At 40.8% G+C, this 144179-nt stretch overlaps 2 protein-coding genes across 3 annotated transcripts in view; one reads left to right on the top strand and one right to left on the bottom strand.

Moving 5' to 3' along the window:
• Positions 1–45485: 45485 nt before the first annotated feature.
• CCDC149 (coiled-coil domain containing 149) lies at positions 45486–138534 on the top strand. Of its 2 annotated transcripts, XM_067468996.1 has the most exons (13): positions 45486–45709; positions 69907–70068; positions 70386–70424; positions 82223–82330; positions 103281–103397; positions 105235–105407; positions 106855–106927; positions 107427–107511; positions 109121–109265; positions 112963–113039; positions 119865–119897; positions 125581–125685; positions 132850–138534. In XM_067468996.1, the coding sequence occupies exons 1-13, from the start codon at positions 45662–45664 to the stop codon at positions 133428–133430; spliced, it is 1746 nt and encodes a 581-aa protein (XP_067325097.1). In that variant the 5' UTR covers positions 45486–45661; the 3' UTR covers positions 133431–138534. The 2 variants fall into 2 exon arrangements, with proteins under 2 accessions (XP_067325097.1, XP_067325098.1); XM_067468997.1 differs by lacking the exon at positions 119865–119897.
• A 3140-nt stretch (positions 138535–141674) lies between these two features.
• Positions 141675–144179, bottom strand: part of SOD3 (superoxide dismutase 3) — a 3862-nt gene continuing 1357 nt past the window's right edge. Inside the window, exon 2 of the mRNA XM_060777873.2 lies at positions 141675–143303. Within this exon, the coding sequence (XP_060633856.2) occupies positions 142541–143275 (735 nt within the window). The 5' untranslated portion in view covers positions 143276–143303 and the 3' untranslated portion in view covers positions 141675–142540. The remainder of the gene's footprint in view (positions 143304–144179) is intronic.

Genomic DNA, 144179 nt, shown 5'->3' with positions numbered 1-144179 from the left:
TCTTCCTTTTTCCTTCCATTTTCCCAAGCATCATTGTCTTCTCTAAGCATTATGTGGCCAAAGTACTTCATCTTTGCCTCTCATATCCTTCCTTCCAATGAGCAGTCGGGCTTTATTTCCTGAAATATGGACTGGTTGGATCTTCTGGCGGTCCAAGGCACTCTCAGAACTTTCCTCCAATGTTGTTGTTGTTCATTCGTTCAGTCGTCTCCGACTCTTCGTGACCTCATGGACCAGCCCACGCCAGAGCTCCCTGTCGGCCGTTACCACCCCCAGCTCCCTCAAGGTCAGTCCAGTCACTTCAAGGATGCCATCCATCCATCTTGCCCTTGGTCGGCCCCTCTTCCTTTTGCCTTCCACTTTCCCCAGCATAATTGTCTTCTCTAGGCTTTCCTGTCTCCTCATGATGTGGCCAAAGTACTTCAACTTTGTCTCTAGTATCTTTCCCTCCAGTGAGCAGTTGGGCTTTATTTCCTGGAGGATGGACTGGTTGGATCTTCTCGCAGTCCACGGCACTCTCAGCACTTTCCTTCAACACCACAGCTCAAAAGCATCGATCTTCCTTCGCTCAGCCTTCCCTAAGGTCCAGCTCTCACATCCGTAGGTTACTACAGGGAATACCATGGCTTTGACTAGGCGGATCTTTGTTGCCAGTCTGATGTCTCTACTCTTCACTATTTTATCGAGACTGGACATTGCTCTCCTCCCAAGAAGTAAGCGTCTTCTGATTTCCTGGCCACAGTCTGCATCTGCAGTAATCTTTGCACCTAGAAATACAAAGTCTGTCACGGCCTCCACGGTTTCTCCCTCTATTTTCCAGTTGTCAATCATTCTTGTTGCCATAATCTTGGTTTTTTTGATGTTTAGCTGCAACCCGGCTTTTGCGCTTTCTTCTTTCACCTTGATTAGAAGGCTCCTCAGCTCCTCCTCGCTTTCGGCCATCAGAGTGGTGTCATCTGCATATCTGAGGTTGTTAATGTTTCTTCCAGCAATTTTCACCCCAGCTTTGCATTCATCCAGCCCCGCACATCGCATGATATGTTCTGCATACAAGTTAAAAAGGTTGGGTGAGAGTATGCAGCCTTGCCGTACGCCTTTCCCAATCTTGAACCAGTCTGTTGTTCCGTGGTCAGTTCTGACTGTTGCTACTTGGTCCTTGTACAGATTCCTCAGGAGAGAGACAAGGTGGCTTGGGATGCCCATCCCACCAAGAACTTGCCACAATTTATTATGATCCACACAGTCAAAGGCTTTAGAATAGTCAATGAAGCAGAAGTAGATGTTTTTCTGAAACTCCCTGCCTTTCTCCATTATCCAGCGGATATTGGCAATCTGGTCTCTCGTTCCTCTGCCTTTTCTAAACCCAGCTTGAACATCTGGCAACTCTCGCTCCATGTATTGCTGGAGTCTTCCTTGCAGGATCTTGAGCATTACCTTACTGGCATGAGAAATAAGGGCCACTGTACGGAAGTTGGAGCAGTCTTTCGCATTTCCCTTTTTTGGTATGGGGATATAAGTTGATTTTTTCCAGTCTGATGGCCATTCTTGTGTTTTCCATATTTGCTGGCAAATGGCATGCATCACCTTGACAGCATCATCTTTTAAGATTTTAAACAGTTCAGCTGGGATCCCGTCGTCTCCTGCTGCCTTGTTGTTAGCAATGCTTCTTAAGGCCCATTCAACCTCGCTCCTCAGGATGTCTGGTTCTAATTCATTCACCACACCGTCAAAGCTATCCTCGATATTGTTATCCTTCCTATACAGATCTTCTGTATAGTCTCGCCACCTTCTCTTGATCTCTTCAGCTTCTGTTAGGTCCCTGCCATCTTTGTTTCTTATCATACCAATTTTTGCCTGAAATTTACCTCCAATGTTTCTAATTTTCTGGAAGAGGTCTCTTGTCCTTCCTATTCTGTTGTCTTCTTCCACTTCCATGCATTGCTTATTTAAAAATAGTTCCTTATCTCTTCTGGCTAACCTCTGGAATTGCGCATTTAACTGGGCATATCTCCCCTTACTATCACTGTTTCCTTTTGCTTTCCTCCTTTCTTGGGCTACTTCCAGTGTCTCAGCAGACAACCATTTTGCCTTCTTGGTTTTCTTTTTCTTTGGAATGTACTTTGTTGCCGCCTCCTGAACAATGTCGCGGACTTCTGTCCATAGTTCTTCTGGGACTCTGTTTACTAAATCTAGTCCTTCAAATCTGTTCTTCACTTCCACTGTATATTCGCTAGGAATGTTAGTGAGATCATATCTAACTGGTCTGTGTATTTTCCCTGATCTCTTTAGTTTTATTCTAAATTGGGCAATAAGAAGTTCGTGATCTGAGCTACAGTCAGCCCCAGGTCTTGTTTCCTCCAATACTACAGTACAAAAGCATCTGTCTTCCTTCACTCAGTCTTCCTTATGGTCCAGCTCTCACATCCGTAGGTTACTATGGGGAATACCATTGCTTTAACTATGCAGATCTTCGTTGCCAGTGTGATGTCTCTACTCTTCACTATTTTATTTGGATTGGTCATTGCTCTCATCCCAAGAAATAAATGTCTTCTGATTTCCTGGCTGCAGTCTGTGTCTGCAGTAATCTTTGCACCTAGAAATACAATTGTTGGGAGAGAGTGAAAGCAGATGAAAGGCCTAGAAATGGTGGCCAAGAAATAGGACAGTAAGTGGAAATACGAACATAGTAAGCAGTGAGTTGCAAAGCAAATTACTAAAGAAATACTGGATGGCAGATAAATGGGGTTGGAATAAGAAACAGCTATAAAGTGAAATGTTGCAAAACTGTTGCCAAAGTCCTAGTTATAGGACCTCATCAGATGAGCTGGGGAAAGCTGGGGGGTGGAGTTGTCTTCTTAGCACAGAGTACCATAGTGCTCCATTTCAAAACAGATGGTTTTGCTTTAGAAATGCCATCAAACACAAATGTTTCCCAAACTTTTCCTTGTTGTATCCGGTGTCTGGAACTATCACACAGGGGAGTACAGTCCCCACCCACTCCGTATTCTTTCTTTTTTTAATCGGGAAACCCTTCGAAATCATGGAATTCAGAAACCTTGTGGTACTTTAAAGGAGAAATTTCTGAATCTTTCAACTGCACACTTTCTCCTTTTTAAAATTTTTGTTTTAAAAAGATCCAGGCTCATATGGAAAGAGTTGGGATAACAATTGGGGCATCAATGCTTGCCAGGAAACCACCCATAGGAATGGCCATTGCTCCAGATTACTGAACTGAAACAACATAGGCAAATCTGACAGATCCCATCCCACGTATTTTAAGTGCTTTCTCTCATTTCCAAACCATCAGGAGCTCAGAAGATGATCTCTCCCAGTCTTGTGTTCCCCCATTTCTCTACACTTCTCCTACTTATCATGGATGAAACTCAATGGATGAAATCCGGAAGTCGCTTTGCATCATGTAATGGGCTCCATGGCACTTCATCTGCCAAATGTCTTAGTAGTATGTAGAAATGGGGGAAGACTTGCGTCTGATGAGGTCCATAGTTCAGATGTTACTTTTTAATGTAATTCATTTTGATTTTTATTAAAGTATTTTAGAAGTAGCCTGTTGCTATTACATGTTGTACAAGCTTGTTCTCTTTATTTTTCTGCAACAGGGTAACATGGTTTGTTGTTGTGTGCCTTCAATTTGTTGTCTAAGTTATGGTGACTCTACGGTAACCCTATGAGAAGATTTCCTTGGCAAAAATTGCTCAGGGAGGATTTGTTTTGCCTTCCTCTGAGAAAAAGAGGTTGTCATCTAGACAATGTCACTCCCTGGGTTTCCAAGGCCAAGGTAGCATCTGAATCTTGGTCTCCCCAAGTTCTACTCCAACCCTGAAGCCACTACACCAGGGGTCCTCAAACTAAGGCCTGGGGGCCAAATACGGCCCTCCAAGGTAATTTACCCAGCCCTCACCGAGGGTCAACCTAAGTCTGAAATGACTTGAAAGCACACAGCAACAACAACAGCAGCAACAACTATCATATCTCATCAGCCAAAAGAAGCTCCACACTTCCCATTGAAATACTAATAAGTTTATATTTGTTAAAATTATTCTTGATTTTAATTATTGTATTGTTTTTAAGTGTTTATTGCGCTACAAATAAGGTATGTGCAGTGTGCATAGGAATTCATTCATGTTTTTTTTTCAAATGAAAATCCAGCCCTTCAACAGTTTCAGGGACTGTGACCTGGTCCTCTGTATAAAAAGTTTGAGGACCCCTGCACTACACCATGTGAGGTCTCATATGGCTAGGCCTTTGGAAACATTATGCACCTTGTTTGTACATCTTTGAAAAGCTTAATAAAATCCTAATTAGATATTGATGTAAATATAATATAAATTCGTTTTATAGTGTAAAATCCTTTTCCAGACCACTGATAAAAGCTATTTTGCAAAGCCACAATCAATTGTCTATTTGCCTGAACTCCCTGAATGCAGTACTTCCCTTTCAGTAAGAGATATGACTTTTCAAAACATATGGAGAATCTGCAGTGTTCCTGTGACTAAGCGAGGGTGACTGCTGCCTAATGAACATCCTGCATTGCCCTATAATTAAGGGAGCAAAATAACTTGCACAGCTGCATAGGACACAGCTGTGACATACCCGACAAGATGGCTCCCTTGCGAACTCTCCCACACTGCTATAATTTCTTGTCTCAATACAGTCTTCTCTTCTGTAGCTGCTTCCTTTGGCCAATTGTTTATTAAAGGACTTGTTAAAAAAAAAAAGAAATGCCAAATTGCCACTAAAATGCATTGCACTGTTTCTTTCCAATGGCGATAAATGTTTTTAGGGACCCTCTTGAAATTTAAATAACTGCAGTTAGAAATGGTTGGTCATGTCCAAATGATAATAGTTGTTAATGTTTGGGTCTTAAAATGCAGGGTGTTTAGGAAATTACTCTTATGCAGTGGTTTTCAGGGACATTTCCAATTCAGAATAGTAGTAATTGGAAATTATTGGGGGAGGGGGTTAGGAATCATCTTTAGATTTGAATAGCTGCTGATATGGTGCTATTTAGGGAATTATTACCAATGTTTCTTTACGTGATGGTTTTCAGAGAACACTTCCAAATGGTTAAATCTGTTGCACGACTTTATTCAGTAGACTTCTGACACTATTTTCAAAAAGAGTTATATGACTTCCTTAAATTTCTGGGGAACATTTACATGCTCTCATACTACACCTGGCCTCAGACATCCCCACATGATTGGCTTTTGTTTCAAAATGTCACAAGAACTTAATCCAAAACCCACACTCAGGTAATGCTTTTCTTTATTTTTATTATGTGCCTTCAAGTTGTTTCAAATCTATGGCAATCCTAAGGCATAATATCAAAGGGTTATCTTGGCAAAATTTGTACAGTAGAGGTTTACCATTGTCTTCCTCTGACTTTCTTTGGATTGAAAAAAATATGCACAAAGAAATAAGCTATGTTCTTGTAGGTTTTTTCGGGCTATAGGGCCATGTTCTAGAGGCATTTCTCCTGACGTTTTGCCTGCATCTATGGCAATCATCCTCAGAGGTAGTGAGGTCTGTTGGAAATAGGAAAATGGGTTTATATATCTGTGGAATGACTGGGGTGGGGCAAAGAGCTCTCTGCTGAAGCTAGGTGTGAATGTTTCAGCTGACCACCTTCATTAGCATTTGAAGGCTTGGCTGAGCCTGGGAAAATGTTCTGTTGAGAGGTGTTAAGATGTGCCTGGTTGTTTCCTCTCTGCTGTTTTGCTGTAGTAATTTTAGAGTTTTTTAATACTGGTAGCCAGATTTTGTTCATTTTCATGGTCTCCTCCTTTCTGTTGAAATTGTCCACATGCTTGTGGATTTCAATGGCTTCTCTGTGTAGTCTGACGTGGTGGTTGTTGGAGTGGTCCAGCATTTCTGTGTTCTCAAATAATATGTTGTGTCCAGGCTGGTTCATCAGGTGCTCTGCTATGGCTGACTTCTCTGGTTGAAGTAGTCTGCAGTGCCTTTCATGTTCCTTGATTTGTGTTTGGGCACTGCTTTTGGTGGTCCCTATGCAGACTTGTCCACAGCTGCATGGTATACGGTAGACTCCTGCAGAGGTGAGAGGATCCCTCTTGTCCTTTGCTGAACATAGCATTTGTTGGATTTTCTTGGTAGGTTTGTAGATTGTTTGTATGTTATGTTTCCTCATCAGCTTCCCTATGCGGTCAGTGGTTCCCTTGATGTATGGCAGGAATAAGCTATGTGTTGGGATCTCCAGCAATCTAAGGACTTCATCAGACAGTTTTTCTTCTCTGTTTCACACACTTCAAAGAAGGTTCAAAGGTCCCACAGAGTCCGTCAAATGACTGCTTCCAGTGGTTGCTCATCTCCCAGCATGGGACTCTGTCTCTACAGCATGTAGAAAAAGGAGGATTCCAAAGTCAGGCACAAATCAACTCCACTCCATTTCATGCCCACAGAAACACCTAAAAATGGATATCTGTCGATGGGATGGGACGTGCTAGATTTCTCCATTACACTCCATTTTATGAAATGCCCCTCCATGATCCTTCTGTGCATTGGTGACGTAAAGACAATGTGTGTCCCATTGAACAAAGTGTTTTAAAAAGGGTGCTTCTCTCCTCTAGAGTAAGGAACTTGAGAGGTAAAGGACTCTACAGAAATGGTCTTAGGAATGATGGTAGTGTCCCCTCTGGAGTAAGGGGCTTGAGAGGCAAGGGACCCCATAGAAGTGGTGTCCCCTTGTAGCACAGAGTCCATCTGGAAATCCCTGTGTGTTGTGTAATGGGCTCTGTGTTGAAAGTGGAAAGCAAGCAGCATATGATGGGAAAATCAGCCTGCCTGATGAGGTCTTAAGACAGGACTATTCTCTGACAGCCCTTTGAACACAGAACTCTAAAAGGAAGACATGAATGTAGTCTAGGTTGCCTGGTCTAGACCCTGATGGAGAAATTCCACCTCTTTTTGATGCACACTGGGAATTTGCATTGTATCCAAATGCAAATTCCTTCCCTATCTGAGCAAAAGTCTCAGACAATCAGAAGGTGTGAACCATGGCTGTGTGTTTGCTACTGTGGGAAATTATTCCTTTTATTGGAAGTCTCAGGGAGCTTGTGAAAACCCTAAACTATGCAGGACAAATGCATTTCAGACTAGATAAGATTACTGCATATCCTGAAAGGTAATTTGTTTGAAGCTTCATTTATAATTTGTGCTTGCATACTTTGGATTATATCTTCACCCAAGGTTAGGAGCAAATTAAAATTGACCGAAACAGAATAAAATAAATAGTTAGATTAACAATCACTACAAGAATGGTGCTTGAAAGGTAAGTTACAGAAGGCAATGTGAAGAAGTCTTTTAGCTGCAAAGGCAAAATGCCTCCATGTAATTGTCAACAGAAATGTACAAACGGAGACCGAACTAAAGACAGTATCACCTGAGAGGTGTCAAAAGTATTGTTTTTCTGGTATTGTGGACAGTAATTCCCATCAACAATAGGTACCATAGTTGGAGTGCAGGGGGAGCAATGGAAACTGAAGCCCAATGATGTTCTGAAGGGCCACAGTGTCCATCCCTCATCTGTCCCATAATTCCTGTAAAATAATTGTTTTACTTTCTACTGCAAATTTCATCTCAACATCTTGGTAGTAAGACACTGTCTGGATCTAGTTTCACAATGTGGATTAACTGCATTGATCTGGACTTGTAGGAACACCTCAGCAAGTGAGAGTCCAAAAGTGGCAGGCTAATATGAAGAACCTCAGTCCATTTCTGATACCAAATGAGAAATTCCCTCCTGGGCACACAGAAGACTGGGTGACTTGAAAGGCACTGAACAGACTGAGCTCTGGCACCATGAGATGCAGAGTCAACTTTAAAAAATGGGGCCATAAAGTGGAGTCCATGACATGCGAGTGTGAAGAGCAGACCACAGACCACTTACAACAATGCAGCCTGAGCCCTGCCACATGTACAATGGAGGACCTTCTCACAGCGATGCTAGAGGCACTTCATGTGGCCAGCTTCTGGTCAAAGGAAATTTAGTACAGTGCCAAGCTTTTAACTTTGTGGTTTTGGTATGCATTATACCTGTATTCTCAGTTCACTTCTGACACGATCAATAAAAATAATCTTCGCCTTATCTGAACATCTCCATAGGAATAGCCTCTCCTTCTGGGTAGCCATCCTATTGAATTAATACAAGGAGACCTCAGCACACAATTTAAAAGAAAAGTAAAAGACATCCTCCTTGTTTTCGTCATGTCTCTGAATTACAGGGCAATGTAGACTGATATAATGTAATGCAGTTAATCCATATTCTGTAACTGGATTATAGGTTAGAGTAGATCCAGCCTTTCTTAATAATTCTCAATAAAAACACCTAGGAACAGTTTGAAAATGCCTGATAAATTATTAAAAGATCTGGGTTTATATTTAACCTCTATTGGACTGGGTTATTGCAAGTATATAACTCAACAGCGTCCCATTACGGAGGTATGTAGAAAACACTTTTGCTTTGCCAATGTATTTTTCACTTTGGCAATAGTTGTTTGTCTGTTTCTTAGTATAGCATCTTTAATACTTTTATACTTACATCTTTTTATACCATAGGAGCTCCCTCTGGTGGATTTAATAACAACTGAAAACGCTCATGCTGTTAATAGTTTCTATCAATTTAGATCATACTACGAGGAAAAGAACACAACCCATCCTAAATGCATTTATTTAATCAGCCAGTCCTTTTGTCCTCTTATGCTGCACAACAACATATCATCATTTGACCCTCTGTCCTCCCACCAGCAAAGCAGGAAGAAATTTAATACCTCTAGAAATAAGAGATGCCATATCGATATGAAGAAACACTCTTACAGCCCTTCCATTGACACACACCGAGCACAATCCTATCCCTCTGTAATGCTCCCATATTAGGCATGCCTCACTAGCAGCAGATATTAGGATAGCTTTAAAGCAGTGGTTCTCAATCTTCCTATTGCCACGACCCCTTAATACAGTTCCTCATGTTGTGGTGACCCCAACCATAACCCTAACATTATGAATTGCCATGTAAATAATGATCTGCAGGATGTATTTTCATTCACTGGAGCAAATTTCGCACAAATACCCGGTATGCCCAAATCTGTATACTGCTGGGGTTGGGGGGGGGGGGGGGGTTGAGTTTGTCATTTGGGAGTTGTAGTTGCTGGGATTTATAGTTAACATGTAAACAAAGAGCATTCTGAACCCCATCAACAATGGAATTGAACCAAAGTTGGCACAGAGAACTCCCATGATCAACAGAAAATACTGGAAGGGTTTGGTGGGCATTGACCTTGAGTTTGGGAGTTGTAGTTTGCCTACATCCAGAGAGCACTGTGGGCTCAAACAATGATGGATCTGGACCAAACTTGGCAAGGACACTCAATATGCCCAAATGTGAACACTGATGGGGTTTGGGGAAAATAGTCTTTGACATTTGGGAGTTGTACTTGGGCCAAACTTTCCATACAGAACCCCCACGACCAACAGAAAGTACTGTGTTTTCTGATGGTCTTTGGCGACCCCTCTGACACCACTTTGCTACACCCCCCAGGGGTCCTGACCCCCAGGTTGAAAAACACTACTTTAAAGAGTTATCCAAAGTGCTCGTCTTATTTTGGTGGCAGGGTTTAGCAGCGTTAAAGCCTGCATCAAAATATGGATTCACTGCCCCGCTGACAGGGGAACCACAAGTCACTATCAGCATATAAAGAAGATGCCAGTCGATGCATAATAACCCAAGAAAAAAAAAGATTGCTCAGTTACTTACATTGATTGAAATGGAATATCTTTCAAGACAACTCAGCATTAAATTGCAGGTCCGAAATGACATTTTGCATCAGAAGTGGCAGTGTTAAAAGTTGTATTGCTCCTTGTTTGGGGGCTGATGCTGCTTTAGGATATCATTATCTGTCTATTTGCCTTTCTGCTTAATCTATATAACACCAAGTTAACCAGTTCTGGAAAATGGGTCTCTGAAATCCCTCTGAAGTGGATAACCTGCTTTAGCACAGCAGGTTAACCGCCAGCTGCAGTAAATCTTGCCAACTGAAAGGTTGACAGTTCGAAGCCTGGGTCAGGATGAGCTGACTTTTAGCCCAGCTTCTGCCTACCTAATATTTTTGAAAACTGCAGGTGAGTAGATAAATAGGTACTGCTTAAATGGGAAGATATTTAAGGCACCCATAAGGAAATTCCAGAAAAATGCTGGCAATTTAGTCATGGAGGAAGTTTCTGAACAAAGCTCTTCGGCAGGGAAAGTGGAGTGGCAGCACCCCCTGTGGCCAGAACCGAGCACTGCCTCCAAGATGCAAAAGATGGGAAATACCTCTCTCTATGTACAGTTGTCTGTCTTGTTAGTGTATAATGGCATTTAATATTTGCCATATATGTGTTCTATGATCTGCTCTGAGTCCCCTTCAGGGTGAGAATGGCAGAATATAAATATTGTAAATAAATAAAATAAAAATAAATAGTATTTGATCTCTTATCGGGTTGTTTCTCTAGCACTCTTCTTCCTGTGAGGAAAAAAGAAAAGAATTAAAAAAAACACTTTTTTTATTTCTTGGGGAAAAATGACTTTATATGCAACTCTTCCCCTTAGTTAATTACCCAGCCACTGACATTTTTAGAAAGCCAAGCTCTTCTCAGTGAGCTCTGGTAGCCTGAATCAGTTTTCATGGTTTTATTCAAAAGCAGTTGCTCAAACACATTCTAAAAAGTAGGTAGGGTTGAGTCAAGATCTCCCTCCCTCTATCATTACCTCTTCAATCTTCTAAAGGCCTGTGCCATTCAGTGACATTCAAAGATGCATCTTGGCTCTGTGGAGTGTTGGAAACTTCCGTCTTTTCTATATTCTGGGGAATTGCTTTTAAATTACAACTACAATCACGTTTAATATCTGACTCCTGGTCAACAAAATCCATATTCCAGGCTATCGGGCATGCAATTTCCAGAGATTTTCTAGGTTGAATATTAAAAAATGAAATAGACATAGAAAAAACCATAGGACCATTACATCTTGGCAAAGGTATGGGAAGTGGTGTTGCCATTTTCATTTGACAAAGATATGGCCCATTGACTACAATGGAAAACTTTAAATGCTAAATCCTCAGCCATTTTAAGGCCTATCTGCATGAAACCTACCCCAGTTTTAGATCCCATTTACAACTGCAGATGTTCTGTTGTGCACTGGGCCTGTAAAGAATTTCCTCTGGAACAGGACGTGCAACCTTTGCCCAGCGGGAAGCCAGGGGGCCCAAAGAGAAGTTCTCAGAGGTTTTCCACTACAAATGATCTTTAGATGGCTTGTGAAGTATAACAAAGTCTTTTATTAATGAACAATCAAACAGAAACTTCTCTTGTCTTCAATAAAGCTAAATAAATACTTCCAGGCTTTATGCAACTGGTGACTTCCTAATCTTGCCCACGAAGGACAGGCAACTGTCTTCAATAACTTCTTCTTTACTTTAAAGGAAAATCCCTTTTTTAACTTCTCCCAGGCTGACTGTAATCTAACCCTTAGTGATGTGGGCTCCGCTACCGGGTCGAACTGCATCTCGAAGCACCGAGTGGACCTACCAGTAAAGGTTTAGATATTCTCCAGCTGGAGTTCTTTGGTCTTTAGGGCTGTTTTCCTGGAAATCTTTGGAGACTCTCAAGACTGTTCTCCCCCGGAAAGTCTTGATGCTCTTAAGATTGTTTTCCCCGGAAAGTCTTAAGGGTTGAAGCTTTTATACAGGGGAAGCTTGCACATGTCCTGGACATTAGTTTTCCTTGCTGAGACTAACTAAAAATGACTCCCTTCCCTTCCCAATTGCCCTGAGCAAGGGGCAGGACCAAAACTTAACGATGATGGACAGGAGACTTGCCCTATGACTGCAACCAAAGGAAGCCACCTATCTGCAGAGTCCCTGAAACATAGGACTGCAAGCAAACATTTAATACAAAGCAAACAAAATTGGAGCTCCTGGTACAGCCGTACCAGCACAGCAGGCCTGCCAAATTTCAAAACAATTCACCAATTTACTATTTTTAAAAGAATTCTTTTAAGTTTTAATCATAACATTTTTTTTAAAATAAGACAAACTGCAAGAGAGAGTTCCTGGAATTGCAGTCACCGGCTATGCCATTCTCAGCCAATCAGAGCATGGACACCACCACACTTTTTATTGGCTGAGAAACGGAGAGAAAGAAAAAATTCAACTCCCATCGTGCTCTGAGAGGAGCTCAGAGACTATTCAATGCCTGCCCCATGAAAGTGCTGCTGGGAAAGTGATTTTCCAGGGCTCTCTTTGGAGGAGGAGGGAACTTTCAAAGAAGAAATGGAAGATGCTGCTTCTGCCGGGAAACGTGGCAGAGATCAGTGCCTCAGGTGCAGGCCCGTAGCCGGGGGGAGGCTTGAGGGGCTTCAGCCCCCCCCCCCAAATTCCCAGGGTGGTCCACGAGGCCTTACTGCTACATTATTTAAGCTGTTATGTTTATTCATATCATGATCTGTGTTGCAACTCAGGGTAGTTTTCACCTTGCTCCAGACACCACCACACCAAAGCTGTAGGTTTTGTAGTTTTATTGAAAAAAAGGCAAAATCAAAACAAAGCATATGAAATGCATAAAATCCATACGCAGGTCAAAGGCTTAAATGCAAAGACACAGTTCCCAAAATCCAAAGGCAAAAAACATGAAGCATAATCCTTTAGCAATGGTCAAACAAGAGTCCATAGAACACAGTTGAAAACAAGGCCCAAATCCCAGACTCAGGAAGCCAGAAGCATGCTGCTAAAAGCCAAAGTTAATCCACAGAAGTTTGTATGAGAAGAGCTACATTGGATTGACAGTTTCCTGCTTGTCAGCTACAAGGCTAAATACCCTTTGCAGACATGAACGCATTGCATTGACCTTTGGCCTCCTTGGCTCCTCGCTTGCTAGCCAAGCGAGTGCTTCTCCGGAGCCTTAATTGCAGACGATCTTGTCTGCTCATTAATTCATTATCTTCAAGGCTATGTAACCCCTTATCTTGTCCAGCTGGACCGGACCACTGTGGGAAGGCAAAGACGTCTCCACCTGGCCGTGTGGGAATTCACTCTCGTTATCAGTCTCACTAACATTCTTTTCCCCTGGGAACTGACTGACTGTTTCCCCTTCAGCAGCCCCACCGTCAGGCCTGTCTGAAGCATCTACAGAAATCTATAACCCATCATCCTCATCCTGTAGGAATTCTGGCTCACAGAGCTCAGCTTCAGACTCAGAGTCAAGCTGAGTCACAACAGTCTGATCACCATGCTCAGTATATCCCATATGCATGGGGGTATTGGGATAATGATACAAAAGGTTTGCTAAGATAGATCCTGAGTCCCCCGTTCCCCGTCCCCCAAATCAAAATCCTGGCTATAGGCCTGCTCAGGTGTATTGCAGACTTAACTCCCTCCTCTCTAGAACCAATAAAATCTGCCTCTCTCAATTTGTTTTGCTGGGCTTTTTGTCTCCTTCCTCCCAATTCCGTTTTCGGATATTATACAAAACAGCTCACCAAGAACTGCAAATCATTTTAGTTCAAAGTGATTCAAGTCTAATTGGCACCCATTTCATCAATGATCACAATGAGGCTAGTTTAAGATATCAAACAGAAAGGGTGGATAGAAGCTCCCATTCCTAAGTATTTTTGCAATATGCGTAAATAGTTAATAGAATAGTTCTATCCATGCTTTTCTCAAAAGGATACTCTATTGAGTGCAGTTAGGCTCTTTCCGAGTTAATGTTTAGACATTTGCAGCCCAAGCCTTCCATTTCTTATGAGAAAAATATATTGCCATGGGTATTTATTCTCCCAAATAAAACTGACTGCAAAAACAAAGTTCTATCCTCAAGCTCATAAATGTAACTAAAATTATTCCTGGGGAAAAAGAAGAACAAGAACGAGGAGTCTTTTTCCTCTCGTTCAACTATCTATTCAAGGCCAATTATATCCAGAAGGGAAAGAGACAGCATATATTCTCTTGAAGCCTAGGCATTAAGATTAATTCCACTGTGTCATGAATAGAGTGGAGTTGCTTACTGCTCTATGAGGCACACATATTTATCTTCCCTAAAAATGTAACATTCTGAATCTGAAATATGCTGAAAGAGAGGGCTGATGAAAAAGTCGCAAACGTGTTTGTTATTTTTTTTTTATAGCGTGATAGTGTTGAAAACCTGTCACTCAACTTCATGAAATACTTGACTCTGGAGAAATAGCAAGCAGTTGGAACGGACAAAGGGTTTAGAGTGATGTGAAGGTTTAAAAGCTGGCGTAGAACTATTAAAGGTCCCACTTGGTTGCCCCACTGGGTGGTCTTAGGCAAGCCATATTCTCTCTCGCAGAGGAGGACAGTGGCAAACTACTTTGAAACAACCTTTGTCAAGAAAACCCTATGATAGAGTTGTCATAGGTCTGGGTTGACTTGAAGGCATGCAACAATAAGTGATGAGGCAGCTAACAATGACACAACTCTTCTTCTAAGAGAAATAATTTAGGATTGAAATTAAATTTAGGTATGCATCTATTTGTAGTAGTATACTTTTGGTAATAATATACATGTTTTGTGTTTTTCCCAATCTTTCCCTACTGGATTTCACATACACTAACCTAAAACTGAGAAGGCAGAATAAAATATTTCAAAACAAGTTTTGACATATCCGTATAGAAAAAGAAATAGGTCATCTCTACTGGCATCCCTGTGAGGCTGGATCAGTACAGATAACATCATCAATTCAGTCCATGAGCATGCCAGGCAGCTCTCTGAAATTTGTGCTTTCATGAAATGCAACGTTTTGGAAGGCACCGTTGGGTTTGAGATCATGGCTTATTTGTTGCCTTCTTCCCTACTTCTCTCCCGCTTTGACTCTAGCCATGAGCAGATCTGCTCTGTATTTTGAAAAATTGCAGAGGTAAGCGAAAAGGAGCATAAAAGAACCTAGGACTCTAATTTAAGAAAATGGACACATACTTTGTTCAGTGGTGAGACTACTGTTATCACCAGGGCTCCTGGATGAGTATAATGTCGATGATGTGAGTGGCTGACAGTGAATCAGAGGTAATGCTTTGCCATAATGATAAACTATACAATATGATAAATGCTGTGGTATTTCACTTAACTCCCATCCCTACTTTTCCTCCTCCCATTTCTACTCATACTACCATTTTGATCTTCCTTCCAGCTGGAATAGCAATTGTGGAGATGTATAAAAGTGAAAGACTAGGACTTCTGAGTAGTATGACATTTGCATCTTCCAAGAGAAGGCCATTTCATACTAGAGTCAGTGATGAAGCTGGCAATGACTATTTTATTGTAATTTATTGAAGACCAGTTCTGATCACATGGTCTTCAGCCCCTACCACAACAAAGAGGTTAAAGAAAACTGCAAACCAATACACACATATACAATACAGTAAGCAATTATATACATAACAAATAACTAGTGGAGGCTTGAGAAGGTTGCCATTTCTAACAGGCACAAAGTGCTCACAAGCTAAAAAAGTGCAAGAAGGCCTACCCTAGAAGACAGAAGCAGGATTTAATATGACTATGTATCATGTTCTGCAGTTGATGGTGGTTGGTGGTGGTAGGCCTAGCAGTTGGTGATGGAAGGGTTAATGTAAGTCTTAGTTCTAAAGGGTTGAGTAGTCTGTAAGTAAGAGTTCATGGGTGAAAGCAATTCAGGGTGGAGGCATGCCAGAGATGGGTTGCAACTGGGTGTTTCTTGGGACTGATCTTTGGGAGAAAAGTATTTGTTTTATTTTGGTGATAGATGCTGCTGGTTTCCCCCCAGGTTTGTGGATTTTCGATATCGTGACCTGTCTCCTATACTCTTGGAACCCTGGAACCTTGAATCTCCAGACTGACTTTTGATTACGGTATAGACTCTTGATCCCTGGACTTTGCTCATTGAACTCTCAGCATTTGACCACTGGACTGGACCTTTTGACTACGGTGTTATCTTGAAACTGCAACAGTGTTTGCCGTCGGGCTTTGTTTTATATTCTGTGCCTGAGTGCTATCTTTATGTTTTATATTTTGGACTATTAAAACAGCCAGAAAGTAAGTGCTGTTTTAATTAAATTGTGTAACACAAACTGGGAGTTTGGTTCATCTCTGTCTAAATATTGGCAGAGCCCTGGCAACATGACACTATAGCAATTAGAGCAGTTGACCAAAACTAACAAAATGACTTCAAAGAAAAATAAAACTAAGGGGCTTTGGTTGCCACCTCCTCCTTGCAATCCAGACTGTGAATGAGGCTTCCTTCCTTGCTTCAAGAGCAGGTAAGGAATGAAAGATACAACCCGCTCCCTTTGTCCAATGTTGGATCCTTCCTTCCTTTCTCTTGAGGGGGCTTTTGCTGTTAGAGCCCCGTTTGCAGTCTCTTCCTGCAACCCAGCCCTCTGTCACCTGGACCTGCAAGGAAGGAAGGATCCAACATCGGGCAAAGGGAGAGGGCAAGAATGGCAGTGTTGGATCCTTCCTTCTTTGTCTAGGCTTGAAGTTGCTGCTGCCAGAGCCCTATTTTCAGGCCCAAGAAACAGAGAGGTGGTTACAAGGAGGAGATTGCAAACTTGGCTCTGGGGCGCTTGATGGGAAGAAGGGTTGATTGATCTTGATGGTCCGCAATGTATCCAATTTTTGCTTCAGTGGTCCACGGTCTCTTAAAGGTTGGGAACCACTGCTATAAAGTAAAAATTGACAGGCTCATCTTAAATTATCGAGATCCCTGGACCTTTTAATGGCATCAGGGCTATAACACAAGTACTTGGGCTGCTTTCCAGCTGCATATTAATACTGGAATAGCACATTGTCCTTTTTCTAATTCTTCAACCTCATTACCATGTGATAATTATGGCTATTACTTGAATGTGCAAAGCAGCTATTAGGAAATGGCTATTGCGAATCATCCCCTCTTTTCACCCAAGTTAATTATCTAATGTGAGAGGCAAGCTGGGAATTGATAAATCCCTCAGTCAGTCCAGGAAGGAATTCAGGGTAGGTTAAACCCAAATCAATACATTAGATGTTTTTGGAAGCAAGGACGTCCTTATACTCCCAGTTTATTGTAGTCCAATACTAAACTGGTTGTGTCTTGTCTGGAAGTAGCTAGGTACTTAAGATCAAACTCAGCATGAATCTCTGTTGATGATGTTTAGACTGTAATATAATGATATTTAACATTTAGGCAGTGCATTCCTCATGTTCAAATTATCTTAGTCGGCCTTACACAACAGTATTGTAAAGGAGGCCAATATCTATATATTAGGGCTGAGCGGTTTCGTTTCGTTAATTCGTAATTCGTTAATAATTTGTTAATTTTTTCAATTACAAAACGATAACAAACCATTCTGGAGCAATTTTTTTAAAAAACGAATTTTTAAATAGTTTTGTAAATGCTTCGTATTTCGTTATTGTATTCGTTTCGTTATTGTTTTGAGGTCGTTTCGTTATTATTTCCGCATGTCTGGGGCAAGTTTTATGGTTGTTTTTTGTTTAATTAGTGAAAAAAATTATAATATCACACCAACAGTCAACAACAGAGGGAGAGGGAAGCTTCAGAAGTTTTTGGAGGTTTTTTAGCATATTTCACGGTCGCGTCCACCATTAACGAATCGATTCGTTATTGTTTCGGAAATCGGTTCGTTAATGTTTTGTAATTTTTCACATTTACGAAATTTCGTAAATATCGAACTTTTTTAAAGGAAAATTTTGTAATTATTTTAAATAACGAAACGCAAAAAACCCCAAAAAACGAATCGATTTTAGAAACAAATTTTTCCGTTGTTACCCAGGCCTACTATATATAAAAGGAGCCTCCAGTGGCACAGTGGGTTAAACCCCTGTGCCGGCAGGACTGAAGACCAACAGGTCGCAGGTTAAAATCCAGGGAGAGCACTGATGAGCTCCCTCTGTCAGCTCCAACTCTTCATGCAGGGACATCAGAGGAGCCTCCCACAAGGATGGCAAAACATCTGGGCGTCCCCTGGGCAATGTCCTTGCAGACAGCCAATTCTCTCACACCAGAAGTGACTTGCAGTTTCTCAAGTTGCTCCATACACACAAAAAATTATTTTTTTAAAAAAAAAACTCTATATAAAAATGCTCTGTTCATTTCAATGACATCATAACTCAAAATCCACTGGATGAATTGCCGCCAAATTTGGCATTCTGAACTCCACCAACATTTGGCATTCTGAACTCCACCAACAATGGAATTGAACCAAACTTGACACACAGGACTCCCATGACCAACAGAAAACACTGGAAGGGTTTGGTGGGTATTGACCTTGGGTTTTGGAGTTGTAGTTCACCTACATCCAGAGTGCACTGTGGACTCAAACAATTAAGGATCTAGACCAAACTTCGCATGAATACTCCATATACCCAAATATGAACACAGAAAGGGTTTGAGGGAAACAGACCTTGACATTTGGGAGTTGTAGTTAATGGGATTCATAGTTCACCTACAATCAAAGAGCATTCTGAACCCTGCCAACAATAGAATTGGGCCAAACTTCCCACACAGAACCCCTAAAACCAACAGAAAATACTGTGTTTTCTGGTGGTCTTTGGTGACCCTTCTGACACCCCCTCTGCTTGTCTCCCAACAGGCTAGAGGGCTGAAAATACACTGAATCATTTCCAACTCACTCCCTGAATCAGAACAAAAATGGCGAAAAAAGCTTCAGAAGGGCAAAGGGACTTCCGGTTTTTAAAAATAGCTCGAAATTGTTTCAAAAAGGTAATTAAAACAAATTTAGAACGAGTTACGAGTTATCTGACGCGTACCTATCCATGCCTAATAGATAGATAGATAGATAGATAGATAATAAAATGTGTGTATGCAATATATTCAAAACCATGAAATGTAAACACTTGAAGCCCTTTAACACTTACACATTACACTCTGATTCCACTTTAACTCCCATGGATGCCTCCTGTGGAATCCACCAATTTGTAGTTTGGTGAGTCACTAGACCTCTCTGACTGAGAATCCTAAATATTCCTCCCTAAACTGCAAATCTCAGAATGGAATCACAGCAGTTAAAGTGGAATCATAGTGCTATAATGATGTAGTGAAATCACACTGACAATGGCATAAATATTAAAAGGCCAGTAAGATTATACATCTCAAGATAATTTTGTTTTAAAAATGATTAAATCATGTAAAAAGGTACTCTGCAGTATTACGTTGAGCGTGCCACCAGGTGGCAGGCACTAGGTTCTTCAGAAATAAGACAGCTCCTCATGTTTACTGCATAAAGATTTCCTCAGGAATAGTAAGCCGGGAGAGTTTGGTCTAAATATTTGTGTCTGGTTTTGTGTGGTGCTTGCTTAGAAAGAGGATACTAAAGCTTGGCCTTTGAACACTTTGGTTCTCAACCTTTAGTGTCTCCACTACTGCAACAACGTATGTCCTAGAAAACCTTGACTTGAAGTTTGTGCCATAGTTGAAAATATTACATTGGGACTACTTTTTGGATTCCAACTAGCCAGAGGACCATCTTTTCTCTGTTTAAGGTCTTATGTTCTCCCTGAGCCTTTCCACTAAAGAGACTTTTGATGAATGATCCCAGATTATCTGCTTTGAACTGAATTATATGAGTCTGTACTGCCAGATATTCTAGGATAAGCAGATAATCTAGGATCAGATCCTGGGATGTAGGAGCAGTATAGATACAGCATAAAGGGGCAGGGCTTTGCCTGACTCAGGCTGGATCTATGCTGCCTTATAATTCTCATTATCAAAGCAGATAATCCACATTGTCTGCTTTGAACTGGATCATATGAGTTCACATTGTTATATAATCCAGCTCAAAGCAAATAATCTGGATTTTATATGGCAGTGACCTGCTGGCAGGTAGATCAAGAATCCATTAGCATGTATATTGCTCTTGTCTTGATGTTTAGAACCCAGCTTGAACTGTGATGGTTGGGTCAACTTTATTTGATATCTAATAAGCAGGGAGCATTGGTGCAACATTAACTTGTGATAGAAACTGAATAAATGACTCTGGATGCTGTTGTAGGGTAAAGAAAATGGGAAACCTAAGCTTAATGTCCCAGAAGAGATATCTTAGGATAGTAAAGGAAACAGACAAAAGACATTGAGCTAAACTTGGTTAGAAGAAGTCCATAAAGCTGGCTGTCATGTTGGGTATAGTATCTATTAGGCCTGGGTAACAACGCAAAAATGTGTTTCTAAAATCGATTTGTAATTGGGGTGTTTTTTTGTTTCGATATTTAAAATAATTACAAAATTTTCCAAAAAAAAAGTTCGGTATTTACGAAATTTCGTAAATATTTACAAAACATTTTGTAAAGATGGCGCCCTTTTTTTTCAATATTTTTTAAATATTTTTTAAATTTAATTATTAATTTAGTAGAATAGGGAGGAGAAATTATTATTGAGGGAAGGCAGGCACTCACTCTGGCGGGCCCTCTCGCTCGCCGCTTGCTCGCCGCTCGCCCTCTCGCTCGCCGCTCGCCCTCTCGCTCGCCCTCTCGCCCTCTCACTAGGATGGGTTCCTTCCAGGGGGGGCTCTTTTTCCCAGGCTGCCAAACTACAACTCCCAGGATGCTACAGCATTGAGCCAATGAAAGAAAGAGAAGGAGACCTCCCTCTCGCCCTCTCGCTCGCCCTCTCGCTCGCCCTCTCACTCGCCCCCTCGCTCGCCGCTCGCCCTCGCCCTCTCGCTCGCCCTCTCGCTCGCCGCTCGCCCTCTCGCTCGCCCTCTCGCTCGCCGCTCGCCCTCGCCCTCTCGCTCGCCCTCTCGCTCGCCGCTCGCCCTCGCCCTCTCGCTCGCTGCTCGCCCTCTCACTCGCCCTCTTGCTCGCCGCTCGCCCTCTCGCTCGCCCTCTCGCTTGCTCAGCCGGCGCCGAGAGAGGAGAGCTCCCAGCAAGCCAGGCGGCCATCTTACGTATTTCCGAAATGGACGGAAATACAAAATTTTTTGGCGCCTGCCGTTTCGATATTTAAAAACACTTCCAGGTTTAAAAATAAGTTTTGTAATCGTTTTGTAATTCAAAAATTAACGAATTTTTTAACGAATTACGAATTAACGAAACGAATTGCCCAGCCCTAGTATCTATTGTTGTAGTTAGAATCTCATGGGTGCTTCTTCTCAGACGAAGGAAAATGAGGAGTCTATTAACTGGGTTGCTGTGAGTTTTCTGGGCTGTATGGCCTTATTCCAGAAGCATTCTCTCCTGATGTTTCATCCACATCAGAGGTTGTGAGGTCTACTAACTTCTTGTGAGAAGGGGGAAGTGATATCTGCAGGTAAGAAGAAAACAAAAGAAGGGGGAAACAAAAGGACAGGAATTATCTATATGCCCTTTGACTCATCCTTTACAAGTTGATGCCTCTTTGTTGCACTAAGTATATTTCAGTCAAGACACAATAACATTGCGCCCAGGCAAGAGGAAAAAACAGAAAAACTTACTTTACTCTTACCATCAGAGTTAAAACATAAACTTGCAATGTTACAAACAGTGCAACAAACTTACATAGTCTTTGTAAGCAATACAGAATAAGGCTTCTTCATATTGATCCAAATGAGAGAGCAGTAGAAATACTTGGGCAAAATGCCTGAGCAAATGCTCCTCAGAGCAAAAGCTGAACTGTATTCTAAAAACCATACAGTTATACCCCACCAGTGTGGTCCAAACTTACTAGTTGACCTACACTGGCAGCTGCACATAATAATTAACAGCATAAGGTTTTCTGTAACACACACACACACACACACACACTTGATCCTGTTATAACTTACTGTAACACTCTTTGCTTCTAACAGGGTGAAAGACTAGCAGGAAAAGGGGGAAATGTTAGGGTGAGAGTGTCATCATAGGTAATCAGTTGTGTATTATTTCTTCCAATTGTAGTGTCTTGGTGATGGGCCTGCAAGTGACTGTAGAGACATATTCTGGATCCACATGGTCTTCCACAATTAGGACATAGATTTCCAGGTGGAAGGTCACGACAAGGATTTGACTGAGGCACCGTCCTCTTGGTATATTTTTCCCTTTATTTGTTCCTCTTCATAATCCATAGTACTGTTGGTTATCAGCTGATCTCCAGTTACAATGCTCAAGGGCCAGGGCTTCCCAGTTCTCTGTGTTTATTCCACATTTTTAAAGGTTAGCTTTAAGCAAGTCATGGTATGGGAGTAAAGAGAAAAAGAAAATTGAGCTGGGTGTGGAATCAATAGTTTTTCAGCCTGGATGAAGCTGAGTACTTTTGCTAGTTATCGCTACACATAGATAAGGGGTAGAACTGAAGAATAATAGCTTTCTTGACTTGATGTAATCAGTAGAATTTTTAGGTCCAGGGAATGTTTGTGGTAGCTAACTATCAAAGTTGGTCTATCGTATCTTCTAGTCTGTTCAATTGGATGAGGACATGGAGGTGCTGGATTAGTACCAAGGAGCAGCAATTGGTTGGGTGACAGTTAACTTAGATTGACATTAGAAAAGACAGAAGTCCTGAGGACAAGCAGCTCTCAGGTTTAATTACTGAGTACTTACTTACTTACTTACTTTACTTAGGCGATCCCTCGTTGGACGAGTAAGATGGTCTTCCATTATGGATTTCCCTGTGGGTCCGTATGTGGCTGTGGAGCCCTATTCTTGCTCTGCATCTTCTTCCGCAGTGAGGGCATTGGTTTCCAGGTGGAAGGCGTTCCCGGTCGGGGTTGGCTTGACGCGCCTTCCTCCTGGCACGTTTCTCTCTTTCACCCTCCACTCGTGCCTCCTCGAATTCTGCAGCACTGCTGGTCACAGCTGTCCTCCAGCTGGAGCGCTCAAGGGCCAGGGCTTCCCAGTTCTCAGTGTCTATGCCAGAGTTTTTAAGGTTGGCTTTCAGCCCATCTTTAAATCTCTTTTCCTGTCCACCAACGTTCCGTTTTCCGTTCTTAAGTTCGGAGTAAAGCAACTGCTTTGGGAGACGGTGGTCAGGCATCCGGACAACGTGGCCGGCCCAGCGGAGTTGATGTTGGAGGACCATCGCTTCAATGCTGGTGGTCTTTGCTTCTTCCAGCACACTGACGTTTGTCCGCTTGTCTTCCCAGGAGATTTGCAGGATTTTCCGGAGGCAGCGCTGATGGAATCGTTCCAGGAGTTGCATATGACGTCTGTAGACTGTCCACGTCTCACAGGCATAGAGAAGGGTTGGGAGGACAATGGCTTTATAGACAAGCACCTTGGTCTCCCTACGGATGTCCCGGTCCTCAAACACTCTCTGCTTCATTCTGGAAAATGCTGCACTTGCAGAGCTCAGGCGGTGTTGTATTTCGGCGTCGATGTTGACTTTGGTGGAGAGGTGGCTGCCAAGGTAGCGGAAATGGTCGACATTTTCTAATGTTACACCATTAAGCTGTATTACTGGCATTGGAGAGGGATTGGCTTGTGACTGCTGGAACAGCACCTTGGTTTTCTCAGTGTTCAGTGACAGGCCGAGCTTCTCGTATGCTTCTGCGAAGGTGTTTAGAGTGGCTTGTAGATCTTCTTCTGAATGCGCACAGATGACATTGTCATCAGCATACTGGAGTTCTATAACAGATGTTGTTGTAACCTTGGTTTTGGCTTTCAGTCTGCTGAGGTTGAATAGCTTGCCATCTGTCCGATAGATTATTTCCACTCCGGTGGGAAGCTTCCCATCAACAAGGTGAAGTATCATAGCGATGAAGATGGAGAATAAGGTTGGGGCAATAACACATCCCTGTTTGACACCGGATTCCACCTTAAATGGGTCACTTTGGGAGCCACTGCTGTCCAAAACTGTTGCCATCATGTCATCATGGAGGAGCCGCAGGATGTTCACAAATTTGTTAGGGCACCCGATTTTGTGGAGGATGGTCCAGAGAGCGCTGCGATTCACTGTGTCAAATGCCTTTGCAAGGTCGATGAATGCCATGTACAGGGGTTGGTTTTGTTCCCTGCATTTTTCTTGGAGTTGTCGTGCAGTGAAGATCATGTCCACGGTTCCTCTGGAGGGGCGGAAGCCGTTCTGGGATTCTGGGAGGGTGTCTTCTGAGAGGGGCAGAAGGCGGTTTGCAAGGATTCTTGCGAGGATTTTCCCAGCGGAGGTTAGAAGGGAGATACCTCGATAGTTTCCGCAGTCTGTTCTTTCCCCTTTTTTGAAGAGGGTGATGATGGTGGCGTCCTTGAAATCTGCTGGGATTTTCTCGGTCACCCACACTTTTTCTATGAGCTGGTGGAGTTGGTGTGTTAGCTCAGGTCCTCCCTCTTTAAAGATTTCAGCAGGGATCCCATCTGGTCCACTGGCTTTGTTATTCTTCTGTTGGCTGATGGCATTGCTGACTTCTTCCAAACTAGGCAGTGCTGCAAGCTCATCCCTGGTTTGTTGTTGTGGGATTTGTGAGAGGACCTCTTCGGCCACATTGGAGCTGCGGTTCAGGAGGCTTTGGTAGTGTTCTTTCCAACGTAGTGCAATTGAGTTTTGGTCCTTCAGGAGTTTGGTTCCATCAGATGAGCGTAGAGGCTGTATGCCATGGTTTCTTGGTCCATAGATTACCTTTGTGGCTTTGAAGAATCCCTGAGCATTATGGGTATCTGCCAGGTGTTGGATTTCTTCGGCCTTCTTTGTCCACCAGATGTTCTTGAGTTCTCTTGTCCTTCTTTGGACCTCAGCTTTTGCACTAGCATAGATCTTTTTCTTAGCAGCACAGTTGATGTCTCTCTGCCATGCTTGGAAGGCTTTCCTTTTCTTGTCAATTAGCTGTTGAATCTCGATGTCATTTTCATCAAACCAGTCTTGATGTTTCTTGGCTTGGTATCCAATAGTTTCTTCGCAGGCTTGGATGATGGAGGTCTTCAGTTTGTTCCAATGTTCCTCAACATTTTCGGGGTGTTCTGTGGGTAGATGGTCCTTGAGTGCTGTTTGGAGATGGGCTCGCCTGGAGGGCTCCTGAAGGGCTTGGGTGTTCATTTTGCGCCTTGTCTTCCTTCCTTGGAGTCTGCGCTTGGGGGCGATCTTGATAGCCATCGAGGATCGAATTAGCCTGTGGTCGGTCCAGCAGTCGTCAGCACCTATCATGGCTCTTGTGAGGAGCACGTCACGGCGGTCTCTGGCGCGTGTGATTACATAGTCTAAGAGGTGCCAATGCTTTGACCGGGGGTGCTTCCATGATGTCTTGAACTTGTTTTTCTGGCGGAAGAGCGTGTTGGTGATGACAAGGTTGTGCTCCGCACATTTGGTGAGAAGCAGGATGCCATTTGAGTTGCTGTTTCCAACCCCGTCTTTTCCAATGGTCCCTGGCCACAGGTCGAAGTCTCGCCCGACTCTTGCATTGAAGTCCCCCAGGAGGATGATTTTGTCCTCCTTAGGTATCCCCGATAGGACGGTGTCCAGCTGACAGTAGAATTTCTCCTTGATGTCTTCGTCAGCATCTAGTGTTGGTGCATAGGCACTTATGATGGTTGCCCGTTGGTTTTTGGCAAGATCGATTCGGAGGGTTGAGAGTCGTTCGTTGATGCCAGTGGGTGCTTCGGACAGATGTTTCATCAGATCATTTCTGATGGCGAAGCCAACTCCGTGCATTCTTTGGTCTTTTTCGGGCAGTCCCTTCCAGAAGAAGGTGTAGCCTCCTTTTTCTTCCTTCAGCTGTCCCTCTCCTGCTCTCCGGGTCTCCTGAAGGGCTGCTATGTCGATGTTGAAGCGTCCCAGCTCCCTTGCAATGATGGCAGTTCTGCGTTCGGGGCGTTCACTGCCACTGTTGTCCATCAGAGTCCGTACGTTCCACGTACCGAAGTTCATTTTTCTTTTTTGGCCGCAGGGTGGTGACCCCACTGGACGCGGCAGTCCAGTCAGGGATGAGTGAGGCAGACTATGTTTGGGGCACCTTTTCTAGCCCCCTCCCCATGTGGGGTGAGCAGAGTGGGTCCTCAATAGGGCTGCTCAGTCGCGGATACAGCTGCCGAACTACTCAACTGCCTCGGACCTTGAGGTAGAACGACTGAGTCCGTACCCACCGCCCATGTGCCAGTCTGTGACTAGGGGCTTCCAGATTTCACAGTCCTGCCCCCGTCGCCACTCGCTGATCGCCATGGGACTTTGGTTGCTTGGTTTTTATTTTCTTTGGAAGACGCCTGTGCGTGGATTTTTTTAATGTGTGGAGGTCAGTGCACAGCTGATCAACACACAGACTTCACAGAGTGAGGTTCCACTGGTGATGTAGTTTAACACAATGACCGTGGCTTCTCAGTCTGTTGCAGCCTTCTTCCGCCTTCGCAGCCGTTGTAACATGTACCATGTTATCCTCCGCCTGCTCCGCCGTTGAGGTCTTTGGGTCTTCAGACTGTGCTTGGTCTGGAACCTCCCCCGCAGCCACTCCTGGGAGTGCACGACTCCAGTTGTTGTGCCTACAGGTTCATCGGAACACGCAAGCCCCCTCACCACGACAAGGTGACAGTCCATCGAGGGGGTAATTACTGAGTATATAGCCTCTTTTGGAAGAGAATGTCCTACCGTTTAAAGATCAGGGATGTAGTTTGGGCATATTTTTAGTCCACCTTTATTACTGGAGCTGCAGCTGGCAAGATTGGAACTCATTGCCTTTGCCCAGCTTTTGCTGGTATATCGACTTCACCCATTCCTGGACAAAAATGGTTCAGCCACTTATTTATTTATTTATTTATTGTGTCAGAAGCAACAGAGGGTACGGTTGTAATGCATTTGAATCACAAACAAAGTTAAAAACTTTGCATTATACTAAATATCTTTTGACCAGTAGTTAGCCACTTGGAGTGCCTCTGGTGTTGCTATAAGAAGGTCCTTCATTACGCATGTGGCAGGGATCAGACTGCACTGCAGTAAGTGGTATGTAGTTTGCTCTTCTCCACACTCGCATGTCATGGACTCCACTTTGTAGCCCAATTTCTTAAGATTGACTCTGCCTCTTGTGGTTCCAGAACGCAGTCTGCTTAGCACTTTCCAAGTCACCCAGTCTTCTGTGTGTCCAGAAGGAAGTCTCTCATTCGGTAGGTTTTAGACTGCCACTTTTGGACTCTCGCTTGCTAAGGTGTTCCTGCGTATATCTCTGTAGATTTTAGAAAGCTATTTCTTGATTTAGGTGTTGGCATGCTGGGTGATATCCAAACAGGGGATGGGTAAAAGATGTCACTGCCTTGGTGCTTTCCTTATTGGCTGCTACTTCCCGGCAAATGTCAGGTGGTACAATATTGGCTAAACAATATAATTTCTCCAGTGGTGTGGGGCGTAGACATCCTGTGATAATGTAGCATATCTCATTAAGAGCCACATCCACTGTGTGGTGAGATGTGTTCCACACTGGACATGCGTATTCAGCAGCAGAGTAGCAAAGCACAAGGGCAGATGTCTTCACTGTATCCCCAGGTTGTGCCAGTCAACTTTCTTTTGATATTATTTCTAGTGCCCACTTTTTGCTTGATAGCCAAGCAGTGCTTCTTGTAAGTCAGAGCATGGTCCTGGATAACTCCCAGGTTACCCTGGAGAGAAGCCTCCCCACAGAATCGTAACACATCTGGGTGTCCCCTGGGCAACATCTTTGTAGATGGCTGATTCTCTAACACCAGAAGCAACTTGCAGCATGCAACCTGGGGGTTCAGCCACTTTGACACATACATTGCATTCTGTATTTAATATTTTATTTATTTATTTATTTCAAAGTTTTCTATACCGAGCTTCTCACCTCTTAGAGGGACTCAGCCCAGTTTACAACCATAAAAACATACAATCAGTAAAATATCATAGTTCATAATTACAGTAACACATTTAAAATAACAACTATAATTAAAACTACGGTGGTCAGTCGTCATATTAAAAACAAGTATACCTCATCTTCCATCCACAATCCTAGGGTGCTGTCTCATTCATCGAAAGCCTGTCTCCACAACCACATCTTCACCCGTTTCCTGAATGTCAGGATAGATGGGGCAGTTCTGACCTCCGGTGGGAGATAGTTCCAGAGTTGCGGGGCCACCACCGAGAAGGCCCTGTCCCTCGTCCCCACCAGGCGCGCTTGTGAGGCCGGTGAGACCGAGAGCAGGGCCTCTCCAGACGATCTTAGTAATCTTGATGGTACGTAGGGGAAAATATGTTCGGAGAGGTAAAATATGTGGTATGCCCTTAGCTTGAAGCTGGTCGTTTGTCTTATCCATGTCCTTAATCAGGTGCAGACAACAATTGAATGCTAAGGGCTGTAAGGAATTGTAGAAAGCCATATCTCCTCAGTATACTACTGCAAAAAAAGTAATTTGCAAAATAATATTTTCCCCTCTAGAGTGTGTGGCATTTTAGCCACATTTTAAACACTCGTGGTCTTTTTACTTCTTATCCTATTGGCCCAGCGGAAATGCCCCCATGGTTTCAAAAGGGTAACTGGGACCACATAAATGGCCCCAGAGGCATGTTATTCACCTCTGACCTAAATGCTGAACACCTTGATATATATAACGCATGTTATTGTTAACCAAAAATTTACAAAAAATAATTCAGAAATATAACATTACATACATTCACATCATTTTTTCCTCTGTGGCTCCACATAGCAGTTATTTCTTCATGCTTCATTTCAAATTGCTGTTTAGAGTCTGTGCAAAGGGCCTTTTCACATTAAGGAAGTGAATGTTTTATTTATTCCATCCCATAACACAATAAACCATGAGATTTTGCACACCTGCAAACTCTTTGTCAAATCAGGATACTTTGACTAAGAACCCTTCCAAACAGCCATATAACCCAGAATATCAAGGCAGATAATCCACACTGAATTATCTGAATTCACATTGCCATATATTCCGGTTCAAAACAGATAATATGGGATTTTATTCAGCTGTGTGGAAGGGGCCTCAGTACCCTTCCACACAGCCATGTAACCCAGGGCGCTTCCAGATAGCACTAAATCATGGGTTTTAAACAGGAGCAAGAAAAATCCTGGGACTTCAGAAGAGGTCCACATATAGACATGTTGGTCCTGGGATTTCTACCTTCATTGTCCAGACTTGATGCTTTCTTGCAAGGTTTAGAGGCTCCCAAGATGGTTGCCATAGGACTTCTGCCGGAGACATCAGCTATGTGGAGATTCAGATATGCGAATCACTGCAAAAGTTCAGTTCTTTGTCCTGGCCAGAGAAACTGTGCCCTCCAGACATTTCATGAAGTTTCATGAAATATCTGCCACACAAACTTTACGGGATAGGTCCTCTTCTCCCCAAGTCAGCATTGCACAATCAAACAGGAACACACACTTTCAAGCTAGGAACAGAACTTTGTCATTATTGAAACTTTTTAGAGCCTGGCTGCATGGCCATTTGTCCAGACAGATTGGGTTGTGTACTTGTAGCATCAAACAACAGGGTGCTGTTCCTGGGTTATACATGGCTGTTCCTGATTGCTCTTCTTGTGAAAAGATGTACAACATTGACAATGGTTCTCAACCTGGGGTCCCCATATGCTTTTGGCCTACAACTCTCAGAAATCCCAACCAGTTTACCAGTTGTTAGGATTTCTGGAAGTTGAAGGCCAAAAACATCTGGGGACCAAAGCTTGAGAACCACTGGACTAGAAAGCCACAACTTTGACCTGATTGGAGAAAATGTGCCCTTCACAGGTTTCATGAAGTTTCTGGCCCACAAAGTTTTTGACTTCTACTCAGGTGTCACCTTCTTTTTAGAAACCTGCCAAGCAGGAACGAACATCTAAAACCTGGAAACAAACCCAGACAAAAAAATCCCATGATTTCCAATTGCAGGGAAGACAGACATGTGAAGATCTGCATATTCAGCTGAAAACCATGATATTTCTGCACCTGGAAATCTCACGGTTTTTGCCTTTTGTAGCAATTGCTTCCGTGTTTACAGGGAATGGCACCTGGCCACCCTACTGTTGACTGCAGAAGTTCCTGGGGTAAAGGTACTGTCTGGATGGGCCCACAGAATATCAAGGCAGATAATCTACAATATCTTCTTTGAACTGGGCTATCTGAGTCCACACTGCATATAATGTAGTTCAATGTGGGTTTTATACAGCTGTGTGGAAGGGGCCTTATTGGAAGAAAACCTATCTAACATTGTTGGGTCACAGCTGTCCCCAAAGCATAGCAAAAGAATGGTTCTATTTGCAAAGAGTTCTGTCATTCAGAAACAACCAAACAAAATATGGCACCTTTCCCCAACTTGAATAAAGCAGGCACGTGAAGGTGTTATTACAGGACTTATGCTGACTAACAACAAGAAGGGGAAAATATTTATCCTACCTCAAACTTGGAAAGGAAATGAATTGTGAGGCTCATCACAATACAGGAAACCTTAGGTGAACCTGTTCTGAATAGGTAGCAATAATGAGTTGTATTATTTATTTTATGCATAAATATATATGAGTTGCAAGTATTGTTCCATTGTAATGGTGGTTGCATTCATATTCTGATGCATACTTCCTGAAAAATGGTTCTCCGCATTCTGAGAAACCGACATGTTTTGATAAACTGATCAAAATAATGAATTATACAGAAATCACCACAAAGAGGACATCTGGTTAGAAAATGATCATATCCAATATACATATGACTTCATTATTGCGGTGCAAAGTCTTTTCTAGGGGTATATAAAGATAAGAGATCCCCATCTTAAATGCATTAATAATCCAATTAGATAGTTAATAAAACATTTTTTAAAAAACTGTTGTGTTCAATAGTAATCAATAGGAATCAATCTCATTGCACTGCCTACTATGTTATCTATTATGTAGGATCTCTATGCCGTTCCCACTTTATTTACAGCCCCTTGCCTTTCTACTCTTCTTGTCCATGAACTTCTTCGAGTTCATCATTTACATCTATCATATTTTTTATTCTTTTCAAGAGCATCTTCTTAACAGTTTTATGGCACCTTATAATGTTCGGATTATGTTTTGTACGGGCTGCTCACTTATAACACGGCCATATATTTCTTTTCCAGGATAGGCCTTAAATTGCGCACACTTTTCCTCTGCAGTCAGATTTGTGTTAGATTTACCGACCTCGCTAAAACGGCATCTTTGAACACGAAACGAAGAAGTCTGCTTCCTCTGTATACTTCGAAACTACCAATCAAATTGATTTGGTATCTTGGTCTTCATTACATTTTAAACTTTCTTCTAATCAGCTAACTGCATTTTAGCTGCAGCCATATAAAACTTTGTACAGCACAATAATTTGGCCACATTGTGAATGGCTTTGCCGTCATCCATCAATGTCATTGCCTGCCAGCAGTAAAGAGAGCTCCCATCTTCTTGCGCATTACATCTAACTTTTATATACAACTATTATGCTTTGCCGGACTTCAGTATTTTTTTTTCTTTGAGAGACCTGTCATTTATATACAGCAGAGTTGATCGTTGAGCGACTCCTACAGTTGTCAAAAAGATGTCCAGAGAAGATCTAGCAAAACCCAGACTTGATGTTAATAGTGGAAAAGATAATGGAAACATTTATAAGGGGGAAGACTGCAATTCGGGGAAAGTTATGATTTAGGAAGAGTCCAGTCAGCATGGCCAGTTAAATGAAGATCATGTGTGACAAATGTGTTAAGGTGATTTCAGCACATTATTGAATGGCTAAAGATGAAACCATCGATATCATCCATCCAGGTTTCAGGGAAGCATTTGTTCAAATGACTGCACCAAAAGATGGATTTACAAGGTCAGGCGGCTGAGGATAGGGGAAAACATCTGAAATGGAATACAAATTGGTTTAGGCACAAGAAGCAGATGGTGTCAGTAAGATGTAACAATTCATGGCGCAGAAAGGTAGGCTATGCATGAATAAAAACAGAGCCTCCGATGATTCATCTGTTGTGCTGGGGAAGGTAGGAAGGAACAGAGCGAGTTGCACATCAGTTGAACTAAGCACTTTGTGAGCATTTTATAGGGTGACTGATTGAAAACTATTGTGGCAATGCAAATTTGTCATATAGGAATCTCGTGTATTCAGACGAAATTCCTCAATTGGCAGGAGGAAATTGCGTGAACTTCACAGGTTATTAACCACTTCTACTTGATCTTTAGCACCATCTGTGCACCTGATTAGATACCAAATGGAAATAAATGCATCCTAAATGCAGAGCAGAATTAGAACGTAGAACCTCACCGCAGGTGCTGAGAACAAAACATTATTCCATGAATAATTTGCATTGACTATCTAAGAAATGGAGCTTAAAACAATGTTTCCCATTAATAGAAAACATCACATGTTCAAGGAACTTCGCCTTTAAGAATGAAAGAGTAAAGTATCTGTAAAGAGTAAAGTATCTGCAGCTCTGTAAAGTATTAAGTTGTCACATTGCAGAGGTGATAGAGAGGCAGAGACTAGAGTGGCCCTGCCCATAAAGTATCGAAGAACAAAAACTTCGTTTATTTGCAGTATTTAGGGATTAGGTTTCCTATATTATTGACTTACACGTTATAAGCAGAACTCATTTTCACAGCCTGGATTATTATTATTTTTTGTAGATGTAATCAATTATTCATCTAAGTACAAAACTTTAAGAAGCAAATTTGACTGTTCAGCACCGCAGACACCTGAAATTATTTCTCACATTGTTATATTGATGTAAACTCTTTACTGGAAGAATGGCCTGCATTATCATTGTGATTAGTCCTAAATATTTTACCTGTACTCCTCAAGTTCAGAATCACACTACGTTTTTCATTATTTTTGTAAGTGAAGAGTACTTGTTTTATCAGCCTTGACTGTACAGCACTTTAGCATCAAGTATAAATTGATTATTCCAGAACTGGACTAGGTATGATACGTGTTCCTTAAAATGACTATAGCATTCCAAGATCCTTGCTTCCATCTTCTCAAGCTCCACAACACATACTGTTAATGTCAATGCTTTCCCCCCCATGTTGTTCAAGATGTTTGTACAGTTCCCTGACTGGCACATGGCATATACTGGTTGTTTGAAAATCCCCACAGCCCTGCTTCATAGAATTTAGTTTAGACAAATCTGGAGGCAGGTCAAATAGGCTTTCATAGATTTGTCTAAAAGCAAAACAAAATGAACAAAGAAACAAGTATTGGCTCTCTCTGTGAGTCTCTAAATCACACACTCACACCACACATACACACCTACTTACCAACAACAACACTTTATTTGTATTCCGTCCTATTCTCCCCCAGGGACTCAGGGCGGATTCAAGCACATACAGAGACACAAGGCAAACATTCAATGCCTCAAAACAATGAAACACAGACACACAGATAAAGATAAAAGCTTCATCTCCAGCTCTGGGGGGTGGTGCTCATCTCTATTTCTAAGCTGAAGAGCCTGCGTTGTCCATAGACACCTCCTGGTCATGTGGTCAGACTGACTGCATGGAGCGCCGTTATCTTCCTGTAGAAGCGGTATCCCAGGTTTTCTGTTTATCCTAGATTACCTGGCAGTGCGGACTCATATAATCCAGTTTAAAGCAGAAAAACTGGGATCAGATACTGGGATATAGGACCTGTCTGGAAGGTTCCCAACCTCAGCCTTAGGTTTAGATTCAACTGTTATTAGTCCTAATAAGGCAAAGCTATTGAGACAATGAATGTGTTGAATGATCGAACTCCCATTCATTCAGAGGGTCTAATTTAGTAGAAGAGCCAGAGTAGTGTAGTGGTTTGAGCACTGGGCTGTTACTTTGGAGACCAAGGTTCAAATCTCCATTCTGCCATGGAGACCCAATGGGTGGCTTCCAACAAGTCACACTGTCTCAGCTTTAGAGGGAAGCAAAAGAAAAACCCCTCTCAAGAAATTGTGCAAAAAAATATCCAAAACCCAAAAGAAGTTTGCCTTCCGATTGCTATATTTCAGAAACAACTTGAAAGTATACAGCTACAACTAGCTGGACCGGTCAATTGGACTTAGCCCTTATTCCTCAATAGAGATATGTAAGAACTGAAATGCAAAGATACAGAATGGGGGATGCAACCCTCGAGAGCAGTACGTGTGAAAAAGATCTTGGGGTCCTCATGGACAACAAGTTAAACATGAGCCAACAATGTGATGCGGCAGCAAAAAAAATGCCAGCGGGATTTTGGCCTGCATCAATAGGAGTCTAGTGTCTAGATCCAGGGAAGTCATGCTATGCCCCTATTCTGCCTTGGTTAGACCACACCTGGAATACTGTGTCCAGTTCTGGGCACCACAATTGAAGAGAGATATTGACAAGCAGGAATGTGTCCAGAGGAGGGCGACTAAAATGATCAAGGGTCTGGAGGACAAGCCCTGTGAGGAGGTCTCTTCCAGCTCTATGATTCTACTTGAGTGATTAATGGAAATAATGGGGAATTTTACGGAGGGAATGCAAGAATTAATGGCCCACACCTCTTTTTGTTCTCATGTATTATTTTAATAGGAAATTTGGAAGGAAATATTAAATATTCCTTTTTCCCCTTCACAATGAGCAGCCGTTTTACCTTATTAAATTTAAGGATGTATCAATTTATCTCAGTATCTCAAAATAATCCCAACCCAATACTTTTTGTAACGTGCACATTTATCTAAATTTGGTTGACTAAAAGGTAAATGATCTGCTGAATTTTTTTAAAAAGTTGATTGGCAGTTGTATCTCATTCATTATCCAAAAAGCTCAGAACAGCATTATATGGGAACTGATAGATGAAGAGGGGGTGACCTGTTTAACACCACACAGTTATTTTGATGGACGAGCAGGATTTCTGTCCCAGGATTTTGTAGTCCAGGTTCTCAACTCCAGTCTAGCCATTTAGCTTTGCTGGTTGTGTTGTTAAGCAGCAGCAGGAGTGGTGATACAGGTATAGTATTTTATATGTTGTACACCGCCGTGAGTCGCCCTAGGGCTGAGAACGGCGGTCTACAAGTGCAGTAAATAAATAAATAAATAAATAATAAATAGTATAGCAATGCATATCTCTCTCAACTATATAACTTCAGAACTATAGCAGATGGCGGCTTCTGTATCAATAGGCCCTTGAATCAAGTCTGGATTTTATTCTAATTTTGAAAACAGTCTCTCAAATATTAAATCCCTACCCAGTCATGGAAACCCATGTGGTGATCTCAGGCAAGTCATACTTTTGCCCAGCTTTAGAGTAAAGAATAGATCTTGCCAAGAAACCCCCATGATAGTTTTGCCTTAGGGCTGCCGTAATTTTTAAATGACTTGAATGACAAGTACCTTGGATGCTACTTTTAAAAATCACAAAAAAAAAACCCCAACAAATCACATTTTTATCACCCAACTAACAAACTATCACTCACTTCTGCTTTGGGCTATATGCAGGTAGCTGCCTCTGGAATTGGAACACCTTTTCCCAACCTTGTCTGAAAGGCCACACCTAGATGGATACAGCCTCACAGATGGTATTTGTAGTGTGGTAACATCCCATTTAGATCACTGAAATAATTTGTTCTAATGTTTAAAATTCATCAAGTAAATGTAGTTGATTGTAAAACAGTTTAAAATGAATTGGATGATTTGTTCCACATGATGCCAACTTTATTGAGTTTTGTAATTTCCAAGTCATTTCCGTGCTAATTTTAATTATTTAATTATTGAGATTTAACGATTTGCAATCAAAATATTGTAAAGATCACTTTTTCTCATACCTGAAACCTGAGAACGTTTTCAGGGGCCCTGCTCCAGGTGTCTCCAACAAGTGAAGAAGAACTAAATGTCTGAAGAAGAACGTCTTTCTGATTTTTGCATCTTCCGAGTGGATCACCATCTTCCCCTTCTCCATGTCTCTCTGGCTCACATACACATACACCCTGGAGGCTCATCTGGTGCTTTTTATGGTAATTTCAGTATCAGATAAACACTTTACAATTTTCCCCAGACCTATGTTTTAAAGCATTATGCACCAAAGCATGTGCTGTGTAACTTTAATTATCTGCTTTTATTCCCTCTGGAATTGTTTTTATACTGGAAGTCTTTATACTCCAGACTATTATTTCAACAATATTGTGCTTTAAACATTTATTTTACAACTCGATAATATCCAAAGAACATTGTTGGATATTAGTAGCGCACAACCTGCCTGTGGTGCAACACAGAGATAGTTGGCACCAGACTTGTGCATGGATCCAGTTTAGTCATTTTACTTCAGCTTCTTCGGCTCTACCAGGTGACCATAACGGCAAGGGCCCAGCCGTCACGTTTTCTCATCCATAACGGGACCATGTGGAAGCCGATAATGGCTTCTCCTGTCCTATTTGGCATCACAGTGGCATCCTGACTTCAGTGTATTTTTTGGCTTGGCTTCTGGCTTGGCCTTTCTCTTGAATCTTTTTGATTTTCCTTTATTTTCTTGATTCTTTTTATTTAGTGGGACTGGCTGGGAGTTGGGAACGTGTGGGACAAGTGGATGACGTGCGCACGTGCGTTTGGGGGCTTTATTAATAAAAGTAATCCCAGCAAACAAAAAGAAAAGCCTCATTCTCAGAAAACACCAAGTTACCTCTAGAGTAGAAAGTAGAATCAGCTTTAAGGAAGCATTAAACCCAAAGCAGAAAGGCATGAGGGGGAAAAAAGCAGACAGGTCCTGCAGTGCAAATCAAGAGAAAAGAGAGGGCTTTTTAAAGGAAACTCAGGGTAGGATAGCTGCAGGCCATCGCTCTTCCTTCCTAGCCCACTAGGAAGTCTCCTTAAAATGCCTTAATGGAAAGCTCTGTGCAGGGAGAGAGTGTGTTTGCTGCCGTCTGTTTTCTCTAGAGTAGAAACAGTTTTAATGAAGCATTAAACCCAGATCTCCTCAGACCAAATGGAAAGAATTGCAGAAAGAGTAGTATCTTAACTCTGATGCTTTTTAAACCAGGTCTTAATGGAGGATATAAGGATAAACGATGCCATTGCCTAAAATGATGGAAAGGGGAGCCCGGGTAGCCCCCTATAGTCACCAATGGACCGGATCTAGCCATCTCATCCATTTGAACAGCAGAAAATATGCAAAGCATTGCTCAGGATTAAACTGAGGACAACTGCATTAGTCATTTGGGAGACATTTGTGGGTCACACATTTTACCGCATGGGAAACAAATTCAAAAAACATTTTGCCCCCAAATTCCTGGTTTTTAGGTCTAGAAGGTCCCTTTTAGAACAACACCGGAAGTCACTTTTTGTTTTAGAAAAGTAAGCTTCAATTGGTGTGTGTGACAGCCTCATCAGACAGGCTAAATTCAGTGGTGTACAATGGGCCCTTCACTTGTACCATGGAGCCCGCAAACTCCCATCTCATGACGTAAACTACTTCTGGTGGGGTTCCATGGTAAAAGTGAAGAGAGAGTGTTGTACATTGCTATTGTGGTAACACAGGAGGCTTCCTATGTTGCCTTGGAAACAATGGTGGAAGTTGGGCAGCCAACAACTCCCCCCGTGGGATGGGGTAAGTTGGGCAATGTGAGATGTGGGGTGATGGGTTCCCCATGCTGTGCCTTGATGGATTCACCATGATGCGTGGTGAATCCCATAGTTAATATGTGTGTGTGTGTGTGTGTGTGTGTAGAGAACATGCTCTCTGCTCTTCATAAAGCACATCTGGGTAAAATAATTGGTCACACATTGCCCATGAAAATGGTTACATTTTGACATCCCTTTCCTGGATTGTGACCAATGCATTCTAGGCGACTGTAAATATTAAATGACCTAAGACAAGCCCTTATACAGAATGTTTGGCTCAAGTGACCAAGGTAGAAACTTGTCCCTATGTCATATAGATGTTCACTTTGCTGCATTAATGCAATTGCCAATCTGTACAGGAAGACACATTTAAATATATAATGTTGTCCTATCGACATCACCCAGCGATTATCACATGGCTTTCAGAACATTTTGGATACTCCATCAATTGAAAAAAATTAATTTGGTTTGGCAGTATGCTGGGAATGGGGGGGGGGGGGGGATAGCCATCTTTCATATCTGTTTCCACTATTTGATATTTTTAATGAATTATGCTGGCGCACAACATAATCTGATAAAACAAAATCCCATTTTCTCCCTACTAAGAACCTTTGTATAAAATCTGTAGTGCTCTCCCCCCCTCCCCTCCCCCCGAAATAGCATACATTTGTATCTCAATGCAGGGCACTTTCTGTCCTCGCTATGTATTCTAGTTGTGTCTATCCTTGCCTCAGAACCAAATCCTTCTAATCTCTGATTATATTCTTTCTGGCTGTGTTGATGAAATAAGACATTCTGAAGAAAAACAATATAGAACGAGCTGGTGAGGAACAAGACAATCATCTCGACAAGAGATACCTGATGCCTCTGGGAAAAAGAAACCCCACAAAATTTATTTATTTGAAGCTTATGTTAAGTTACTGAACACGATTGTCTTTACAAGGTAAGGCTGCTGCTAAGGCTTGGCTTTTCTTAACTCTTTGTTAATAATAAGAGTTGAAGGAGAAAAAAGTTTGCTTTGTCTGGCACCGCTTAGACCTGACCTATATGAATAGTGGTTAACATATTAAAATTATATTTAAAGTGTGCCGCTTAAGACTACACATATTGAATAATAAGAATAAGAATAATAATACTCTTTATTTATATCCCACCACCATCTCTCTGAAGGCACTCGGGGTGGCTTACAAGGCAGTCCAGATTGCACATATAACATACAACAGGTAAAAACAGTACAAAAGTATAAAACAAGTCACATAACGTTATAGCAACCCCCGCCAACACATGTAGCATAAAATCAAAATAATACAATTTTAAAACAACAGTAAATAAAACTAACTACCGTCAGTTCACAAAGTATCAGCTTCACGTGGGCCGATTCAGCCTACTCGAGGTCAAAGATCTGTCTGGACATTCAGGTTTTCAGGTTGGAATTGAAGGATGGAAGGGTGGGGGCTACTCTAATCTCTTTTGGGAGGGTATTCCAGAGCTGGAGTCCACCACAGAGAAGGCCCTCTCTCTTGTCCCCACCAACTGCGCTTGAGACAGTGATGGGACCGAGAGATGGGCCTCCCCTGTAGCTCTCGCTTCATAGAAAGAGATGTGGTCTCTAAGATAGTTTGGACCCAAAGCGTATAGGGCTTATTACCAGTCTTGCAAAAAGATGAAACTATACACAGCTAACAATAAAACGATTAAAAGCAATACAGGTATCAAACATAAAATTATTACTAAAAACAACTTTAATATTATTTATTAATTTTCTATCAATAATAACAAAGACAGGACCAGTATAGATGGAAAGCTCTTACAGACGGAAAGCTCTTACAGGGAGATCCATCAAGGAAGAAGTTGGGAAGCAGGTTGATTTCAAGAGCCTCTCAATCTGGAGAAAGTCAGGGATCCAGTGAGCTCCACAATCAATGTCTTGATCTTGAGAAGTGTATCTTTAAATCATCCAAAGGGGGATTTGGGGGAAGATGGGAAATATCAATTGTCTGAGTCTAATTTATAGCTTAGAAAGATATAGAATTACACAAACATGAGCAATGAACCAAGTCCTGTCTGGTTCATTGTTCTCTTTTAGTGGTCAGACAGAGAACAATCTAGGACGTCAACAAGGATATAAATACAAAAAAAATTTCCTTGCATTCTCCAACAACTAATAAATGTATTGTCTCTGATACTGGAAGTAATGTGTTGCCATCACAATTAAAGCTAACATCTGCATTTGCAACAGTCATCTTGAAGGAATCAAAGGCACCGTGTATAGTGCACTTCTATCCCAGGATCTGATCTGAGTTTATCTGCTTTGAACTGGGTTATATAAGTCTCCACTGCCATATAACCTGGGATAAGCAGATAATCTAGGATCACAACCTGGGATATAAGGACACTATAGAAGGGACCTGATGTTGCACTCCAGGCCTGGGAACACCTATGACCACCACACCACACAAAAGTCCAGGAATATAAGCAGACATTTATTGTAAAAACATATAAAAGGCATATAAAACCAGAAATGAAGATATAAAAAAAGGTTTAGTAACAGATGATAACCAAGCAATAATCCAAATATCTCATAAAGTTCCAGTGATGATAAACTCCAGGAACAGCCAGAAATTACAGACACAGCATAAGTCCACAATCAAGAAGGCATAACTAATAAAACTTGAACAAAAGCACATTGACAGGAACAGAGAAAACTTCCAGGATATTAAATTCAAAATGAAAACTTGACTTCAGCCAGGAACAAGAGAACTCAGGTTTAGCTTCTCACTCTAATGCAGCGTTGCCTGGACTGACCTTAGACGATTTGTTGTTAATAGACACCGATGAAATCAGTGTTTCACATGAATTTCCTTCACAACTTTCCCATGTAATGTCTCTGAACAATGCAATCTATTTTCAACTCTAATCTGTAAACAAAGACTTTTGTTGATCTTCGTAGCTACAGGTGGATTTCAATGAGAACCCTCCTTATCACTCAGCTCTTCACTCTATTTCTTATCTGCTGTTGCTACTTCTGACTTCCCTGACTGCCCTTGAGGCCCTGCACTTTCTGAGCCAGTTTTCTCACAGAGAGAACCATCATTTCAGACTTGAACTTCCCAGACTTGAGAGCCCATTACTTTGTGCCATAGGAAAATTCACAATCCTCTCTAAATCATCAGTTAAACCAATGCTTCTTAACCTGAGGGTCCCCAGATGCTTTGGCCTTGAACTCCCAGAAATCCTAACAGCTGGTAAATTGGCTGGGATTTCTGGGAGTTGTAGGCCAAAACACCTGGGGACCCATAGGTTGAAAACCACTGAGTTAAAACATCAGCCTCTGGTGGCTGATCTACAACACCTGAGTCCTCACTGACCAAACTTCTCGAATAAGGTACCTTCCCGTGTGTTGGATTACAGTTCACATGATCCTCAGCCAACATGGCCATTTGCCATACTGGATTTTGTGTAATCAGACTTTTACCTCAAGAGATCCTGATAGTGTCTGTCTGGGGAAGGCTGTAATAGACTTTTATCATTTTGGCCTTGTTCTGTTTAAAAAATTCAGAACCATGAAGCAGCTTTACTGTACGAAGAGCAATCTCATTACTTGACACTCAGGTATTCTTTCTTGGTTTTTACATTTCCCACACAGTCTGACTCTAGCGTCTTCCTTTTGCCATATATTAACTACTAAACACAGACTGACTGTTCAGAGTGGTGGCTCCATTATGGAATTTCATGCCAATTGCACCTCCATTTATCATGTTATGGTTGAAAAGTGATTCCTTATGTAATGTTGAGTGCAGCAATGTCCATATACAAATGTGGAGCTTGCTAATCATTATCCATTGGGCTTTTAAAAAAAGAATCAAAAGCAAACAGCACAGGAAAAAGCTGGGATTTTTAAAAACTTAACTATTTGGTTTCAACTAGAATAAGATGATGTGTCCACAATAAAACCACTGGAGCTGAAAACCTACAGAAACAGCTTTAAGAACTTTGGAAAGCAATTCAGGAACTGGCAATGCAGGGGAGACTGTAATGAAATAGGCCTTCATCTTCATCGAATCGCTTCCTGAGACCAGGACAAAGGCTTCTCTAATCCAGGATCCTGTTTCCAAGAGCAGCTAGTTTGATATTTCTGGGCATTCAGAAGCATATGAATACTCCAACTTGCAGGCTGCTTTTCAGCAGCTTAAACCTCTTACAAAAACACTAGCCAGGGATAACTCATCACAGAAACGTCACTTCTCTGGGATACATATAGAACTGGGGAAGATAGCCATATAGTATAGGTGCTACCACCAATGGACATCCATTTTTAAAATCAGGTTTATAATCTCTTGAGCTTTATGTTCAGGTGATGGTGGGGGCACTTTGAAGACCAAGCAACTTATCTCTGCAGATTTAAGGGAATGTGTGTATTTGTATGTCTGCCTCCCATTTGCAAACTACGAACAGAACAGACTTGATGCAGATTGTGATACTTTTTTACTTTAGCATTGTTAACATTAAATATCTGTAGTCCCAGAGAGAACTAAAAAAAAAAAACCCAAATCGATCTGGGCAACTACCATTCTGAGCATGCATATATAATATGCCTGTAGCAAAGCTAAAACGATTATTTTAATCCATTCTAATCTTACTCTCAGCGCCTAATTCTAGCACTGAAATTATCTGGGGCATTTTGACCTGTACCAGAGATAGAGGGGGGAATGCTGTCCGATAAGTGTCTCTCGGAGACATTGGATATCATTAACTGCTGTGTTCTTCTAGGGTGGCTGGCAGGAATGGATACATATGGAACTTTTTTGCAGTGATTCTGCTTATTCTTTGAAGGTGGATTTCCAATAGTGCATGTCTATAGAGCAACACTATGCCCACCTTATTCTTTAACTAGTTTTGCATATTGGCCCCCTCCCCCCTCCACAAATGAATCTAGTGTTGCTTATGATGTTTGCTTATTATTGTTTAAGCTGTTTTATGCTATTTTAATATTTTATTTTTCTGTTTTAACTGTATGTTACTTTGGGCTTGGCCCCATGTAAGCCGCCCCGAGTCCCCTCGAGGAGATGAAGGCGGGATAGAAAAATAAAGTTGTATTGTCGAAGGGTTTCATGGCCGGAATCACTAGGTTGTTGTAGGTTTTTTCGGGCTATATGGCCATGTTCTAGAGGCATTTTCTCCTGATGTTTAGCCTGCATCTATGGCAAGCATCCTCAGAGGATGCTTGCCATAGATGCAGGCTAAACGTCAGGAGAAAATGCCTCTAGAACATGGCCATATAGCCCGAAAAAACCTACAACCTAAAAATAAAGTTCTTCTTCTTCTAAAATAAAACATACTGTGAGATTCCATCTTGTTTTCCACACTTTATAATATCTATAGCAGTGGTTCCCAACCTGTGGTCTGTGGACCACCAGTGGTCCACAAGAACTAAAATATGGTCCACGGCCTCACCGTTGCTACACGGTTGCAATGAGAGCAACTGTTCTCGCGAAACCTCCTTATAGTACCGAGGATATTAAATATGGTTTTCTGTGGATGAGCAGATGGTGACTAATAGATGGCATATATTCTGTATCAGAAACTATTACTTATTCATTTATTTACTCCACAGTGCTCTCTGGATGTAGGTGAACAACTCCCAAACTCAAGGTCAATGCTCACCAGTCATGTAACCGGGGGGGGGGGGGGGGGGGGGGGGGGGGTGGGGGTGGGGCTTGAAGGGCTTCACCCCCCCCCCCAACCAAGAAATTCTCAGGGTGGCCAGCGAGAAGGCCTTACTGGTACATTATTTAAACTGTTATGTTTATTCATATCATGATCAGATCCCCATGCTCAATATATCCCATATACATGGGGGTATTGGGATAACAATACATTAGGTTTGCTAGGGTAGATCCTCACCCCCCCCCCCCAGTCCCAAATCAAACTCAGCCCCCCTCCCCCCGAATCAAAATCCTGGCTACGGGCCTGATGCCCACCAAACCCTGATTGATTGTAGGTGAAATATAAATCCCAGCAACTACAACTCCCAAATGACAAAATCAAATTTTTGGAGTGATGGTCACTCCTTGGGTTAGTAGGTGTCTTGTGGCCAAATTTAGCGGCAATTTGTCCAGTGGTTTTTGAGTTATGTTAATCCCACAAACAAACATTACATTTTTATTTATATAGATACTAGGCGTCCCCTGCCATGCGTTGCTGTGGCCCAGTCTGTTGATCTGGAAAATAAAGTAATGAGAAAGTGTTGGTTTCTAATATATGTAATTTCTTTAAGCTTGTGGGTAAACAGTATTTCTTATTGTTTCTTTGTCAGTGTTGATGTGGAAAGTGTCTGGTTTGCCTACTCTGGAATATGCAAGATATAATTGTCCTTCTTTAGGGGTCCCTTTCAAATCTATGATACTATATCTCTCTGTGAATGTGTGAATCATATCTATCTATCTATATTTATGACTGGATGGCTCTTTGTCAGGAGATAGATAGATAGCTTTGGATAGCATAGGGAAGAGTTAATACCTGTGTGGGGTGTTTTTTTTTTTTTTTTTGCTGTCTGTGTCCCTGTTCAGAAGATTTCCTCATATTCTGTCCATGCGAGGAATGGATTTTGAAAAATTTGGCTTACCCATGTAAGCTGCCCCAAGTCCCTGTGGGGAGATGGATGCGGGGTACAATAATAATAATAATTAATAATAATGTGGTGATCGGCACACTGAGCGCAGTGCCTAAAGACCTTGGCCTCCACTTAAACACAATCGGGACTGACAAAATTACCATCTGCCAGCTGCAGAAGGCCACCTTCCTGGGATCTGCACGCATTATTCGCTGATACATCACAGTGTCTGACGTGTGATTCAATACAATAGCCAGCAGAGTGTCTGCTGTGGACTCATCTTGTTGTGTCTCAAATAATAATAATAATAATAATTATTATTATTATTATTATTGGAGCCCCTGGTGGTGCAGTGGGTTAAACCCCTGTGCCAGCAGGACTGAAGACTGACAGGTCGCAGGTTCGAATCCGGGGAGAGGCGGATGAGCTCCCTCTATCAGCTCCAGCTCTACATGCGGGGACATGAGAGAAGCCTCCCACAAGGATGATAAAAACATCAAATCATCCGGGCGTCCCCTGGGCAACGTCCTTGCAGATGGCCAATTCTCTCACACCAGAAGCGGCTTGCAGTTTCTCAAGTCGCTCCTGACACGACAAAAAATTATTATTATTATTATTATTGAAGCTGCAAGGCCATTAAATGCTGTCACCCCAAGTCCCTCTGTGGGGTACAATAATAATGATAATGATAATAATAATAATAATTAATTAAAGCTGCAAGGCCATTAAATGCTAAGTCACCCCAAGTCCCTCTGGGGAGATGGAGGTAGAGTAAAAAAATAAAGTTATTATTGTTGTTGTTATTATTATTATTGAACACAGAAATAGTGGATCACCCTAACAACCACGTCAGACTACAGAGAGAACCCATTGAAATCCACAAGCACGTGGACAATTTCAACAGAATGGAGGAAACCATGACAATGAACAAAATCTGGCTATTAGTATTTAAAAAAACTCTAAATCAGGACAGTAAATGAAGAGCAACACTAAAAAGGGGGGGAATTCCAGACAGGAAATAATCAGGGCCAACTAACACCTCCCAACAACGGATTCCCCCAGGCAGGAAGCAGCCAGGCTTTGAAGCTGCAAGGCCATTAAATTCTAATCTAGCTTGCCAATTGCAACATTCACACTTGCCTCAAGCAGACAGGGGTTCTTTCTCTCACCCTGGACATTACTCAGATATATAGACCTCAAGAGACTTTCTAAGAGTGCCTGCCATAGATGGGGGCGAAACGTCAGGAGAGAATGCTTCTGGAACATGGCCATGCATCCCAGAAAATTGCCTTTCTCTCCATAGGGACTCCAGGCAATCTGCTCCTACGCTCCTGGCTTTGGGACTTAATTCCTCCAGTGACGCGCCATGCAATGGACAGAAAGGGCCCCTGGGGGAATGGGCCCTCTGCACATGCTCAGAGGCGCTGCTCCTGCCAGAGAGGGCTCGGCCCTGAAAGAGCTTGGCAGGTCTCTCCCTGCGGCTCCGGGCTCCGCCTCCACGCCTCGGAAGCCCACGTCGCGCAAGAGGAGAAAGCGGGAAGAGGAGGAAGAGGAGGCCAAGGGAGCCGAGGCCGGCCCTGGAGGAGCCCAGCCCGAGGGAGGACCATGCACGCCAGCCGCAGCGAGAGCGACTGGCAGGGGCTAGTGAGCGAGGTGAGCAGGCGGCGCAGCGCCCCTTCCCTGCCTTTCCCGGAAATCGGAGCACCTCCCTCCCTCCCTTCCCTTCCCTTCCCTCCCCCTCCTGGCCTTAGCATCCTCCCTTCTGTAGCCCTCCTTTTCCGGGATGCAAGGAGGAAGGAGGGTTTGTTTCCCTTTCCTTTCAGACCCTTCTGAAAGGCACCTGCGAGGATCAGGCCTGGAAAAGCCCTGCTTGCATCAACACTGCTGCTGCTGCTTCCTCTCTTTGGGTTTGCTTCCTTTCCTTCTTCCCATGCTGCCTGCCTGTGTGTTTCCCTTTAGGCAGTCCCCGAGTTGCAAACATCCCACTCCTAGTTAAGGACTCTGGGGTGAGATCACAGGAAGTGGGAGGGATCTCCCTTTAGGAAGGGAAATCCTGGAAGAGTTATTATCATGGGGAAAGGAGTCCCCACTGAAGGTTTATCCCCAATCCTTGTTTCCACCACAAACCAAATTTTCCAAAATCCAATTCACACACAATCATAGAGTTAGAAGAGACCTCATGGGCCATCCAGGCCAACCCCCTGCCAAAAAGCAGGAAAATTGCATTCAAAGCATCCCCGACAGATGGCCATCCAGCCTCTGTTTAAAAGCTTCTAAAGAAGGAGCCTCCACCACACTCCGGGGCAGAGAGTTCCACTGCTGAACGGCTCTCACAGTCAGATAGTTCTTCCTAATGTTCAGATGGAATCTCCTTTCTTTTAGGGAGCGGTCAACCCCCCTGTTTAAGGAGCTCCACTGGCTGCCGTTTATTGTAGGCAAACTATAAATCCCAGCAACTACAACTCCTAAATGTCAAGGTCTATTTCCCTCAAACTACACCAGCGTTCACATTTGGGCATGTTGAGTATTTGTCTCAAGTTTGGTCCAGATCCATCATTGTTTGAGTCTACAGTGCTCTCTGGATGTAGGTGAACTACAACTCCCAAACTCAAGGTCAATACCCACCAAACCCTTCCAATCTGTCTGCCAAGTTTGGTTCATCGCTGGTAGAGTTCAGAGTGCTCTTTGATTGTAGGTGAACTATAAATTTCAATAACTACAACTCTCAAATGTCAAGGTCTGTTTTCCCCAGACTCCACCAGTGTTCACATTTGGGCATATTGAGTATTCGTGCCAAGTTTGGTCCAGATCCATCATTGTTTGCATCCACAGTGCTCTCTGGATATAGGTGAATTACAACTCCCAAACTCAAGGTCAATGCCCATCAAACCCTTCCAGTGTTTTCCATTGGTCATGGGAGCCAAGTTTGGTTCAAATCCATCACTAGTGGAGTTCAGAATGCTCTTTGATTATAAGTGAACTATAAATCCCAGCAACTACAACTCCCAAATTACAAAATCAATCCTCCCCCAACCCCACTAGCATTTACATGTGGGTGTATTGGGTATTTGTGCCCAGTTCAGTCCAGTGAATGAAAATACATCTTGCATATCTGATATTTACATTATGACTTATAACAGTAGTAAAATGACTGTTATGAAGTAGCAACAAATACAATGTTATGGTTGGGGGTCACCACCACATGAGGGACTGTACTAAGGGGTCACGGCATTAGGAAGGTTGAGAACCACTGGTTTAAAAGCTTCCAAAGAAGGAGCCTCCACCACACTCCAGGGCAGAGAGTTCCACTGCTGAACGGCTCTCACAGTCAGGACGTTCTTCCTAATGTTCAGATGGAATCTCCTTTCTTGTAGGGAGCGGTCAACCCCCCTGTTTAAGGAGCTCCACTGGCTGCCGTTTATTTTCCGGTCCCAACTCAAGGTGTAGGTTATTACCTACAAAGTGGAGCCCCCGGTGGCGCAGTGGGTTAAACCCCTGTGCTGGCAGGACTAAAGACCGATAGGTTGCAGGTTCAAATCCGGGGAGAGGCAGATGAGCTCCCTTTTGTCAGCTCCAGCTCCTCATGCGGGGAAATGAGAGAAGCCTCCCACAAGAATGATAAAACATCATATCATTCCGGCGTCCCCTAGAATCTTAAAATAATAGAGTTGGAAGAGACCTCATGGGCCATCCAGTCCAACCCCCTGCCAAGAAGCAGGAATATTGCATTCAAATCACCCCTGACAGATGGCCATCCAGCCTCTGCTTAAAAGCTTCCAAAGAAGGAGCCTCCACCACACTCCGGGGCATAGAGTTCCACTGCTGAACGGCTCTCACAGTCAGGAAGTTCTTCCTCATGTTCAGATGGAATCTCCTCTCTTGTAGTTTGAAGCCATTGTTCCACGTCCTAGTCTCCAAGGAAGCAGAAAACAAGCTTGCTGCCTCCTCCCTGTGACTTCCACTCACTTATTTATACATGGCTATCATATCTCCTCTCAGCCTTCTCTTCTACAGGCGAAACATGCCCAGCTCCTTAAGCCGCTCCTCATAGGGCTTGTTCTCCAGATCGTTGATCACTTTAGTCACCCTCCTCTGGACACATTCCAGCTTGTCAATATCGCTCTTGAATTGTGGTGCCCAGAATTGGACACGATATTCCAGGTGTGGGCTAACCAAAGCGGAATAGAGGGGTAACATTGCTTCCCTAGATCTAGACACTATGCTTCTATTGTTGGCTCATGTTTAACTTGTTGTCCACGAGGACTCCAAGATCTTTTTCACACGTACTGCTCTTGAGCCAGGCGTCCCCCATTCTGTATCTTTGCATTTCGTTTTTTCTGCCTAAGTGGAGTATCTTGTATTTGTCACTGTTGAACTTCATTTTGTTAGTTTTGGCCCATCTTTCTACAGAGCGCTTTCTCCTCTGTGCCCCCCCCCCCCGACTTTGGAACTCCCTACCAGGATAAATTAGGAAAGCCCGTACCCTAGAAACCTTTAAAAAGGACCTTAAAACCTGGCTCTTCCGCTGCACCTTTGGAGAGCAGGTATACAATCCCACACTACTGCTTAGCCTCAACATTCTGTCATTGGAGTACATGTCATCCCCCCTCTGTGGGAAAACTTGATTCCACAACCCCTGCTATAATGAGTTCTCCGCCGCAAATAATTTGTCTCTTTTTATCTCACCCGAGTTTTAAATTAGTTTTAATTAGTCTCTCTTTTAATCAATACATGCAGCCCGCCCACTGTCATTGCGATTGCGTCTATTGTAACTTTATATTGTTATTTGTTTACATGTTTTGTTTTATTACGATGTTGCTTTTACTGTCTGCGTTTTCGGTTGTGTTTTGGTTTTATTTTTATTGTAAATTGTTGTTCGGGCTTGGCCCCATGTAAGCCGCCCCGAGTCCCCATTGGGGAGATGGTGGAGGGGTATAAATAAAGATGATGATGATGATGATTATTATTTTGTAGTTTGAAGCCATTGTTCTGTGTCCAGGTCTCCAGGGCAGCAGAAAACAAGCTTGCTCCCTCTTCCCTATGACTTCCTATACATGGCTATCATGTCTCCTCTCAGCCTTCTCTTGTTAAGGCTAAACATGCCCAGCTCTTTAAGCCGCTCCTCATAGGGCTTATTCTCCAGATCCTTGATCATTTTAGTTGCCCTCCTCTGGACACATTCCAGCTTGTCAATATCTCTCTTCAATTGTGGCGCAGGGGGAATCTTTTGAACAGGGGCGCAGACAGCAAAACAAACCACCACAGGAGTGTTCCCTTTTCCCTACGCTGCCCAAAACTATATATTTTTTGGATGAAGTTACACTTCAAAATGTAGCTGTTCCAGCTTAAAATGTATTGTTATTATTATTTGAAAAACAACAAGATGAGTCCACAACAAACAAGATCGCTCTGCTGGCTATTGTATTGGATCACACATCGGACACTTCCCAAGTGTCTAGGACTGTGTGATGTATCAGCGAATAATGCGTGCAGATCCCAGTAAGGTGGCCTTCTGCAGGTCGCAGATGGTAATTTTGTCAGCACCGATTTTGTTTAAGTACAGGCCAAGGTCTTTAGGCACTGCACCCGGTGTGCCGATCACCACTGGGACCACCTTGACTGGCTTGTGCCAGAGACTTTGCAGTTCAATCTTTAAATCCTCATATCGTATCAGCTTTTCCAGTTGTTTCTCTTCAATCCTGCTGTCACCTGGGATTGCAACATCGACAATCCATACTTTGTTTTTTAACTCAATCGTGAGGTCAGGAGTATTGTGCTCCAAAACACTGTCTGTCTGAATTCGGAAGTCCCAGAGTAGTTTGACGTGTTATTATTGTTATGGAGCCCCTGGTGGCGCAGTGGGTTAAACCCCTGTGCCGGCAGGACTGAAGACTAACAGGTCACAGGTTCAAATCCGGGGAGAGCGTGGATGAGCTCCCTCTATCAGCTCCAGCTCCATATGCAGGGACATGAGAGATGTTCCTTTTTTTTTTTTTACTGACGACAAAAGGAAACAATTCCTTATTTGGACAGGAAAGTTAAGTGAGTTACTTTTTCCAAACTTCTATATAAATAAAAATTTAATGCTAGTTTGTGGGATTAACATAACTCAAAAACCACTGGACGAATTGACACCAAATTTGGACACACTACACCTATCAGGCCAACAAGTGTCCATCACTCATAAAAACATCAAAAACATAGCAGAAGGGACTTAAAAAGCCCAAAATGCAAAAAGATGCTACAGCACATGTGCAAAAATAACTCCCCCGGCAAACAAAATACACAAAAGCATATCCACACTCTCTTTTGGACTACAGCTCCCAGCATCCCCTAGACCAGGCCTTTTAGGAGAGGAGGATGATCCAAATGCACTGCTTCGAAGATGCAAGCTTTCTTCTCCTTGGATTTCTTTGAGAGCATCCCAATCCCTGCATATTTCCAATTTCCTAATCCTGGACAGCAACTCCCAGAAATCCTCCAAATATATAGTTTAGATAGAGATAGGTAGGTAGATGGATCGATCAGGAGGACTGCTGGGAGCTGCAGTCCAAGAATAGGTAGAGAAGGAAGAAAGGGGGAAAAGAGGAAGGGAAAGAAAAGGGAGGGAAAAGGAAATGAAGGAAGGAAGGAAAGAGGATAATAAAAAAAGGGAAGGAAGGAGAGAAAGAAAGAGGGAGAGATGGTTGGCCACAGCAACGCGTGGCGGGTACAGCTAGTTCTAACTAAAATTAATAGTGCATATAATTTATTTCTGTAAATCTGATAGGCAATAAACTGTAGGAAGCCTGTTTAGAGAGAGACCGGTACCTGTTGACTGATTGTGTGCCACAGAAATGGTTGACCGATTGCGTGCATATTGCTCAGACCCACCATCTACACAGCCATATAATTCAGTTTCTAAATGCAGATGGACTGTATTGAACTGGATTACATGGAAGTATAGGCTGGATCTACACTTCCGTATAATCCAATATTGGATCCCTAAGTATCTGCTTGAAAATGGATTATATGAGTCTGCACTGCCATATAATCCAGTTCAAACCAGATAATCCTGAGATCAGAAATTGGATTATATGGCAGTGTCAATCCAGGCCCATATTATCCAGCTCAAAGCAGTTAATCTGCATTCAGAAACTAGATTATAATAAATAAATAACCTCAATTCATTTCTGCTGGCTTGATACCAGTAGACCCCCATATGCATTTTCACAGACGTCCTAAAAACGGATGGGTAACTGGACAGCCGTTTTCGGCCCATAGCCTATAAATGCGGCTAGTTCCAGCCCATTGACAGCAATGGAGAATTATGAGGCTCCCCTTTCCGTTCCTGGGAGCTTTCCTTTTTTCCTTCAGGGAGCCTGGGTGTCAGCAATGGGGTTAATGGCCCTATTTGGCCCATTATGGGAGCGGCGGGGGGGGGGGGACTTCCCACAGGCTCCCCTTCCATATCCTTCATTAAGACCTGGATTAAAAGCATTAAAGATACCACTCTTTCTGCAATCTTTTCCCTTCTGTCTGTAGAGGAGACCCGGTATAATGCTTCGTTAAAGCTATTTCTCTCTACTCTAGAGGAGACAGGCGCTGTAGAAGTGTTTATGTGTGTATATGTGTTTTGTGTGTGTATATATATCTGTGTATATATGTGTATACATGTGTGTTTACATATATATGTGTGTGGTTTCGCGCATGCGTTAGAAGGGGTTTTTTTTTGCTTTTTAAGTCTCTTCTGCTGTGGTTCTCAGTGTTTTTATGAGTGATGGTCACTTGTTGGCCTAATAAGTGTATTGTGTCCAAATTTGGTGTCAATTTGTCCAGTGCTTTTTGAGTTATGTTAATCTCCCAATGAACATTACATTTTTATTTATATAGATTATGTGCTTTTTTAAAGAAACAGATGCACACATGTACAAAATGTTCATGTACAAGCATGCATATTTATGTTTATGTGTAACTGTCTTAAAAACAAATTCATAAAAATGTAAGTGCACAAAATAGCAGCTATTTCAACAGTATTGTTGTCTGCAGCATGGATTCTTCAGTTCTAAAAACAAAAGAAAATGTATTGAAAATAATGGCCCAAAAGAAGGAATTCACTGACAGCTCAGGGTAAATGAAAAATGAAGGCAGACAAAATTGTCTACTTTCCCCATCTCGCTATCTCAATCTCCCATTTACCTACCTTTTCTGTAAAGCATATAAATAAAACAAACAAATGTAAAGTGAGAAGGGGGTATGTCAGGCGTGGAAAGCAGAAGGGAACTAATTGTTGCTCCCATTTGAAACCTCTAAAACCAAATGTAAGAAGAGTTAGAAGGAATAACAGAATAAACTTTTGAATAACACTTTGGAACACGATTTTATTCCTGGGTTATAAATGCCATTTCCTAATTGGTTCTATCGTTGTTGTTTATTCATTCAGTCACTTCCAACTCTTTGTGACCTTATGGACCATCCCATGCTAGAGCTCCCTGGATCTATCATAAAAACATGGAAAAGATTTATTAAACTGCAAAAACTTTGATTTTTTGAGACATCCTGAAGCATATTTTGCTATAGTTTTTCAGTGAATATCTTGTAGATTCTCAACCAATTCAACATAGTTTGTGGCAGCCATAAACATGAAGTTTCTGGAGTATAGCAACTACTTTCAAAGTGAGTATCACACAATTAAACAAGAAATAATACTTTCAAACTAGGAACAGATTTCCCCCCAAATGTTATTACATAGTATAATATTTGAAATACAAATAATCCAAACAAGTAATATGTACAAAAATATGTTTCAGCTTCCTGTCCTTATAATAAGCATATTCAAGACAGAAAAGATCATGGAGAAAACAGAACAAATCATCATATCTTCAATGTTTTGGTGTTTCGACTGTGTTTTCTCAGAGATATCCATGTATTGCAAACATACAACCAAACCTTTAAGATTACCATCTAAGAATGCATCTGATTAAAAAAAAAGGCCCACATCTTTCCAGTTTAATTTTGGAGATCTAGACATGTTTTTGTGGTTCCCAGAATATTTTCTGTCAGCCTCTAGTATAATTCTTAGTGACTTTTTATAGCAGTTTACCAGATTGTTTTAATCTGTCTAAAAGATCAGCCCTTTGATAGGAGACCGTGAACAAATACCAGGTGCTGTAGGCTATATTTCAGAGAAAAGAACTTGCAAAACCACTTTTAGGGACCCATCCACATAGTACTTTTATCCCAGGAGCTCCCAGTTCAAAATGGAAGGTGGCTAGACGATGTCAGCTGAAAATGCAGGTGGAATCACTACAAAGCCGAAAAACTGTGTGGGAATATCTCTGTTCTGGCCAGAAGATTTGAATCTTCTAATCTCTTATGTCCCTGCACTCAGAAAATATGAGATTGTTTATGTTGGCTTGTTCCCGAATTATAAATTTTGTTTCCTTATTGCTTCTATTGTGAAAACATGGGGAATTGATTACATGGTAAAAAAAATTGTTTGTGTGTCACAAACTTTGTTAAAGTTTTTGCCCTATACTTTCCTCATGTTTTTCCAAAAGAAGCAATGGGGCAATGACATTTATAACCCGGGAACAAAATTAATACGAACAATGTTCATATTCGCATCAGCGTATTAATTTTTTTTAAAAGCAGCTGGAATTGCTGGCAGATGTCCTGTGGTGGCCATCTTGCAGGCTTCTAAATTCCAGAACAAAGCAGCAAGTCCAGACATAGCAAGCACAAATCCTGGGACCAACAGGTCTGTGTGTGGACCTCCTCTCAGATCTTTTTTTTTTTTTTGTCCTACCTATTAAACCTGCAATTTGGTGCTGTCTGGAAGCACCCTGAGTCTTCCTAGCCTAAGAAGGCCTTATGAAATCCATAGGCTTTTCATATATCAAACCTGAAGCCACATATATACACCTAAACTCGGAAAAAACTGGAACAAAATCTCCCATTTTTCAAGTATTTTGGATGTGCCCGGCATGTCAATCTCTAGTAAAGCCACTCTAGAGCACAGTGGAATGAATTGTGCAAGTGCAATCAGTATTCATGTTTATAAAATTCATGTAAATACATAACTGCCAGGAGGATGAAGAAGGAGAAGCCAACCATGTCTGTACCTGCTTTATGGGTTTTTAAGCAGTCGCATGGAAATCTCCAATACCAAGTCCCAGAAGCACTTTATTAGAACTAAGATTGCCGCACACTGCACACTGCACTTACCCTATAATCCTTATATACCACCTGTCACATCAGCACTTTTAATTCTGTACTCATTACTCTGGCCTGGCACAGTTTTTATCGTGTTTGATGTATTGTTTATTGTTCATTGTCTTGTTGTTTAATACTGCTTTAATTGTTTTTAATTTGCTTTAGGTTTGTATTGCTATGTTGTGTATTGAGGCCTTGGCCTTTGTAAGCTGTATCGAGTCCTTCGGGAGATGCTAGCGGGGTACAAATAAAGTTAATAAATAATAATAATAATAATAATAATAATAATAATAACTGTGTGAAGTCCAGTTTGTTTCTTTGTCCCTTGCCAAGCCACTGAGGCTCAAGCTCTCAGGCTAATTGAGACTGAAGAAATAAAAACGGAGTCTTATATAAATCCCATTGATTCAGATAGAAGAGTGGAGCTCTTCTATCTGGAACTAGCAATTGGATTTAGGTTCTATCCATTCTTGTATCAGGTACAACAGATCATTTTATTTCTTCCCTAAGTTGCAGATCTTTCTAAACAGACCTGTCTGTACTTTAATAACTAGCTTGAATAGGGAAATGATACAGCAGTATTGAGATGGGGAAAGCTTCAGCTGTTTAATGCCTGTCAACCAAGCTGCTATTTAATAGTTAGGAAGGGGAAAATAAGTTGGAAGTTCTAGTTTCTTAGGGCAGGATAACTGATATCGAGACTTAGCTTTGGCTAATTTCTAGAGACATATGAATTGGGATGGTGTGTTGAGTATCATTTAGTATGCATTTATTTCATGTACCTGTCCGAACGCATCTCCTCCTATGAACCATCGCGGAGATTAAGATCCTCCAAGGAGGCCCTGCTCTCTGTCCCCGCATTGTCACAGGCGTGATTGGTGGGGACAAGAGAGAGGGCCTTCTTGGTGATTGCCCTTGGCTATGGAACTTCCTTCCTGGTAAGATTGGATCGGACAGTGCAATAAAGCAGCGATAGGAAACCTTACCAGCCAATTAGATTAGATGCAGATGATCAAGTGTATTGTAATATTGAGACAAATGTTTTTTAATGTTTACTAGCTGTACCCGCCATGCATTGCTGTGGCCAACCTCCCTCCCCTTTCTCTCCTCTTTTCTTTCTCTCCTTCCTTCCTTTCCTTTTTTTCTTTCATTCTCTCCTTCCTCCCTTCTCTTCCTCTTCCCTCCCCCCCCCCCGTTTTATTTCCTTTCCCCTTTCCCCCCTTTTCCCCTTCTCTACCTATTCTTGGACTTCAACTCGCAGCAGTCCTGATCAATCTACCTACCTACTTATCCCTCTCTATCTAATCTATCTATCTGGAAGATTGCTGGGAGTTGCAGTTCAGGAATAGGAATTGGAAATATGCAGAGATTGGAATGCTCTCAAAGAAATCCAAGGAGAAGAAAGCTTGTATCTTGGAAGCAGTTCATTTGGATCATCCTCCTCTCCTAAAAGGCCTGGTCTAGGGGAGCTGTAGTTCTTGAAGAGAGTGCGGATATGCTATTGTGTGTTTTGTTTGCCCGGGGGAGTTGTTTTGCACATGCGCTGTAGCAGCTTTTTGCTTTTTTGGCTTTTGAAGTCCCTTCCACTGTACTTTTCAATGTTTTTATGAGTGATGTTCACTCATTGGCATAATAGGTGCACTGTGTCCAAATTTCATGTCAATTCATCCAGTGGTTTTTGAGTATGTTAATCCCACAAATTAACATTACATTTTTATTTATATAGATAAATGTGTTTATATAATGAATTCATGTCCTGGCATTGAATGTTTGCCGTTTGTATGTTGTGCTCCGCCCTAAGTCTCCTTCAGGATGAGAAGGGCGGAATATAAATGTTTTAAATAAATAATAAATATGTAGAGTTGTCAACTTAGCTACTTCCTGACTAGGCTGCTGTGTGATTTTAACATATGTACAATAGGGGAAGGTTCACTTGCTGAGTTTTGCTTTCCTTGTAGCTTTTAGATAAACATGGGAAAGAGAAGAGACTTTTTAAAAAGGTGTCATATTTGCAACTGATGCTGGGGGAGACTGATGTTTTGAACCTGTTTTGGTTAGCTGATGCTTTCATAAACTAAATGAAGATAGTCATAAATTTTTGTTTTGACACTTATTTATATGTTGACTGATTCTAGAAAGGATGTTGTATTTTCCAGGCTGAAGCAGTAATTGGCAAATGGAAGGAAAAGTGTGACTGCTGTGCTAGTGTAACAGCTGCCAATAGTAAACTTTGTGAGTTATGTGTATAAACAATTTACTTTTTCACCAAATGGAGTCCTTCTTCTTTAGGAGGCGCTGAGCTTAAGGCATTTTTTAAAATCTGGCTGTTGGTTAAATGACCCTAAAAGATCTTTTCCTGAGTTGTCTAAAAACATGTTGAAACTGAAATTTGGTTATACAATTATAGCTGAGAGATGGAATGAAAACTAGTATTTTGGAGCAGGATGTAGTGCCAGAAGGTGAGAGACAAAGGTTGTATCCCCAGCCTCACTTCCCTGCCTCCTACAGCATATTGCCTGTCAGCCTTATAGAACTGAATTATATGCGCTATTAAATTCAGTTGTAATTGAAAAAGTAACACACTTAACTTTCCTGTGTTGGAGTAAGGGATTTCTCTCTCTCTCATCTTCAGTAGAAATGATGAAAGTATAGATCATATGAGGCAAAGAAAGAGGGCGTAACTGAGAGAGGATTTTGGAATGAAGACATTGATTGAATATTTGATCTTCATTTTTTTTTTGCTGTAAGCAATGGTACAGACAGTCCCCAAGTTACAAACAAGATAAGTTCTGTAGGTTTGTTCTTAAGTTGAATTTGTATGTACTTTAAGTTGGAACAGGTGCATTTTAAGGGTATCTCCAGCCATATGTATGTGTCCAGAGGAGGGCGACTAAAATGATCAAGGGTCTGGAGAACAAGCCCTATGAGGAGCGATTTAAGGAGCTGGGCATGTTTAGCCTGAAGAAGAGAAGGCTGAGTGGAGATATGATAGCCATGTATAAATATGTGAGAGGAAGCCACAGGGAGGAGGGAGCAAGCTTGTTTTCTGCTTCCCTGGAGACTAGGACGCGGAACAATGTCTTCAAACTACAAGAAAGGAGATTCCATCTCAACATGAGGAAGAACTTCCTGACTGTGAGAGCCGTTCAGCAGTGGAATTCTCTGCCCTGGAGTGTGGTGGAGGCTCCTTCTTTGGAAGCTTTTAAACAGAGGCTGGATGGCCATCTGTCAGGGGTGATTTGAATGCAATATTCCTGCTTCTTGGCAGGGGGTTGGACTGGCTGGCCCATGAGGTCTCTTCCAACTCTTTGATTCTATGATTCTATGTGTGTGTGCGTGCATGCGTGCACTTTGGATAGCATAGGGAAGGGTTGACATCCCTGTGACAATCATTTTGCTCTCTGTGCTCCTGTTCAGAAGATTGAACCTCACTTTTTGTCTCTGTGATAATTGACTTTTGAAAAAAAAAATGGCTTATTGTGGGAACAAGAATTGAGGATAAAGCTTGAGTGGAGACACTTTCCCCCCCATGACAACTCTTCCAGGAGTGAATTTTCCTTCCAAGGGGTAGATTTATTTCACTTCATGTTATTTCATCCCCGTTCTTAACTTAAAGTTATTTGTAAATCAGATGTTCGTAACTTGGGACTGCCAGTATTGTGAAAGATTACCTTATATATAATATCAAGTTCAAAGACGTCATCCATATTTACTTGCAGGTTTCTCTCAAGAAGTTTACTAAGCCTTTCTACTAAATAAGTGTGTGTAGGCTTACTTGGAGTAGGTTCAGATGAGCGAATTTAGATTTACTTGTAACTAAATGTGCTGGCTACTTCCCACCAATGCCATTCTTTCATATTTGTTCTGCTTATCCAGAGAGCTGGCACTTGATGTCATTGCGATAAAGTAAACTTTGGGAAACCGGCTTTGAAACTTGTTTTGTCCTTTACGGTTGAACTTTATAAGCTCTTTCAATAAGTGGTTCATATTTAAAAGCTTAGATCTGCACCTGCTTCTTAAGAAAGTGCCTCGCAGGGCTTCATATGCAACTGAGCTGACTGCAAGTTTAAAGCCAATGGTTGAAATGGCTGAATATAGCAGGCGCTATGATCTTGCGCCCTATGTGTGTGCAGTATATGTATATTGCAGACATCGCCTGGCAACCATTTCATACACAATGCCAATCTGAGTTTGCTGCCAAAACTGCATCTAATATCACACCAGGGCTGTAGTGCCAACAGGATGGATTTTTCTCTCCTTTCCCCTACAACCCCAGAATTGCTGGAAAAATAGCTCCAAAGGGTCCTCTGGAGCAAAATTTTAGGGTGTACAGGTGCATTAAGAAGGGTGGATTTTGTCTTCCTGCCAGCAGAAGTCTGGCATTGGATCCTGCCCCACATCTCCACTGCCTTTTGTGCGTGGCATTGTTGTGAATATCTCCTTTTGGATTCATATGTTGGATATTTTAAATAAAAAATTAAAATGTAATGTATGATACATAACATACATAGAGTGAGGAAAAGAAAGGGGTAATTTTATCAGATTGCTGTGAGTTTTCCGGACTGCATGGTCATATTCCAGAAGCACTCTCTCCTGACGTTTCTCCCACATCTATGGCAGGCATCTTCGGAGGTTGTGAGGTCTGTTGGAAACTAGACAAGTGAGGTTTATATACCTGCGGAATGTCCAAGATGGGAGAAAGAACTCTTGTTTATTTGAGACAAGTGTGAATGTTGCAATTGGCCACCTTGATTAGTATTTATCACTCTGATTTGTACCTACAGCAGACACATTGGTTAAGTCTCCCTTGTTGTCTCCCTTGTTGTTTCCTAAAAGTCTGCTGGAAAGGAGAGAAATTGGTACAAGAGGATTTGCATGCTTCCAAGCCAATGGACTCCCTCCTCTCCAACATGCTTCATAGCTGCAAATAATTTTTCATGTGTCCATCTGTGCTTACCCTCAGAGGAACACAAAATCATCACCTTTTAGTTCTCACATACATTTGAGAGTCATCACATATTAAGTAAGCAATGTAGGGGTATATAATTGCAAAATAAATGCTAAAAGCACAAACTGATATTAATTTTAAAAACTTTTCATCCTTGTCAAAGCCATAGGAATGTATTACACTAGCCAACACACATTTTGATGACTCAAATGTTAGCCCTGTTACAGAGTACCTTTGACCTGCTGATCCCAAAATTGGCATCAGTTTTCCCCTCGCAGCTCTGGTTTTTGGGATACACAACATATGCCATCTACCAGTTGCCATCTGCTCACCCATAGAAAATCATAATAATCATATGTTTAAAGAGTAGAGCGGATAAGGTCTATGTGAACCAGTGCTCTAAATAATTCCAGGAACAGGCTTGAAAACCAAATCACAACAAAACATTTTTTTAATTGGGCTGGGTTATACAGTAAGGTCCTCATAACTGCAGAACCTACTTACTTAGGTGATCCCTCATTGTCCAAGTAAGATTGTCCTCCAAGTTCGGTGTCCTGGCGGTGGGTCCGTAGGTGACTGTGGAGCCCTATTATTGACCTGCTGCATGTTCTCCTGCAGTGAGGGCATCAGATTCCAGGTAGAAGGCTGTCCTGGTCAGAGTTGGCTTGACGTGCCTTTCTCTTGGCATATTTTTCTCTTTCGCCCTCCATTTGTGGCTCTTCAAATTCTACAGCACTGTTGGTCACAGCTGACCTCCAGCTAGAGCGCTCAAGGACCAGGGTTTCCCAGTTCTCAGTGTCTCTACCACAGTTTGTAAGGTTGGCTTTGAGCTCATCTTTAGATCTCTTTTCCTGTCCTCCAACAACAGAACTCATATCAGCAGGATCACTTACCTGTGCCCAAGAGAAATTTGCTAAGTCCTCTAGGCAATTCTGTGTTATCCTTTCCTCAGAAGGTACCACAGAGTTTGTTGGATGACCTAGAGAGGATACTTCTCCAAATATCTCTAAGCCCTCCAGTGCAACTCCGTAGTGTGCTGGGACTGGAAATGAACTATTATAATGATGTTTGGTTATATCTGTGGTTTCAGCTAACTTCATCAGGCTGGGAACGTATCTCTTGTGGATACTGGGGACTTAGTATATTCAGTAGACATCCCGTTGTACTTTGGTGGGGTTCTAGAGCTCTTGGGCTGAAAAATCTAAAGATCCCCTTCTAAACTGCAAATCCCAGGATTCCATAATATTGTACCATTACAGTTAATCCGGAGTCATAGCACTGCTCCCATTTTATAAACTTTCTAATGACATGAATTTGTACTTCACTTATTAGAGGGGCAGAAAATAAAACCTTATCGAGTGTCCTGGCTTCATCAGATTATGAGGTCATTTCTGCGCAGGAGTTAATGAGATCTAAGCAGATTTGTCCCTAAAAATAGCTATGGACAAATAGTGGCCATTTGAAGTAGAGGAGGAGAGCCATTTCACCTCCCTGTAATGTCCATCTTTCTCACTCTATTTTGTTTAGGGCAGTTAGCAGGTTTTAAGGCACTTCAGGCAGTAATGTCATATATCTGACTACACTTATTACAATTCTGCAGCAATTATTGTCTGCTTACGATGTAAATTAGTGGTAGGCAAGTCACTAGACAGCTTTTAAAAATACCATTTTGGAGATGCTTAGGTTGTTAATAGCAGAGTTTTTGTTTTAAAAAAAGGTAATGAAGCCATTTGTCTAAAATTTATCTAATGAAAGCAATTAAAACTTTCAGTTTTGCATATAAATGCTAAATGGTACAATAGCTCCTTTTAAACAAAATTCCAGTAAACATGCCTATTTGAGGCACATGCTCACATCTTTAGAGACTTCGCTGTACTTACAAGTGGAAACTTCTTAAAAACAAGAAGAATGCAGTGTGGTGCTTTTGGGACTTCTGCTTCACCTGCTTTCTCTCCTGAAATATTAAGATGGTTTCCACGACATGATCTACTATTTTCCTACTTGGGGCTTTCAGTACAGTAGAGTCTCGCTTATCCGACCTTAGCTTATTCAACATACCCTCTTATCCAACGCCCCCTTTTCCTCCAGCATTTCCCCTTCATTTAAAGGAGCGCTCCCCAACTCTCTCTCCATTCCCAATAAGTGGAAAAGACAAGACAAGGAGGAGGAGGAGGAGGAGGAGGAGGAGGAGGAGGGAAGAAAGGGGGAAAAGTGGCAGGACCCAAAGCGGAAGCATCCTCCCTCCTTCCCTCTGTGATTTCCACGCTCCTCTTCCACATCCGGGCACTTCCTGCTGGGCTGCTCTAGCCCTTAAGTGTTGCCTTGCCATAACCCTTTGAGTCCCTGTTGTTAGTATTCTAGGTGTTTAGCACTGTATCAGATGGATAACAGTGGAGACTCCATATTATCTAAAATGTTCATTTATCTGATGTTCTGCCGGCCCGTTTATGTTGGATAAGCGAGACTCTATTGGCTATTGAATGCACAATATGGGGATTATACGAGCTAGGAGGTCACTCTTCTGTAGAACCTTTCCACTTAGAAAAAACACAAGCACATATGCAACTTTTGATCAAACTACTTCAGGCAAGGTTACTCAATTCTGGAGTAACCTTGGTGGCAGAGGTAACTGAAGTAGGGTTGGTTTATTTTGCTAGCAGATAAGGGGAAAACGTATAACAAAAAATATCTAAAAATCCACAAAAGAGTGAGACCTTTATTGACCAACCATAATGCACAGCACACTTCATGCAAGCTTTTGAAGCTTCACTGACTTCTTCATCAGTCAAAAGACCTCATCCCATGAGTTGCAGGAAAGCAGGGTAAAGAGAGGGAACTGTTTTACCCCGTCCCCTCCCGTCTTTCTGCATTTACAGAGATGGTCAGTCATCCCACGTCCTTTCTGCGACGAGGTCTGTCTTTCCCTTGCTTTCTGCCATCTGGAGTTTGGTAACACCGACTTTTGAAGACAGGTATAGGGCTAAGTTTCCATGAGCTTTGGAAATGGAGCCACACATACTCCCATCAGAAGTGCCCTTAGGTCATGCGATGGCCTCCGTTGGACTCCCGTGGGGCTCTGTTTCGGAAGTGTGAGAAAACAGAGCCCTAAAGCTGTGAAATGAAGTTCCTAGAAAAGAGAATATAACTAAAGTGATGCTGTTGTAGTCTCATACCTTCATTTTGTATCAGATGATGTTTCTGTTCTTCAATTGGTCAGGGGAAAGGGATCTCAATACTCTCTCCTTTTTGGCCATGAGGGTACACGAAAAAAGGACAGGAAAAATTAAACCCTGTCAGCACCAGCAAAGTAACTCCCCTTGGGATCCAAGATGCCTCCGTATTGGTACCACTGGGCAGCCACTCTGTCTTTCCCTCACCCCCCCCCCCCCCATGTTGCAGTGGTCTGTGGTGTGACACAGAACCTACCTGCTAACCTGTCACTTGCCCTGAGATCAGCCAGAGTGACAGAGTGCCAGGGTAGGGGAGAAGAGGAAGCAACCCCCCTCTCCAGTGCTCCCCTTCACTCTGGCTGACATTAGGGCAAATGATGGAGAACAGGTAAGTCCCATATCATGACTAAAGACCACCACAACATGGGAAGCAGGAGAGGACCACCATCCTGTATCCCCAGATTACCTGATCTTGGAGAACATGGGAAGACACTAAGGGTCAGCTGCTGCCAGTTCCCTTTGGGAACTAACCCAACGGTCCCCACTGCCCCAAAATCAGGGGAAACCCCAAATTCTGAGATAGAATTCCCCTGACCTTTAGTAGTTTATGGCAAGGTGTGTAAAGATGGCTTTCTCCATGTTATTACTTGTGTGGCCCATGGCCACTGCATGTCTGATCCTAAATTACACTTACCTAAGTAGTCAGTGTAGATGGAACCCATGCCTCAGGTCCCATATAATCCAGTTTCTGAATCTACATTAACTACCTTGAACTGGATTATATGGCAGTGGATGGATATTATCATATTCAAAACAGATAATCTGGATTCAAAAAGTGGAATATATGACAGTGTAGATCCAGCTGCAGTTTTACAAAAGTTTTGTAAGAGCTCTATTGTAGTTCCAAAAAGACACATACTACACACACACAAAGGGAATACATTGCCAATACAACTGGCAAAACCCAAAAAGGTACATAATAAGAAGCCAAACTTCCTTAGACCAATCTTGAAGAGCCCCTTCTTGTTCTTTAAATGTGTTTCATGCCTTTCACCTTTGTAACCAGTCAGGTGTGCGCCTGTGTGTCTATTTATCTATCATATTGAAAACTTGTCCTCTGGGGAAGGAGTTCATTAAATATAGAGCATAAAAGAAAATGCTTATGTAGGCATTTTCTTCATTGGTGATGAAGGGGACACATTGAGCAACAAATTTCTAGGTAATCGTAGAGGACAGAAGAATAGTGAGGCACAGTTGGATACAGTCCCTTGCGTAGGGATTATCTATATGGCTATAAACACATTGGGAGCAAGGACTTGCTTTTGTTGCCTCTATAATTCTTCAGGGCATTCTCTACACTGACAGAGCAGCGTGGAGGGGTAGAACAATGAATAATATATAAATGCTAAATACTTGTCCAGTTTTGAATACAGATATTGGTCCTTGCCTGAAATGATACACTCTTATTATAAAATTATCTTGTTTAGTTCAGATTTGTGATTCATTTCATAGGATTTGGAGGCGCAGATATCTGGAGGATCACAAGTTTGATAGCTCTGGTTTAAAACTTGCAAAGACCGAACTAGATTATAATTGTTTTAGTGCATTTAATGTACAATAGCTGGGGGAAAAATAGTGCAGCCATCTTCATTAAAATACCTTTTTGCATCATATATAAATGCTGATATCATTATCAGTAAAAGCTCACGAATTAAGTATGGGCAATCATGAATTGTACTGTAAGGGTGCCATTCAGCAGCACCAACTGCATTCAGCAGCACCAACTGCACCAAACTGCACTCTTCAGTCGAGACTCCTGCCTCTGCAGCACCTGGGCAATCCACATCAAAGCCAATATATCATCCACTATGATATGAGCCCCCGGTGGCACAGTGGGTTAAAGCACTGAGCTGCTGAGCTTGTTGATGGAAAGGTCGCAGATTCGATTCCAGGGAGCGGCGTGAGCTTCCGCTGTCAGCCCTAGCTTCTGCCAACCTAGCAGTTCGAAAACATGCAAATGTGAGTAGATCAATAGGTACCACTCCGGCGGGAAGGTAACGGCGCTCCATGCAGTCATGCACATGACCTTGGAGGTGTCTATGGACAACGCTGGCTCTTCGGCTTAGAAATGGAGATGAGCACCACACCCCAGAGTCAGACATGACTGGACTTAATGTCAGGGGACTACCTTTACCTTTACTATGACAAATCAGCCCTGGTTTGTTTGTTTATTTACTTCATTTATATCCTGCCTTTCTCACTCAAGGCGGCTTACAGATTTGGCAAAAATTAAATGCCGCATATAAACATAACAATAAAAAATGTACCCCTTCAAATTATAAAAACAATCAAAACACATAAGCAAATACAACACATAGAACAATGAAAACAGGTTAAAAACATATAAAGTGCCGAGTCTTGATTCTATACTTATTGTTTGATCCCTAATCCTTTATTGGCTAATGCATGTCAAATGAGGATTTAGACGCAAACTCCTCACTCATCATTGCAGAACCTACTTCTCAAACAGTTTGAATAGAGATACCCAACAGTTTTTCATAATGGTAGCAGTAGCACTGTGTAACACAATCTTTGTTCCTGGATAATAAATGTCATTCCCTAATTGGTTTTACCATAAAAACATGGAAAATGTTGATTAAACTGCAAAAACATTGTTTTTTACAGGACACCCTGCAGCGCATTTTGCTATAGTTTTTCAATGAGCATCTGGTAGAGTCTCAACCAATTTAACAGAGTTTGTGGCAGCCACAAAAATGAAATTTCTGAAGTATAACAATTACTTTCAAAGTAAGTCCCGCACAATTAAGAGGGAAATAACACTTTCAAACCAGGAACATTTTTTTCCCAAATTTTGTTACGTAGTTCATTTCACAGACGTCTTCTTCTATGGCAGGGGTCCTCAAACTAAGGCCCGGGGGCCGGATGTGGCCCTCCAAGGTCATTTACCCGGCCCTCACTCAGGGTCAACCTAAGTCTGAAATGACTTGAAAGCACATAACAACAACAACAATCCTATCTCATCAGCCGAAAGCAGGCCCACATTTCCCAATGAAATATTAATAAGTTTGTATTTGTTAACATTGTTCCTCATTTTAATTATTGTATTGTTTTTAAGTGTTATACACTACAAATAAGGTATGTGCATCGTGCATACGAATTCATTCATTTTTTTTCAAATTATAATCCAGCCCTCCAACAGTTTGAAAGACTGTGACATGACCCTCTGTTTAAAAAGTTTGTGGACCCCTGTTCTATGGGTTGTTGTAGGTTTTTCGGGCTATATGGCCATGTTCTAGAAGCATTCTCTCCTGACATTTCACCTGTATCTATGGCAAGCATCCTCAGAGGTTGTGAGGTCACAACCTCTGAGGATGCTTGCCATAGATGCAGGTGAAACGTCAGGAGAGAATGCTTCTAGAACATGACCATATAGCCCGAAAAACCTACAACAACCCAGTGATTCCAGCCGTGAAAGCTCTCGGCCATACATTGAATGGCTTCTTCTATGTTTTTTCTAAGTATGGACATTTTCAACATGGTTCATTTCACAGAAGACTTCTTCTATGAGTTGTTGTAGGTTTTTTGGGCTATATGGCCATGTTCTAGAAGCATTCTCTTCTGACGTTTCACCTGTATCTATGGCAAGCATCCTCAGAGGTTGTGAGGTCACAACCTCTGAGGATGCTTGCCATAGATGCAGGCGAAACGTCAGGAGAGAATGCTTCTAGAATATGGCCATATAGCCTGAAAAACCTACAACAACCCAGTGATTCCAGCCGTGAAAGCCCTCAGCCATATATTGAATGGCTTCTTCTATGTTTTTCATAAGTATGGACATTTTCAACATGGGAACAGAGCAAAACAAAGCATTCCAATACATTCTGCAGTTTCAGTTTTCCAAACTATGTCAAATGACATGTCTACACATCACATAGTTTGGATATTTGTGACATTTTTTAAACGGCAGGCCTAAAAGAAACTTTGGTGTTTGGAAATGCATTAAAAAAAAGATATGCCCCTTTGAAAGCTAGTGTAAGTTGCTGCTGTTTGTATAGTAATAGTTGGAAGGCCACGTTTGCTGCCACACATTCACTGATATGTGAGGCATGTTTGTACTATGTTCCCCATTTCCCATTCTTTGAATAGAACATAGGAGAAGGACCAGTTGAAATAAAGAGGTAATATTTTGAGTTTAAATGACAAAAAATAGTTGCAAAATTGGAGAGACGCAGCAGGAAGCAAGAGGATTTACAGAAGCTGGTCTTTTCAAGCAAATCTTTGAGATTTCACGTGCCAACCTTTTGAACTCCCTTGTTCTTCCCTGTGAACCGTTTGAAGAAAACCCATCCCCCCAAATTAAGCTCCGTGCCTTAAAGTTTAGTAGAATATAATAATAGTCATTATCTAGACATCATCTTGTAAAAAGGAGCACTTTAAATAATTTTTTTAAAGGTTAAGCTTTGCCCTCAGGTGCTCGGTCTTAAAGAGACAAATTTAGGAAGGTTAGGAAAGATGTATGGTTGGGAAGGTTAAGAGAATGTAAGAAGAGATTATTAGGGAGGGAAAGCCAAAGGGGAAAGTGTGCTTTCAGACGTGGTCCGTCTTTTGGGACTGGCAAAGACGTCCATCTGGCAACAGAGCACATCCCAGGCTATGGAAGATTGAACAGAGACAGGGAATAGAAAAAAGAAATCTTCGGTTTTTAGTGAATAGATTTGCGAGCATAGTGGAAGACGGTGAAGAGGCCCCTCCTTGCATAATATTATTTTCAGGTTTCTGAAAGAAAGTGCATCCTTGCTAGATTAATTAAATAGTGCTTCCAGATGGAGGACTCTTAGCACTCTTAATCAACAGACACTGTGCAGCTATTCCATCTTTTTCATTCTTAATTAACTTTTTTTTTCCTGGTAAGAAAAGGATGGAAGAGGAATGGGGAAAACTTGCATGGATTAAAAATGGAAGATGATATTACATTCTCCCCACTACTAATGAGACAAGACAATGGCAAGACAAAAGAATCATCTGAAAGCACTCCAATATGATATAGACTGCAATATGCTTCTTCTTTTAAAGTGCAATAGTTTTCTCCTTTACCTAGAAGTAAGGCCCATTGTGAGGCTTCCTCCCAGGTATTTATATGTAGGTTTCCAGTTCTGTCTTTTGGAAAACATCCGATGGATTCATATTAACAGGTATAAGATTGCAGTCCGAAACTTAAATCCAATTGCTAGACATTGAATTAAAGTGTGACTACACTATAGAATTAATGCCATGGGTCATTGCTATGGAGTCCTTGGATTTGTAGTTTGGTAATATAGCAGGATTCTTTGGCAGAGAACCATGGAATCATAGAATCAAAGAGTTGGAAGAGACCTCATGGGCCATCCAGTCCAACCCCCTGCCAAGAAGCAGGAATATTGCATTCAAATCACCCCTGACAGATGGCCATCCAGCCTCAGTTTAAAAGCTTCCAAAGAAGGAGCCTCCACCACACTCTGGGGCAGAGAGTTCCACTGTTGAACGGCTCTCACAGGAAGTTCTTCTTCATGTTCAGATGGAATCTCCTTTCTTGTAGTTTGAAGCCGTTGTTCCACAGCCTAGTCTCCAGGGAAGCAGAAAACAAGCTTGCTCCCTCCTCCCTGTGGCTTCCTCACATATTTATACATGGTCATCATATCTCTTCTCATCCTTCTCTTCTTCAGGCTAAACATGCCCAGCTCCTTAAGCCGCTCCTCATAGGGCTTGTTCTCTAGACCCTTGATCATATTAGTCACCCTCCTCTGGACACATTGCAGCTTGTCAATATCTCTCTTGAATTGTGGTACCCAGAATTGGACACAATATTCCAGGTGTGGTCTAACCAAAGCAGAATATAGGGGTAGCATTACTTCCCTAGATCTAGACACTATGCTCCTATTGATGCAGGCCAAAATCCAGTTGGCCTTTTTTGCTGCCACATCACATTTTTGGCTCATGTTTAACTAGTTGTCCACGAGGACTCCAAGATCTTTTTCAGCTAAAGGCATCCATGAAACCATTAATTTGTTTGTTTGGTTGTAATTTGCATAGACCTTGGTTTGTTTGTTTGGTTGCATGCTGCATAGAATTTCATATATGCTGATGATTGTGCCATCACCGCTCAAACAGGAAGCTTTGAAAAGGTTAAACAGACGCTTTCCAAAGCTTTAGGTGCTCTTACTGCCTATTACAGGGCAGACCAGCTGATTCCTAATCCATCTAAAACACAGACATGTGCTTTTCGTCATAAGAATAGACAAGCATCTCAAAGATTACCTGGGAAAGAATCCCATTGGAGCACTGCAGCACACCAAAATACCCGGGAGTTACTCTGGACCGTGCTCTGACTTATAAGAAGCATTGCTTGAATATCAAGCAAATAGTGGGCACTGGAAATAATATCATATGAAAGCTGACTGGCACACCCTGGGGATAACAACCAGACACAGTGAAGACACTTGCCCTTGCACTTTGCTACTCTGCTGCTAAGTATGCATGCCCAATGTGGAATGCATCTCACCATGTTAAAACAGTGGATGTGGCTCTTAATGAGACATGATGCACTATCACAGGCTGTCTACGCCCTACACCACTGGAGAAATTATACTGTTTAGCCGGTATTACACCACCTGACATCTGCCGGGAAGTTGCAGCCAGTAATGAAAGGACCAAGGCATTGACATCATCTATTCAGCTATCAGCCAGCATGCTAATATATTAAATCAAGAAATAGCTTCCTAAGATCTACAGAGATACTTGCAGGAACACCTCAGCAAGCAAGAGTCCAGAAGTGGCAGGTTAAAACCCAGAACCTCAATCAGTGGCTGAGATCAGATGAGAAACTCCTCCTTGGGCACACAGAAGACTGGGTGGCTTGGATAGCGCTGAACAAACTGCGCTTTGGCACCACAATATGCAGATCCAATCTTAAGAAATGGGGCCCCAAAGTGGAGTCCATAACATACGAGTGTGGAGAAGAGCAAACCACAGACCACTTACTACAATGCAGTCTGAGTCCTGCCACATGCACAATGGAGGACCTTCTCACACAAACCCAGAGGCACACCAAGTGGCCAGCTTCTGGTCAAAGAAAATTTTGTATAATGCTAAATGTTTCACTTTGTGGGTTTTTAAAAATACATTATTACTATATTCTCAATTCAGTTCTGACACAATACATTTCTAAAAAATCAATGATTCCATAGCATTGAGCCATTAAAGTGGAATTATACTGCATTAATCCTATGCCCTTCGTTGCTGAATGTTACATCAACGTTTACGTAAACCTCTGATTCACTGAGTCTACTCTTGTTGAAAATAGCAATTCAATTGTTATTGAATAATTTTAACCCAGAAATTAATGTAGCCACATTTTTCTTGAATCAATTTGAATGTCCCTCCCTCCGTTCTTGAACTAGATTTTGTTTCAGTTTTTTTTTTGTTGGTTTTGTTTTGTTACAAGTGGTAATGCCATACATTTTTCTTGGATTATCTTGCAGTATCTGGTGTGCAAAAGGAAGCTCGAAAGTAAGAAGGAAGCTCTTCTCATCCTTTCCAAGGAATTGGACACATGTCAACAGGAAAGAGATCAGTACAAGCTCATGGCAAACCAACTACGGGAAAAGCACCAATCGCTGAAAAAGAAATACCGGGAACTGATTGTATGTACCTGGCTTGAAATTCTTCTGTTAATATTTGCTAATAGCCAAACTCTTCCCTTGATATAATGTAGCCTACTTAGTTAAGCATTTCCTTGTCATACTTTTTGTTCTGTGTTCTTTTTTATTTTTATCGTGTAGAGATTGTGCAGTTAGCATTATTTAAAGCACTAATAGGAAGACCTTATACCTTTGAATAAAACTGCCCTCTAACAATCAAAATAGAGTGGCTGCATTAAACTCCTTCTTAATGTAAACTTGATTACTTTATAAAACCTTGTTATTTTCCCCAGTGACATGTAAAGTGTCCTTTCTTGTAGGATGGAGATCCGTCTATTCCTCCAGAGAAAAGGAAACAGGTGGGTTTCATTTCTGTCTAGTGTGTATATAATGTGCTTCTCTGTGTCATTTGTCTTTTAAAGACGTTGTTGAACTGAATTGTTTGTACTACAGCATTGTGTACCTTCCCTGTTCAAGATATTTCATTAAACAAACAGCACATGCACAAACACATGTAAGTAATAACAGAATAATGTTGAGAAAATCAAACCAAGCTTGAGGTTTTTTTATCATGTCAGAAGCAAATTGAAAATGTACTGCAAGTCACTTCTGGTGTGAGGAAATTGGCTGTCTGCAAGGATGTTGCCCAGAGGATGCCCAGATGTTTTATCATCCTGTGGGAGGCTTCTCTCATGCCCCTACATGGGAAGTTGGGGCTGACAGATGGGAGCTCACCCCATCTCGTGAATCTGAACCGCCGACCTTCAGGTCAGCAGTTCAGCCAGCACAAGGATTTAACTCATTGCGCTACCACGACTCAAGCTTGAGGTTCTTAATAGTGAAACATTAAACTATAGTAGCTAACATTCATGTTTCACTAAGCTAGAGATTCTAAAACAGGGGTCCACAAACTTTTTAAACAGAGGGCCAGGTCACAGTCCCTCAAACTGTTGGAGGGCCGGATTATAATTTGAAAAAATGAATGAATTCCTATGCACACTGCACACTGCGCCCGTACCTTGGGAAGTCTTGGGAAGTCTGACTTGGCCACAGTGGTCCAAGCTTTGGTTACATCCCGTTTAGATTACTGCAACGCTCTCTATGTGGGGTTGCCTCTGAAGACTGCCTGGAAGCTGCAGCTAGTCCAACGCTCAGCAGCCAGACTACTAACGGGTGCTGGGTACAGGGAGCACACTACTCTGCTGTTACACCAGCTCCACTGGCTGCCAATTAGCTTCCGAGCACAATTCAAAGTGCTGGTGTTAACCTATAAAACCCTAAACGACTCCGGCCCTGTTTACCTCTCCGAACATATTCTCCCCTATGAACCATCAAGATTATTAAGATCGTCTGGAGAGGCCCTGCTCTCGGTCCCACCGGCCTCACAAGCGCATCTGGTGAGGACGAGGGACAAGGCTTTCTCGGTGGTGGCCCCGCGACTCTGGAACTCTCTTCCATTGGAGATCAGAACCGCCCCTTCTATCCTGACATTCAGGAAACAGGTGAAGACGTGGTTATGGAGACAGGCATCCGATGAGTGAGCCAACACCCTGAGATATGGATGGAAGATGATGTATAATAGATTTTAGTATGACGACTGACCATTGTAGTTTTGAATATATTTGCTGTTTTAATGTGTTATTGTAATATGAATTATGTTGTTTTACTGACTGTATGTGATTTTATGGCTGGAAACCGGTCTGAGTCCCTCAAAAGAGGTGAGAAGGTCGGTATACAAAACTTTTAAATAAATAAATAAATAAATTGTAGTGCGAAAACACTTAAAAGTAAAATAATTAAAATGAAGAACAATTTAAACAAATATAAACTTATTAGTATTTCAGTGGGAAGTGTGGGCCTACTTTTGGCTGATGAGATAGGATTGTTGTTGTTGTTGTGTGCTTTCAAGTCGTTTCAGACTTAGGTTGACTCTGAGCGCGGGCCGGGTAAATGACCTTGGAGGACCATATCTGGCCCCTGGGCCTTTGTTTGAGGACCCCTGTTCTAAAATATGTTTGTTGGCTACTATATCTGAAAGCTATTTTGGACATGTAAGTTTTTAAAAAGTGTGTTGAAGCATGAACAGAAGGTTCAAAGCATAACAAAGAGAGTTCCATAATGGGGGTTGGCACCACTAAACAAAGTCCTGCCACTTTTACTAATTTAAGATGAGCAAAATGTGGAGTCGGGATTTTTTGATTAAAGGAAGTCCTTTAAATAAACCAATTAGAGCAGTGTTTCTCAACATGGGGGGTCGGGACCCCTGATGGGGCCGTGAAAGGGTTTCAGGGGGGTCGCCAAAGACCATCAGAAAACACATATTTCTAATGATCTTAGGAACCCTTTTGGCAGAGAAGGTTGAATATCTCTCTTCCTGTCCTTCTCTCTCTTTTTGGTGTTGGTGAACTACAACTCCCAGAATTCAAAAACAGCCCCGCCCCCCAACCCCGCTAGTAATCAATGTTGGCCATGTAGGTAGCATGTCGAGTTTAGTGCAGATCCATTATGGGCTGGGTTCAGAATGCTCTTTGATTGTAGATTAACTATAAATCCCAGCAACTTCAACTCCCAAATGTCAAGGTCTATTTTTCCCAAACTTTGGGCATATTGAGTATTCATGCCAAGTTTGGTCCAGATCCATTAATGTTTGAGTCCACAGTGCTCTCAGGAGGTAGGTGAACTACAACTCTAAAACTGAAATCAATGCCCACCAAACTCTTCCAATATTTTCTGTTGTTCATGGGAGTTCTGTGTGCCAAATTTGGTTCAGTTCCATAGTTGGTGGAGTTCAGAATGCTCTTTGATTGTAGTTTAACTATAAATCTCACCAACTACAACTCCCAAGTGACAAAATCAGTCCGTCCGTGTGTCCCCCCCCCCCCCCCAACCCCACCAATATTGAAATTTGGGCATATCATTTGTGCCAAATTTGGTCCAGTGAATGAAAATACATGCTGCACATCAGATATTTACATTATGATTCATAACAGTAGCAAAATGACAGTTATGAAGTAGCAATGAAAATAATGTAATGGTTGGGGGTCACCACAACATGAGGAACTGTATTAAGGAGTCTCGGCATTAGGAAGGTTGAGAAACACTGAATTAGAGAATTACTTTGAAACCTTCCTGAAAACAAATTAAATCAGTGTAACTGGTGCAAAAGTGGTATTGTATACTCAGAGCCTAGGAATCCATGTGCATTCCAGCAGTCACATGTTTATTATTATTGCATTTAGATACTACCATTCTCCAGGTGTGGGTCCCAGTGCAACTGAATGCTTGGTATATTACTGATTCATTATCAACTGTCATTTTCAAAGGAAACAGAGCAATTAAGATTTTGGAAAATGGAAATCTCTGTAACCTTTTGGAGATTTATGATCTTTGGAAAGGCATGCCTTGTTAGAAGTCACAACCTTTTGAAAAGCCATGCCATAACTTCCTGGTGAAAAGCATGGCCTGTTAGAGTCATAACATTTTGGGGAAATGGCATTCATGCAAGGCAATTAGGTTTCTCAGCTGTTAAACTGATTTATCTGTGTATATCTTTGGACTATTAGGCACAAAGATATGCCAATACACAAACACACACACACACATGTAGCAGAGTTTCAAAGTGTTCCTTTTAGTTGTCCAAAGCCTTCTACTCTCCCTTAAAATATATTTGCCTTTAAATCATGCTCTCAAGCGACAACAATAAGAAAACATCTTTAAAAGTAACATAGTTGGTTTCCTAACAAACGTCATGTATTCAGCATACAGGTACTTCACATATCAATCCCGTTACAAATAGGATTTGGAATACTCAGTTCTTGTGGGGTTTTTTCCGGGCTATATGGCCATGTTCTAGAGGCATTTCTCCTGATGTTTCACCTGCATCTATGGCAAGCATCCTCAGAGGTGAGGTCTGGAATAGTTTATCTGTGTAGGTAACAAAGCCCTACAAAGCCCTGAACGGTTTGGGACCCGCCTACCTGCGTGACCGCATTTCTGTGTACGAACCCATACGTTCTCTCCGATCATCTGGAGAGGCCCTGCTCATGCTCCCACCTCCTTCACAGGCGCAATTGGTGGGGGAGAGGGAGAGGGTGGTGGTGGCCCCTCGACTCTGGAATTCACTTCCTAAGGACATCAGACATGCCCCAACGCTGGCAGTCTTTAGCAGAAGCCTGAAAATGTGGTTGTTCCAGTGTGCCTTCCCAGAATAAGAAAAACTCTTAGCAATATGTCCTCAAATGCACTTTAATACTGACTTAGGATTGTCTGCGCGCCCTCATCTTTCTCTGAAAACCCTATTCTAATTTGCCTTACCTTGTTCATGCCCAGCACTTTTTGATTTTAAATTTGAATTATTACATTTGGCCCGGCCATAGGGTTTTTAAATGCTGTATGTTTTTTGATATTGTTTATTTTATTTTTTTTTGTCGTGTCAGGCGCATCCTGTTGTGAGAGAATTGGCCGTCTGCAAGGACGTTGCCCAGGGGACGCCCGGATGATTTTGTTGTTTTATCATCCTTGTGGGAAGCTTCTCTCATGTCCCCGTATGAGGAGCTGGAGCGGATAGAGGGAGCTCATCTGCCTCTCCCTGGATTCGAACCTGTGACCTATTGGTCTTCAGTCCTGCTGGCACAGGGGTTTAACCCACTGCACCACCGGGGGCTCATTATTGTTTATTGTTTATTGCTTATTGTGTATTTTCTGTTTTTGAGTTTATTTGAACTGTTTTGTATTGATTATTGTTATTGCTTTTGTTTATTGATGTGCTGAGGGCTTGGCCTCATGTAAGCCATACCAAGTCCCTTGGGGAGATGGTAGCGGGGTACAAATAAAGTATTATTATTATTATTATTACACAGTACCACATAGTTAAACAGGAAATAACAATTTTGAACCAGAAACATTTTTTTAAAAAAATACTGTTACATAGTATTATTATTTTTAACTGTAGTCTTATGAGTGTTCACTGTTCAGCATAGGAGAAGTGAGCAGGCTTCAATTTGCAAAACCTTGTTTGGAAATCTCCTTTTAGCAGCGTTATTAAACATAGGTTAATTTTTTCCCACCCAATTATTTTACAGATAAAATTGGCAATAATTTCTACGCTCTATCTCAGCTCGATTTGCTGGGAATCTTCATCCCAGAGCTTCAAAAGCATTCCATATGTGACAAGTCACTGCCATCACTTGAAAATTAATGGATGAAAGTTTGTTTCTCTATCAGAAATGTAGTGCTAGCAGAGATCATCAATTTGTTTGGTTGATATTGAACTCAAGGGTCTCTTACTAAGCAAAGCAGGTTTTACTGTATTAAGCTGGGTGCCAGAATCATCCAAAACCATTGAAGTAGAAATTGCAATAAAAATTGCTATCAATCACACTTCTGAAGAGCACTTGATGTTTCATCAGATTTTTCTACCTGTTCCCCTTTATTCCAGTTGTCTAACTTGAAATGTATGCTTAAACGCTGGAAAATAATGCAAGCGTCTTGGAGATTTGAGCGTGATTTGAACCTTTCTGTCTAAACAGCTTTCATACTGCTGTTGCTCACCTCTTCATTTCCCTCTTCACCCGTAACCTAGTTTACGGGACAGGGGCTGTGAGATGGGATGACAACTTGTGTGTGCCAGCTAAGATTTATGTGCAGAGCACATAAGGGTGCATTATGTTGGTGTTGCTATCCATCATGATCACAGTAGTCTGAAGCAAAATAACTTTTGTGGCAGGAGTTTGGAAACTATGTTATAGGAATTGAATCTTAGGGCAGTGGTTGGTTTCAGGAAAAGATTAGTTAGGATACGTGTTTCCTGGTTTAAATTCTTCTCAGGTGGTTAATGAGAGACTGGGTCAATGTGCCATCTGGCATGTGTCCTTTGGCTTAGTTGAGTTCCTCCTTCTGAAAAGACTACCAATTAATATGTTTATCAATTGGATACTACTTGAGTCCATTTTTGAGAATGTACTTACAGGAATGTACTTTCTTGCTGACTGAAAGGTTGCAGGTTCGAATCCGGGGAACGGCGTGAGCTCCTGCTGTTAGTCCCAGCTTCTGTCACCTCTGAGCTGAGAGGGGCGGCATATAAATATGGTAAATAAATTCTGCCAACCTAGCAATTCAAAAACATGCAAATGTGAGTAGATCAGTAGGTACCACTCCAGCGGGAAGGTAATGGTGCTCCATGCAGTCATGGCATCCACATGACCTTGGAGGTGTCTATGGACAACTCCGGCTCTTCTGTTTAGAAATGGAAATGAGCACCAACCCACAGTCTGACACAACTGGACTTAATGTCAGGGGAAAACCTTTACCTTTTACTTACAGGGAAAATGCTACCTAGCCTTCTACTAAACGTTTCCATAAAAACAAGTAAACTGCAGATCTTTCAAGTGACTCCAATAAATCCTCTCCTTTTAATTATTTTTCCTGTTTTTTTTTACTCAGTGAATGAAGGCAATTATGATTATGTCTGTACGGATATCAGTATCAGGGAAGGTACAGTATGTGGAAAAAGTGCAGTGTTATCAAGGCTGCCTCTTAGGACCTTATCACATTAAGCCTCCAATTTGCCACAGTTTCTGACAAATCCAGTGGAGAAAACCATCGCTCCACACCCCACATCCCCTGCCTTCCCCCTAACCTTATCCCATGGGGGGAGGGAAAAATCAGTGCACAACTTCTCACTGTTGTTTTCAATGCAATACGGAAAGCCTCCTGTGTTGCCGCCACTACTGCCTGTACACATGGAGCTCTGCCGGAAGTAGATCAGCATCGAACGATGGAAACCGGTGAGCTCCGTCCCTGAAGAGGGGTGAAATCGGTGTAGGATGGGGAATTTTGCCCATCTGATGAGATGATAGTTAGACAGCAGTCTGATGAGCCAGAAGCTAGGAGTCAGAATTTAAGAAACAACCCAGACATCAGGACTAAGGTAAATCATTATGGCAAGAACCTCATAATAAAATCAAGTAGGAAGCTAGAACTCAGGACCAAATAGCAACCAAGGCAGCAGAAATATACATCTACTCAATGGGGCCTTGTTGACAGTAGACTGAATTAAAATGTAAATGCCTCTTATATTCCTTCTGATCAGAAAGATCCAGCTGTCTTCCTGGATGTAGTCAATCCATTGTCTGATGTTACTTCACTTCAAAACTGCCACATAGTCCAATGGTAGGAAAGGGGTATTGTATTATTATTATTACATTGATAATAATATTGTAATGTAATACAATATAATACTAATATAATACTAATAATAATACAATATAATCATTCAATATTATATATTACATGTAATATTACTAATAATATTGCAGTATAGTGGTATAGTACAATATAGTAATACTAATATCATTCTATGCTAAAAATATAATATATTGCATATACATATAATATTGATCATAATATTGTAATACAGTATAATAATAATATCACTGTATAATAATATAATAATTATATGTTATATATTACATGTAAGATCACTAATAATATTGCAGTATAGTGGTATAGTACAATATAGTAATATATATTATTAATATTGTGCTGTGCTAAAAAAATACTATATTGCATGTACATATATTTTGATCATAATATTGTAATACAATATAATACTAATATCACAATATAATAATTATATATTATATATTGCATGTAATATTACTAATAATATTGCAGTATAGTGGTATAGTACAATATAGTAATATATAATATTAATATTGTGCTGTGCTAATAAAATACTATATTGCATGTGCATATATTTTGATCATAATATTGTAATACAATATAATACTAATATAATAATATAATTATACATTGCATGTAATATTACTAATAATAGTGGTATAGTACAATATAGAAATATATAATACTAATATTGTGCTATGCTGTTAATATAATATATTGTATATACATGTCACTCATATAACTGAGTCTCTTTCGGGATGAGAAGAGTGGGATATAAACGTCATAAATAAATAAATAATAAATAAGGGGGTGGATGTAAATCTCAACCAGGAGAAAACTAATCTGAATTTGAATTTTATCAAAAATACAAATGCTTGTTTCCTGGGCTTGAGCGAAGTGATTAATTGTTAAATAATTTATTCGGTCCATTTTTCTCACAATTTCACTGAACTCAGTAGATTTCCCGATTAAGGTTGACATTTTGAAAAAATCTTTAGTGTATTAGGTTGTTAAGGAGTTGTTAGAATTTATTGTGGTGGGTGCCTCTTCCTCTTTCAAATTCAGTTAAACAGGAATATAAGCTGCCTCAGGAGTAATGTTAGGACTGGAGGAAATGAATCACAGGGCACTTTTGTTAGGTAGACTAGAAAGAGAACTTTCTGAAACCCAAGTAAGAACGGAAGAAAAAAAAAAAACACTCAAAGAACAGAGTTCAAAAAATGAGTCTTGGAGCAGAATGGGATCGTAGAGGAAAGTTGTAGTTGAAAACCAAAGGCCAAATGTAGTCTAGCCAGGGTCTTTTCAGAAAGCCAGTCCATTCTCTATCCTTTCCATGTTGCCTTTTAAAAATACTCCCATCCTTTAAAAACATTATTATAAGGTAAGATGGATGGAGAGAATAGTGGCCTTGTCATATATCTCAGCATCTGAACTGTAGATGACAAAATTTGGAATTCCTGGATCCTGCATGTAAATGATTTGCTTCGCCATTGATTTGAGGACTCCACCATGTGATTGCAAATGAGCAGGCAGAAAGGATGCATTGATTGATTTCTGCAGAAAAATATTCTGCATATGCTTAGAGGCTCTCAAAATATTCTCCGTTGTTGATTCACTGCCTGATCTTTGAATGTATTGACTTCTCGCTGCATTTATAGTGTATCAGTATTCTCTAACATTATTCCTTCTTCATCTTTAATAAACAATTCATTTAAATAATGAGAGAAGGTAAATCAGATATTCAGTCCGAGAATAAATCAGTATCCTATAACTGAAATACGTTATTCCTTTTTCATCTTTAATAAACAATGCATTTCAAGAATGAGTGATTATAAATTACAAACTTAACTGAAGAGCATGTCATATGAGATCCCATGTTTTAGGACAAGCATTCCAACATGACAGTGGCCACAAATAATTAAATGTAACATTTTTAGCCAGGCCATTCCTTCAAATCCTGCCCTATAACTAGAACTTTGTTTCTGAAAAGGAAATATTTATTAGATTACCTTTTAAATAAAGGGAGAGCTTCATGGTTTTCTAACTCGGATTAAACTCATGTTCAACTTGTTGTCCACAAGGACTCCAAGATCTTTCTCACACGGACTGTTGTGGAGCCAGCTTCATCCATCCTGTATCTTGGCATTTTATTTTTTCTGCCTAAATGTCGTATCTTAGGTTTTTCTCTGTTGAAATTCATATTGTTTGTTTTGGCCCAGCTCTCTAATCTGTTAAGGTTGTTTTGAATTCTTATCCTGTCTTCTTGAGCATTAGCTATTCCTCCTGATATGGTGTCATCTGCAAACTTGATAAACATGCCCTCTAAACCTTCATCCAAGTCATTAATGAAGATATTTAACAGCATTGGGCCTAGGACTGAACTCTGTAGCACTCCACTAGTCACTTCTTCCTTTCACTGTCATCTGTGTATAACTCAAGAGATTTCACCTGCAGAGTGCCATGCAAATCCTTCACATTAAGTTTATAGAATCATAGAGTTGGAAGAGACCTCATGGGCCATCCAGTCCAACCCCCTACCAAGGAGCAGGAAAATTGCATTCAAAGCACCCCCGACAGATAGCCATCCAGCCTCTGTTTAAAAGCTTCCAAAGAAGGAGCCTCCACACACTCCGGGGCAGAGAGTTCCACTGCTAAATGGCTCTCACAGGAAGTTCTTCCTAATGTTCAGATGGAATCTCCTCTCTTGTAGTTTGAAGCCATTGTTCCGCGTCCTAGTCTCCAGGACAGCAGAGAACAAGCTTGCTCCCTCCTCCCTATGACTTCCTCTCACATACTTATACATGGCTATCATCTCTCCTCTCAGCCTTCTCTTCTTCGGGCTAAACATGCCCAGCTCTTTAAGCCGCTCCTCATAGGGCTTGTCCTCCAGACCCTTGATCATTTTAGTCGCCCTCCTCTGGACACATTCCAGCTTGTCAATATCTCTCTTCAATTGTGGTGCCCAGAATTGGACACAATATTCCAGGTGTGGTCTAACCAAGGTAGAATAGAAAGATAGCATGACTTCTCTGGATCTAGGCACTATGCTCCTATTGATGCAGGCCAAAATCCAGTTGGCTTTTTTTGCCGCTGCATCACATTGTTGGCTCATGTTTAACTTGTTGTCCATGAGGAGCCCAAGATATTTTTCACATGTACTGCTCTCGAGCCATGTGTCCCCCATTCTGTATCTTTGCTTTTCATTTTTTCATGTGTAAATAGGCCTAAGTGGAGTATCTTGCATTATGAATGACCTCAACTCTCCTGTCCCCAACATAGTCTTCCCTATAAAGTATCTATACTGTACCATACACCTTTATATTCAAAGCATTTTAATGCAAAGTTTTCAAGAAAAGTTGCAGCAAAATATTATTCACCATATAAAAAGATGATCATGCCTGAAATTGATATATCTCCTGTTCCAAAGTTGTTTCTACCAAGTTGCAACACACTTTATAAAAAAAACACAAATAAATATCAAAATTATCCCCTATGAAATAAAGAAGTGCCAGTAACGAGAGTACAAACTTTCTAAAGAAGTACATTGTGACTTTTTTTTGTAGAACAGAGATAAATCTGAATTCCATCTGTCAGTAAGGAAATGTCAGTGGGTTGGACCAAAGAAACTAAAGCAGAAAGTAATATAATGCAAACACTGGTAGAAGGGTTTAGAGGGATGTTCAAGCACTACTTTGATAGGTGAATTTTTGGGAAGTAATCTTGCTTCCAGGAGCCCCTGGTGGTGCAGTGGGTTAAAGCACTGAGCTGCTGAGCTTATTGACCGAAAGGTTGCAGGTTCGATTCCAGGGAGCGGCATGAGCTTCCGCTGTCAGCCTCAGCTTCTGCCAACCTAGCAGTTCGAAAACATGAAAATGTGAGTAGATCAATAGGTACCGCTCTGGCAGGAAGTCATGCTGGCCACATGACCTTGGAGGTGTCTACGGACAATGCCGGCTCTTCGGTTTAGAAATAGAGATGAGCACCACATCCCAGAGGCAGACATGACTGGACTTAATGTCAGGAGAAACCCTTTGTCTTTACCTTTTTACCTAATCTTGCTTTCTTTCTCTTATACAAGATGTTATACAAGTGCCTTGTAGAACCAGCAGAACTTCATGGATTTAGTTGCATTTTTCTGGCACACATTAGATGAAAGATATCCTTTGCCTGTGAAAAGGAACTTTAGCTCTAACCTAGTGAAAAGGTTACGGATAAAAATGTGTTCATTATTCGTAGTTACAGATGATTCACTTTAGAAAGCTTTGCACAGAATGTGTTGTCGAAGGCTTTCATGGCCAGAATCACCGGGTTGCTGTTAGTTTTCTGGGCTGTATGGCCATGTTCCAGAAGAATTCTCTCCTGACATTTCACCCACATATATGGCTGGCAACCCCATAGGTTTTTTGTGTGGTCACAAAACCTCTGAGGATGCCTGCCATAGATGTGGGTGAAACGTCAGGAGAGAATGCTTCTGGAACATGGCCATACAGTTCGGAAAACTCACAACAACTCTTTGCGCAAAATAACTTCCCAGTGACTACTGATAGTGCACTTCTGCCTGCGAATCATGTGCTCTTTACAGATGATAAACAAATGATGAAATCAATAATATTTTCTTAAAGTTTTCCTCTTAATTGAGCTTATGATGTTATGCATGATGATATATTGCCATTGGTCTCAATTTGTCATAGTAAATAAAATGTGGGAAGATTTTTCCCGAGTGGCATCTACCAGTATTTGTGTTGCCATCTGTCTTTGTTTGTGTACACACTTCAAGTTTTATATGCGTATATGGTTGATTTATTTTATTTTTGCAGTGATTGTAGTTATAGGACTGGTGCTTTTTGGCCTAATGAAGTGTCCTTCTCTGCCAAATGAACGAAATACAAATGCAGGACTGAATAGAGCTACATGATTTTCTTATAATCTTCGACTTACTCTATTTTGATTAAGATTGATTCCCTCTCTTTGGTAGGCTAATCTTGCCCAACTCTTGAGTGACACTCGGGATCGAAACAAGCATCTGGGAGAAGAAATCAAAGAACTTCAGCAGAGGTTGGGAGAAGTACAAGGCGACAACAAGGTATGGTACAAGCTGCATTCCAAAACAACTGAATTCTAACTTTTCATGAAGACTTGGTCTTGTATTTAACTTGCTTCTTGGGAGGAGAGCAATGTCCAATCTTGATAAAATAGTAAAGAGTAGAGACATCACACTGGCAACAAAGATCCGCCTAGTCAAAGCCATGGTATTCCCTGTAGTCACCTACGGATGTGAGAGCTGGACCTTAGGGAAGGCTGAGCGAAGGAAAATAGATGCTTTTGAACTGTGGTGCTGGAGAAAGGTTCTGAGAGTTCCTTGGACTGCGAGAAGATCCAACCAGTCCATCCTCCAGGAAATAAAGCCCGACTGCTCATTGGAGGGAAGGATACTAGAGACAAAGTTGAAGTACTTTGGCCACATCATGAGGAGACAGCAAGGCCTAGAGAAGACAATTATGCTGGGGAAGGTGGAAGGTAAAAGGAAGAGGGGCCGACCAAGGGCAAGATGGATGGATGGATGGCATCCTTGAAGTGACTGGACTGACCTTGAAGGAGCTGGGGTGGTGATGGCTGACAGGGAGCTCTTGCGTTGGCTGGTCCATGAGGTCACAAAGAGTCGGAGACGACTGAATGAATGAACAACAACAAAGTGGCAATTAAAATAGGTTCTGCTTGCAATATCCTAGATCGTTATTGATCTTCATTTAGCTTAAAGATATCCACATATTGTGCTTCCTTCTACAATTAATCAAACATGAAGGGAAAGAAAAGGAGGAAGGAAACTGGGTAAGGTAAAAGCAAAACTACATACTAGCTATGGATTTCAGAGATGAACTGGAGGTGGGAAGTAAGACTAATTTTGGCTTAGAAGCAAGAGGCTGAGGTCTAACTGCCATAATCATTTCTGAAACACTCAATGATGATTTCCATGTCCTCTGCAAAAAGCCTAGTTTTCTTTGTAATCCACTTGTTTTATTGACTTGCATGATAACTTTGGGTTAAACAATATATTTTCATTGCCAGCTTATGTGTAAAGAGGCCATCAAAACCGTCAGACCTTTCATAGCTGTCATCATTAAACTAGAAAGCTGGTGTAGTATAGTGGTAATATAATGAGAGCTCTGCCTCACAAATGCTTTGGCTGAAGAATCTCATTGGCTGTCAACTCTTAGAGTCTTTTAAGCAGAATTCATTCTCTCTTGGCTTCAGTTGCCAGGCCGAACCTACTTATTTAATACGAAGAAGTAATGCAATAAATGGTGGAATTACACCATTTTCCTAATCATTGCCACTGGCTCATCTGCTAAATATTCAATGCATGCAAAGGGTTGTTTTACTATATTTCCAATGCTCTATGTCTCTTAGTTTGATGATCTTTACAATTTGAGTAAATTTACTGGGCTGTTGAAGGGATTATTTAAACACTTGGCATACATGCAGGGCACAAAATGCTAATAGTTCCCACTTCAAAGGCAGTGGCTTATTGCAGAGATGATGTTTACTGAATTTATAGTAAATATAGGGAAGATTGCAAATCATGGTTTAGAATAGCATGCCAACTTTTGTTTTGAAACATTTCAGTATATGCAACTTCACAGGTCCTCTCCCTTTCTATTGTGAAGGACGATTTGAAAAAGCATGTTCTGAAGCTAAAGTTGATGTCTGTTTACCAATCTAGACCATTGAGCCTTTGAAGGGAATGGTTTATTATGTCAGATAACATACCAAACTATAATTAATATTCCACAAATGGTTTAGCATGATGTCTGAGATGATCTTATGCTTTAAACCTGAGCGATACATTATATATGCTTTAAAACTGAGCAATTTGTTGTTTATTCATTCAGTTGCTTCAACTCTTCATGACCTCATGGACCAGAGCTCCCTGTCAGCCATGGCCACCCCCAGCTCCTTCAAAGTCAGCCAGTCACTTCAGAGATATCTCCTAATAATAATAATAATAATAATAATAATAATAATAATAATACTTGATTTATACCCCGCTACTATCTCCCCAAGGGACTCGGTGCGGCATACATGAGGCCGAGCCCACAATACATCAATAACAACAAAGCAATCACAAAACAATCAATGCAATACAATTAATATAAATCACATAGACAAAACAATAAACAATAACACACAAGCATTTAAAAACCAATGGCCTGGCCAAATGTAATAATTTAATGTTTTTAAAAAATAACGCTGAGCATGAACAAGGTAGGATATAACTGGTATAGAGTTTCCCTTATTCTGGGAAGGCACATTGGAACAACCACCTTTTCAGGCTGCTGCTAAAGACTGCCAGAGTTGAGGCATGTCTGATATCCTTGGGAAATGAGTTCCAGAGTCGGGGGGCCACCACCGAGAAGGCCCTCTCCCTCGTCCCCACCAAACGCGCCTGTGAAGGAGGTGGGAGCGCGAGCAGGGCCTCTCCAGATGATCGAAGAGATCGTGTGGGTTCGTACACAGAAATGTGGTCACGCATGTAGGCGGGTCCCAAACCGTTCAGGGCTTTGTAGGTAAGAACCTGCACCTTGAATTGGGACTGGAAAATGAACGGCAGCCAGTGAAGCTCCTTAAATAGGAGGGTTGACCGCTGTCTGTAAGTCGCACAAGTTAGTAACCTGGCTGTCGCCCGTTGTACCAATTGAAATTTCCGGGCCATTTTCGGACCGGCAGCCCCACGTAGAGTGCATTACAGTAATCCAATCTGGAGGTGACTGAGGCATGGACCACCCTGGCCAGGTCTGACTTCACGAGGTACAGTCGCAGCTAGCGCACGAGTCTTAATTGTGCGAAGGCCCTCTCGGCCACCGCCGACGCTTGAGCTTCAAGCGTAAGTGATGAGTCCAGGAGGACACCCAGGCTGCGGACCTGTTACTATGAACCATCTCAGATATTGAGATCATCTGGAGAGGCCCTGCTCCCAGTTCCGTCTTCTTCGCAGGCGCGGTTGGTGGGGAAAAGAGACAGGACCTTTTCAGTGGTGGCTCCTCGGCCATGGAACTCCCTCCCCAGTGATATTAGGTCAGCCCCTTCCCTCCTGACTTTCAGAAAAAAGGTGAAAACATGACTTTGTTACCAAGCCTTCGGCAACTAATACAGTGCAATAGATGACTTTGATTTATGTGTAATGATCATTGGAATGGCCCAACCTTTATTGGGGGTAATGTGATTTTATAGCTGTAAGTGGTATTGTTTATGTTTTAATTGTTTTTAACATCATTTAGATTTTTAACTAAATGTTATTTAATTCTTGAATTGTTTAAGGCATTGAATTTTGCCTCTGCTGAAAGCCGCCTTGAGTCCCCTTCGAGGTCGAGAAGGGCGGGATATAAATATAATAAATATAATAAATATAATAAATATAATAAATATAATAAATATAATAAATATAATAAATATAATACATATAATAAATATAATAAATATAATAAATTAAAAAATCCACCCATCTTGGTCAGCTCCTCTTCCTTTTTTCTTCCATTTCCCCCAGCATTATTGTCTTCTCCAAGCTTTCCTGCCTTCTCATGATGTGGCCAAAGTACTTAATCTTTGCCTCTAATATCCTTCCCTCCAGTGAGCAGCCAGGCTTTATTTCCTGGAGTATGGACTGGTTTGATCTCCTCATGGTCCAAGGCACTCTCAGAATTTTCCTCAAGAACCACAGTTCAAAAGCGTCGATCTTCCTTCACTCAGCCTTCCTTATGGTCCAACTCTCATATCCATAGGTTGCTATGGGGAATACCATTGCTTTAACTATGCGGATCTTCGTGCCAGTGTGATATCCTGAGTGATAGTTCTATATTGTTAATTTATTATTTATTTATCATGCCAGAAGCGAGTTGAGGGTACTGTTACAATGTATTTAAAATCACAAACAAAGTTTGAAAAACTTGGCATTATACTAAATGTCCTTTGTCCAGAAGCTGGCCAACTTGGAGTGCCTCTGGTGTCGCTGTAAGAAGGTCCTCCATTGGGTTGCTATGAGTTTTCCGGACTGTATGGCCATGTTCCAGAAGCATTCTGTTCTGACATTTCACCCACATCTGAGGCAGGCATCCTCAGAAGTTACCTCACTGCTTCTGAGGATGCCTGCCATAGATGTAGACGAAACATCAGGAGAGAATGCTTCTGGAACATGGCCATACAGCCCGGAAAACTCAAAGCAACCCAGTGATTCTGGCCATGAAAGCCTTCGACAACACAGGTCCTCCATTGTGCATGTGCCAGGGCTTGGGCTGCATTGTTGTAAGTGGTCTGTTATTTGCTCTTCTCCACACTCACATGTTGTGGACTTGCAGCATATTATTAATTGTAATATGTATATACGCCTTCGTGAGATGGCCTTTCTTGAATTGGAACCCTCCAGAGGTGTTGGACTACAACACTCACTGTTCTTTAACCAAACTGAGAATCCAACATATCTAGGGAGTACCATTTAAACTCCAGCGGAAGACCTACAGTGAATCAATTCTCCTATCCAGGAACAACAGAAGATCCAAATGTTGTTTGAACATCCTTTTTCCAAAGCTGTTAAACTGAAGAAAGATTAGGACATTTGGAAAGAAGATGGCATCCTTCCATCTTGAACCTTTTCTTGATATGTGCCCTTGCCCACTCCCCAAAACCGGCTCCTTTCCATCCTTCCTTTGTTTTGTATCAGAACTTTCTAGATGTCGTGATTTAAAAACCACCTTTAAACATCTGACATCCTCAAGTGTGCCTATTTTGAGTTAATCATCCCTGGCTTTCATAGTTTTAATTAGTTTTTCAGAATAAATCTGTCACTACGAAGAGACGGAGAGAGCATTTTGTTGTGATTTAGTGCTTTCTTTTCCTCGCAAATCAGAATTTTTAGGAAAAGCAAACATCATTTTAAAAGGTCCATTTTATCAGAATATCCCCATTTTGCTCTTTTAAAATGACAGATGGAAAGGTTCTTATATGTATATATATTTCCTAATCACCACTCTGTGAATTTATTTGTAAATTTAGCAGTTTATTTGGAACATTCTTCTAATCCAACATTTGATATTAAATAAATGCCAGTTGTCATTGTTGACTGATATATATTAACTTGATTGTGTTTGATTTAAATTAAATTAAATTTAAAATTGCTTATCTGTGTGCGCTGAGCTTTGAAAGCTAGGGTTCACTATCACCAACTGGAACATGCTGGGCTTTGGGTAAGAATGGGTTTACAGAGAGTAGATGCAGCCAAAATCTCATTTGAGCAAAAGCAACAAGAAGATCCAACCTTTGTATAAGAAGTTGTTTCATAGCTTGTTCTCACCCACCTCATTCTCAAGGCAGTTCCTGTAAGTGCACATTTTTGCCACCACCCAAAGTGACACAATTCCAGCATACACTGGAATTGAGACCCTTGTAGTGCTGTTAGACAACAGAACAATACTGTTGACCTCACTTGGTTCAATGCTGTGGAATCAATGCTGTCATGGTTCAATGCTGTGGAATCCTGATAGCTGTCATGGTTCCTGAATGCTGTCATGGACCATGTTCAATGTTCATGTGTAGAAGAAACAATATCAGCAAGTGTGGCTTGCTACCTGGTTGTGTGGCAAGAAACACCTACAGAATTCCCTTTAGCAATAGTAGTAGTAGTCAGAGGCAGCCCTAGGTAATTTTCAACAGTAAGCAAACAGTATTTTGCCCCCCCCCCCAACCAATCACTGATATATATTTTCTGTTCGTCATGGGAGTTGTGTGTGCCATATTTGGTTCAATTCCATCATTGGTGGAGTTCAGAATGCTCTTTGATTGTAGGTGAACTATACATCCCAGTAACTACAACTTGCATATGTCAAAATCTATTTTCCCCCAAGAGCACCTCAAGAACGCCCCTGGGCAAAATCAACTATACTGCAAATGCTTACTTTGCGTAATGGGTTGAGCCGCCCCTGGTAGTAGTAGTAGTAGTCGTCGTCGTAGTAATAAAGAGAAACTGGAAAAGCTGACATGATATGAGGATTTAAAGATCCAACTGCAAAGACTCTGGCACAAGTCAGTAAAAGTGGTCCCAGTGGTGATCGGCACACTGGGTGCAGTGCCTAAATACCTTGGCCTGCACTTAACCACAGTCGACGCTGACAAAATTACCATCTTCCATCTGCAAAAGGCCGCCTTACTAGAATCTACATGCATTATTTGCCGATACATCACACAATCCTAGACACTTGGGAAGTGTCCGACGTGTGATCCAATACAACAGCCAGCAGAGTGATCTTGTTTGTTGTGGATATATCTTGTTGTGTTTAATAATAATAATATACTTATTTGTATTCTGCCCTATCTCTCCAAGGGGACTCAGAGTGAATAACAGAATACATATATGGCAAACATTCAATGCTGTTATACAATTAACAAAGACAGACAATACGTAGACAGAGGCAAGGCTTCCCTCTGTGCTCAACTCAGCCATTGGGAGGTGCTGTTGTTCTTTTTTTTTCCATGTTGAGAACCTTGTTGTCCATGGACACCTTCCTGATCGAATTGCCGGCATGACTTCAGGGGCACCTTTTACCTCCCCTTCACAGTGATATCTATTTATCTACCCACATTGCTGTTTTCAAACTGCTAGGTAAGCAGAAGCTAGGACTGACAACGGCAGCTCACCCCAACCCGCAGCTTGAACTACCAACCTTCTGGTTGACAAGATTTTCTGTAGCTGGCAGTTTAACCCGCTGTGCTAACGACGGCCCCTTTTCTACACAAGCATTAAAGATACGGAAACTACACTATATAGGTAAAGGTAAAGGTTTTCCCCTGACATTAAGTTTAGTCGTGTCAGACTCTGGGTGGTGGTGCTCATCTCCATTTGTAAGCCGAAGAGCTGGCGTTGTCCTTAGATACCTCCAAAGTCATGTGGCCGGCATGACTGCATGGAGCACTGTTACCACTTCCCGCCAAAGTGGTACTTATTGATCTAGTCATATTTGCATGTTTTCAAACTGTTGAGTTGGCAGAAGCAGGGGCTAACAGCGGAAGCTCACCCCACTCCCCCCTTTCAGTCAGCAAGTTCAGCAGCTCAGCAGTTTAACCCACTGCGTCACCAGGGGCTCCTAGGTGAAAGACAAGAACTTGTCTATCCCCCCCAAAACTGAAAGAAGCACTCACCCCTCTCCACCATTGCACTTCTCCGGACCTTTTTGAATGCCTGGGTGGGGAAATGATGGTAGCCAGGACTGGGTGGTGCTCTGAGCCTCACCTAACCCATTGGTGGCATCAAAACCCATAATTTTGTCCTCCAAACTGCCTTCAACGTATACATGAAGGCAACTCTACATGTATATAGCATCTCAATTTTTTACTGTGGTAATTCTACAGTACAGTGTTTGCTAAGATTAGTCCAATTGCCCTGGCTCAAATGTAGTTTGATCCTGGATTTTTCTAAATAAATATGCACTATTTATCATAATCAGCAAGAACTATGTGTCCCCCCCCCCCCCCAAACAGCACTAAGAAGCTTTAAACTTCTTTCATTCACAAAGCACAACTGTCTGGTCCTGGGACTTGCCATTGTGAATTTTCATGATGAGTAGCCACTGTTTCTCATTGCATATGAACCATATTGTATTCTTAGTTTATGTCTACATATAGAGGTTTTCTCAAATAAATATCTTTTGTTGCCTGTGGTGATGGTATGTATTGGGTAGTAACTTAAGAGTAAAAGTTGTCTGTGTTTCTGTCTTTTATCAAAGGCTTCTATTTAGAAGACCTCTTAAATGGCAGCATGAGCTAAATCCTGGTTTGCCCCATTTGCATTCTTTCTTCTTTGAATTATGAGAACCTCGGGGCCGCTTTACTGCAGAGAAGAAAGGCCCCATTGAATTCTGCTTGCATCTTGAGCAAATCTTTTTATTTATTTACATGCCTATAGATGGGAAAACAAATGGATGAGAAGCAGCTGTCAACCCTGCCAATGTCAGCCCAAGGCAGAATCCACGAAGCCTTTAAACTTCAGCAAACTCTGAATACTTGAGTGCTGCTAACTTGTTTCAACTCCCTGCTTATCCTTTAGCTTTTGCCACATCACTGTGCCTCATTAAGTCTGCCTTTACGGAAGCAAAAAGAAGGAGCCTTTGTACTTAGCGCCGAAATCTAAAGTGAGTGGCATGAAATTCCAATGAGGGGTGGCCTGTAAGCTGATATTTGGTTAGAAATTTCACCAAGAGAGCTAATGCTCGTGTGCTAGAGAAACAGATCATATTCACTCTGACAATAAGAGCAAGAAAAGAAAACATGGTGTGGCACAAACTGGGAGGTGGGTGGTATTGATTGATGCTGCTGAATCTTAATCTTATGCTGAAATCAGTATCAAATACACTAGAACTCATACTTTCACAGCGGTTAAGGATACGGGACTCCAGAAAAGTGGGGAAACCACACATTAAAATTTAAAAAACCCTGAAGAGCACCTCTCTAAGAATGTCTAGGCCCTTCAGAACATCACTATCAACTAGTTTTGGCAGAAGTTGACCATAGGTAGCCATGGAGAACTAGAGATCATAGAAAGACCATATTAACCAAATCCACAAATAATCAAATCAGCAAAAATTAAACTCACAAATGTGGAAGAATTTTTCTGTGTGTCAGGAGCAACTTGAGAACCTGCAAGTCACTTCTGGTGTGAGAGAATTGGCTGTCTGCAAGGACGTTGCCTAGGGGACATCTGGATGTTCAGATGTTTTACCATCCTTGTGGGTGTCTTCTTTCATGACCCTGCATGGGAAGCTGGATCTAACAGAGGGAGCTCATCCGCACTCTCCCTGGATTCGAACTTGTCAGTGTTCAGTCCTGCCGGCACAAGGGTTTAACCAATTGCACCACTGGGGGCTCCTCATGTGGAAGGATGGCTGTATAACAATACTAGGTTATTTTTCCCTAACCAGCCATGTGGAGTATTTCTTTTATGTGTCGAAGACTTGCAAGAGTTTGTAGAGTTCTGTTATTTGGATGCAACCTATACTTGACTCCTTTTGTCCAGGTACTTCTATACATTTTCTAAAAATGGAAAAGTCTTTTTCCATTGGTTGTTGTTTTTCATTCGTTCAGTCGTTTCCGACTCTTCGTGACTTCATGGACCAGTCCATGCCAGAGCTCCCTGTCAGCTGTCACCACCCCCAGCTCCTTCAAGGTCAATCCAGTCACTTCAAGGATACCATCCATCCATCTTGCCCTTAGTCGGCCCCTCTTCCTTTTTCCGTCCATTTTCCCCAGCATCATTGTCTTCTCTAAGCTTTCCTTTCTTCTCATGATGTGGTCAAAGTACTTCATCTTGGCCTCTACTATTCTTCCCTCCAATGAGCAGTCAGGCTTTATTTCTTGAAGTATGGACTGGTTGGATCTTCTCCCTTTCAAAGGCACTGTCAGAACTTTCCTCCAGCACCACATTTCCATTGGTAGGAATTTCTATATATCCTGAATGGCACCCATTTTTCTCTGTCTTGAAAAATATAGACATATTTTAACATCCAAGTTTTAGAAATAGCTTGCTAAATTATGCTGTAGGCTGTTTTACAAATACACACCAAGAAACCAAACAGTTACAAAGCTAATAACTTGATTCTCTGGCTTGTGCCCAGACCAGGACCTTTAAAACTTTTTCACTCACAACCTCTTTTGGCCTGATAAATTCTTATGTGACTCCGGGGATATTATATAAAACAGGTATAATGATCAAACATTTACTGATAACAAATCCGCATTTGCAAGGCTTGCTAATCAGGCTGATTATCCTTTTAAAGTAGTATAGGTGAAGCATCTACTGCAGAGCCCACTGTAAACAGTCAAAACAAATCCATATAAATGTCTAAAACAGCCACTAGGGACTTTATCCCATGAATGGTAGGAAAGTGTAGGGAACCTTCTTACCTTGTTCCCTCCCATCTTACCCCGTTTTCAAGGATAGCCAGCCATCCCACATTCTTACCACAATGAGATCTGTCTTCTCCTGTTTTCTGCTGTTTGGAGTTGGGCAACGACTGACTCCTGAAGATGGTTTTAGGGGTCCATTTCCATGTACTGCAGAAATGGAGCCTGATGGGATCCCACCAGAAGTGCTTTTATGTCATGTGATGGCCTCCATGGAACTGCTGTGAGGATCCAATTCTGAAATTGATGGAAATGGAGCCCTAAAGCCATGGAATTAAGTCCTCAGTGGTGCTCAATTTTGGAGACCCCAATATTGAGTTTAAAGGATCCCATTTGTGGTTAGGACACACTGTTTAAGTGGTGCCCCAAACTAGCACTTGGGGAGCTGTGGCAGTTTCCAAAGTCTATGTAAGTGTGCCAGCGATGGCAATAAGAATCACATCATCACCAAAAAGAAAGGAAGTCATACTAGAGACTGTAATGCAGTTCAAGTATGTTTTGTTGTAGGTTTCTTGGGCTCTATGGCCATGTTCTAGAAGCATTCTCTCCTGACGTATTGTATGCATCTATGGCAGACATCCTCAGAGATTGTGAGGTCTGTTGGAAACTAGGAAAATTGGGTTTATATATCTGTGGAAAGTCCAGAGTGGGAGAAAAGCATGCTTTAGATATACAGCTTGTCTTAACTTTCCCAAGAAGTGGCATGTCAATTTTCTCAAACAAACTATGAACTTGGGTTGTTGTAGGTTTTTTCGGGCTGTATGGCCATGTTCTAGAGGCATTCTCTCCTGATGTTTCACCTGCAAATATGGCAAGCATCCTCAGAGTTTGGGCATATTTGGAGCGCTTTGCTTGGTCAGCCAGCTATAATTTATTTTCACTTAACCTCTGGAAGCTGCCATTTTGGAATTCATTCTTTGAACCACTGGGTGCGGCAAACTAAACCCTGCTGTGCCGACAGATTGCTAATTTTGTTGCAGTTGTAGATAAAGCACAGTAACAATAATTTTAAAAACGGCCATGAAGGATAATTTGTGTATGTTTTTGAAAGCTGTGCTCCTGTCTCTTCCAAGATGGAGGGGTTGACTGCCCAGCTGGTCTCTGCCAGTCTCACCTCTGGCAAGAGACGAGCAGGCAGCTGCTTTTACAGCCTCAAAAGATGCTTTATAGATCAACTCAGCTCGGATGCATATGATTCATATAGTTGTTTCCCCCCGCAAGCAAATTGTGCCATCGAGGGGAGGAGGAGAAGAAATTCTTCAGCAGACATCTTCATCACTAGGAGCAGAAGCTTGCTTTTGAACAAGATTATGTTTTGAAAGATGCAGCATTGCTTTCTACTTGGCTAATAACTAATTGGGAATTGGGAGAGGAATGTGATTTAGGTGGTGACCCCTACCTTAGACATGAAAAGCAGGCTCAAAAGGGGTAAGTCACAAAAGCAAAGTTTGCATAATTAGAAGGATTGGGGTTTTCCTTTCATTTAGTTGCATCCCAAATGTTACTCGGGAACCAGAAACACTCTCTGGCAGCCTCTTTGAACAATTTCTGCCCGCTGTTAGCAGAGTCCGGGTGACACTGCAGCTTTTGAGGCAAGTAGAGTTCTAAGGCTGTTTATTTTCGTGACTGATCACAATCTCTTATCAAGTTTGACACATGCTACCAGAGGTGCTCCTAGAAGCAGCCTGTCCAAGGTTTGAAGCTGGGTTTTTATTTTATGCCGCCACTGGAAAAAAAAAACATGCTTCTTAGACACCAAACACAAATAGAGAAGGAAAAAAAAACACAAGTGCTTGCAGTGCTGCTTTTAAAATAAGAAACAGCACATGAATAGAAAATAGAAAAATCTGGAAGAGTGACTGTAGCTCTGAGTCACCAGGAGAAAAATATTATTTCTGAAGTGGGAGGCTGAAATCAAACAAGTGTGTCATTGCTTGTATCATAAAGTGATGCTGGAAAGTGTTGGATGTTAATAACAAGGTCCTTGTTGTGCTTTATTACACCACTATTCCATCTTAACTAACGTTCCCACTTGTTCTGTCTTACTTTGACTCTAGTGCTGTTGATACCTCCTCACCTATAACATATTTCTATAAGGTGTATATGCAACATAAATTAATTTTGCTTTGGACTTGGTCCCATCTCCAGAATATCTCCTTATGTATGCATACACCAATGTAGATATTTCAAAATCAAAAGAAATCCGAAATCTAAAACACTTATGCTCCCACAAATTCTGGATAATGAATGTTGTTGTTCATTCATTCAGTTGTTTCCGACTCTTCGTGACCTCATGGACCAGCCCATGCCAGAGCTCCCTGTCAGCCGTCTCCACCCCCAGCTCCTTCAAGGTGAATCCAGTCACTTCAAGGATGCCATCCATCCATCTTGCCCTTGGTCGGCCCCTTTTCCTTTTTCCGTCCATTTTCCCCAGCATCATTGTCTTCTCTAAGCTTTCCTTTCTTCTCATGATGTGGCCAAAGTACTTCATCTTGGCCTCTACTATTCTTCTCTCCAATGAGCAGTCAGGCTTTATTTCTTGAAGTATGAACTGGTTGGATCTTCTCGCTGTCCAAGGCACTCTCAGAACTTTCCTCCAGCACCACATTTCCATTGGTAGGAATTTCTATATATCCTGAATGACACCTATTTTTCTCTGTCGTGAAAAATACAGACATGTTTTAACATCCAAGTTTTAGAAATAGCTTGCTAAATGATGCTGTAGGCTGTTTTACAAATACACACCAAGAAACCAAACAGTTACAAAGCTAATAGCTTGATTCTCTGGCTTGTGCCAATTCATCTGAAAGTTATTCCCCAAACCAGTGCTTCTTAAACTTTTCCACTCACAACCCCTTTTGGCCTGATAAATTCTTATGTGACTCTGGGGATATTATATAAAACAGGTATAATGGTCAAACATTTACTGATAACAAATCCGCATTTCCAAGTCTTGCTAATCATGCTGAAACATCTACTGCAGAGCCCACTGTAAACAGTCAAAACAAATCCATATAAATGTCTAAAACAGCCACTATGGACTTTATCCCGTGAATGGCAGGAAAGTGTAGGGAACCTTCTTACCTTGTTCCCTCTCATCTTTCCCCGTTTTCAAGGATAGCCATGATGTGGCCAAAGTACTTCATTTTTGCCTCTACTATCCTTCCCTCCGAAGAGCAGTCAGGCTTTATTTCCTGAAGTATGGACTGGTTGGATCTTCTCACAGTCCAAGGCACTCTCAGAAATTTCCTGCAACACCACAGTTCAAAAGCATCTATCTTCCTTTGCTCAGCCTTCCCTATGGTCCAGCTCTCACATCCGTAGGTGACTATGGGGAATGAATACTCAACCTGTATCATATTTTAAAATACCTTTATCTCAATTTTAGCCAGCCACAAAGTGCACAATGGCTGACATTTCACTCATAATCATTATGATAAACAACAAAATTTGAAAAAAAATGTTCCTGGGTTGAAAGTGTTATTTTTTGTTGAATTGCATGGTATTTACCTTGAAAGTAGTTATAATCTAGAAACTTCATTTTTGTGGCTGCCACAATCTATGTTTTCCTTTTTCTGTATTGTGACAAGGTCGTTAGAATGAGAATTATTGTCATCCCTATAGGTTATCACTCATGGTTGAGTATGATTGTCTTCCAGGGGTAGAGTTTTTGTGGTAGGTCCGCAAGTGATGGTAGAGACCTACTCTTGATCTGCATGTTCTTTTGCAGTGAAGACATACATTTCCTGATGGAAGTTGGGCCCATAAGGGTTGGCATGACATGCCTTCTTCTTGACACATTTATCCCTTTCGCGCTCTATTCATGCCCCTTCAAAATCTACAGCATTGTTGGTAACAGCTGACCTCCACTTAGAGCCCTCAGGGGCCAGGCTGTCTAGTTCTCGGTGTTTATTCCACATTTTTTAGGTTACCTTTAAGCCTATCTCTTAATGTCCACCAAGATTCCATTTTCCAATCTTGAGCAGAGAGTACAGTAACTGCTTTGGGAGACAGTGATCAGGCATTTGGACAATGTGGTCAGTTCAGCAAAGTTGATGGAGGAGGATTGTTGCTTCTTTGCTCCTTCTAGAACACTCATATTTGCTTACCTGCTTTTCCAAGAGATTTGCACGATTTTCCAAAACCAACACTGGTGGAATCATTCCAGAAGTTGAGAGTGACGTTTGTAAACGGTCCATGTTTTCCAGGCATACCACAGAGTTGGAAGGATAACTTGATAAACAAGTATCTTGGTATCCTTACAGATGTCCCAATCTTCAAACACTCTGCTTCATTAAAAAAATTCTGCACTCACAGAGCTGCAAGTATCAGATACCAGGACAATAAGTTGAGACTGCATTTCTAAAAATATGCAGGGTAGAATAAAATGCCCTTAAATGGCAGCTGGCAGAGGTCGGTCTTCCCCGTGATGTTGAATGGAATGGCAGCTTCTGCAGAGTGAGGCCTTTTAAAGAACTCCTGTCCTCAGTTCTACATGTTGACAGAAATGGAATGAAAGGGTACAAATAGCACATAGCAACTTGTATGACCTACCTATGTCATAATAGTAGTCAAAGTATCTGCAGTGGCAGTACAATATACAGTGAGCTCATGGAGGAGCACTCTTAAATAGGGTGGTCATTAACATTTCCAGTCAAATAAGAATATTTAAATTCAAGATCCCTGTTCTGAATTTGAATATTTAAATGAGACTTGGAGTCTCATTTAAGATATATGACCATTATTTTCGTAAGAAGTTTTGTGACCCATGGGACAGTGTTCTTTCTTTATTCCAGCCTCTTCACTCTCCTCTCTGGGACTTTCTGAATCATCTATAACTGTTTGATTCATGAATTATGGCTAGTGTAAATGCCATCCTGAATCATGGTTAGTGGGAATGTCATAACTGACACTAGCCGTGATCCATGATCTCCTGGGATGGTCCGTGATAGCCTCTGAGATCTTTCCCACCTAATTGTCCCATGGCTGGAATTTGAGCTTTCGAGGGCTATAAGAGAAGTGAAAGCAATGGTATTACCCATAGTAACCTATGGATGTGAGAGCTGGACCATAGGGAAGGCTGAGCGAAGGAAGATAGATGCTTTTGAACTGTGGTGTTGGAGGAAAATTCTGAGAGTGCCTTGGACCGTGAGAAGATCCAACCAGTCCATACTTCAAGAAATAAAGCCCAACTGCTCATTGGAGGCAAGGATTATAGAGGCAAAGATTGTAGTTTGGCCACATCATGAGAAGACGGGAAAGCTTAGAGAAGACAATGATGAAAATGGAAGGAAAAAGGAAGAGGGGCCGACCAAGGGCAAGTTGGATGGATGTGGTATCCTTGAAATGACTGGCTTGACTCTGAAGGAGCTGGGAGTGGTGACGGCAGACAGGGAGCTCTGGCGTGGGCTGGTCCATGAGGTCACAAAGAATAGGAAGTGACTGAACGAATAAACAACAACAAGAGAAGAAGAGAAAAAATTCTTAAAGTGACTCCTTCTATGCGGTGATCATAATTGGAAAATATCTCACTTTCCGTTGTGGGTACTAATAAAACATTTAACTAGCTAAGACTAAGTCTATAAGAGAGTCAAGAAGAGTGAAGCTGGGCAGTCTGTTATAAAAGAGATCACTAGAATTATTTCTGGTCACAATGGAACTTGTGGAGTTTTTCCTAATAGATTACAATTGAGGTGTTCCTCAACTATTCTTGGTTCTCTTGCAAACCATTTTCCATTCATGTCAGAAATAGAATTCAGTGTTAACAAATACAAATACACACAATAACAATAACAACAACTACTACTACTACAACTACTACTACTACTACTATTACCACATGCTTTAATTTTTGTTTCCTCTTCCTTCCTTTTTGGGAGGTGGTCTGGCTGGGTATGTAAATATAACCCAATTTGCCCAAATGAAAGCAGCACGGGGGTCAGTGCTTTGTTCAGGCCTGCAAGTCAGTCACCCTGTGGAGCTTGTCAAATGAGGAATAGCAGCCACAGCAGCATGGGCTTAATGGGGCTGAAGCAAAGGATCGCGGGTCATTTGCATCAGCAATATTTTAATTGGCCCGTAGGTACTTCAGTGATTGGCATCCTGAAATTGCTTTAGGTAGCCTTAATACGCAGTGCTCAATTTGAGAAGAGTGATCTCCTAATTCATGAAATATAATGATGTGCATTAATTCTGTAGCGCAGCTGCAAAATGTTAAGTCATGGGAGTTTTCACTGCAGATTTCTCATGCCTCTGCGTCAGTTCTACAAATTGGACCACTGAGATGTAATTCTCCCCCCCCCCTCCCTTCCAGCTATGCAAAGTAGGGAAGAAAATTAAATGGTTGCATCCGCTATGGCCTCATCATTCTGGGCGCTGCTTGTGTACTTTATTTTCAGTCCTCAAAACAGCTTTTGACAGTAGGTTGGGAAAAGGTTAGATTCTAATAGAGTTCATGCTACTATGCACACTTGCTATCAAAGATCACATTAGCAGTGATGAAATGTTTGGGTTTTTCTCGTTGCGTGCACTTCGCCTGACAAAAGCAATGACATGGGGTTTTTTTTTGTCTAGGAAGTTTAGCCATAAACACACTGATGTGTCCAAGGTACTGAACAAACTTGTAAAGACTGCAATTCCAGGACTCTGATCTAAGATCTTTTTGTAGTGTGCACTTCTCTGAGATGTGGGTCCATGGCATCTTTGGAGTATATATTTTATTTGAACCCCGAGATGAGCCTACAAGGGCCCGGTGAGCTTAGACTCAAAGGCTCCTGAATCCTGGAATTTGTTTTGAGGACCAGAAATAAATAGAGTTCACAGTCTCTACACACAATTATCCAGCCTTGGAAAAGTTGTTTTGAACTATCATGCAGAATCTCCCAAAAGCCACGCTGGCTAGGTAATCTGAAAGCTGTAGTCCAACATACTCAATTTTTCAAAGGTAAAGGTAGGTAAAGGTATTCCCCTGACATGAAGTCCAGTTGTGTCCGACTCTGGAGGTTGCTGCTCATCTCCATTTCTAAGCCAAAGAGCCGGCATTGTCCATAGACACCTCCAAGGTCATATGGCTGGCATGACTGCATGGAGCGCCATTACCTTCCTGCCAAAGCAGTACCTATTGATCAACTTACATTTGCATGTTTTCGACCTGCTAGGTTGGCAGAAGCTGGGGCTAACAGAGGGAGCTCATGCTGCTCCCCAGATTCAAACTTGCGACCTTTCGGCCAGCAAGTTCAGCAACTGCTTGGTTACACTAAGCTTTAATCATTTCAGTAGTATAACACAGGTCACTGGAAGCAGGAGGGATTATTTTTGTTGCCAGTCAAGTGTAAATCACTAATAAAAAAAATATTAAATTTTATTTGCATTCCGCCCTATCTACTCGAGGAGACACTAATAGATCCAGGTTTGCTTTCTGCTCCCATTTGCATTACAGACTTGGGCAGTAGACATTTTGTTGAAAGTTGTGATTAAACTAATAACACTATGTAACAAAATTTGAATAATATTCTGTTCCTGGTTTGAAAGTGTTATTTCCTGTTTAATTGTGTGGTACTTACTTTGAAAGCAGTTGTTATACTCCAGAAACTTCGTGTTTGTGGCTGCTACAAACTATGTTGAATTGGTTGAGACTCTATGAGATATTCATTGAAAAACTACAATAAAATGTGCTGCAGGATGTCTAGCAAAAACAAAGTTTTTACAGTTTAATAAACTTACCCCATGTTTTTATAATAAAACTAATTAGGAAATTACATTTATAACCCAGGAACAAAAATCGTGTTACATATTGTGATTGCCATCATCTTTTTTGTATAATCTGTGCGTCTGAAGGGGAGAACTTTAGCTCAAAGTGACAGTCTGTGGACTGGTGGAAGAGCTTTCCAAACATTTCAAGTTGGTGATACACTTTTTTAGACATGGATCATTTTGCAACACAGTAATTCAGTTCTATTAGAAAACAAAAAGTTAAACCAAGTGATATGAATACATATGGTACTTACATATCTCATGAATGTCTTTCATTTATATATCTAAAAATATATGATTTATTACTTCTTTCACATAGACACAGAGGTTTCTTGTTGCGTTTGCATGACACATCTACACACTGAAGGTGACCCAGTAACATATTATGACACACAGTTTGGAAAGCTGTTGTTGGGACTCAGCCTGTGATTGAACCTGTGATTGTGTTTCAGTCTCCTGATGTTTCTGTGTCTGATGTGGTAATGAGGAGGGAAATCTGTCTCCTGTTGCTTCTGATGTGGGGGATGCTAGGGCTGACTCTGAGGCGCAAGATGGAGACACTTTGGTCAATAAGTTTCATGCAGACACTGACAGATAGGCTTCAGTGCAAAGGGCAGATTCTCACGATAATGTTTCTGTCAGGCCTTGGGAGGAAGGGTTACTCCCTCTGCCTGTGAGCTCTCCAGATTCTAGTTTGGAAAACAGTCTGACACCTGGTAAAGTTAATGAGGAATCAGACAAGCAGAGTCCACGGCTGGAGATTAGCCAGAATTGACAAGAGGCCCAATGTTTACATAGATTCAAAATAATTCGTCAGTTAAGGTCAAAGACTGGAGGAAAACGAAACCAGTTTTTGGGATTTAAGGTTTGTCTTTAGAAAATCTTGTCAGATCAGGCATCGTTTGGAAACCAAGTACAAACCTCATGGAATTCCTGTTCAAGTGATCTCATCTTCATGGATTTTTCTAGCCTTTCAAGTTGACTAGCAGCATTTGGTCTGTTCTTGCTTTTTGTTTGATTCCTGTCTGGATAATCATTGCCTTGAATTGTATTTTCATGCTTTTTAGATATTGCTTTTGATTGCTACGTTTGGACACTGTTTTATGTTGCTGCCTTTGAATTCCTTATTGCTTTTTGGAATATCTATCTTTACAAGCATTTATTTCTACTGGCTTTTTTTGCTAAGTTTTAATACAAAAAGACTGTTCCTTCACTCAACATGTGGTATGTTTATAGTCAGAGGAGCTATTTCCTGTTCTGGAGTGCAACAGCTGTGCTATAGAGTTTACAGGAAAGAAGGGAAATATTTGCAGCCAGTGGATTCAAATATAGCACCAATCCCTGATTCATTGGACTGGGGGAATCTACTGGTTTCCACATCAGATTGTTTAGAATGCATTGACTCTTCCTGAGAATTAGAAAATCGCAGGAAGAGTATCCCTATGTAACCAGATTTGAGTGTCAGCATCCTCCTCCTCCACACATTTATTTATTTACTGTATTTATATACTGACTTTCTCACCCCAGGGAGGACTCAAGGTGGTTTACAATATATTAATGGCAAAAATTCAATGTCAACAAAAATGTAAAAAATCATAACTAAACAGTAACAAATAACTATGAATTAAAATCATTAAAACCATTAAACAATAAGACATAAACAATATTTAAACATTAAGACAAATCATTAAACACATCCTAGTATAAATATTAAAATCACGTGATCCAAAATCGTAAACCGTAGCCATTCCAATTGTCATTGCACATAATCCCTAATTCTTCTTTGCACTGCATTACTTTACTGTCCAAAGACTTAGTTCCACAACCGTGTCTTTGTTTTCTTTCTGAAGGCCAGGAGGGAAGGGGCTGATCTAATCTCACTGGCGAGAGAGTTCCAGAGCTGAGGAGCCACCACTGAGAAGGCCCTGTCTCTTCTCCCAGCAACCGCACTTGCAACGGAGGCGGGACCAAGAGCAGGGCCTCCCCAGAAGATCTTAACTCTCTTAACATAAGAGAGTGACAGAACTGAAGGTTGGAGAGAGAGGGATATGGAGTCCTTCACCTTCAGTGTTGATATAACATGCAAAAATAACAGGTGTAGAAGCTCAACAAACCAGTGATGTCTAATAACATTTTGTTTGTTATTCTGAAGATAAAATGGTTATCTCCCAGAAATTAAAGTGAAACCCAAAGGCTATACTAGATAACACAGTCACAAATCTGTAGATTTAAATACAGATCTGCCTCAGGAGGGTGCACGTTGAGGCGTACCAGATCTCTTGTGGCAATTTCCTCACAAAGTAGTTTCTGTGTAGTCAGATGTGTGGTGTTGGAACACACCTGAAGGGGGACTGCCAGGAGGGGACCCAGAGACATTTTATGGATAGATACGCAAATCAGAAATGATGTAACGATTCAGTCTCAATATTCATACATTCTCTTGTGCTATAATAAGTCATTTGGATTCTTGCATCATTGTCATAATTTTTTGTATCCCATATATATTCTGACATACTCAGAACAGTTACAAGCATAATTTTGTCAAGGAAAAAATTAATCATGAAACACTAATTAACTAACAATTTATATAATACTTATGCATATTTTGTAAGTGATTGAGGTGGATTTGGATGCAGTGCTGTCTGTGTACATTCCTCCTTCATCTTCATCTTTCTTTCTTTTTTGTGATTGTGTAGTTGTGTAATTTTGTAAGCTCTGTACAGACATGCATGTTGATATATCACAATTGAGCAATTTTCCAAAGCCTACATTGGAAGGTTTGCTTGCAGAAAATGCTTTCCCTTTGTTCAGTATGTGATGAATATTCTACACAGAAAGCTCATGGCTTGAGATTGCATGTGTCAACTTAAATTTGTGGGATAGTTGGTAAAGTGAACCAGTCAGCAGTGTCTTGGTAGAGAGTAAAACTGCATGGTAGAGGAGTATGTGCACTACAGTATATGCCTGTAGTGAGTATGAGGCTGTCAGTAGTGCATGAGGCATACACCTATTTTTCCTCCTTTTCTATTTGTACAAGTCTCTGTACATTATCTGTGTAGTGCACGCTTTGCTCTTCTACCAAACTGAAAGGATAGCAGATTTATGCTATCTACTGGCAGAAATGAATCCCATATAGTTCAGCCTATAATGCATGCATATGCTGAACAACATGGATGGCATGGGGATCAAAGGCATTTGCTTAAGCACATGATGATCAGCAACTGCCTGTTACATTTGGTGGTGAAACAACACTTACTGCTATAAAATGTGTGCAAGGTGTGTCTCTTGTGAGTATCATTAAACTACCTTCATTCATGTGCTCTGTCTGGTGTTTCTTTCAGCTTCTCAGAATGACAATAGCAAAACAAAGACTCGGAGATGAGGAAGTTGGTGCACGGCATTTTGCACCGCACGAAAGGGAAGATCTCGTCCAGCAGTTGGAGAAAGCACGTGAACAGGTAAGTAAACTTGTCAAACTTGTGAATGATTAAATACCCTCAGGTGTACAGCAATGGCTCTTAAGTGGGGGGAAGAATAGAGAAGCAAAAACAGACCATCAAACTTTTCACCTACCTGATTCATGGTGCGGTTGCTCATGACTACTCATGGTCTTAGGTCATTATAAACTCAATGTTGACAAAAGTCAATATTGACACTGAAATACAACATTGCCTGAGCTCTGAGAGTGCAGCATTTTTCCAAATGAAGCACAGAGCGTTTGAGGACCGGGACATCCGTAGAGATACCAAGGTGCTTGTTTATAAAGCTGTTGTCCTCCCAACCCTGCTATACCCGCGAAATGTGGACTATCTACAGACATCACATGCAACTCCTGGAACTTCCATCAGCATTGCCCCTGAAAAATCCTGCAAATCTCTTGGGAAGACAGACGGACAAATGTTGGCATGCTGAAAGAAGCAAAGACCGCCAGTATTGAAATGATGGTCCTTCGCCATCAACTCCACTGGACCGGCCATGTTGTCCAAATACCCGATCACCATCTCCCAAAGCAGTTACTCTACTCCGAACTCAAGAATGGAAAACAGAATGTTGGAGGACAGGAAAAGAGATTTAAAGATGGGCTCAAAACCTACTTTAAAAATTCTGGCACAGACACTGAGAACTGGGAAGCCCTAGCCCTTGAGTGCTCTAGCTAGAGGTCAGCGGTAACCAGCAGTGTTGTAGAATTTGAAGAGGCACGAATGGAGGGTGAAAGAGAGAAACGTGCCAATAGGAAGGTGCATCAAGCCAACCCCAACTGGGACAGCCTTCCACATGGAAACCGATGCTCTCACTGCGGGTGAACATGTGGGTCAAGATTAGGGCTCCACAGTCACCTACGTACCCACCGCCAGAACACCGCACTTGGAGGACAATCTTACTCAGACAACGAGGGATCGCCGAAGTAAAGTAAGTATAAACTCTAGACTTAATAGATTTTTGGGAGAGCCTTCCTCTTTATATGAAACACTGTATTTTTCTGTGTACTTTAATATACCATAAGTTAGTTGATGGTTTAAATATTTAAATTGTTCATTTTTTTTAAAAAAAATATTAAAATTGCATTTACATTGTTTTATATTTATTGTTAGCAGTCTTGAGTCCCTATATCATAAGAACGACAGAATAAAATATCGTAAATAAATAAATAAGACTGGCTGTGTTGGTAGCCCCCCAGCCGTGTGAGACCCATGAGCACTGCCTGAAAGTCTTTCTCTTGTCAATACCACTTCCCACCAGGGACTGACAGGGAGCCAATAAGCAATAGCTCTGCTCTTACTGTTTCCCCACCAAATGTTTTTCAGTACTGTACTCCCTCTAAACATAGTGGTTCCCTGTAGCCATCCTATAAACTAATTGTGTTGTGTGAGTCATAAAAGCATATGTAGGCAAGACATGGACAAGATGTGCCTTGCCTATGTCTTTGCTTGTGTCCTCTCTCTTCCTTACTTCCTTGGCTTGCCTCCTTTCTCTTCCTTACTTTGCCAGACTCCATGTGGTATGGGAATTGTTGAGAGTGGTTGAATAGGACTGGATGAGTATTGAAATCCTCTCCTCTATATCCCTTCTTTTCCCCTTTCAAATTTGATTGCTTCATTCCACCCTTTCTGTCTTATCACTGCTACATATAGTTTGGTCTTCAGTTCTACTGAGATCCCCGAGTCATTACTGGCATCTATGTTTTGTAGCATTAGCTGTAAGAAGAGACAAAGTCCTTTTGTTAGCATCTCTTCTTAAAATCGTTGACTGTAAAAGTGTATATATGCCACTGCATTGGTAATGCTTTCTTATCAGATTGAAGCTCTGCAACATGATCTTCAAGCAACGTTGGATGAGCTGCAGGACGTAAAGGGGGAACGTTCTTTTTACCAAGATAAGTCCGACAGACTAAACCAGGAGCTCAACCATGTTCTTGGAGGACATGTAAATCGCATCATTGATGTTGATGCTCTTTGTATGGAGAACAGGTGAGTTTATTTTAAAATGAACATTCTTTGAATTTTTTTTTCAGAGTTTACTCTGATTGATGTTTGAAACTGTGGTATTTTACTTATATTTGATCCTTATTTGGAATTGTGAAATCCAAAATAGTCCACAATTGTCCACATAGGTTGCTGAGATGGTGACAGCCTTGCTTTCTGATGATCCAGTAGACACAAACTTTGTTTCATGCACAAAATTAATTAAAAACTTAGTATAAAATTATCTTCAGGCTATGCGTCCAAGATGTATATAAAACATAAACGAATTTTGTGTTTAGACTTGGGTCTTGTCCCTTAGATATCTCATTATATACCTGCATACAATACAGATATTCCAAAATTTGAAAAAAATCCAAAACATATATATATACACACACATACATACACAACACACACACACACACACTAACCATCCCCTGCCACGTGTTGCTCTGGCCCAGTTTGTGTGTATGTGTTTTGTTTGTGCATATGTGTATGTGTATATATTTGTGTATATGGGTATATATGTGATTATGTGCATGTGTTGTATTTTTTTTATTTTTTTGGCTTTTACAGTTTCTTCTGCTGTGTTTTTCAGTGTTTTCATGAGTGATGGTCACTCATTGGCCTGATATGTGCATTGTGTCCAAATTTGGTGTCAATTTGAGCAGTGGTTTTTTGAATTATGTTAATCCCACAAATGAACATTACATTTATATATATATTCTCAAGAAAAATTGGTCCAATGTAATTTGGTGAGCTTCATGAATTCAGATTCCCCCAGCCTAAGTCAAGTACTCCAGTTACTCACTTTGCCTCTCCTAGCACTTAAACTTTGACTATTCATCTGGATATGCAATCCAGTCATTTTTCCCCATGATCCCCTACACTTCCCCTGTTCCCAGTCAAATATAAACCTTACAAGCAAAGATGTGGGAGAACTTGGCTCTTTAGCAACATCCCGTGAAAATCAGGTTTGCAAGCAAATTTTGTGGGGTGGGGGGAGGTTAGAATTCCTAACCAAAGAGCTTTAAGAACTCATTAAATCCCGTATTCCATATAATTCAGCCATGCAATTAAAGTGGAATTGCTGTTCTATAATTCTGTATTGCAAAAGGGCCCCTGGTGTCAGTATCCACTGAACAACTTAGGAGCATCCAGGTGTTAAGGACTTTTATCAGACATATGCACACCTCAAATTCCCCCGTAGGTCCTCCAAATTCAGTTTCCTTAGGAAAGGAAGTAGGGCTAACTGGTATCAAGCCCACTGTTGGGGGATTTATGGACTTGGTCAATAATAGATTTTGGATGAATCCTTACTTCATTAATATTTGAGCATTGCTTTCTGTACTGAAGGGGTTCACACTTTTTTAATTATTTCAGACACTTTTGAAATGCTTATGAGAAAACTAGAAAAGAGTGATATGTTGATATTTGTTTTCTAACTTTCTAGATACCTTCATGAGCGATTAAAACAAATTCAAGAAGAGGTCAATATTCTCAAATCAAATATTGCAAAGTACAAGGTAAATTTTGTTTTTGCAGTGTAATGTGCTGCATGTCTCACTCATACATTTGTAATGTAGACTTGAATTAGTTTGCCGAATTGATGAGCCATTTTCTTTTACATAACATTTTGGCAGGCTTTGAATATCATATGTTTTGCTAGCATTGGGAAATTAATCTATTACTTTGTATGATTAAATAAAATCTGCTAGTGTGGGAAGAATTAATCAATTACTTATTATGATTAAATTATGCAAATTGTTTGTTAGGAAAGAGAGTTTCCATTAGCAATATCCCTTGTGAGACTACAAAAAGAGCCTCTTGGCACTTTAAGAAATTAACAGGATTTATTTGGCATAAGCATTCATGGACTGCAGCCCACTTCATCAGATGCAGGGAGTGTAGCTTCAATTGACAGATATTTATATACAAGCAAGTGGGGATGAAATGTGAGAAGACAGAAAGACATGTTCACTTTCTCTAAGTTTTTGTTGTTGTTGTTGTTGTCTATTTGTTTAGAATGCTCTAGAGAGGAGGAAAAATTCTAAGACTAATAATAAGTCAAATAGCAGTGCGCTAACGGGTGTCCTCTCTGCAAAACAAGGTACAGCTCAGACTTATGTCTTCAAATTTATTTTTTGAAAGTAATGCAAAAATGTTGTTCAACCAAATACTAATACAGTTATCCCTCCATATCCGCCCTGAGTCCCCTTCGGGGTGAGGAGGGCGGGGTAGAAGCAACCGAAATAAATAAATATCCATGCATGAATTCAACCATACACTGCTTTTAAAAATCCAAAAGGCAAATCTTGATTTTGTCGTTTTATATAAAGGACACAATTTCTGTATAATGGAACTTAGTTAATTTTAGTGGCGTGCACATGAATACTATCTCAGTTATGGCTGGAATCTGGTTCATTTTTCTGTAGCGTTATGTATTAAACTTTTTTTAGTGGTATGATGTTTTCATAAATATCAAAATTTGCACCACAAATTACTTGTTTGGTTGCATGCTGCAAGTCGCTTCTGGTTGCTTCTGAAGTTTGTTTGTTTTTAATGTAATACAACTGTTTTGGTTCGCTCCTGACATGATAAATAAATAAACCACAAATTACTTGTACAAGCATGCTTTGAAAAGAGGCCATTGGTATGTGTGAAGACCAACGTCCTGGAAAATTTTATCTGGTCAGGAAGTGACGCTTATGCTATGAATATATCCAACCATACTGTCTGACCTAATCACATAATTCACCAGAAATTGTATTAACACAGTTATTTATTTATTGTGTCAGAAGCAAATTGAGAATACAGTTATAAGGTATTACAAAAACCACAAAGTTAAAAAACTTGGTATTATGCTAAATTTCCTTTGACCAGAAGCTGGTCACTTGGAGTGTCTCTGGTGTCACTGTGAGAATGTCCTCCATTGTGCATGTAGCAGGGCACAGGCTGCATTGTAGTAAGTGGTCTGTGGTTTGCTCTTCTCCACACTTGCATGTCACAAACTCCACTTCATAGCCTAATTTCTTAAGGTTGGCTCTGCATCTCGTGGACCCAGAGCGCAGACTATTCAGCCCCTTCCAAGTCGGCCAGCCTTCTGTGTGCCCAGGAGGGAGTTTCTTATCCGGTCTCAGCCACTGATTGAGGTTCCGGGTTTTTACCTCCCATTTTTGGGCTCTCACTTGCTGAGATGTGGCTGCGAGTATTTTTGTAAATCTTAGGAAGCTGTTTCTTCATTTAAGTCATTGGCATGCTGGCTGATATCCAAACAGAGGATGGGCCGGAGATGTCAATGCCTTGGTCCTTTCATTGTTGGCTGCTACTTTTCTGCAGATGTCAGGTGGTGCAATACCAACTAAACAGTATAATTTCTTACACGGTGGTGGGTGTAAGCACAGTGCCATGGAACATCAATAGAGGGAATGGCAAATATATTTTCCCTTGAATGATATATAGATGTGATTGAAATCTTTCTCTGTGGCATGAAAATATCTATATACTAAAAATTTTCCTTGACTCATAAGTTTTTTCAAATAAACATCTTGTAGTGAACCACAATTTTTACAATATCCTGTGCTGTGTCTCTTCTTGTGATGGGCCATGTAATTGTAGCAGTATGAATAAGGTTTGGTTTGGGGTAAAGTAAGATTAATCAATGTACTTGTCATTTCTAGACATGACTTTTTGTTTTGTTTTGATTCAAATGTTCCTAGTACAAGAACTGCTTTCAGAGGATCATGGCTGCAGCTTACCAGCCACGCCACAGTCCATTTCTGACCTCAAATCTTTGGCTACTGCTTTACTAGAAACAATCCATGAGAAAAACATGGTAATTCAACATCAGAGGCAAACCAACAAGTAGGTATCTTCACTAGTGATTAAACAAAGCTTGAAATGTGTTGTCTGTTCTATATAACCAGCGTGTTGGTGTTGTCACTGTCACTACTGCTGCTGTCAATCTTAAACAGAGACTGTTCCAAGAAATGTGAATGGCTTAAACTGATTATAATATTGGTACTGGGCATTATTAACAGATCTGTTGGTATACTTAAAAATCAAAAAATCATTAAGATCCTGCTATGTTTTAAATGAACTTTAATTGAGCTCTTTATATTTTGTTATAATCATAATTAGGGTTATGGGATTTCTTTTGTGAGTATTCTTGAACACAGTCTGTTGTAAAAAAAAACACTGCACACAAATAAAAATACATTATGACTAAATGCATTTTGAAATAAATAATGCTGAATTTTCCCTTTGATGTCAATTCCTTTATGTGATAAACTCACTATTACTATTATTCTTTATTATGTTGTATTACTGTAATTTTTCCCCATTTGTCTTGGCATTGAATGTTTGCCTTTGTTTTTGTGTGTAAACTGCCCTGAGTCCCCTTGGGGACAGAGGGCGGTCTATAAATAAATTATTATTATTATTATTGTATTGTCGAAGGCTTTCATGGCCAGAATCACTCAGTTCTTGTGGGTTTTTTCGGGCTATATGGCCATGTTCTAGAGGCATTTCTCCTGACGTTTCGCCTGCATCTATGGCAAGCTTCCTCAGAGGTGAGGTCTGCTGGACCTGGGAAAAAAGGGGTTTATATATCTGTGGAATGACCAGGGTGAGACAAAAGACTTTTGTAAGTTGGGCTAGGTGTGAATCTTTCAACTGACCACCTTGATTAGCATACAATGGGCTGACTGTGCCTGGAGCAAACTCTTCTTGAAAGGTGATTAGATGTCCCTGCCTGTTTTTCTCCCTGCTGTTTTTGCTGTTGCAATTTTAGAATTTTTTAATACTGGTAGCCAGATTTTGTTCATTTTCATGGTTTCTTCCTTTCTGTTGAAATTGTCCACATGTTTGTGGATTTCAATGGCTTCTCTGTGTAGTCTGACATGGTGGTTGTGAGAGTGGTCCAGCATTTTTGTGTTCTAAAATAAAATGCTGTGTCCAGGTTGGTTCATCAGGTGCTCTGCTATGGCTGATTTCTCTGGTTGGAGTAGTCTGCAGTGCCTTTCATGTTCCTGGATTCTTGTTTGGGCGCTGCGTTTGGTGGTCCCTATGTAGACTTGCCCACAGCTGCATTTTATACGGTAGACTCCTGCAGAGGTGAGAGGATCCCTCTTGTCCTTTGCTGAACGTAGCATTTGTTGGATTTTCTTGGTGGGTTTGTAGATTGTTTGTATGTTGTGTTTCCTCATCAGCTTCCCTATGCGGTCAGTGGTTCCCTTGATGTATGGCAGGAACACTTTTCCTCTGGGTGGATCTTCATCTTGACTCTCGTGGCTTGTTCTTGGTCTTGCAGCTCTTCTGATGTCTGAGGTGGAGTATCCATTGGCCTGTAGAGCCCATTATTATTATTATTATTATTATTATTATTATTATTATTATTATTTATTCATACTAATGGTATTAATAAATCTTGGGATTCAAGGAAGATAATGAAGGCAGAATATTTCAATGCTTTCTATAAAAGTTGTGTTTTGGTAAGTAAATAAAATATTGAAATCTAGGCCAGAAAGAAGTTTTTGTACAAATTCAGATGTTGTTTTTAAGGATTGTGCATTTCTTCCAAGTTGTTGTTGTTGTTGGTGGTGCCATCAGTTTTTTTCCTGATTTATGGAAAGCTTTCCTTAGGGTTTTTTGTTTTTGTTTTTTGTGGATGGGGGTGGCGGACAAGATTTCTTCAGAGACTGAGAGTGTGATGTACTTAAGGTCACCCAGTGAGTTTTCATGCCCAAACTGGATTTCAAACTCTAGTCCCCAGTCTTATACCAGCACTGAAACCATGCACTCGTCCAAATATTATTGTATGATTTTGAACATTGGCTGTTTCCTAATACTAATCAGACCCTTGTTTCACTTAGCTCCGAGCTATCTCTTCTGATAGCAGCTCTTCAAGAAATCAGCCATTGTTCTTTCTTTCCCTTCCGCCCATGAAAGTTCTATAAAGCACTTGGACCCCTTTCAGTTCTATAGGGATCCATGTGCAAGGGAAATATTTTCATTCATTAGTATCTCAAATTAATTAACAAGATTGTAATCTGAATTTGACATCAGTGATTGAAAAGAAAAGGTTACAGTAGACCTTCCACATTTGTTGGCTTCACTTTTATGGATTTGATTAATGTTGTCTTTTAGAAACTCTAGGTCCTCAATTATGACTTTATGGTAAACTTTCACCAGATATTGACCATAGGGACACACTGGAGAAGCTTTACATTCCCAGAGATATGTTCTACAAGTTGAAAAATTGTGTTTCTTTTATTTCTTTTGTGGAGGTCCTTCATTCCCTAACCCCATCAAATGTATAGAGATGATTGTACTGCATTTATAATTTCTCACAAACCTGAAAACTATTCAAAAGAACTTGTCACTTCACAAGCATCTCACCAACCAAAATACGACTTATAAATCTATTGTATTGTAACTCTTGTGCCCTCACTTCATTCTGTATCTATGAAGGTGATGTGAGCATTAAAAAACAAGGATCATTTGAAAACATTCAATCTCTCTGCTTTTCTTTGCTGCCACTTACTTCATTGTTTGCTCATGTAGACTCAAAACCATTTCTTCTCATCATAGTATTCCACTCATGATCCAATTCCAGTTTGCTGTCTTCCCCTGCAGTTCTCAGATATTCCACCTGTTTCTCAAGTTGAACAAGACAAACACAGTGTTCCTAAATTTAACACTCAAATATTCCTTTTCATGGTTTCCTGATACTTCTAGCAGCACTGTTTATCTTTTTCATTGAATTGGTATAAATATCTGATTTCTTCCATTCCATCTCATCTGTTTCCAAAACAGTGCTCAATCCTATTTATTACATCCTTTTTGATGCAGTATTTTTGTCATCTGGAATGGGGAAAAAAATCATATGTTGTAATTTAGGATGGTCCTCACAAGATGTCACAAATTTTGTAATTATTTTAAACATTTCCTACTATTCTTTCTTTGTCTTATTAAATTAGGTTCTCTTCCCTCGTTTCTCTCAATTTTGATACCTCTTCTTTCCTGACACTTTATTAGTAAGACAATCTAAGTTTCATGTTTCTCTTGCCTAGTATGCCAGCTTTTCCTGATTTTCCTTCCTTCTTCAAATATAGACCTTGCTGATACTCATGTAAGTGTACACTCCATAAAATTCACACATATTTTATCAGGATTCACCATAGTAAGGAGTCAAAGGAATTGCGTAAATCTGATGGAAGTATTTCTAATGAATTATAATGAAGCAGGAGATCAACTTATGGACTTGGTATGAGAAACCTGAGTCATGAGATGACATCTTCAAGAACAGGCGAATTGCATGAGTATATTTTATTTCCACCTAGTCTGAAAGGTTGAAGACATTTCTAACCTAATGTGAAGCTGAATTATCATATAAAGTACTATATCTTTATAAATGAATGTGTGTGTGTCTACTTGTGTGAACAGAAATAAGGCATTTTGCAGTGAGATATATGTCAGCCCTTACAAGGAAAAATCCTGTCATTTGTGTGGTTTTGTCTTTTTAAATTTCCCTTTTTGAAATATTGCATCTTCATTTCAGAATCCTAGGCAACCGTGTAGCAGAGCTGGAGAAAAAGTTGAGAACATTGGAAGTCTCTGGTTTGTGGAGTCTCCCAGGTTAGTGAAAATTCACAGTTGGGTTGTTGGATCCAGCCTTCATTATGTTTAGACAAAGCATGTATGCATGTGTGTCTGTTGACTTATGGTGACCTTACAAATTTCATAAGGTTTTCCAAAGTAAGGACTACTCGAGATGATTTGCAAATTCCTGGGATATAGGGTAGAATAGAAAGGGCATTTGTTTCCAAAATCAGAAAAAGATTTGGTGCTTTAAGGGTATTTAAGCCCCACATTTATAGTTGACCAGTTCAAATCAATGGGACTTGAATTAGAACCTAGACAAATCCCATTGATTCTAGTGAGTCTGTGGCAGCACCTACACTGACCATTTAATGTGGTTTGAATCGGAATGGAAGAAAATGGTTTTGCTGTGCAAATGAGAAATCTAATAGTAGCTGCAGGACTGCCCCGAAACAAATCATGGGTGGTTCTGCAAACTTCTATTAGATTTCTTACCTACAAAGCCCTGAACGGTTTGGGACCAGCCTACCTGCGTGATCGCATCTCCGTCTACGAACCCACACGCTCTCTTCGCATCTGGAGAGGCCCTGCTCATGATCCCACCTGCATCGCAAGCACGTTTGGTGGGGACACGAGACAGGGCCTTTTCCGTGGTGGCCCCTCGACTCTGGAACACCCTCCCCAAAGATCTTAGACAGGCCCCTATATTGGCAGTCTTCAGAAAGAACTTGAAAACCTGGCTGTTCCGATGTGCCTTTCCCGAATAGGAAACCTCCAATACCAAGTCCCATAAGCATTTTATTAAAGCTAAGACCGTTGCACACCGCACACTGCACTTGCCCTTAAGCCTCATATTCCACCTGTCACATCAGCACTTTTAACCCTTGTACCCTTACTCTGGCCCGGCCCAGTTTTATTGTGTCTTAGTGGATTGTTCATTGCTTGTTGTTTAGTTTGCTTTAATTGTTTTTAATTTGCTTAGGTTTTGTATTGTTGTATTGTGTGTTCAGGCCTTGGCCTTTCTAAGCTGCATCGAGTCCTTCGGGAGATGCTAGCGGGGTACAAATAAAGTTTAATAATAATAATAATAATAATAATAATAATAATTTCTCAAGTGGGTATGACCTAGTGCCAGTGCATAAGTTGTCAGTCCCTGGCAGGCATGTAGCCGGGGGAGGGGGGGGCTATATGGGCTTCAGCCCCCCCCCTGAAATTCTCATGGTGGTCCGCAAGAAGGCCTTACTGGTACATTATTTAAACTGTTATGTTTATTAATATCATGATCTGATCACCATTCTCAATATATCCCATATGTATGGGGATATTGGTGTAACGATTCAAAAGGTTTGCTAGGGTAGACCTTCTTTCACCCAGACTCAGCCCCCCCCCCCCCCCGAATCAAAATCCTGGCTACGGGCCTGGTCCCTGGTGAGGTTCAAAAAAGAAACAATTGTAGTTAGTGGACACAATTATGACACCAGACAATAGTACATTTGCGGGGGGGGGGGGGGGGAGATTGCAAGTGTCTCACACCCAATCTCTTCTGAAAACTAATGAGTCTCAAACATTGGAAATGAATTCTAAAGTGATACAAAACTATTATAAATATAATTCCATTTAATTTTTGAAAAAAACACAAAGGAGTTCCATTAATATAATTCATTCTCTTGCCAATGTTACATTATTATGATTCTGTTTAAATATACTCCTGAAATTTTCTAAAATAACTTTTTTGTTTCATCTGTGTATTAGCCGCACAGCTCAAATCTTTAATTCTATGGCACCCAGTTGTGGTGTTGCAAGCTTCTTTTAAAGATTAATAATGGCTAGAGTTTGCCATGCTAAATGTTCACACAAATTCAGTTTCAATGTGAATTTGGGTGTTTCTAATTACCACTTGCTCTACCACCTCATTCTACCTCACCCAAGTCTAAACTGTTCTACCTCTTTGGCTCTAAATTATATCAAATCCTATTCAGAGCTTAAACAAACAAACAAAAAGCTAAGTCAGTGCATCCACAGATCAATGTAACTATTTCTTATTTTAAAAAATGAAGCATCCCTTTCTCTAGGCTCTTGCCTTTAACCAGAAGGTGATGGTTCCTCTGACGAAACCAAAAAGTGGACCTTACTTTTGATCAAAAATGGAATCAGCCCCTTCTCTGAGTAGTCAAAGATGAATGCTTGAGCAGAAAAATGACTCTTGATTTATCTGTGAATCATATCAATGTCCATAATTGTGACCCCAAACCTTCCCTCAACTTACACATGAGATTGGCTTATATAGTATATAATCAACATATGGAAACGAGACTAGGATTGTTCCAATACCATGTAGAGTAGTCATTTTCTAACAGCATATTGTCCCTTAAAACATTTTGAAAGGGAGGCTCCCTCTTTACAAATTTTCAATCAAAATTCCAATGAATCCACTGATGCAGTCTTCTCTTCCTTCGATACACTGAACTTTCTTGTAGTTCTGTTTATGAGTCTTTTTTTCTTTCCACCAACCTGCCTGGAACTCTGCCGAGGAAGTTCAACTAACTTGGCTTCCAAAATGTAATTTCTTCACCTCTAGCATTGCCAGCTCCTCCTCAGTGTTGTCACTTGAAATGGATATTGTGAAGGAATGGGCATTGAAGAGGCTTACAAGAAATGTCTGGTTTTGGGTCCCTGAAATCCTCTGCCACAATTATCCAAAAACCTAAATGTTTCGTGGTTTTCTATCCTCACAAGTCTTTATCTCAACACCTCTTTGATTCTCTTCAACAAGGTTGTGTTCACTTGAAAACAGATGAAGAGGTGTACCACAAGATTTATGCACATTTGCTCAGAAGTCTCGTTATGTTCAGGGAGGTTCACTCCACTTATACCCTCAAGATACTTATGTACTGTTCAGATTTAGATGCTTGTTTTTTGTGGCATACTTTCTTCTCCAATTGGTCATGTTTAGTGCTTTTTGCAGGGTTACCGTTAGCAGGTTGTTATTGAAGTTATTGTCAAAATTATCATCATAGTCATTTTACCTGCCTCTTTCCATGGAGTAATTCTTATTTATTGATTATTTACTTAATTTATACCTTGCATTTCTCCCCATGGGGACTCAAAAGTGTATAACAACTACACAATCTGATTACAGTTTAAAACATATCAAATATAATTTTAAAAAATTAAATAGTGCTGTGTGGATATAAGGTTAAATACAGTTAAAATATAATAAATATAATTAAAATTATGTTTAAAACTCATAATTCTCACCAGAATCCTATCCACAACCTTCACAGCAGTGTGCCCCTCATCCTTCCCCCAAATGCCTGATGGCACAGAAATCTCTTAAAGTGCTTGCAGAAGGACAGCAGGGATAGGGCCATCCTGGTCTCTCTTGGGAGGGAGTTCCAAAGTCTGGGAGCAGCCACTAAAAAGGCCCTCTCCCATATTCCTACCAAATACACTTGATTGGATGGTGGGACATAGAGAAGGCCCTGCCTAGTCGATCGTAGATGTCTGACATGTTCATAGAAAGGGATGTGGTCTTTCAGATAACCTGGATTAAGGCAGGGAACAGCAACATATTAAAAATACAGAACATAGCATGAGTTAAAAACATGTAGCAGCTAAACCAGTTAAAACATAAATTAAAAATATACAATCAATACATATTAAAACAACCAGTACACAAATTAAAACCCATAATTTAAGATCATAATTTAAAATAATCTGAATAAACTTGCCAAAATACTGTAAATAATAAACAATAAACAAAAGGGTCTGGTCTTTAATGTATTATGTAATCAGAAGTAGAATCTATTGGGCAACATAAACAGATATAAGATTTCCATCGCATACACTACTGAATGATTACTAGTTTTGATTTTCAGTACAAAAACAATGTTGCCTCTCTATATGTGTTGTTTTGATGAAAAAGTACTGTCATTATTCATCTTTTGGGAGGATCTTCATAACTATTTTTGCCATCTATATTTGCTTTGGTATAACTTTTTATAAGATGATCCCAACCAATCAGGAGTCTTGTGGTAAGCATAATAATATCATAATTTTATGTGTGAATGTCATTGAGGGCAAAAGAAGCTAGTTTGATGACACTTTGTTTTTGGTTAGTCCCATGGTGATCCCAGCCTGTCGGACAACAGTTGTCCTCTTGGTTTCACAATCTTTCCTGTGGTTAATATTAGACAGTGATGACCATTACATGGTATAAATATTTGTTTGTGCAGCTCTTGTGTAGTTTCAGGATCAGGAGTCTTGCTGTGATTGCCTGTTGGTTGCATCTGTTCGAATGCTCCTGTTGGTAGAACAGAATATACAGTTCAAATACAATAATATTTATAAAAGATAAACATGAAAAGTGTTGATCTTTCAATTGAAACTAAAAAATATAGTTATAGGAAATATTTTTGGTAAACTGCTCATTCTTTTTTTATAACCCCCAAATGTTTTGCTTTGGCTTTATAACATTTAATATCAAAAGCACCATTCCTTTGTTTTGTCCTGGAGCTATTCAGAAGCTCTGACATCCATAAATCTCTTCTGCCACTTGCTTTCATGAATCCAAAAATGATTATGTAGATAAGCCCTCAGAAATATGGATCTAACTAAACTAATAGCTATCCATTTTGAACTACAGTCTCATTTCTTCAGGGAATGATGTTTAAAACAAAAGTAAGGCTAAAATGGATACTGTCATGCTCCCCATGATTGGACTATAGTTTGGAAGAAAGAAAAAGGAAGGAAGGAAGGAAGGAAGGAAGGAAGGAAGGAAGGAAGGAAGGAATTGCAGGACATTGCTGCTGTCCTAAAGATACTTTGAACCCCATGGTAGGAATGGTTTTAGGCATCTTGCTAGGGCACAAACACCTTCTGGCATCCTTTCATGAAGGACAGGATTTAAAAATGATGCATGTCATGATATTTTTGTATTGCTTTCAATACAGAAGTAGTACTGGCAGTATTGGTTGCTATGGAATAGAAAGAGTATAATGTGGTATTAATGCCCCATTGGTGGCCTTTCAATAAGCATCTGCTTGGTAACAGAATCTTGGACTATATCAATCTGATGTAGCACAGTTGCCTAGCATTTCAAACTTCCTCTAGATCCTTGGAGTAGTTGATATAATCTTACTTATGGAATTATGGAAACCTGAACTGTCAGACATCTTCCCAGCTACTATGTATGTAAGCTCAATGTATTGTCGAAGGCTTTCATGGCTGGAATCACTAGGTTCTTGTGGGTTTTTTTTGGGCTATAGGGCCATGTTCTAGAGGCATTTCTCCTGACGTTTCGCCTGCATCTATGGCAAGCATCCTCAGAGGTAGGCATCCTCACTACCTCAGAGCATCCTCACTACCTCTGAGGATGCTTGCCATAGAACCTTATGTAAGCTCATATAATAAGATGGGGGAATGAGGAACAGTTGGGTGTCTATGGTCATAGAAGGAGATACCTTGCAGAAGGCACCATTAATCCAGAGTTAGTGATCACTGCAGATATAAATTAAAAAACCAGGAAATGTACAATCCATCACATCCTGTCCCAGGTTCTATTTTGAGTGTGTTTTCCAGCTCTTCGTGGTGGTCCTTTGCTTTTCATTTCATGCATTTCAAGCACAGCTGTGCCATCTTTTCTGTTATTCTACTCCAGGGGAGCAACAATTAATTCCAAATAGCAGATTATAAAGGGAATCATCCTCCTTTGGTGCATTTGAGCATTATTTATGTAACTTCCAGATAATTCCATTGTATACTAACACCATATTTCTATACCATACATTTCACCCATAGTCTTCTCAATATGAGCAAATTACAAGTCAATTTCCCCAGACACTTTGCTCCCTGCAAAAGAGTTTACTCTGTGCTTTGAGGATGCCAAGTAGTCTGAATACTACTCCTCAAATGGTTGAGAGTGAAATCAGATAAACAACCACCTCACTTACTGAACTACCACTGACTGTCCCTTTTCCTTCTCCCTGACTAAGATTGCAGTATACAGCAGAGACAGTGGTTGGCATTCTCAGAATCTAGTGGAGCATCTAACCCATTACCTGTCAGGAATTCTGGAATTTCTAACCCAAGACTCGGGCAGGTGCATTTCCTTGGGGCACTAGAAGCAGCAACAGTGGTTGCTTGTGTTGATCTGCATGTATATTTGTGATGCACAGAAGTGAATCTAGGTAGTAGTCCTAGCTTACTTGATTCCTCAGGTAGCTGACTTTTATGAAGGTCTAATCTCAGAATTTCCTCCGTCTTCATGTTAGAATGCCGTCTAAAGTCTAGTTTCAACCTCTACTTGATTTTTGGTTATGCACCTATGTTATGCTCTTCTGAATGCTGCAACGAAAGCTTAACCTTGCTTTATTTGCCTTTCACCAACTCATCCTAGACACCAGAATCCAGCTGTTGATAACTACCAAATAGATATCGGGGTTTTTGGGGGGGGTTTTGGAAACTTAACCTTAGTCAAGATCCAAAATGGTTTAACATAGTTTGAATTAAGTTCTATTCCAGGAAATATGTTTGTCAGGAAGCATGTATTTGACACATGTTACATAGTGGTGAATGCAAAGCATAACTGGCAACCCCTTTCAAAACATGGTTTGGTCTTTAGATGTTGCCAGTTCTTAAACTGAGCCAGTCCATGTTGATGTTTGCTCTCTTGGTCAGGTTTTCTCTCCTAAGGAGTTTATAATGCACTCAGTAAAGTGTTTTGGCCTTTTAAAACAGACATGGTAAGACAAGCATTGATCTCAGAATATCTTGCTCTATTGTTTCTGTTTAAGACGTCAAACTAATATTTATATAATAACTGTTTTCTTTCCTTCTTTTTTTTCCTCCTGCTGCCTGAAGGCCTGAGCTACAATGTCTCAGTGGGATTTGGCAGTAGGTTCTGCTTGACATATGTATTTTTAGTAACTAATCTTAGCGGTGTATTAAGTATTGTCACTGCATGTAAATAAATGGAAATGTTATCTGAATATATGTGTTTTTCCTCCCTGTGTCTGTCAGATTAAGATGTTCAGCTGAGTCAGTTAGATGGCCACAAGAGAAATAAAGATTAATGTGTAAAATTATTTTTAATTCGGGGAAATGGTAATAAGGAAGGCTATGAAATAATTCTGGAAATAAGAGCTGCAAGTTCTACAGGACAATGTACTTTGTGACTTTATTATTTTAAAATATATATATGCAAAAAGTCAAGATAATTTCTCCCCTTCAACTTGCTAAATATGAGAATAGACAGCACCCCAGGGAGCTATTTATGTTTTAGTTGAAGAGTACCTCCTATTACTGGCTTATGCCTTCCAAATTCTAGTATCATGGATTGTATTCAAGAATGTATGCCAAATTCAAGCATTCGTGGGAAATGGAGACTATCACAAACCTTAAATAGTTCAGTAGTTTCTACCGTAGAACTAATCTTAGAGCTGTTGGAACATTCTTCCTTTGCCACAAGAAGATTGCCAGCAATATTGGTGTGGCTAGTTCACTGTTGCTGCTACCTCCATATCTTCAGTAAGTTGGAGAAGGTTTCTCATAGTAATGCCAGTCCTATGGAGCCCATGACTGAGTGGTAAAGAATTAACTTTGCCCACAGAGGTCCCAGATTTAAGCCTTGACATTTCCAGTCAAGGTGTACCCGGTAAAGGCCACTTTCACAGCATTCTTTTGGCAAAAATGTAGTGTATTACAGCAAATGCAAGATGCGAAAATTAAAACAAATTGTGCTGTTAAAATATCACTTAAAGCACAACACAAATGTCAGCAAGCAGGCATTCCAAGCATTAACTCTGATGTTTTGAGCATGACGCATGCTGAACAAGTATGTCAATTGAAATAAGTAAAGTCTTTATATCCAGTTATTTGGAGAGAGGTGATTAAATGTTTTTAGTTTTTGTTTTCAGATGCTCATGAATGCTCTTTCATTTTTATGCCTTTCAGCTTCCATCTTAATTATGTATAAGTTGACCTCAAGGATAAGTCAAGGGCAGGTTTGAAGGACAAAATTATGGATTTAGATACGATTTATGGATAAGTCAAGGGTCATTCTGCAGACTGTGCTGCCTTAGGTGACCAATGGCTATTTCCATCTTACTCCCACTCAGGCATTAAAAAAGGCCAGAGGTGGCTCCACAGCAAGGAAAATAGAGGGGGAAGGCTGTTGTCATTCAAAGGGTCATCTTAAGGCAAATCCAACTTCACAGTACCTGATAATGATAAGTATAAAAGGGGAACTTTTCCAGGTTCATGGAAAGTGGGTGAACAAACTAGTCTTTTGATGCCAGAGCAATATATCCTTGGCAAAAGACCATCCACAGTTGCCTATTGTCCACTTTCAGGAAGGGGAAACACTAACCCAGAATAGTTAAAGGATGGGTTTCTGTCAGTAACATAGCATGGCAGGAAACACCTCCACTATGCCGGCTTCACACTTCAATGAGTAAACAGAAGTGAAGGAGAGGAGGCATAAGGCATTGTGAGAGAGGATCTTCCACTACCATAGTTTTGGACTCACCTTAGATGTATTGAAATAATACTAGAGTACTACTACTCAAAATGGTTCTTGAACCAGTACTGTTTCCTGAACCATTTCATGCTGAGAGTTTGAGAGTTTTTAGGAAAGAAGGAGTGTGTGGAGTGTATGGATTTAATCTGAATTGTTTTTAATATTAATGATGCTTAATGCGATGTTAATATTTGCATATTTGTATATTTTAAATTGTATTGTAATGCTTTTAATGTTAGCCGCTGTGAGTCTCCTTCTGGAGAGAAAAAGTGGGATATATTATTATTATTATTATTATTATTATTATTATTATTATTATTATTAGCCTGACTTGTCTGACTTGTGATCCAATACAAAACCTAGCATAGTAATCTTGTTTGTGGTGTACTAATCTTGTTGTGTATTAAATAGTAGTAGTAGTAGTAGTAGAAGCAATAGCCAATGGACATAAATGTAGTGCTGGCTCCTGGCTCATTGTGAGAGGTCTTCCATATCTGCCAATCTTCCATATCTGGGATATTAAGAAACAGCATACTAGTATTACCTGAAAATACTTGTAAGAGAAACAATATTTTTTTCCTCAAAGAAGAAAGAAACTTCAAGGGGAGGCCTTTGGAACAGAGAAGCAGTTTATGAAAGAGGATGTGTAACCTTTTCCCCGCTGAATGCTTCTCTGGCCTCAGTGCCAGCAATATCTCTCTGCCCAGTGTATGATTTCTAACATTTGTTTCTAAAATTTGTGATTGTGCTCCAATCGCAGGGCTTAATTGCAAGAGCAGAGAACTTTGTAACAAAATTTGGGGAAAAAATCTGTTCCTGGTTTGAAAGTGTTGTTTTCTGTTTAATTTGTGCAGCACTTACTTAAAAGCAGTTATTAATACTCCAGAAATGTAGTGACTGCCACAAACAATGTTGAATTGGTTGAGACTCGAGATATTCATTGACAAACTATAGAAAAATGTGCTGCAGGTTGTCTTGTAAAAACAAAAATTTTGCAGTTTAATAAACTTTTTCCATGTTTTTATGACAGAATCAATTAGGAAATGAGATTTATAACCCAGGAACAAAAAATGTGTTACATGGTGTAATTGTTTGTAGTAATGGAGAAGGATGAAAGGTGTTGGAGTCAAGCAGCATCTGGAGAACTAGCTTTTCATCACTAGAGTACATCCCATGAGTTTCAGTGTAATACTGTGGTTCCCCACCTGTGGTCCACAACAACGAAAATATGGTCCGCAGCCTCACCATTACTACACCTTTGCCTCAAAACCACACTGCAACGAGAGCAACTGGTCTCTCAAAACCCTCTTATAGTGCTGAGGCAATGTGGATGTTAGGAGGGGAGAGGCTGACTACTCACAAAAGATTACTACTACTACATGTGGCGGTGGCCACAGCCCACAGGGAGCTCTGGTGTGGGCTGGTCCATGAGGTCACGAAGATTCAGAAGTGACTGAACGAATAAACAACAACAGCAAACTACATCGGCTCTAGATTATTAAATATGGTTTGTTGTGGGTTAGCAGATGGTGACTACTGGGTGGCATATGTTCTGTATCAGAAACTAGAGCTAATTGAGGTCTATCCAATGCAGTTTTCTGAATCAGCACCACAAACAACCAAATTGAATCTAAAGTTGACCAAAAATTGATTTGTAACCCTTTTGCTACTAATATTGGAGAGTGGTCCCTGGTCAAAGTAGTCCCTAGTCAAGTATTCCCTGGTCACAAAAAGGTTGGGAACCACTGGTGTAACACCATTATGTCCATAAGTTGCCAAAATCAGTTTGCTCTCTGCTTATTGTTTCTATTTTTAAAGAAAATGCCATTCCTCACCCCCATCCTTCATTTCTTACTGATTTTCCCCATGTCAAGGGAAATTTCTCTCAATCAATGAATACAGGTTTGGGGCAGGTCTGTAATGTCTTCATTTTATGAAATGTCCATGGAATCTCCTCTCTTACAGTCCTAATCTGATTATGTTGATAGCTGCAAATAGAAGGAGTTATTAGATCTGGGGCAAGAATAGGCTTCAATTTTAATATTGACATTTCCAGAAATCCATTAGCATCAGCATTCTTGACGTCTCCTATGCGAGTGCCTACAGGGCCATTTTGATAAACACTCTATAGAGACATAATTGTTTCTCTACTAGAAGGCTTATGGCTGTGTTTTCAGAAGTGACTCATGATGAGGGTTTTTGTTTGTTTGTTTTTTTCCTTTTGAAATGAGCCGGGGAGCTGATTCTCAGAGGACAAATGTCAATATGAACTGAATAAATGGCTCATTTAGGATGTTTCAAGCTAGAGGCAGGAAGTGTAGACACATAGGGTTGTATGCATTACTAATTATAGGTACCATTTAAATATCAGTGGGTCTTTGTATTTGTGGTGGTGATTATTGTAGAGAGATTCTCAGTGTGCATGTTTTTAACTTGAAGGGTTTGTAAAAAAAAAAAAAACCCTAAAGAAATATCCCACAAAAAAGAGAAACAAAAGAGGTATGCAGGTATTTCTCACTTACTGGAGTTCTGAAGAAATGGGTTGCAGCAGTAACGTAGTAATACTTGATTTTTTTAGACTGCTTTTCTGGACCCCCATTATATCAAATAATCCAGTATCTCTATTCTTATGATGACAATGAGAGTATATAGGGGGGGGGTTTTGTCGTGACAGGAGCGACTTGAGAAACTGCAAGACGCTTCTGGCGTGAGAGAATTGGCCTTCTGCAAGGACGTTGCCCAGGGGATACCCAGATGTTTTGATGTTTTAACATCCTTGTGGGAAGCTTCTCTCATGTCCCTGCATGGGGAGCCAGAGCTGATAGAGGGAGCTCATCCACTCTCTCCCCAGAAATGAACCTGCAACCTGTTGGTCTTCAGTCCTGCCGGCACATGGGTTTAACCCACTGCACCACCGGGGCCCCCTGAAAAAGAATATAGGTTGAGAGGGATTGTTTGCCTGCCTTCATAGTCAATGCAAGATTTGTATCTGCGTTCCATAGCTTATATGCATCCTTGTGCACTGCACCAGCAGCATTAGTTTGCCTCTCCATCTTGCAGTTCTCAGACATCTATAGTCTTCCAGAGTGGTTTTTGTAATTCCTGATAAAGCAGAATCTCATGTCTGAAATGCTTGTCTGAGGTGGCTCCTGCAGTAGACCTTTTCCAGTCCAGATGCCCTTATAAAAAAGCCTTCGACAACACATTGCCCTTATAAAAGTTTATATTTTTTCTAATGCTCTGTGAAAGCAAGGACTCTTCTGACAGAGCAGGTTATGCTCACTGTTTTGCAAAATAGCCTCATAAGTATCTTTGACATTAACATTTTATACTACAGATCTACCTTTCAGAGGTGGGTGGAGCGAGTGTTTTTATAAAGTCTGCTCTGTCAAATGAAACATTCACCTACAGATATTTAGGAAATATATCTTACAGCCATCTTTAAATTATTTTGAGGAAAATATATTAGAATCACTTTAGAAATGAAATTGGAATACAGAACTTTAGGTAGGAGAAATGGGATATTAAATGTGGCCCCCATCTTCATTCCTTTTACTCATAAAACGATGGGATACCTGTTCCCCCTTTCTATGATTTGGGTACAATTCCTATTGGAGAGATGGGGGAAACACCTCCCCAATGTGGTCTTATTGAACAAAGTTCAGTTACAAGGGCAAAACTGAGACAATAAAAGGTCAATTTTGAATATCATTGTATGTCCGTGAAATCTAATTTTTTTTAATCTGCATTAGCTTTCAGACCTAAGATAGAGTCTATAAATATTAAAATTATTTCTGATATGACTGGATTGTATCTAAACGTTCACTATATGTGCATTTTCCCCTCTTGTCAAATGCAAAAGTGTCTTTTCATGAATATCTTTTACTTCATGTTTGGGATTGTAACATAACCTTTTCTTTGTGTAGAACAGAATCAATAGAAGTTTGAAGTCTTTTGATTTAATATTAGAAAAACTAGTGCAGTATTTTATTTAAACTAAAACATTAAACAAGCATGTCTATGTTGTTTTGCTAAGTTTCTGTGTCCTTTAATTTGCAGGTGGCAAAGATACCATCACATTCAGTGACCCCACCCTTCCCATTCTCCAGAGGTCTCAATCACCATTGCTAACTGTTACTGAAAAGTCTCAACAGAAGAGAGAAGGTAAGCACATGGGGTCATAGGGCGAACACAGCATGGAAGAATGTGTGGAAGATGTTGTCAAGTGAGTACATCCTTCCACAATTTCTGAATGTTTAAGTAGATTTTAGGAAAAAAAGAGTAGAATCATAAAGTTAGAAAGTACCACAAGGACCATCCAGTCCAACGTATAGCCATCAAGACTCTGTTGTAAAACTTCTGGAGAAGGAAACTCCCTCAAACCCTGAAGCACCCCAATACACTGTTAAACAGCTGTTACTATCAGGAAGTTCTTCCTAATGTTTAGCTGAAATATGTTTTCCTGTAATTTGAATCTATTGTTCCATGTCCCAATTTCTAAAGCGGCAGAAAACAAACTTGTTTCATCTTCCATATGACATCCTTTCAAATATTCAAACATCAGTTGCATGTTACCTCTTAGTTTTAAGATCATTTTGAATGCTGATCCTGTCCTCCAAGTTATTTGCTACTCTTCGTAAATTGCTATTATTTGCAAAGTGCATGCTCTCTATTCAATAATTTATACGACTGGGTCTAGGAGAGAACCCTGTGGCAACTCACTAATCACTTCTCTTCAGGATGAAGAAGAGCCATTGGTGAAAATTCTTTGGGTTTGGCCACTCAACCAACTTGCAAGGCCACCAAGGCCCGTTCTCTGAGGACTAACACTGTTGCTCTTGTTCCTATTTCTCACCCTCACTTATAATGAAGAGAACTTCAAATAGAAGTTGAAGTTCCAGACTCATAGAATGATCACTGGTTCTTCAAAATCTTTATGTCACTTCTTCCAAATGTCCACATCTTGTGTTTGGGAAACACCCTCCTCCTTGGAGATATCTCATGTATGCTGCTGCTGCTGCTGCTGCTCCTCCTCCTCCTCCTCCTTATGTTTATTATGTTTATTTATCCACCATCCAGGTTTGGAATTAACATACTACATATTGCATGCAAACATGTGTGGTAAATCCTAAGGGGAACCTATCACAGGATTATCTTGGCAAGATTTGTTCTGAGGATATTTGTCTTTGCCTTCCTCTGAATGCGACTTTTCAATGGGTTTCCATGACTGAGAAGGGATTTAAACTCTGGTCTCCAGGGTCCTAATCCAACACTGCAGCCATTATAACACCCTGGCTCTCAATGCACTACCTATTAACAATTTTTGAAGAAAAAAGGTGTTTTGATTTCACAAAGATTAAAATGTTGGCACTTTATAATAGTGAACAGTACTTGACCTCTCCACCTTAATTATTCTGGTGCTGTGTAATTGCCAGTAAGAGAGTCAGTGGTTTTATGCCTGGCTTTATGCTAAGTAGCTTATTATGGAAAGAGGGTCTTCATGTCCTAAGGACCCATGTGGAAATATCTTCCCCAATTTATAATTGAGAGAGCAAAATTGAAGTGCTGGAGTGTGCTACTGTTTTCCAGAGATTTTTGTCTTTCCTAAGAGGGTCTTTGCAGAGGGAAAATGGAATCCTGATAATCTTTTTTGACATCAGCAGGCTGTACAATTCAGTGCCAACTAATTTTAACAGGTGACAGTAGATAGCCATGTTCTTCTGGATCAGACCATATAGCTGTCATTTCTCAGCATGATAAAAAAAAGTACACAGTCTGTTTCTTTTCTTTAAAGGGCCATCCTGGTCACAGGTGCCTTTGTGGGCTACTATTTGGCTTTATTTCAACTCAATTTGGTTAACCACATTATCCAAAGTTATAGTCTGGGCCATTCCAATAGTCACATTATTAATAAATATTCTTTTTAAAATTCCACTAAAGCCATGAAAGAAATGGTTCATTTGGAAAGGTTTTTGCACAGAGGTACATGTGTGTAGGTGTGTCTTTATTTATTTATTTACAGTATTTATATTCTACCCTTCTTACCCCGAAGGAGAGTCAGAGCAGATCACAGAACATATATATGGCAAACATTAAATGTCGATTATCCAATGACAGGACAGACAGATAGAGGCATATAGACTTTCCCAACTTCGGCTTCTTGGAGGCTGTACTAGGTTCTGGTTGGGCGGGGGGGGGGGTCACTCCATCTTCCCTGTTGAGCTTGTCAACTTCTTCCTTTTTATCACTGGCATTTCCTGGGTGCCTTAATACCTCTCCGCTTTTAATGCAGTACCTATTTATCTACTTGCATTGCTGTTTTCAATCTGCGTGGTAGGCAGCAAGCTGGGCTGAATGGTCAGGCACTCACTCTGACCTGGGCTTTGAACTTTTGGCTGGCAAGATTTACTGCAGCTTGGTGGTTAACCTGCTGTGCTAGAGGAGAACAGGTTAGAAAACAGGATGCTAAAACTCAAAAATGCAATAACTATTTATTTATTTATTTATTTAGAAATTTCCCCTACACAAATAATATTTTGGTTTCTCAAACCACAAGGAGATAGAGGAAAAGAATGAACCCATCTGGGAACATGTATATGCCAATGCTTGCCCTTTTCTTTTCCCAGTTCTCTTGCACAAGGCAGTCTTGTGTAATCTATAGCACTATGCAGAAGATACATGGGAATTTAGATTTATTGAAAGAGGGAAAGCATGTGAACGCAGAAGCCACCATTGTTTATGAGTATGGAATACAAAGCCCTGTATTGCTCTTCCTCTTCCATGAACTTACTCTTTATTTACATCAGCGGTTGGAATCATGTGGTCTGTGGGCCTCATGTGGCCCCTTGGAGAGAATTATGAATGGCCCTTGAGTTCCTCCCTCCCCAAATCTACCACAAACACCTGAAATTCCCCTACCCCCCCCCCCACCCAAAAAAAATTCCAAAGAAATATTACAGTTATAAAATCCTGCCAGTGCAAGTTTGGCTATATACAGCTGTTTCAGGTGATTGCACTTGACCCCAAGACAGACAGCGCAAAAAACCAACTCTAAAGAGCAGAGATTACAACTTGATCAGCTTGATTGGATTAGGATAGAGGAGACTTTCTGTTACGTAACTCACAGATTATTCCTTTTTTTGGTACTGGACACTTGGCCTTTTAAATAAGGCACCCTCCAGCAGTAGGTATTACACTTGAAAGTGAATACAAATTTGAGTTTCCTTTGTAGTTCTTACTCAGACAGCTCTGATACATAGCCTACAGTTTCTACCAGTTCTTCATAGTAATTAGAACATGAGTTTTCTTTGATTTTTTTTTAAATCTATCACAGTGTCAGATAAAATCTGACTGCAGGGTTGATTTGGTTCCATGAACTTGGCCAGCTGATTTTCTTTTCTTCCCTGATACAAAAATAAGCTTAATTTGAAGAGGTCTATTAACCATACTGTCATAAAATATTGCAAGCAGGGTAACCTCAATTATCTAGCAGGCTCTGGGCTTGATTATGCCACCAAATTAACAAGTAGGCAAGCTCCTTTCTCCACACCTTAGTGGTAGGATAAGGTGCCTTACTGGCAATCCTGTATCTGTTCTGAAAGTCCACTGTGTTTTGTGATGTGTTTGAATAAACTACAATCTAGCCTTTCAATATACTGGTATATCACAACTTTTTTTGGAAGACAATTAGAAAATCAGCCTTTTAACATATGAAAATATTATTTTGCATAATGCTGTTTAGTTTACACAAGCTATTCTGAATCTAGAACTCAAATATGCAATACAGTAGCTGGGTGGCAAGGGAGGTATAATGGGTAAATGAAAGCAGTAGAAGACCTATAAATAGGGGAAATAGACTTATGGGTATAGTAGAAAGTTCTATTATTTATTTGGAACATTTGTATCCTGACTCTTCTTGACCTCCAGAGAGGGACTCAGGGCGGCTAACAACAGGCACATCTCGATGCCAAAACAATAAAGCACATAATAAATTACAATCCATATGTAAAAAGCAATATAAATATAAATATAAATTAAAACCGTTCACCAGGTTAAAAAATCATCCAAATCCATCCAACTTACGGTCCAGTAAAATCTCATCATTGCCAATAAAAACAGTCTAATCTGCAAAGGCTTGCTCCCACAGCCAGGGTTTAAGCTTCTTTTGGAAGGTCAAGAAGGAGGGGGCCGATCTAACCTCCTTAGAGAGGGAGTTCCACAGCTGAGGGGCTACCACGGAGAAGGCCCTATCTCTTGTCCCCATCAAACGAGACTATGATAGTGGTGGGACTGAGAGCAGGGCCTCCCCAGACGATCTTAAAATTCTTGATGGTTCGTAGGGGGAGACCCATTCGGACAGGTAAACTGGGTTCAATACCAGTGATTAACACCTTAAGATAAAACCTGATCTAATTACAATTAAAAGAATTTAAAAAATCAAGGAATCTAACTAAGATCTTAAAATGGGATACCATAGTTGGTTATTACAAAGCTGTGCAGCAGAAGGCGTGTGAAATGGATCCAGTTTATGTATACACTGGTGTTCAGAGATGCTCCCTTTTCTGTGACTCCTATGCTACAAGGGTCCACAAAAGGTGTTTCTTGCAGGAATCAGCTTTCTGAGGGCCCTTCCACACAGCCATATAACCCAGAATATCAAGACAGAAAATCCCACAATATCTGCTTTGAACTGGATTATCTGAGTCCACACTGCCATATATCCCAGTTCAAAGCAGAAAAAGTAGGATTTTAATCAGCTATGTGGAAGGGGTCTGAGACTCTCAGCAACTTCAATTGTCAGGACTTACTAAGGCAGTGGTTCTCAACCTGTGAGTCCCCAGATGTTTTGGTCTTCAACTCCCAGAAATCCCAAGAGCTGATAAACTGGCTGAGATTTCTGCGAGTTGTAGGCCAAAACATCTGGGGACTCACAGGTTGAGAACCACTGTGCTAAGGGGATAGAGAAGTGTATGCATATGGCACGTTTGTCATTGGATGTATGGAGCACAGATCTATCTGGCTCCAATGAAGTTGACTCTTCCCATGTATGAAACACTGGCCCCTTCTACACTGCCATATAATACAGTTTGAAACTTCATTATATGGTCAATGTACATCCATATAATGCAGTTCAATGCAGATAAACTGCATTGCAGGGCTGTGTAAATGGCCCCCATACTTGTTCTCTGATTTCTTAGCTTTCCACTTCCAAATGGTCAACATGGAGCAGGAGTGAAAGATGCAGATTTGCTCCTGTGTTATTATGTAGTACCCTATGGTCCTTCTTAATGACTGAAACATCACTTGGACTTATCTCCTCATGAGAAATTAACAGGAAGCAGTCGCAGAAACAAAGCCCTTCATATAAAGAGTGAATATCCAAAATGTATACTTGTCTCATTTTTCTGTTCTTCACATAGTATGTATTAAATGTACATGAAATATTAATGTATTGCACTTAGTGTTTCTGGTGGGAAATAAAAACTTCTTTTTCCTTAATTTTTTGGCATCTTTCTGACCCTCTATTTTTTATTTTACATTTTTCTTGCTTGTCCTCCAGTTTCATATGCCCCCAAATAATAGAGAAATAATAGTTAATGACTGTCATACTAATTAATACCCATGGGGGTTGAGCATCTTAGCTGTGGCTTCAGGCTGCCTCCAGTCTTGGTGTTATTTTAAAATAGTGTCATGTGGATTCAAGTGAGTCAAACTGAGCTTAGCTTTTGTTCCCAGGCTTCATCCTACACACTCAGTTTAAGGGTCAGTTTTTACATTTCCAGTGTTTCCAGAGCCCCTATCTTGCTGCTTCATTCCATGCTGCTCGGATAATGTTTGGGTCCAAGAGCTGTGTTGGCGAGGACAAGCTACATTTGTCACATTTTTTTTTTGTGGTGATTAACAAACTCATATGTCCCTGCACATATGGTCCTCGGAGTATTTTTGAACACGCTTCTGTGTCATTGCCAGTAACATGAAAGTTGCACTTAAGTAGACTGAATGGAAAAGGCCCAGTTTGAATATGTGTCAGGTATCAGATGTAATGGCATTGGCCTAATAAATGGCAATTGACTAAAATTAATGTGTCCAACCTCTCTCTCTTCTTCATTCTTCCTCCTCTCCTTCCACGTCACAATTTAAAGTCCCAAAGAACTTGAGAAACAGCAGTTGTCTATTGTATTTGATCTCAGAAACTCGTACTATATTTCCTAATTGCATGTCAGGCAATGTGCTCTCAGAAGGAAGAACTCACAAGTGTATAGGCACAACATATGTTTTAGGCATAATAAACTATATACAGTAGAGTCTCACTTATCCAACATAAATGGTCCAGCAGAACATTAGATAAGCAAAAATGTTGGATAATAAGGAGAAATTACAACAAGAACAATTTGTTTACAGTCCATAGACCCATCAGTAAAACCAACAATCATTATAAATTAGGAGGGTTTAAGGAAAAGCCTATTAAACATCAAATTACATTATGAATATGTTATGATTTTACAAATTAAGCACTAAAACATCATGTTTTACAACAAATCAACAGAAAAAGCAGTTCAATACAGGGTAACGTTATATAGTAATTACTGTATTTATGAATTTAGCATCAAAACACACAAGGATTCTTTCTTCCTCCCACCCTGAACTGTGGATAATCCAGAACGTTAGATACATGAAGGTTGGATAAGTGAGATTCTACTGTATTTGGACCAATTCCTATAGCAGAATAGAAAACTCTAACCTGAATTACTCTGAGTGACTGAATTTTCAAATGGAGCAATATGAAAGAAAGCATTAATAAGTTAAAATTTTATTGAACTCCTATGTCTTATCAGAAGACGGGACTGCATATATTTTAGCTCCTCGTGGATAAAACAGTGGCATCACTAGGCCTGATGTCACCCAGTGCTGTAACTCATAGTGACAACCCTATGGAACTCCTCCCATACTAGACTACATTTGAATATTGTAGCTAAAATAGTAGAATCTCCAAATATCCATACCCCCTCGCCCATCTTTCATCCTGATATTGTGTACGAGCATGTGCATTGCTCTCCTCTCCTTGCTCACCTCTCTCCAAACCCTCATGCTTGTTGTCGCCCCTTTGGCGGTATCACCTGGTTTGGACCATTCTCTCCCAGTGATGCCACTGAGATAAAACCCTCTTTGGCTTCCTTCAGGTGGTCCTCAGTTGGGCATTCCTGAAAAGAATGTTCTTCCTCAGCATATGCCAGAAGATCATTTCCAACTGTTTTATGTATGTGCAGGAAGATGAAACTGTAGCTTCTGGACAAAGCAACCTGACACTTCCCTGTTTTTCCCTTCTAGGCCATCACACGAGAGAACAGGAGGACTTCTGTACTGCTAAAACAAAACCAACATTTCTTGAGGAAGCAGTTGCAGTTTCTGAGGATTCCCAAACAAACCCAAACAACAGTAACAAAGACAATCATTTTCATCCATCGTTACCACAGTTTTCTTCAGAAGACGATGATGTAAATGGGTTTGGAAATGAAATCATTGAGTTAACAGTAGAACAGGCTGCTGCAGAACAAGAAGGGAGCAGAGCAGAGTGTCTGACAGAGAGCCAGACAGCTGGTCAGCCAGAGCTCAGCAGCTTCTCTGAAGGTGAATCCCCTTCTTCCAGTCCTCCTTCCTACGATTCCACGGAACCATCCAACTTGGAGAATGAACATCCAAATGAGAACCAACCTGGGGCAGAAGAGGCAGAAGACTCGGAAACTGACACTGAAAACGTTGGTGACAAAAAGGATGAAAATGATAGCACAGGGGCCATTGACAATGATGAAAAAACCACTCTTGTGGTTCCAGACTTAAGTAACACCTCAGACGATAGATCTGGAGCACTGGAACTAAGTGACAGTCCTCCTGCCCTGGATTCACTGTGATTGTTTTAACCATGGCGTTGTTTGCTCAAAGAACTTTTTCTCAAGCTTCAAACTTTTCCCCATCACCTTTTTGTCTGTTTTTTTATATATACACCAACAAAAATGTTTGCCCTGCCAACTCTGATATATATAAAAAAACAAGCTGATCCTAGATAAAAATTTGAAAGGAGCGGCATGATCATGATGGCTTTCAGAGTTCTTCCCTCTGCTATTTGCTGTGATTAACATTACTCGATAGAGTGACATAATTGAGAGTAATGGGACTCGACACCCCATCATTATGCTTTATCATGTCAGTTATATCTCTGTCTCTTTAGTATGTGTATTTTTGGCATAGTGCCTGCTTGAGTGCATCTCGAGAGCCTGAAATGTCAGGAACAGGGGAGGAGTGGTAAGTCTGATTAAGCAGATTGAATCAGCAACAATAATATATAAAGATGCCAGTGAGCTATTTTGCTTGTTTCTCATTGGTTTGGGTTTTTTTGATAGAAGAGAAGACTTAACACTAAATAATAAATGGCCTTGGCTGTAGCCGGTTGCTCTGTATACATAGCCCTGGTCAGGTCAATATTTCCTATTCCCATCCCCTGCATTTGAATGAGATTTTCCCAACAAGTACAACAGTTCAAGTATATATGTTAACCTAAGTGACACTGACAAGATAAGTTCTAATGCTCTTAACCATGTGTGGGTTAACAACGCTCTCTCTCCTCCCCATCTCTTTCTTCCTCCTTTTATTGTTAAAAATGGCTGCCTGCCTGTTTTCTGTCTCTATATGCTATGCAACTGCTACTCTGGAAACTTCCAGTCAAATCTTTCAGCAGCTCACTGGTTCCTCTAGCCTTGGTTTATTTTGCATGGCAACCAGGTACCATTCATCCAACCTAGAAGTTGGATTCCTTGTTGGAATAACCTTTTCGGGACCTAAAGATAGGAGTGCCTCCTTTGGTTCCATATAAACAACATTAAGCTTGGACTTCACACTTTGGAAGGAAGATCTTTTTTCTTTTCCTTCTTTTTGACATGCTCTATAGAAAGTAGTTGAGATTCCCCCTTTTGCAGCCATTTCTCCCTGCAATGGCAATCAGTTAACGTGCAGCGGGAGACAGTCTTGAGGGCCTCTTAGCCTGCGGAGTGAAGCCTTCCATAGCCCTACTTTCAACGACGCTGAAGTATTTCTCTTTGGTTTCCAGGAAGAAAGGGGCTGGAGAATATTTATTGTGGATGTTTTGCAGCTGTTGAACTAAAGGGAGGCCTGATTTCTGTGGAGGTTTCTTTGTTTGCTTCCAAAACAAGAAACAATCTCGGCAGCTGTAGAGCTTGCATGGGCCTCCAGCCGTAGAGGCAATTTTCCTGCTGGCTTGGGAACCTAATTGCCTGTAAATGTTCATTTCTCACTCTTAGAACTTAAAACCAATTGGAGAGGGGATTAATCCAAATTTAACAATGCCACTCATAAGGAACAAGGAAGCCCTTCCTGTACCAAGCATTATTTGACAAAATAAAGACCTGCCAGCTGTGCTTTGTTCTTGTGAGCAGGTTCACACTGGAAAACAGGGGGAGGTCTGGCCCTTGCAAGTTAGGAGTGAGTTACTTAAGGACTTTTTGAATGTTGCTGTTCCAGCCAGCATACTCAGTGGTGAGTGCATGCTACAGTCCAAAAATATATGGAGAGCTACATGTTTTCTTTTTTTCTGTTGTAAGCAAATTGAGTTTGCTATTTATTTATTTATTTGGTAGTTTTGTATACCGGTCTTCTCACCTCCATTCGAGGGACTCGGGCCGGTTTCCAACATCAATATTACAGACCGTCATTAAAACATCATATTTCTAAATCACACTAAAGCATAAAAACATTGAAACAATTAAAATGGCAAAAATACAATCATATGATTACAGTGGTCAGTCGTCATCAAAGTCATTATTCGTCGTCATCCATCCATATCACAGGATCATGGCTCATTTGTTGAATGCCAATCCCCAAAGCCAGGTTTTCACCTGTTTCCTGAACGTTAAGATCGAAGGGGCAGTTCTGATCTCCAGTGGAAGGGAGTTCCAGAGTTGAGGGGCCATCACCGAGAAGGCCCTGTCTCTTGTCCCCCACCAACCGCGCCTGTGAGGCCGGTGGGATCGAGAGCAGGGCCCCTCCAGATGATCTTAGTAATCTTGATGGCTCATAGAGGAGGATACGTTCGGACAGGTAAATTGGACTAGCATGTGTGGCTCTGATCAGAAGGCTCCCAAGTGAACATGCACCTTATATAAAGGACTTTTTCTGTTCAGAATTGTCTAGATTCCCGAAAGTTATTTGTTTTAACAGGTGGGTATCAGTCAAAGAGGCCCATTTCATAACATCTGGGTTCATCCTACTTACTTCCTGCTTACATCACAGCAGGGAGAAGGTGAGAAGAAGAACATGGTGTGGTTGAGTAGCACTTGAGAGAACTTGTAGCAATTACAGCAGATAGGAAAGCTTTTTGGCAGACGTAGTTGTTTGTCCAAAGGATGTGGATTGGTTGCTCATAAACTACAGTACTTTGCAAAGAGAAAAGTTGCAGGTTAGATTTTCATAATTGTACCTCTCCCCCCCCCCCCCCAATCCTTTGGGCCTCTTTGACTGACACCCACCTGTGCAGCTACTATGCCCCAAATACCGCAAAGCAAAACAACCTTTGCAATGGTCCTTTAATACGCCATTGCATCATATTCCTATTTTCATCCCACTCTTTTTAAAACAAACATTGTCCAAATATTGTTGTCCCATGCATTAATAAAAAAGCGTCCATCATTGGTTAGTTTGCATAATTTCATTCCTCATCGTGGAGTGGGGGAGAAAGGGGGAGGTTTACGTTATCTCTTGAATTTGTGGTACTGTTGCTTTTATTGATGGAGTAGCTGACAATGTTATTGACTCAGCATAGCGTTTGTGCTTTTATTGGTAAAATAACAGATAGCCTTATTGTCTCGATTTGTTGTGATAGGAATGACAAACCTGATACAGTGGAAAGAATAATGAATGTGCCCAGTACTCATGAATATGAAATTCTGGAATTTTGCTCATCATAAATAAGACATACCATATCCCATTATTCATTTCAAGATGAATATTTCTTTCTGGTTCTGTCACAGCCTGATAAGGACTACAGCTAATGCTGATGAACTCCTAGTGTAGCAAAGTCATCAAGACAGCAGGGCATCTTTGTGTAAATAAGACCATGATGACTATTTGCTTTTTCAAGCAAAGTACTTTGACGTTCAGCTGTGCCAATGGAAATTTTGGCATTTGAATTTTATGTCTTCAGATGAGTTGGAAAGATATTAATGGGTGAAACTAAATTGTATATGTATGTAAAAACTAAATGTATAGAAAGCAAGCCAGAATGAAGACAAGTCTAAAATGGAGCATCTAGATATTAAGATGCAGCCATGTTGATCTGTAATCACTGTACTTGAGCTCCAGTGGTGTAAACGTTAGAAATTGAAAAAGCACAGAGGAAGTTCAGTGACTCCTTGCAAAGTCACAACGGAGGATAAGAGCATAGTAAATGGTTGCTAACTTTCCTTGTATCCTTCAAAACTGTTTTCCTCTTGTTTGCTACCTTTATAGCTTCATAATCTTTATACAAAACCACTCATTCTTGTCCTTCTAGACCACTAGTTCCCAACTTTTTTTTGACGAGGGACCACTTTGCCCAGGGACCACTTAACCAAGGACCACTTGAACAGGGACCACTTTGCCCAGGGACCACTCCCCAACATTAGTACCAAAAGGGTTACAAATCAGTTTTTGGTCAACATTAGATTCGGTTTGGTTATTTGGGGTGCTGATTCAGAAAATTGCATTGGATAGACCACATCAGCTCTAGTTTCTGATACAGAATGTATGCCACCTAGTAGTCACCATCTGCTCTCCCACAGAAAACAATATTTAATCATCTAGAGCAGATGTGGTAGTAGTAACCTTTCGTAGGTAGTCAGTCTCTCCCTTCTCAACATCCCCATTGCCTCAGCACTATAAAAGGGTTTTGTGAGACCAGTTGCTCATTGTCGCATGGTTTCGAGGCAATGGGGTAGTAATGATGAGGCCACGGACCATATTTTCATTCTTGCAGTCCACTGGTGGTCCATGGACCACAGGTTGGGAACCATTGTTCTGAAGTGTTGGTTTTCTAAATATTTGGGGTATTTTTTCATGTCAACTAAAGTACATGGCCTGTTATTTTAATTGAATCAGTTTAAATGCTCCTCTTTTGTATTTAATTTCATTTTGTTCTTTTGTCATTCCATGTGTGTTTTTGCATTAATTTTTCAAAAACTTATGATAGCACCTTTGGGATCCACTGGTTTCTTTAATTTTCCAATAGTCATAGAAACCGTTATAAGAGACAGTACTACTATAGTTAACACATATTGCTGTTTATGTGATGTTATCACATTGGATGCCTTCCTTCTCACTCTACCCAATGAAAGAAGAAGGAGTCAAGAAACATACTATGTATACTGTCACACAGTATAAGTACATCAAGTCGCTCACCTGCCAAACTAGAAAAGGCAGAGTGAAGGATGAGTGGTTATTCTATGTTACTTCCCATTTGGATTTCACAGCTCAGTCATGTGCGTGTTTACTTGTAAGTAATTCCCACTGTGGTCATTGGAATTGACTTACTTATAAATGTGTTTAAGACACAGCCTTAAGCATCAACAGCATTGGCTCATTCTCTGAGAACAATACAGCCAATGCTCTTCATTCCAGAGACATTAATGCCTACCATTCCTGCTTCCTTAGTTGAGGCTTCTTCCTTTGCCATCTAGAAATTTTGCTTTCTGCAAAAACCTAGAAAGTGTTCCTGATTATATCTTATCACAGCTTGTACAATAGAATAGGTTGAGCATCCCTTATCCAAAAATCTAGAATTTGAAAGGCTCCTGAAATTATCCACCTGAGTGGCTGAGATAGTGACTACATTGTGTTCAGTGCACAAAATTATTAATAATATTGTATAACACAACCCTCAGCTATGTGTATATGAAACAGAACTAAATTTTGTGTGTAGACGTGTGTCCCATCTCCAAGATGTATGTACACATATTCCAAAATCCCCTCCTCAAAAAATCCCAAACATTTTGGATAAAGGATCCTCAACCTATACAATATAATCCTGCGATACAACTACATTTATTCAGCCCCTAATTAAAACCATTGAAAGACTCCATAAATAGCAGTTGATAAACTGGCTCCAAGAAAAATGGCTGGATGAAAACCAGTGGACGGGGTACAAGAGTGCATTGTATTTATCACTTGTGTACACAGTGAATCCATATCTGTTACTATGGAGAAAATGACGCTGTCACCATCTTGTGTGAGCAACTCCCTGCCAAATAGAGATGCAGAGAAGTTGGCATGGTGTTCCATACCTAGATGTACCAAAACCTAGAACAGGATTTTCTCCAATGCGCCTAGAAACTTTTGGGACATATGAGGTGAGGGAAATTGCTCCCTGCCCATATATCACAGTTGCTCGGAAAAAAACTGATCTAATCAAACATAAATTATTGTTATTCCAGATTGATTTGAGCTGCTATTAATTTTTTCATGGACAAGTATATTACTGGACTTGGTGGCAAATCTGCCTTGTTTGTGATCCTCAATAGCCCAACTGTCCTCAGCACAGACTCCATGACATAATAGTGTGCTCTTTGTGTAGGGCAGCGAACCCTAGAGGTCTTCCAGTCAATCCCAGTTACTAATTTTAGACCAGTTTCAATTTCATTATAGTAAGCATTATAGTAATCCCCTGGTGGCACAATGTGCCCTTGTGCCGGCAGGACTGCTGACCGAAAAGTCAGCAGTTTTTTATTCCAGGGAGAGCGGGTTGAGCTCCCTCTGTCAGCTCCAGCTCCCCATGCGGGGACATGAGAGAAGCCTCCCACAAGGATGAACATCAAACATTGGCCATCTGGGCAGTGTCCTTGCAGATGGCCAATCCTCTCACTCCAGAAGCAACTTGCAGTTTCTCAAGTTGTTCCTGACATTAAAAAAATCACTTGTGACTCCTAAACATTTCCTCTATACATGATCATTACTGATAAAAATAGTGTGGGAGGTGTAAACTATGTTAACATGTAATAATTATGGTGGTGGTGGTGATGGTGATGATAATGATGCCTTGTGTGCCTAAGCGAGATGGGGTGGAGGGACTATTTGTTCATTTGTCTGCCTTCTTTCTCGCTCTGCCCCCCTCTCTCTTTTTCTCTAGCTTTAAATCATTCAGTGAATGATTGCATTCCTTTATCAGTTTTGGAAACTAGATGGCTTTCAGAAATTCAGAGTCTTTTCACATACCTTTCTTTCAAGAATCATCTTTGGCCTCAATTCTTTTGCAAACACCCTTCCAAAAGCCAACAAACACTCGGAAATGGAAAAGGGACCCACAATTGTTTGTATGTTGAAGTATTTTTGTTGTGGAAATATTTAACAGTCATAAAAAGCATCTGGATTTGGGAGGCAGGGGGGAATTAATTATACAAAAATGAGTCTGACGTTATGTGTAAAGCAATCTGCATATTTCTCAGTGGTTTTTTGAGCCTTAAACTCTCAGGTATATATTTTAATAAATTAGGTGGAAGTCCCTTTTTAAATACCAAAGCTTTAAATATTTTAGTTTATTTTGAATTCAGCTGTTGATTCCACCGAATACTTTCCTTAAACATATATTCTATTTATTGCAGACCTTGCTTTTGCTGCATCCTTGGCATGAAGTTATGTCTTATGTATTTTGTCAGATGTAATAAAGAAATGTTCTGATATGTTTATCTATATTTTGTGTTGTCTGCAATGTGTTTTTTCATAAAGTTTACAGTGAGTCTTAACTCTCTGGAGAATTTTCAAGTGAATTTCATTGACCCAAGTAAATAAAATAATGGAAATGTTTATGAGCTGGGGATCTCTATGGGCAATTGTTTTCAATGACTGAAAATGTTAATATCCCTCCCACACACACACACACACACACACACTTGTCAGATACATAACTGCATTCATATATTGATTTTCTGGATTGTGGCTACAGTGGTCAGTACTTGGATTTTAATTGTGAGACTTTCCAAGCATTATAGCAGGTTATGATCCACTGTTAATATTGAATTGCAAAACTATTCCAATTTGTTTGGCTTGTGACCAGCAAAACTTTCATAGTGGTTTTCATGGAAACCACTATGTGGTTTTCATAGATCAGTGTTTCTCAACCTTCCTAATACCGCAACCCCTTAATACAGTTCCTCAAGTTGTGGTGATGCCCAGCCATAAAATTATTATTACTTCATAATTATAATTTTGCTACTGTTGTGAATTGTAATGCAAATATCTGATATGCAGGATGTATTTTTATTCACTGAAGCAAATTTGGCACAAATACCCAATATGCCCAAATTTGAATACTTGTGGAGTTCGGGGTGGGGTGGGGGGCTAATTTTGTCATTTAGGAGTTGGGATTAATAATTCACTTACAATCAAAGAGCATTCTGAACTCCACCAACAATGGAATTGAACCAGACTTGGCACACAGAACTCCCATGACCAACAGAAAATACCAGAAGGGTTTGGTGGGCATTGACCTTGAGTTTTGGAGTTGTAGTTCACCTACATCCAGAGTGAGTAATGATGGATCTGGACCAAACTTGGCACAAATACTCAAAATGCCCAAATGTGAACACTGATAGAGTTTGGGGAAAATAGACCTTGACATTTGGGAATGGTATAGTTCACCTATAATCAAAGAGCACCCTGAACCCATCCAACAATGGATCTGCACCAAACTTGGTATGCTACCTAAATGGCCAACTGAATACTGGTGGGGTCGGGGGAGCTGTTTTGTAATTCTGGGAGTTGTAGTTCACCAACACCAAAAAGGCATAAAAGGAAAGGTGGAGAGACCTTCACCTGTGTTTTCTGATGATTTGTGGTGACCCCTTTGCAAACCCCCTCACGACCCCCCACAAGTCCCAACCCCCAGGTTGAGAAACACTGAGCTAGATTATAACCACCCTGAGTCCCTTCGGGGAAAGAGGGCAGGGTCTAAATAAATAAATAAGCATTATTATTATTATTATTATTATTATTATTATTATTATTATTATTCTGTCCTCCAGTGCCTTGCCACTCACTTGAATGATGGTGTGTGTGTCAGTTTACAAACTAATAACTTTTCAGAAACTTTTTTACACAGTTGTGAAAGAAAAACAGAGTAAAAATCTGAAATATGTTTTATTCTGATTGACATCGTTTGAATGTATACACGGGACAGCGTTCACCCTACAAAGCATGTAGAAAGAGTCCAAGCCCCGAAAACTTATCTTTATTGTACAAACAACATTACACAATTTGGCCAGATGGTCACGAAGCTACGCGCTTTTACAAATATTTCCTGACTGACTAAGAAAATCCAGGAGTGTTCTTGTAAAGCCTGGTTTCAAATGAAAACAGTGTGACAGAGCTACCGGATTGAGGATAACTCAAGCCAGTTAAGAAGCTTAAAAGAGTTAGGAAGCAAAACCTGCAAATATAAGCAGAATAAAATAATGGATCTGAAGTTTTAAAATAGAAATAATGTGCAGACTCCTACCTGAGCTCAGAGGGGAAAGCTGTTATCACTGACTTCCAGCCCATCCTCAAACAGTGGAAAGGTTGGGGGAAGAAATGTATTTCTTTATGCATTTCAGGTATGTAGGAAAACAGAGCACATCATCTCCGTTGAAGACATTTATTTTTACCTTTTGTTCCTCCAGCTTTCTTGTTCAGGAGATTCTTTCAACTGATAGGACAGACAATAAGCAGGGATTGCTCAAGATTTCAGTGGCACAGCGTTTAGCCCTCCTTACTATATCAAGAGTACATTTTGGCGTGGGTGGAGAGCCTGAATATGAACTTCGAAAGAATATGCTGCGACTTTTTTTATTAGTATTAATCTACTTACAGAATGGAGGACTATGAGAGAGCAATGGCATATCTTAACCTTCTCAAGGAAAGCAGAAAGCCTTTCCTTTTGTTTAGCAACCAGCATAGCAGGATATGAAATCTATTGTGAATTGCTGTATCCTTCCTTGGTCTTCACCTAGGCTGGGCTGTTCTGTGCACGTTTTGTGAGCCTTTTCTTCCTCTTCTCCATAATCTCTGAAAACCGCTTCACCCACTGGTTTTTGTTGCATGTTCCAATAACACAGCAAGCTAAGCGTTTGCCAGCATTTCCATTCTCCAAACTGGCTGGGTTGTTCCCTTTCCCAAGGTCATCTTCCTGTGCATGGATCACAACAGATCTTCCCATAATGGTATATGGACCAAAAAGAGTGGCTGCAAGATTGGTCTTATATTTTTTAATTTTGCCTTCTTTGGAATAGAAGTTGCCAAAGTCTCCAGGATGGGAAGGGTGATTGACTTTAAAAGGGTTGTAGTGTCCCCCAGCTGAGTCACAGCTGTCACTGAGGTCTCCATACTGGTGGACATGAATCGCTCTGCCAGACAAGTTGGCACCTGTAGGAAACCCATCCAAATAGAAAATAGCCTCCGGTCTTCCATACGGGTAGGTTTGTTTGAACAGAACTTGTCCTGTCACTTGTGGCATGCCTGCATCCAGTTTGGTGCTGGGCTTCACTGTGCAAACAGCATAAGCAGTCCCGTTAGATGTAAGTACCTCCTCATAGACCTGTGGGTAGAGCAAACTCAACCAAAGGTCATTGATTTTTTTCTGAATGTCTTGAAGTGGGCTCACTTTGGTAGGTTGGACATCTCCTGTCGAGACATTGGATGCACAAACAGTCAAGCCAGGGATGAGAAACAGCAGCAGGAACATGGTGGAGATACTGGGAATCTGCAGAAGACTATGAAAGAATGCAGAGAGGAATGATCATATCTGTATATGTGTATAAAAGAAACGGTACTATTTCATTATCTGGGTGGTGGTCAAAAGAGGGTGCTAGACAGAAAAGAATAGTCCATTTTATGGGGAGAGGGGGCGGTTTTGAAGAAGTACAATTTTCCTGTTATTCCCCCTTCCCATGTCCCCATAATAGACACAATCCTTGTTTATAAAATGGGAAGTGGAAAGGGGGAATAACCAGTGAAAACAGTGAGGAATGCTTTTCCTCCTTCAACTCCCCCCTCCCATAAAATGAACTATCCTTCTCTGTCTAACACCCCCTTTTGGTCTCTGCCCAGATAATAGAACAGTACCAAAGAAACCATCAAAGCCCAAGCAAATCAATACAAAAGATCTTTTTTTTCCTTAGCTACAATCACATCCCATGATTTCTCAAAGGAGCTCAGGATACTACAGACATGGTTCTCCCTCTCCTTATACCATTCTAGCAATAGCACTAAAGACACTAAAAAAGAACAAGAGATCCAATGAGTTTTGTCGCTCAGTGTGGGCACAGGGTGACAAGTGCAACACTTTAATACCACACTACTGTAGCATTGCTATTGTTTACCATCATGTACATTAGTTTGATACTCTTTACCGGAGTTCTGGAAAGTATGTAGATATATTAATATTACCACATTCATTTCAGATGGGATGACGAAGTCTGAGAATTGCTGGAACCTCTAGAAAACTAATGGCTGGTGTAAGATGTACGTAAGGGGTTGTTGTTGGTTTTTTTTGTTTTTTTTGTCATGTCAGGAGCGACTTGAGAAACTGCAAGTTTCTTCTGGTGTGAGAGAATTGGCTGTCTGCAAGGACGTTGCCCAGGGGATGC

Source organism: Anolis sagrei, chromosome 5 (genome assembly GCF_037176765.1).
Source record: "Anolis sagrei isolate rAnoSag1 chromosome 5, rAnoSag1.mat, whole genome shotgun sequence".
NCBI lineage: Eukaryota > Metazoa > Chordata > Lepidosauria > Squamata > Dactyloidae > Anolis > Anolis sagrei.
The sequence above is the reverse complement of the archived record's forward strand: the minus strand, read 5'-3'. Positions and strand labels throughout refer to the sequence as shown.

Excerpts from the sequence above, each read along its gene's own strand:
- CCDC149 (XM_067468996.1), top strand. The coding sequence starts at position 45,662 with ATGCACGCCAGCCGCAGCGAGAGCGACTGGCAGGGGCTAGTGAGCGAG. Across the intron at positions 103,398-105,234 it reads TGGAGAAAGCACGTGAACAG|ATTGAAGCTCTGCAACATGA; the intron begins GTAAGTAAACTT and ends CTTTCTTATCAG. Across the intron at positions 109,266-112,962 it reads CATCAGAGGCAAACCAACAA|AATCCTAGGCAACCGTGTAG; the intron begins GTAGGTATCTTC and ends TCTTCATTTCAG.